General features: G+C 45.3%; 1 protein-coding gene across 4 annotated transcripts; it reads right to left on the bottom strand.

Annotated features, from left to right (window-relative positions):
- Nucleotides 1-39,341: 39,341 nt before the first annotated feature.
- HNF1B (HNF1 homeobox B) lies at nucleotides 39,342-98,783 on the bottom strand. 4 transcript variants are annotated; one of them, XM_054456854.2, is made up of 9 exons: nucleotides 97,552-98,783; nucleotides 92,440-92,639; nucleotides 86,550-86,814; nucleotides 84,585-84,820; nucleotides 63,458-63,618; nucleotides 57,844-57,976; nucleotides 53,898-54,092; nucleotides 51,991-52,109; nucleotides 39,342-40,307 (listed from the first exon to the last, which is right to left on the bottom strand). In XM_054456854.2, exons 1-9 carry the CDS (start codon nucleotides 97,893-97,895, stop codon nucleotides 40,287-40,289), a joined length of 1,674 nt encoding a protein of 557 aa, XP_054312829.1. In that variant the 5' UTR covers nucleotides 97,896-98,783; the 3' UTR covers nucleotides 39,342-40,286. The 4 variants fall into 4 exon arrangements, with proteins under 4 accessions (XP_054312829.1, XP_054312830.1, XP_054312831.1 ...); XM_054456855.2 differs by having other exon boundaries at nucleotides 86,550-86,736; nucleotides 97,552-98,448; XM_054456856.2 differs by lacking the exon at nucleotides 51,991-52,109 and having other exon boundaries at nucleotides 97,552-98,225.
- Between the last annotated feature and the right edge of the window lie 45,396 nt (nucleotides 98,784-144,179).

Below are 144,179 nucleotides of genomic sequence, written 5' to 3'. Positions count from 1 at the left end.
TTTGGCCAGGGTTAAACTTTTGCCAGGTTAATATCATGGAAGGTTATGGCAGAGTTCTGTCCTCCCCACTCCAACAAGCAAAGCGCCTGAAATTGATAGTTCAGTAGAAGTTTAGCCACCTAGGACCAAAGAAGGAAGAGGAAGCCACTAGGAATAATATTCTGTGTTATACTAATAACTCAACTTGCTGCTTCCCTATCAGAGGAAAGAAGAATTATATTGAGTGTTGAATACGTACTATATTATTTACCTTCATAAGCATGGACTTGGAGTTAAATAGGGCTGAGTTTAAATTCTCCCAGCCTCTTCACCTATTAGCTGTGATTTGTGATTTGGTCACATTAATCTTTCTGGGACTAATTTCTTTGTTTGTAAAATGAGGATCATGATAGCTACTTTGGACTCGTTCTGAAGATTAAGCTAGGCTCATAGGCAGTGGTGTGTAGTGGAAGGAGTGTAGGTTTGGGGCATCAGAAAGGCTTAATGTTTGAGTCCAATTGTGTCATTTAGTAATTTGATAATCTTAAATGAGTTATTTCACTGGTCTGTGCCTCAGTTTCCTTGTTGGTAAAATAGCGATTGTAGGATTATAATATCTACCTTGAGGTTAGGAGTAGCATAATTTTTCACCACACAGGGCTCAAAATGGTTGAGATGGGTCAGAATACTAGATATGTATAAAATCCTTATATATATATATATATACATATATATTCTGTATTTATTGTATAAAGCATTTGGAACAAAATCTCACACATAGTAGGTTCTTAATCAATAGTAGTTCTTTTCCATCTTTCAGTTCTTCTTTCTAGAGCAATAGTTCTTGACCCTAACCACACATTAGAATCTTCTGAAGAACTTATAAAACAAGTGACCAAGTGCAGTGGCTCACACCTATAATCCCAGCACTTTGGGAGGCCGAGGCAGGAGGATTGCTTCAGGCCAGGAATTCAAGACCAGCCTGGGCAACATAGGGAGACCCCATTTCTACCAAACGATTTTTAAAAAATTAGCCAAGTGTGGTGGTGTACCTGTAGTCCCAGCTACTAGGGAGGCTGAGCTGGGAAGATCAATTGAGCCTGGGAGGTCGAGGTTGCAATGAGCCATGGTCACACCACTACACTCCAGCCTGGGCAACAGAGCAAGACCCTGCCTCAAAACAAACAAACAAAAGAAAACTGATTCCCACCCCCAGAAATTCTGGTTTAATTGTTCTATACTGGTTCCCTAGCCTGTAATTTTTGAAAGCTTCTCAAGTGATTCTAATTGTAGTCAACGTTAAGAATCCACCTGCTGGAATTATATTTCTGAAGCCCAAATGTGGACCATGTTGCTTCTCTGCTTAAAAACCTCTCTTGATTCCCCATTGTCTACTGAATGTAGTCTAAACTATAACTTGTATGTCAGGCCCTAAGCAGTGGTTCTCAACATTTTATCTGCTTCAGCATTCTCAAGAAATATGACTCCCTCCCATAAACAGCTTCAGCTTGGGTTCAACTCTCAGTCCTATCACTTAACCAGCTGTGTGGTTACATATCCTCTCTAAGCTTTAGTTTTCTCACCTCATTTCAGCTTTGCTTCCAACTCATAACCTTTGTACTTATTTTTTTTTTCTTCTTGGAATGTCCTCTCTTCCTTTCCTCCATGGAGAACTTCTTATATTCTTCAATACTCAGTTTACATGTCCTCTCCTGAGTGAAACTTACCCTGAATGTCCCCTCCTTGACGTGGTCCATCTTTCTTTGAGTTCTCATGCCACTTCATAAGTACCTCTATTTTAGCTCTTTTTCTATAGCATTGAAATGATATTTCCATGTTATGTCCACAGACTTTGAGCTTTTTGAGGGCTGTTCGTACATCTCATTTATCTTCATATTGTTTGCTTCTCATGGAGTCTGTTTCACAGTAAGTGGTTAGTAAATCTTGTCGAATTAATGAAGTGAAATGAAATAGACAAAGATCCCTGAAACTGCCAACCTCAATGAATTTTGGAACGGACCTCATGTTTTTTGCTTGGTGCTTTGTGATAAATTTTAGATGAATGAATGAAAGAAGACAAATATAAACTGTTAGACTTAGACCATTTCATACCCTCACAATGTCCAGCTGACTCATTAAAGGACAATTTCCTCCTGGGGAAAAAACGAAACAAAACAACTTAGAAGCATTGTCAACAAAAGTGGTGAGGAAACTGAATCATGGTTTTGTATAACTGGAATTTCTCTAAAAACCAGTGCGGTCTGACTGGTAGACACACATGGTTTCTCAGCTGTAGCAAGTGAGAACACAAAGTCTGTATAACACTGCAGTGGAAAAGCTAGTTGGGATAACTTGTTGTGAATAGAGTGATCACTCTATGTCCTAAGAGTATGTTTTTGAAAACTTTTTCTCCACTCCTTGTTTATCATTCAACAAACTTGGTGATGGTTGTTTTTACAGTGTTTCTGGCATGGACTAGGGCTTAGGGATCCAAAAATGAACTAGACACAGTCCTTGGTCTCAAGTAGCTTTGAGTTTGCAAGGGACAGAGAACTGTTTGCAAACAGAACAAGGAAATTCTCTAGGCACTGCAGTATAAGTTGTAGGAAGTGAGGGAGTAAGGGTGGCAGGATGGAGTGGGCTTTGTGGAAAGTTAGAAAAGACTTTATAGAGAAGACAAAGCTGGCATAGCCTTAACAAATAAAGTGTTGACCAATTAGACAAGACAGGTAAAAGTATTTAAGTAGAGAGAAGAGCAGCACAACAAATGTAAGGAGGGATGAAACACCCTGTTGTGTTTGGGGAACTACTAGTGGCTCAACAAAGCTGGAAGTGGATGCTGCAGCAAGAATCGGAGCTGGACAGGTAGGTAGGGACCAGCTTGTGACAGGCCTTTTGTATACACTGAGGACTTTGAACCTGATCTTGTATGCACTGAGAGCCATTAAAGGATGTTAAGCCACTGATATAAACAGTTTTTAATTTAATATTTATTTATTTAGAGACAGAGTCTCACCCTGTCATCCAGGCTGCAGTGCAGTGGTGCAATCGTAGCTCACTGCAGCCTTGCCCTCCCCAGGCTCAGGTGATCCTCCCACCTCAGCCCTCAGCCTCCCTAGTAGCTGGGACTACAGGCATGCACCACCATGCCCAGCTAATTTTTACATTTTTTGTAGGGATGGGGTTTCACCATGTTGCCCAGGCTGGTCTTGAACTCCTGGGCTCAAGCAATCCACCTGCCTTGGCCTCCCAACATGCTGGGATGACAGGCATGAGCCACCGTGCCTGGCAGTTTTTAATTTTAAAACATCACTTTAGCAGCAACACAGAAGAGAGGCAAGTTGGAGTCAGCAAGACCAGGACAATATTGAAATAGCAGTCTAGTGAGGAAAGAAGGCAGTGGCTATAGGAAGGAAGAGGAGAAAGGAGCGGATCTAAAGGACAGTAAGGAAGGTAAAGTGATTGGATGTGGGAGGATAGCAGGAGAGGGAGAAACTTAAAATAATTCCCAGGTCTAAACTTAGGTGACTGAGTAGGGGTGAGCCTTTTCACGGAAAGGGGGAATACTGAAGGGCTAGGTTTGTGTGAGGACTATATATTAATAGTAAGTTTAATTCTGAATACATTGAGTTTGAGATTTTTGTAGGACATTTGAATGAAGTTTCTAATGGTTATTTGAAAGTAGGAATTATTATTTCTTTGCAACGGGAGCTAGGAACTTTTGAACTGTAACTTCAGGATCTTAATTTGAAAGTGAGTTGTGGAGAGGGTGATTGGCTATGGATAACAAATCCAGAAGCCATTCCCACAGTGAGACAAAAACCTTGCTTTCCCCGGGGCTGAATTTCCAGCTTCAAATTCTCAAGATTTACCAATAGTCTAGTACTTTAGAAATCCAAATCAAGTACTCAAGAAATCCAAATTCTTACACTTTTTTTTTTTTTTTTTTTTTTTTTTTTGCCACCAATAGTCAACAGAGTGTGCTTTTTAGGCTACAATGCAATGTAAGTGTAACTACTCAAATATTCTTTTAATCAGGACAGAATTGAAGTAAATAGTGCAAGGACCAATGCTGACCTCACGGTGGCACTCCAGTCTTGGAATAAAGGGCTCTCTGGCATCATCTTATTGACCTCCAAATGGACAGTCCACATTGAAATGAAGAGTTGACATGAACTCTGGGCCCATAGACCCCACAGTTTAATTTCCTGAAGAGAATCTACCAAGGAATTTGCTTTTCTGTTTTTAAATCAGCTCTGATGTAAGGCCGGATCAATAGAATAGGTGTCAAGTATGCCAGAATGTCTCCATCCGTAAAAAATTTCATCAGGGTTCAAAAGTAACCAAAATAATTTCACCATTATTATTTATTAATATATACCATTTATTGAATGCCTGCTATGTGCCACATTGGGTTCAGGGTACTTTTCATATTATATGAGCTCATTGAACTCACAACAGCTCTATGAGGTTGATATTACAGTGTTCTCATTTTTCTGAGAAGAAACTAGGGCTCAGAGACATTAAGTAGCTTGCCTCTCACATCATATAGGTAGTAAGTGGCCATACTGTGTTTTGAACCCAATCTGTGTGATCCCCAGGCTTGTGCTCTTTAAACAGGGCTGCATTGCCTCATATTATTGATGCCAAGATAAAAGCAGCAATTAATGAAACTTGGTTTTCTTCAGGTATAGACTATTTGGCATGAGGTGGTTTAAATAATGTCATATTTAAGGAGATCTAATGAGGGCCCCTATTGTGAATTTGTGGCCTCTTCATGAAACTCTTTGCCACATATGAGAAACAGGATATTTACATAGTCACAAAGTATGTCCCACAAGGTATTGATTAATTACAAAGAGAAAAATTGAAAATTTACAGTGGAGCAACCTGGAAGACACCATGTGAATGAAATAGTCACAGTATAAATGGTAACATAAAAGTGGTAAAATATCAATATGTACACCACGGTGATATTCTTTTGCTTTTATTGTAGAAGAGACAAAGGGACAAGGGAGGATTTGCTGACACTGGTCAGGAGTGGAGTAGAGGACTAATTCCTATCTTTGGTCTCCATCTGTGAAAGTCCAGATTGCACAAAGATTTCCAAATGAAACATTTATGTTTCTAAGGGGTGGAGAATTATTCGTGAATCCTAGACTGTATACAAGGGAAGACTCCCAAAAGAAAGATACAAATAATAAAATTCTAGAATAATGTTATAGTACTGATTGTAGGCTATGGGGAGTGGGAGTTGGTTGTCCTACTAATAAAATACTTAATCAAGAGTGTATGATTTGTAAATCATATTTGTTAAGCATTTTTTAATGCCTTACAGACTTCAAAGCCCTAAAATTTTTCTGCATCTCTAGGGGTTAATATCAGCATTTTGTATATTCTCAGCTTGAGTTAATTACCAATCTGCCTATTTTTTTAAAAGAACTGTCTTTTAGTGAGAAGGAGAAGATGTCTGGAGAAGCTTTTTGTTCAACATGTCGCTATTTGCATGATTTACAGTGTAATTAACGAGGCCCTGTAGCACAGGCAGACCCGCTCCCTTCACTATTTATCATGTTTCCGGCAACTTCAGATCATCAACTCTGCTGGGAGGAAATACGTCCTTCTTAGAGATATGAAAATATATCCCCAACCATTCCCACAGGCAGAATGTGATCTATCCTTATGTATCTATTATTTCTCATATCTAAGGGCTCTTCCCCCTACCCCATTATTTTTATACAGCATTACTCTCAGAACTAAACTAATTAAATAAATATAAGGCCGGGCATGGTAGCTCACACCTGTAATCCCAGCACTTGATGAGAGTCTGAGGCGGGTGGATCACTTGGAGCTCAGGAGTTTGAGACCAGCCTGGGCAAGATGGCAAAACCCTGTCTCTACTAAAAATCCAAAAATTAGCCAGGTGTTTTGATGCGTGCCTGTAATCCCAGCTACTCGGGAGGCTGAGGCAGGAGAATCGCTTGACCCCAGGAGGTGGGGGTTGCAGTGAGCTGAGATTGTGCCACTGCACTCCAGTCTGGGCGACAGAGCAACACTCCGTCTCAAAAATAAAAAAATAAAATAAAATAAATTCCTAATACTACTTAGGAATAATTTTGTTATTCAATTGCTTATAGTCACCAGCACATATTTGTTAAGGTATAATTGTGCTGTGTAAAAGACAAAGTCTGGTGACTCAAAATCTAAAACAAAACACCTATATAGATAAATAATATTATTACAAAACTACTTTAAATCTCTATATTAAAACTTTATAGGTATCAAAAAAACTTCAAATGTGTTTACTTTTGGCCCAGTAATCATTTTAAGAATTTACCCTGAATATACACCTACGGCAATATGAAAATACATACGCACAAGTTTATGTATTGCAGCATTGTTTGTATTTGGGAAATAATTGAGAAAATCTAAATTCCCATGTGGTTCTCTAGCAAGCAGACTCAGAAAAAAAATAGTCTCCTGTGGAGGAGAGTGGTTGAATAAACTACAGTACAAGTACATAATAGAGTACTATAAATCTATAAAAAAGAATTAGGGGCCAGGTGCAGTGGCTCACGTCTGTAATCCCAGCACTTTGGAAGGCTGAGGCAGGTGGATCACCTGAGGTCAGGAGTTCGAGACCAGCCTGGTTAATATGGTGAAACCCCATCTCTACTAAAAATACAAAAATTAGCTGGGCATGGTGGTGCATGCCTGTAATCCCAGCTACTTGGGAGGCTGAGGCAGGAGAATTGCTTGAACCCAGAAGGCAGAGGTTGCAGAGCTGAGATTGCGCCACTGCACTCCAACCTGGGCAACAGAGCAAGACTCTGTCTCAAAAAAAAAAAAAAAAAAAAAAAAGAGGAAGCTGTCTGTGAACCGATATGGAATGATTTCTAGGATATATTCTTTAGTGAAAGGGTAGAGTATAAAACAGTATCTATAGTATGCTACTTTTTGTGTAAAAAAAAAAAAAAAAAAAAAGGTACACGTGTCTGCTCTTTTCACCAAAAAAGAAAACCGGGAAGGATAAATTAGAAAGTAATGAGATTGGTTACCTACAGGAAGTGGGTGGAAATGAGGACGAAAAGGTGAGGAGGCTGGGGACTGAGTGGAGGGGATGGGGACTGACAGTTTTCTTGAATATTTCTTTTTGTATGGGTCTGTTTTTTGGAACCATGTTAATGTTCATATACTAAAACACACATACACACACATACACACAAATGGGAAGGGAAATCCTAAAATGGAATACAAACAAATCAACCTAACAGTTTCAAGTGAATAATATAATCACCCTGAAGAGCAGGTATGTTGGTGGGGGGACTAACCCAATCCAAGCAACTGTAGAATATAATTTTTTTTTTTTTACTATATGCTCTCAGACTAAAGACTAAATGAACTGGAAATGGATATTAAATTTTAGTTACTTTTTTTTTTGCACTAGAAGATGTCTTTTGGTAGCAATTCTAAAACTACTTCTGTGTATTCTGGAATTGGGCAAATAAGTAAGTTTATTATAGATAATGGAATTCATTTTCCTCACAGAGAGAAGAGAGTTACAAATTAGAATGGGACAAAAGTAGAATGAATCGTATAGTGTTGGAGTAGACTTGCAATGACAGTATAAAACTCATGTTTTTTAAGAAAGGTATGAGAATGTTTTTATTGTGTACATATAATCATATATATATGCATGTATATATTCCCTGGCTCTATTCACTGAGAAATCCCAGAGACAATGACACCCCAAGAGCAATGAGCACACCTGTCACTTAAATCATGATTTCTAATTTTGTTCACTATTTAAAGGAACCAGAGCTCCTTGAGGAATTGGCCAATTCCAGGGAGGCTAGGGCTGGGGAGGTACAAGATGAGCCTTGCACATTTTATTAAGCTAGTAAGTTAGAAAGCACTTTAAAAATATAGGATCAGGCATCTCAAAATGTCCAAGAGTTATCCTGAAGGGATTCCTGCTGGCCAAATCTGGAAGAATTAAGCATAAAAATAAATAATGATAGTAATGTATTATAACTCATCGAATAACATATGTGGGCATATAAATAAGAGTAAATAAATGTGAGAGAAGGAAAAGTGAGTCCTTATTGTAGAATATCAACTAATAAATGTAGAAGGAATAATGGAATTAGGAAATCACTAGCAACCATCGTGATAATAATTGAATCATCGATGCATAGGAAAACTAGCAGGTAAAGTTTGGTTGAGAAATGGGATATTTACATACTCACAAAGTATGTCCCCCCAACAAGATATGTATTAATTATAAAGAGAAAAATTATAAATTTAGAGTGCAGAAATGTGTCAGATACTATGTTAGCGAAATGACCAAAATGATAAAGCAAACATGGTAAAATAGCAATATTTAGGAAATTGGGTGAAGAATATACAGGAATTTTTTTGTACAATTTCTATACCTTTTCTATAAGTCTGAAATTAAGAAATAAAAAGAAAGAGATAAGTAAAACACTTTTAAGGATTACTAAGCTATAGGAAGATAAAGGCTGTAATCAATGTGTAGCAAGTAAATTCTGCTCACCTTCCTAGCAGAATAGCTTATAGAAGGTCTTAGTTGGGGTGTGGGTGTGGGAAGAGGGCAAATACCTTATTAGATGCTTCTTTAAACACAATTTTTATTTTATTTTTTGAGATAGGGTCTTGCTTTGTTGCCAGGCTGGAGTACAATGTTACAATCATAGATCACTGCAGCCTCAACCTCTTTGGTGCTAGCAATCCTGCTACCTCAGCCTACCAAGTAGCTTGGACTGTCATCACCCACCACTATACCTGGCTAATTACTTTTATTTTTATTTTGTAGAGATGGTGTCTCGCTATGTTGCCCAGGCTGGTCTTGAACTCCTGGTCTCAAGCAGTCTTCCCACCTCGACCTCCCAAAATGCTGGGATTACAAGTGTGAGCCACCACGCTTGGCATGAACACAATTTTTTAAAATTGTTTTTTAAAACAAAATAATTTTGAAGTTTTTTTTTAAAAACTCTGTAATAGAAATTTTGGGTTTCTAGTTTTTTTAAAAAATAGAATGAAAATTTTAATCCCAGAAGACCTAAAAATTTAAGAAATCAAAAAATAAAGAAATACAGTAATTTCTCTTCTCTTCCCAGATAGTAAATTTAAATAAAAACTTCTGATTATGGCTGGGCACGGTGGCTCACGCCTGTAATCCCAGCATTTTGGGAGGCCAAGGTGGTTGGATCACGAGGTCAGGAGATCGAGACCATCCTGGCTAACACAGTGAAACCCTATCTGTACTAAAAACACAAAAAATTAGCCAGGCATGGTGGTGGGCACCTGTAGTCCCAGCTACTCGGGAGGCTGAGGCAGGAGAATCGCTTGAACCAGGGAGGTGGAGGTTGCAGTGAGCTGAGATCGTGCCGTTGCACTCCAGATAAATATCTTAATATATATTTATGATTTTACAACTTAGTAGCCATTTGAAAAAATAATACATATAAAACATTTTTTATTTTTTTGAGAGAATCTCACTCTGTTGCCCATGTTGAAGTGTGGTGACATGATTGCGGCTCAGTGCAACCTCTGCCTCCCAGGTTCAATCAATTCTCATGCATCAGCCTCCCAAGTAGCTAGGATTACAGGCGTACACCAACATACCCAGGTAATTTTTGAATTTTTAGTAGAGACAGGGTTTTGCTCTGTTGGCCAAGCTGATCTCAAACTCCTGGTCTCTAGTGATGCTTCTGTCTCGGCCTCCCAAAGGGCTGGGATTAAAGGCGTGATCCACCACCCCGGGCCATACATATAAATTTAAAGAAAAAAAATTGTATTTCATTTAAAAATAATTACACTTACTTGCTAATAAGGGTTGCAAAAAAAAAAATTACCCAGACACTAAGAGCACAGTAATCAATAAAGTTTGGGAACCTTGGTTTTTTCAACTATAAAATGAGTCAAATAATCGTATCTATAATGTAGGCCGGGTGTGGTGGCTCACGCCTGTTATCTCAGCACTTTGGGAGGTTGAGGCAAGCAGATCACTTGAGGTCAGGAGTTTGAGACAAGCCTGCCCAACATGGTGAAACCCCATCTCTACTAAAAATACAAAAATTAGCGGGTCATGGTGGTGGGTGCCTGTAATCTCAGCTACTCGGGAGGCTGAGGCAGGAGCATTGCTTGAACCCAGGAAGCAGAGGTAGCAGTGAGCCGAGATCGTGCCACTGCACTCCAGTCTGGGTGACAGAGTGAGTGAGACTCCCTCTCTCAAAATAAATAAATAAATAAATAAATAAATAAATAAATAATAAAAGGCTCTATAACATAAGGTTGCAGTACAAGCTTATTGGATGCTGCACATCTTCTCAAACCTTGGGCTCAGATTGGACACTGACACACTCATTTCCTGATTCACGTTGATATTCACATAGTACTTTTTTTTCATCCCAGCAACCACAGAAAACTCAGCTTTGCAATGATCTGACATTACCAAAAGGGTACTATTTGAATGTTGAAACCATGGCTATCTCATGCTAGTAGTTCATGTGATTTTCAACAGATGTTGAGTATCACTGTGTTGTCCTTGAACATTTGAAATATTCTGTGTTGCTCTATGGACTTACTGCTGTTCCAAGCTGGAGTTCCTTGGGACACAGTTTGGGAACTGTGGTTCTACCACAGCATTGTTTTTTCAGTTTTGGGGACAAAATTCTTGGGGAGGTTATATGTGGTGGTTCATGCCTGTAATCCTAGCACTTTGGGAGGCCGAGGCAGGAGGATTTCTTGAGCCCAGGAGTTCAAGACCAGCCTAAGCAACATATCAAGACCTTGTCTCTACAGAAAATTAAAAAATTAGCTGGGGATAGTGGCATGTGCCATATTCCCAGCTACTCAGGAGGTTGAGGTAGGAGGATCACTTGAGCCCAGGAGTTTGAGGCTACCATGAGCTATGATTGTGCCACTGCACTCCAGCCTGGATGACAGAGCAAGACTTTGCCTCAAAAAAAAAAATTCTTTGGGAAAAATATAAATCAGATTGTGATTTTTAATATTACTTAATAATTAGTGTGAATATTAACACATTGTATAAAAAATTAATATCTTAAAAATCTTGCTCTTCATTTAAATTCATGTTTTTTTGGTTTTATCTAATTGCTTTGGGATAGACTTTTATAGACAATTAAACAGAAACAGACTCATTTGGAATGAATAATTGTTAACATCATATAGGTCAAAGGTAACTGCTTGCATTCAAGGAGTGGGAAGCAAGGACAGTACATAATAAATGTTTCAGCTGATAATATATGTAATAAAAATATTTTATACCACCAAGTACATAGGGTGAACTCAAGGAACTTCGTAAGTTTAGTTGAACCTCTCTCTTTTTTTTTTTTTTTTTTTTTTTTTTTGAGACAGTCTTGCTCAGTCTCCAAGGCTGCAGTGCAGTGGCGCAATCTCAGTTCACTGCATCCTCCGCCTCCTGGGTTCAAGCACTTCTCCTGCCTCAGCCTCCCAAGTAGCTGAGACTACAGGCGCACGCCACCACGCCCAGCTAATTTTTTGTATTTTAGTAGAGATGGGGTTTCACAATGTTGCCCAGGCTGGTCATGAACTCCTGAGCTCAGGCAATCCGCCTGCCTCAGCCTCCAAAGTGATGGGATTACAGGCGTGAGCCACCATGCCTGGCCTAGTTGAACCTCTTTTAAGCAAATTTATTACTTGAAATTTTGAATGTTCTAAACTAGTATACAAGGGGCTTGATTATTTTTACAAAAGAATATTATGTGACTTTCTTTGATACTTAAAAAAAAATTTTAAATTTTAAAATAGAGACGGGGTCTGACTATGTTGCCCAGGCTGGTCTCAAATTCCTGACCTCAAGCAGTCCTCCTGCCTCAGCCTCCCAAAATGCTGAGATTACAGGCATGAGCCACCACGCCCAGAAAGTATGATGTGGTTCACTGAAATTGACATGTGTGCCCTACTTTAAAAAAACTACTGAAATTGAGATATATGCCCAACTTTTTAGAAAATAGGTTTTATTTCTTTATTAACAAAAATTTTTTTAGATCCGTGGTTTTGCTGTTTCCCAGGCTAGACCGAAACTCCTGGGGTCAAGTAATCCTCCTGCCTCAACCTCTCTAGACCGGCTGCCCAACTTTTAAAAATACACATTATTTTATAAAATGCCTCACTGTGTTCTGTTGCATTTTGAGTTTTCTGTCTTTTAGAAGTATGGGAAGCAAAACATTCTTCTACTATATATAAAGGGAAAATGAGGCACAGAGAAAAGCAGTGAGTTTATTTAGCATCACATAGTAGGAAATTAAAAGGCACCAGCTACTCATCTTTATTATAAAATACCATGTAATTAGTATCTAACAGCCATTATTTTCATAATAAAGTGATGCTATATAAAATCAATAAATAAAAGTACCCATTTCTGCACGATCTTGTATTAGAATTAACATATGTGATTTTTTTTGGCCCAAGAATTTGTCTCAGTTCTGGTGATTGTACTGACACAGTCAAGATAATGGCAGCATATATCGTATCCCATGAGTGATATGATTGAAATAAGCTTAATGACAGATGGAGGAAATGCTTGCTTCTGTTTCACTCCTATAGTCATTATAATGGGTTTCGTTTGATTAGGGTAACACCAGCTTGCATTAATGGCATGAAGAATCAGAAAGTTTCATTTTACTTTGCCATCATCATTTTGATAGCAGATTGACTCAATAAAGCTAGGGTTCCCAGAGCATTAAGTAAAATATCTCTGAGGCATCTTTGCAAAGTTATTCTGTAGCCTAGGCTGAAATACTGGGGTTATATCTTCCTTGGGGCTTCTAGTATTTTAATTATGGAGCAATTACAGAACATTGCCTTCTTTCTTTGCACTGCTCCAGCTGAGTACCTGGGATTCTCTAAGGTAAAAGCAAAGGCCTTTCCCTGGGTCCTTGGGAAAAGCAGGGAAATCTAAGATAATCCTGATGGAGTGCAGGTCTTTTTAAAAACTGTTTTAGAGATGGCATCTTGAATAATTGTCTTCAGGGTGGTGAGCCATAGTTCACTAACCAAAGTTTCATTTAAATATGATGAATTGGCTGCGAAAAGAGGATGAGGAGGAATGTGAAGGGATTTGTATAACAAAGAACCATAAATCATCTCCAGTACAGTGGATCCCCTATCACTCAGCCTATGGGCTTGTCAGAGGAACTGCAGGGAGAAAGATGAGAGGGAAAAGGGTCTTCCAGCTTGGGGGGCTACAGCATCCCCCAAGTTAGCAAGGTCCCAAACCAAGTCTTTCCTGAAGTATCATTCACTTATTCATTTTGGAAATATCTGTCAAGTGCCTACTATGTGCAAGGCACTATTCTAGTTGCCATTAGACTGGGAAAGTGTGTAAGGGTGCGGGGTAGTACTACTAAGATGAGTAGGATACAGTCCCTGCTTTACTATTTATGAGGCATTTTTATGGCAAGGACCTAGCTTCTTTAGCATTAACATTAGTACACAATTAAGGTGTGCCTAACTTTTTTAAACAGATGTATTTCTGAGTCTTTCTGGCATTAAAGTGAATGTCTATCAAGTGAATCTCTACATTCTTCATAAATCTGTCCCTGTTACCCTCAGTCGGAATTAATTTTTCTCCATCCCTGTGTTCCCATAGCCTTCTCTGTATATATACTCCATCTTCCTCAGTAGGCCTATTTGAGGCAATTGTCACGGAGTGGAAAGTGGAAAGAGCATGGGCTCTGCAGCCACACAGGCTCAAATTAGAATTCCAGCTCTACCACTTAGTAGTTGTGTGTGATCTGGGTTAGTTTCTTTTTTTTAAAAAAATTTTGTATTTCCATAGGTTTTTGGAGAACGTGGTTTTTGGTTACACAAGTAAGTTGTTTAGTGGTGATTTGTGAGATTTTGGTGAACCCATCACCAAAGCAGTGTACGCTGAACCTGATTTGTAGTCTTTATCCCTCATCCCCTTTCCACCCCTTCCCCCTGAGTCCCCAAAGTCATTCTTACGCCTTTGCATCCTCCTAGTTTAGCTCTCACTTATAAGTGAGAATATGTGATGTCTGGTTTTCCATTCTTGAGTTACTTCACTTAGAATTATAGTCTCCAGTCCCATCCAGGTTGCTGCGAATGCTGTTAATTCATTCCTTTTTATAACTGAGTAGTATTTCATCGTCTATGTATACCGCAGTTTCTTTATCCACTCGTTGATTGATGAGCATTTGGGTTGGTTCCACATTTTTGCAATTGCAAATTGTGCTGCTATAAACATGCATGTGGAAGTATCTTTTTCATATAATGACTCCTTTTCCTCTGATCTGGGTTAGTTTCTTAACCTCTCTAAGCCCCAGTTTCCTTCTCTGTGGCATGGGGATACTAGTTCCTATTTTGGGGGTCTTCATAAGTATTAAATGAAGTAAAGAATTCAGCATTTAGAAAAATGCCTGGACTATAATAAGCATTCAGTTGTTAATCATTGCTAGCAGGTATTTTATAGATGATCATCTTACAGGCAAGGAAACCAAAGCTCATAAAGGTTAAATAACTTAAGTACTGTACTTTGTAATTTGGAGGAAGTATAACATTGGATTTAAGAACTCTGGAGCCACGTTACCTTGTTCACCTTCCTTTTCTGCCATTTACTGTTTATACAGCCCTGAGCCAATAATTTAATTACTCTTGGCTTTCATTTCTTTATTCATAAAATAAGGATGATGAGTGATCATCTCTCACTCACTACTTATTATGAGGATGAAAGGAGATGATATGTGTAAAGTGCTTGGCATCTAGCATGCAGTCAGACAATAGAAGCTACTATTATTACCAGAAGTCACCTAGTGGCCAAGTGGCAGGACTTAGATTTAAATCTAGTGGGTCTGACTCTCAAGCACTTGCCTTTTTCTGATAAACTCACCACCAGCTCCTTTTCTATCTGAGCTGAGATTCTGAAGACTTAGCAGATGCTGTAAACACTTGAAAATGTTTTTTTCAAGTGTAATAAAGTTAATTGGTTGATTTTTTCTTTTGATGATTGCTTTATATTTCACAACTATATACTCACATACCCATAATCTTGAACAGCTTTTCCCTCCTCAATCAACAGAATATGTATAATTTATAATATATATGTTTATATACTATATATATTTTCCAACCTCATAAAGGAATAGCCAACATCTCAAAGGAACATACTGCTGCCTTCACCCACATGGACTTTTCAAAACACTTGCTTTTGAAAGAAATCAACATCCCAGAGGAAGCATTACAGGGAATTTCTTGCAATAAGGAGTAGTATCAAAATTCATTTGTGGAATGAAACCCAAGTGAAAAGGAAAAGCAAGGGCTTGCCTTCTTCCTCCGTGCAAACCCTATCTTGGAATACTGTCCCTCCCCAGCCCCAGGAGGGGCGAGAACAGTAGGGTCAAGGAGTGGTGACCAGGTTAGCAACAAGGGCAACAGAGGGAGGAGACAAAAGAGCAGAAAGTGGAGGCTGCTGCCCGAATGCCTGAGCATGTTTCTTTGCTGAAAGAGAATGGCAGGACAACGACTCAAACTGAGAGAAGAGGGTGGAGGGGGAAGAGGACAGCTAATGGATGGGGTGGCCCAGCAGGGGTCAGAGGTCATGAGGGCACACAGTGAACTAATTGGCCACTCTGCATATTCACTTTCTGCTTCTAGCCTACAGCTGGGCCTTGAGAGAAAGGCCTGGGGGTGAAGCTGGCTTTATTTACACCGTAGATTTGAGGCCAACTGGTGAAAAGCAACCGAAACCGAAAAGGGAGACAAGAACTCTCTTTCCTCCTGTAGGAACATCTGACCAGGGGCAGCCTTTTGCAAAAGAAAATGTGAAAGATTTCACTTCATTCATTCATACATTCATTCATTCGTCATCATCATCATCATCATCATCATCTCCACATGTTAATTGGATGCTTCAAGAAATGTTACCAGATGGAGAAGGATTATAGACACCTTTAACTTGGAACATAGATGATTAGAGTTAAATTTGGGTTTTTGAGATCATCTAGTTCAGCTCTCTTGTTTTATACTGAAGGAAAAGAGAAAACAATTTGCTCAAGCTCACAGGAAAGTAGCAGAGGAGGGAGCAGAGCTCAGATCTCCAAATTCAGAGATTTTTGTAGTACACACTTCTCAGAAACATAGTAGATGAAAACTTGTGTTGACTGGTGTCATTAACAGCTCAGCCTCTCGGTCAAACAGACTGGGCCAGAATGCTGGTTACTAGCTCTGTAAACTTAGAACACTTAATCTTTCAAAGAATCAGTTTGTAGAAAAATACAATTGTTATGTGAATCAAGAGAGGTAAATGCATGTAGAGTGAGTACATGCTTTACAATAACTATGACTATTGCTATTACTTTAGAGCCCAGTGTAGACTGTGCTTTTGATGATAAACATGTAACACGATGAACATTTCTCTTGCCATATATAATCTCTATGGGCCTGCCATCCCAGATGAAAATCCTCCTTCCTCCTCAGTTTAGAGACCCATGAAGGTAGGAGGGAAACTTTAGAGGCCTGTCTGAACCTTTTACGGACAGAGCTGTCCAAATTTGGAATGAGCCAACTTTCAAAGAGTCAATATATGGGAAGGGCTTAAAGGGCCAGGCACATAGTTAGCACTCAGTAAGGGTTAGTTATTGTTATTATTACTGGTAAGGAGGGAGTTCTTTGTCACTGCACGGGTTCAAGCATAAGACTGGCTTACCCTTTGTCAGGAATGTTTAAGGGAGATTCATGGATTGGACAAAGTAACCTGGGCTCAGCTTTGTCTGTTATTCTGCTTTCCAGAGACTCTTGTTTTACCCTCTTCAAAGGTCTGGCTGCATGAAGCAAGGAAGGGAATCTGGGAACCTAATTGTTTTTCAAAGATTTCCATCAGGCCGGGCATGGTGGCTCACAGCTGTAATCCCAGCACTTTGGGAGGTCAAGGCAGGCAGATCACTTGAGGCCAGGAGTTCAAGACCAGCCTGGGCAACGTGGCAAACCCCGTCTCTACTAAAAATACAAAAATTAGCCAGGTGTGGTGGCACGTGCCTGTAGTGCCAGCTACTCAGGAGGCTGAGGTGAGAGGATCACTTGAACCCAAGAGGCTGAGGTTGCAGTGAGCTGACATCGTACCACTGCCATTCAACCTGGGCAACAGAGTGAGACTCTGTCTCAAAAGAAAAAGAAAAAAAGAAAAAATTTCCATCAATCTTTATATTTTTCACTCCACCTTCATCCTTATTGTCTGAAGTACCTGGTAGACTGTTGTGGAGGGAATGTTTATGTTTCCCCAAAATTAAATATGCTGAATCCCTAGCCCCCAGTGTGATGGTATTTGAAGGTGAGGCCTTTGGGGAGTAATGAGTAATTAGGTTTAGATTAAGTCATGAGGGTAGGACTCTCTTGGTGGGATTAGTGCCCTTCTAAGAAGAGGAAGAGAGAGAGTTCTCTCTCCATGAGCAAGGAAAGGCCATATGAGGACATAGCAAAAAGGCAATTGTCTGCAAACCAAGAATCACACCACTGCATTCCAGCCTGGGTGACAAAGATAGACCCTGTTTCAAAATAGAAACAAAAACAACCCCCCCCCCCAAGTGTCTTAGCCATTCTTGACTCTTTTCTAGTTCATATTTGAAGATTAGTTTGTAAGTTTTTTATATACTATATATAAATATAAATATAGCCAAGTTGGGATTTTTTTTGGTATTGCATTGAATTTACAGATAAATTTGGGGGATGATTGACTGTGTTTATAATAGTGGGTATTTCTGTTCACAAACATGGTATATTGTTCTATTTATTTAGGGCTTCTTTTATGTCTGTCAATAAAGTTTTATAATTTTCTTCATTTGGGTTAACACTTCTTTTATTAGATCTATTGCTAATACCTTTTAGTTTTTGCAGATATGTAACAGGGTCCCTTTAAGATTACATTTTCTAATTAGTTTTGCAGGTGTATAGGAATGCATCTGACTTTTTGTATATTGATTCTGAATCCAGCAACCTTGAGCAATCCTTTCAGTCATTCTGATAGCTTGTCTATATGTTATCTTGGGTTCTCTATGTAAACAATCATATTGTCAACAAATAGCAACAATTTTATTTCTTCCTTTCCAATCCTTATGCCTGTTTATTTCCTCGCCTTATTGCATTGGCTGGGATAGCCAGTAAAATGCAATGAAATGAATGCAGGTGGTGAAAGCGGATAGCTGTTAAAGGGACATGCCACCTTAACAGGGATATATCACCAGAGCTATTGGCTTTAGAGCTATGCTGTGCCTGCCAGACCTGTACCAGCAAAATGTATGTATCTTTGGTGTTCAAAATGTATACACCTTTGGTGATTGAGAATAGGTATTTCTATTCTCATTTAATAGATAAAGAAACAGAAACTCAAAGAGGTAACCAGGTCTGTAAACTCAGCACTTTGAGAGGCTGAGGCAGAAGGGATTGTTTGAAGCCAGGAGATTGAGACCAGCCTGCACAATATAAGGAGACCTTGTCTCTACAAAAAATTTAAAAAACAAAAGAAACTCAAAGAGGTAAGTAACTTGCTAAAGACCACACAGTTTATAAGTGGGAGATTCACACCCAGATCTTCCGATTTCCAGTTGAATGCCATTTCCATGATTCCACACTTCCTTCCAGCTAGTTACCTGATAAATCTATCTGTGCTAATATGTTGCCCATCCCAGATAACATATTGCATTTTATCTTATTATTTATTTACTTATTTATTTTTTTGAGGCAGAGTCTTGTTCTGTTGCCCAGGCTGGAGTGCAGATCATGGCTCACTGCAGCTGTGAACTCCTGGGCTCAAGCAGTCCTCCCACCATGGCCTCCCGAAGTGTTGGGATTATAGGTATGAGCTACCACGCCTGGCCATAGAGTGCATTTTAAAAGAGATGCTTCAGAACAAACAATGCTTTTACCCACTTAAATGATTTTTTAACAGTGGGAGTTTTAGGCAAGTATCCTATTTTGCCTAAACAGAAGACTCTGCCTATTTATAATTTTTTAAAAACAGATTCATTGGCTCTTAGAGTTGAATGGCTTCTTGCCTTATCCAATTCTCTATGTAATGTAGTTATCCCTGTATTGCATCCCTGACAGATCATCCTCCGGCATTTACCAACTGCCAGGGATGGGTTTACCTCACCAGCAAGCTGTTGAATAAATTCTCATGTGAATCCACAATCTGCCCACTGATCTAGAGAGTTATGTTTTCTCCTCTACCTGACAGCTCTTCACATATTTGTTAGTTTCTCAGACTACCTGTCCCTAGGAGGTTTAGTTATTGTCTGAATGAGATAGTTTCCAGACTTCTCACTATCCTGGTCATTCTCCTCTCAGTGCTTTCTAGTTGGCCAATGTCCCTCTTGAAAATGTTGCCTAGGCCGGGTGCAGTGGCTCACGCCTATAATCCCAGCACTTTGGGAGGCCGGGATAGGTGGATCCCTTGAGCTCAGGAGTTCAAGACCAGCCTGGGCAACATGGCAAAAACCTGTCTCTACAAAAAATACAAAAATTAGTTGGGGCTGGGTTTGGTGTCTCATGCCTGTAATCTCAGCACTTTGGGAGGCCAGCGTGGGAGGATTGCTTGAGGCCAAGAGTTCGAGACCAACCTGGGCAACATGGCGAAACCCCATCTCTATAAAAAAAATACAAAAATTAGCTGGGTATGGTGGCATGCACCTTAGTCCCAGCTACATGGGAGGCTGAGGTGGGAGGATTGCTTGAGCAGGGGAGGGGAAGGTTGCAGTGAGCTAAGATCACACTGCTGCCTCCAGCCTGGGTGACAGAGTGAGTCTCTGTCTCAAGGAAAAAAAAAAAAAAGAAAACAAAAGTAAAGAAAATGATGGCTAGGTTTTTAAGATGTATTTGGATTGCAAACAAAGTGGGCCTCATATCATCTGGACACAGTTACTTCTATTGATGCTGTCTAGATTTGTGTCTTTAGTAGCTATGACACACTGCTTATTTGTGGTGAGTTTAGGGTTAATTAAGCCCTCCATATATTTTTTATTTGAACTGCATTTCTGAAAATATACTATTTGTATGTTAAAAAAGAGAAGAAAAATGCTTCTGAAGACAGGAATTTATATATATCCTCACTAAATTTAATAATTTGTGTAGTTACTTCATAATTGGCCATCTATAAATGTGATCAAGCATGCCTTCTGTATAGAGCGAGGCCTGCACTTGCAGAATGCAAAGACAAATTGTCCTGCATTGCCTAATCATTCAGACCAGAAGCCATGGAGGTATATTTGTTTGTTTTTAATCTTTCATCCCCTATGCCCTTTCCTGCAGCACTTTGGAACTCTCCAAGACAGAGCAAAGTCTGTGGGGAAGGAACCAGGACAGAAATCTACTCTGTTTTGGAGACAAATGGGGCAGCACCTGCAGTTGGAGGCTGCCAGCAGGTTACCAGGAAACACCTGCTTGGTCAGCGGTAGGGAAAGTCATTAGGACTGCTGTCCCAGGACAGGATAAAACACCGTCCTCAAATTTCAGAACACTGGTACATTGGGATTTTTACTATAGAATTAAAATTCAATTTCTTTTTTTTGAGATGGAACCTTGCTCTGTCACCCAGGCCGTAGTGCGGTGGCGTGATCTTGGCTCACTGCACCTCCACCTCCCAGGTTCAAGCGATTCTCATGCCTCAGCCTCCCAGGTGGCTGGGATTACAGGCGTGCACCACCACACCCAGCTAATTTTTGTATTTTTAGTAGAGACGGTGTTTTGCCATGTTGGCCAAACTGGTCTTGAACTCCTGGCCTCAAGTGATCCGCCTGCCTTGGCCTCCCAAAGTGCTGGGATTACAGGCATGAGCCACCACTTACAGCCTCAATTTCTTACATGAAACCATTTCATGAATTTTTTAAAACCTTACTTGATGTTGGAAGATCCACAGGAAGGGAAGGGGCAGCAGGAGTGCTCTCCTCAGCTCAGTCTCACACCTCCTGGTTTAGTGGGATTGGCATCCACCCTTCCATCTGACTAGCACGAATCAACTTCGAGGTATGTTTTTGAGACCGAAATCCTAGCTACCCATATCTCATATCTCCCTTCTGCCTATCCTGCTCAAAAACTCATACTGACAAGTCAATAAACATCCTCCACCCCAACACATGTTCCTTATCTGCACTAAATACTTGTAACTTTGCCTGTGTAGTATTCACAAGGACAGTGTTGTACGCATCTAGCATTGAGAATGCAATAATAAAAACTGCAAACATGTGACACATGTGATGTGCCACCATTGTTCTAAGCACTTTATAGATGTAAACTCATTTCATGACGTTAATTCATTTCATCCAAAGGACAACAGCCCTGTGTGGTACATAATGTTATTATCTTTGTTTTACAGTTGAGGAAACTGAGGCACAGAGATTAAGTGTTTGTGCAAGGTCACACAGCTAAAAGTGGCAGAGTGGGATTGGAGTTCATGCAGTCCAGCTCCAGGGCTCTTAATCACTATCTTACACTGTCTCACTAAATTGTGGAGGGAGCTGCAATGGATATCTGTGTGGTGTGTGCAGCCCCAGTCCTGGGTTTTTGTCCATGAGCTGTTCTTTGCCAAATGACTTCTTATTATAATCACCAAGAACATGATTACTTTCTTAGGACAGGAACTGCCTGCAGGCTTTAGCTCCTTTCCGAATGAGGAAACGTAGGCTCGGAGTGTTAGTGTAGTCAGGGTCACATAGGGAATAAGTGACAGAAACAAGAATGTGAACCCAGCTCAGGGTGACTTTAGTGTCCAGACACCTCCGCTTAACCTACACTGTCACAACGGTGAGGTCAAATCTTCAGAAAGAGCTTAAACACTCTCCATACCCTCTTTTGCATGGGATAGAGAATACATGGGGGCCCTTCTTCAGGGAAAAAATCATCATAATCATTACCAAAACATCTCGTTGAAGATCCACTGGGTGCCGGATGCTACAATGTGGGGTTTTTTTAAACTTCAATGTGAGGATCCCTGAAAGTATGAGTGTTTCATCATCAACTTGGCAGAAGTTAGCTGAAGGGTAAGTTAGCCTCCTGTCCTAAGATAGGTTTCTTCATTTCTTGAGCTGACAGGTTGAATTGTTACTGCTTCTCATGTATAGTTCTCTGGCTTTTGCTTTTATTTTATTTTTTAAACTGGTGATAGCAGCAATAGGAGGCCCTTGCTTTTAGATCAAGTATAGCTTTATTTTTTTTCAGGATGCGAGTCAAGAGCATCGTTCCTAAAGAACCGTGTGGCGATGTCTGGGATCGCTGGGGTGTGTACATTTCTTTCTTTTATTTCATTTTTTAAAATTTTTTTGAGACGGAGTTTCGCTTTGTCACCCAGGCTGGAGTACAATGGCATGATCTCGGCTCACTGCAACCTCCGCCTCCTGGGTTCAAGCGATTTTCCTGCCTCAGCCTCCCAAGTAGCTGGGATTACAGACATGCGTCACCACCCCCAGCTAATTTTGTATTTTTAGTAGAGACAGGGTTTTGCCATGTTGGTTAGGCTGGTCTTGAACTCCTGACCTCACGTGATCCACCCACCTCAGCCTCCCAAAGTGCTGGGATTACAGGCGTGAGCCACTGTGCCCAGCCGGGATGTACACACTTCTATGCATACATATGCACCTGGCACAGACAAGCACACATACTGCCACGTTCATGGTGCGAATCCCTGGAAATAAGGGTGGCCGTCAGGGGACCAGCAAGTAAGTGCATGGTGTGGTCTCCATTCCCGGGTGCATTGATGTGGCCTGCCATGCCCTGCGGGGTTGAGGTGGGCCTGTTCTGTCTGCCCTGAGTCCTGGCTGGGTCAGTCTTTCCAGGAGTGTGGGGATACGGTTTCTATCAGGCCTGCCCAACACATCCCCCTGGTCTTGGATCAGCAGGGCAGGCTGGCAGGAATGCCTATCTCACAGCCCCTTAGCAGGGTTTAGGTCAGTGACCTCTCCACTCCCCACCCTGGGCAGCAGTCCTCCAGCAACGATGCCAAGGATGCTTATTTATTTGTTTGTTTATTTATTTATTTATTTATTTATTTTTTATTTTTTTTGAGATGGAGTCTTACTGTGTCGCCCAGGCTGGAGTGCAGTGGTGCGATCTCAGCTCACTACAGCCTCCGCCTCCCAGGTTCAAGTGATTGTCCTGCTTCAGCCTCCCAGGTGGCTGGGATTACAGGTGTGTGCCACCATGCCCAGCTAATTTTTGTATTTTTAGTGGAGATGGGGTTTCACCATGTTGCCCAGGCTGGTCTCAAACTCCTGATCTCAGGGGATCCGCCCACCTCAGCTTCCCAAAGTGCTGGGATTACAGGCGTGAACCACCGCGCCCAGCCCCAAGGATGCTTTCTTAGGTCAAAAGGGAAAGCATTGTTGCTGCCCTGTGGCCAGGCAAACAAGCTGCTGGCTTTGAAGTCACAGGGGATTTGCTCGGGCTGGAGTTGGGAGTCTGAAGGAGAGGCCTCCATGCCTTCCCTAAGCCTCGCTGTGTTTATTAACTCCACCTGCCTACCCGGGCCTGGTGTGTTTGATGTCTCGGGAGAAGCAGGAGGAGGGAGGCATGCTCTGGGGGTTCTCCGAGGGACGTCTTTCAGCCCCTGCTGAGCCTGCCGTCCCACCTGGTCTGAACAGAAGGAAGACCAGGCCCAAGTCCAGAAGGGCTAGTGACAGGCCTGTAGTGAAGGGCACACCTAGTCCCCTCCCTTCAAGGTAGTTTACAGGAGTGTGGTCCAGGGCCAATTGGAGAGTAGGCTGCTTCCCTTGGTCATTGTCTTTATTCAGGTGGCATCTGGTGAGAATGACAGTCAAGGGAAGACTTGAAGAGAGAAAGAGGCATCCAGGGCCAGCACTGGTGCCTTAAGGGGCCACAGCAGGTCTCTCCACTTTGCCCTGAGGTCCCCAATCATGCCTCTGCCAGGTGCCTCCCCGACTCCTGCCCCATGCTTCACCCCTTATCCCCACCAAAGCAGCATGAGTGGGCTATTTGCCGTTTCCCAGAGACAGCTCAGAAGCCTTAGGTAATGACCAGAGACATTGCCCACCCACCCCCTCCTCACACTGAATAAAATGCACTGATGAGGAATCCATGGAGTGGGGAAGAAAGTTCTAGAGAGCAGGAGCCTGCATGAAACAATGCTTGCCTCTCTGGGCTTGCCTTGCCCCAGGATTTCACTATGTTCCAAATCATGTTTATTACCTTTCAGGGTTGGGCCATGGGAATGGGATAAGAAGCAAAGCATTATTATTAACCAGTTCCATGTCCCATACAATATTAGCCATGAGTAGCTCCAGCTCTCCCCCACAACTTCCCTATCAGCCACATTCTAACGCCCCCCACCCCCAACACCACTCTCTAGTCTGTCTCTGTCTGCCTGCTCCCCCTACCCCTGACATGTTGCAATTCAGAAAGAGCTTGTTTATGATAAGACCTTGAAATCTGGAGTTATAAATCCTGCTCAGGGCGGCCGCTCTATCTCTGTGCTAATGCTTGTGGTGCCAAAAGGAGGCTCACCTGGTTGTGACCCATTCCCTCTTACTCCCTGAGGAGTTCCCTGCTCCTCCTCTGCAAACACAGGACAATGGGCAAATGCGAGTTACCTGTTCCAACAGGTGTTAGCTGGGCCTCACTTTCCTACAGGGTGATGAGAAGGTCACCCTCTGGCCCACCCACGCTGGGCATTCCTGTGATTGTGAAAGCCCACCTTCGAACATGACCCTCCCTCTCCCCCGCCCTCCCATGACTTCAGCTACAGGAGACTGAGCCCACCTCAATGGCTTTAAAAGTCCCCACTTGAAGCTACTGAGTCCACCAACTAGAGAGCAGGCAGCACCTGCACTGGCTGGATGGCCCTCGTGCTGCCTCTTTATTCTGTACAGGCCTCTGTCATTGCGTTTACACCGTATTGCAGTTGGCAGTTGTTAGCCTTCCCTACTAAGCTATGGGCCCCTTAAGGGAAGACACTGTTTCTGATTCATCATTGAATTCCTAGGCCCAAAAGACTGCACAGAACATAAATATTTGTTAAATGACTAGGTGAATGGTGTCATCATTACCAGCACATATTTCTTCAGGGTATCTTATGTGCAGCGACTCTGCTAAGCCGTAGGGATACAAAGATTAATTGGACACCATTCCCACTCTCAGGGGCTTATGCTGGAGTCGGGGAGACCCACTGAAGCTTCGCTTCCCTAGAGGTCAGAGGAAGAGCTGGATCTGGGGACCCCAGGAAGCTGCTTTGACAACCAGAGGCCTGGGGTCTTGGGAAAGTTTGCCCAGAGTGAACTTACCACAGATGCCAGAGACTCGGGTACCTATTCGCCGTTGGTCTTGATATATTCCAGAGTGGAGCTGATAACTTGCCAACTAACAGCGTGTGGAGCCTTTTCCTTTATGACTTGTATCCTCCTCTCAAAAATGGGAATAAAAGTAATTTCTAGTATCTTCGCTTGGAATGGATTTTTCAGCCCTTTAGCTCTGGGAACAAAAGAAGTGAAACTGGCCCCCACTGGGCCCTAGCTGGAGCTGTGCTTGTTAGCTGTGCCCCATACTCTGGTTTAGGCTGCCTGTGGATTTGAGGCTGCAGCTGCCTCCACCCTCAGGAGGAAGGAATGAGGAGGTGGAGGCATCCGTCTGGAGTTCAGTTCATCCCAACACACATTAATTGAATGCCTCATCTGTGCCAAGCATGCTGGACAGTGGGAATAGAGAAATTAACATCATGGGTGTAGCTCCTCCTTTCAGACAGGGACTGATATCTCTGAGAACCTGCGGGAAGAAGGACAGCCAGTTGATCTCTTGGGGACTGAGAGTCAGCCCACATGATATGAGAGGCTGTTGCATCCCAATGCCATTGTCTCATGGAGGGGACCTTTACTGTGTGGAGTGGGGGCCTAGCAGTGTATGTGTGGGCAGTGGGGTGCAGTGTCCATGGGTGGCGTTTTCTGTGTGGCTCTTTGCAGTCAGCGCTTTTGAAGCTTTTCATGTGAAGTACCGTTAGTGGTAGAGAGTGAATTCACACTTCACAAGGGGCATGGGGTTTTAGATCACTGCACACAGGAACTTTCTTCGAAGCCCCATGTTTTGTCTTAAAAGTACGTTTAGGCCGGGCGCGGTGGCTCACGCCTGTAATCCCAGCACTTTGGGAGGCCAAGGCAGGTGGATCACGAGGTCAGGAGATCGAGACCATCCTGGCTAACACGGTGAAACCCCGTCTCTACTAAAAATACAAAAAATTAGCCGGGTGTGGTGGTGGGCGCCTGTAGTCCCAGCTACTAGGGAGGCTGAGGCAGGAGAATGGCATGAACCCAAGGAGGTGGAGCTTGCAGTGAGCCAAGATTGCACCATTGCACTCTAGCCTGGGCGACACAGTGAGACTCCGTCTCAAAAAAAAAAAAAAAGTACATTTAAATTTTCTATTTTCTACCATAATCCATCAGTTTGCTTTTACTGAAAAATACAGTTAACATTTCTTATATCTGAATAAAATGGACACTCCAGGAAGATAAGCCATCTTTCCTGTGACTTCTTGCAACCTCTGGCTCACAGCCCTATTACCCTAGTTTGAGAAGCTTGCCTTTTGGGACATCAGGCCCAAATGTGCCACATTCAGGGTGCCACCCCAAAGTGGATTTCTAACACACTTGCATGGTCCATGCCCTTGACCTGGAAACACTCTTCTGGATTTGGCCTATGCTGCCCTGGTCACACACTCCTTCAGTCTGACCCCACAGGACCATCCCTCCACCTCTGGGCTTATCCTGGTCCCTACAGCAGGGTTTGGAGATCAGGTGGCCAGTGATCATATTCCCCAGATGTCTGGGGCAATGGCCATCAATCTTTTTGTAGTCTCCTTCACAGAGAATGAGTAGGGCAGAAGCAGCAGTGAGCATGGGATCCTGAGGGCAGTTCACAACAACTAACACGGCCAGGTGCGGTGGCTCACGCTTGTAATCCGAGCACTTTGGGAGGTCAAGGCGGGCAGATCACCTGAGGTCAGGAGTTCGAGACCAGCCTGGCCAACATGGTGAAACCCTGTCTCTACTAAAAATACAAAAATGAGGCATGGCGGCACATGCTTGTAATCCCAGCTACTTGGGAGGCTGAGGCAGGAGAATCGCTTGAACCCAGGAGGCGGAGGTTGCAGTGAGCCGAGATCACGCCACTGCACTCCAGCCTGGGAGACAGAATGAGACTCCGTCTCAAAAAAACAAAAACAACTAACAGCTAATGCAGATACTTGAACTAATTATCTATCTAAAGGGTCCTGGTCTAGGGATTGTTCTCACAACTGCCTTGGTAGCTTTAGCACAATACCCCATTTAGTGTTCCCTGACACAATTGCTTTATCTATACGAGGAAACAGAGTAAAGACTACATTTTATCTGGTAATGGAGAAGTTCTATGATCCCAAGTCCATATAGGTTTATTATGGATTCACTGTATTAGTGTTTTTTAAGTTTTTAAAGAGGTGTGATGCCTTCATTTTTTCACTCACATATTAATGCATTTTCTTATTCATTCAACAAGTCTTTATAGAAAACCTACTATGCTTCAGGCACTGTATGAAGTCCTGGAGATATAGTGGTAAGCAAGAATGGCATGGTCCGGGCCCCCTTAGAATTTGCAAGTGGGAGACAAAATTAAACAAATGGTCTCCATGGAAGCAAACAAAGCAAGTTCAAATGGGGCAAGCCCAGGGCTTTCTCCTGCTGACTGCTCCTGGATGTTCTGCCCAATGGCCTAAGAACACAGTTAGTAGCTCCTGGACTAAGTCAGGGATAACAATAGATTGTCTGTGATTCCTCATATGGAAAGTAAAAACAAACGTAAAATGAAATTCACCTCCAAGTCCCTCCACCTGCTCGACGGCCCCAGAGAAAATGCACCAAACCTTAAGTGTGCAAACACACTTAAGAGTAAGGAAATTCATTATTTCATTTAGTCCTCACATTAGGGCTGTGAAGTTAAGTGCCATGATTCTCTCCATTTCAAAGACACAGAACCTGAGACCTTAGGGAGGTGAAGCTCACCTGGCCAGGATGGGAATAAGATGGAGTTTACAAATAGGGTGGGGAGGAGGAAGCTTTGGGGCATGACTCTTTTGAGACAGGGTCTCACTTTGTCACCTAGGCTGGAGTGCTGTGGCATGATCTTGGCTCTTGGCTTACTGCAACCTCCGCCTCCTGGGTTCAAGGGATCGTTCCACCTCAGCCTCCCAAGTAGCTGGGACTACAGGTGCATGCCACCACACTCGGCTAATTTGTGCTAGGATTACAGGCATGAGCCACCATGCCTGGCATCTCTTGATTTTACTGAACAATGCTGGGCTGCAGGCTTCCAGTGACTCTCCAGACAGACCCCTGTGGTTCTGGAGACTCTGCTACTGCCCCTTATCTTTCCTCCCCATGGCGCATGCGGATTTGATGGCTCTAGGTGCTAAAAACTCTGGACTCTAGAACTCAGCTAAGGAATTGCAGAGCTGATGGGACAACGGAAATGTGTGCAACGTGTCCGAACAATCCACAGCCCTGCCTCGCCTCCTCCTCCCTAGACTGACCAATGACCCTAAGCCCGTGAATGGATTTTTCCTTTTTTTTTTTTTTTTTTTTTTTGAGATAGAGTCTCACTGTGTCGCCCAGGCTGGAATGCAGTGGCACAATCTCGGCTCACTGCAACCTCCGCCTCCTGAGTTCAAGTGGATTCTCCTGCCTCGGCCTCCTGAGTAGCTGGGATTACAGGAGCACGCCACTGCGCCCAGCTATTTTTTTTTTTTTTTTCATATTTTTAGTAGAGACAGGGTTTCGCTGTGCTGTCCAGGCTGGTCTTGAACTCCTGACCTCAAATGATCCACCCACCTCAGCCTCCCAAAGTGCTGGGATTACAGGCGTGAGCCACCATGCCCAGCCCTAATGGATTGTTCCTAAGAAACTTGGCATGGCTTTGGCAACTGACAATCCTGACAAAGGATTATCACTTCCACCCTTCACCTTTGGAGTATCTTCATCTAAGCCTTCACTGCCCTTAAAGGAAAATTCAACTGAATTTGGAATGAATGAGGTTGTACAGCTAATCATGTTTAGAGTCACCTTCCTATGACATTAAGGCCTCCAAGAGAGTCACTGAAAAGTCTGTGAGGTCTGCTAATTCTATTGAGAGTGAGGAATGTGTTTATTCTTCCAAGAGGCAAAGATCCCCCACTCAAAATGACGCTGCCACATTGTATAACCAGGAACGTGGGTTGTTGCTGATGTAAACAGATGGCCAGGGGTGGACCTGCCAGGATCCCGGGTCTCCTTTTCCCAGAGGTGTTTCTTATGAATGGTTGTGCCCAGTGAAGCAATTTCCTGCCTTGTAAACTGCTGCCCACCAAACCACATCTCCTATCTATCGCTGCCTGGCTCTGGGTCATAAAACAATTCCCCAGAAACCAATCAGAGCCCGATTAGGAGACCTTGAGTAACAGGAAAATTACCCTCCACCTGCAGACGTAATGACACTTTGCAAGCTAGTGGCTTTGCAGTTTCTGAACGTAAACATCACATGCTTTACCCCATGCCCCACCTCTGCTCATCTGAGATGTGGGGGCTACATATTTGATTCTCAGGCCCTGGTTCACTCTGCTGGGGCACCGGCTGACCAGTGACCCATTACCTTGACCTGACACCCTGCAGCCTGGAGAACACATTTCACTCTGTCAGATCATGATTTACAGAGCCAGGGCAAGAGAAGTTCAGGCAGGGGTCTCAGGCATGCAGAGCTGGGTTGGGGGAATCAATGAGGACAGAGGATTTGGACTGACACACTATGAACTCATTGATTTGGAGATTCGCTTTGCATTGTGGGTCTGGAATGCCTCCTCTGCTATCCTCTGCTCCCCATTCACCTGGTGTACTGTCACTCATTCTTCATGACACAGTTTGCGTATCTAACAAGGAAACTTCTCTGATTGCCATCCAAGCAGAACTTCCTCTATTGTCCTATCAGTATTCTTTCTAACACCTACACTCTGTAATTGAAATCACTTGCTAAGTTGTCTGTCTCCCCAGCCAGGCTGGGAACTACTTCAGGGCATTTCAGAATCCCCACCACTCACTACCATGCCTGACTCAAAGTCACTGTGCAAAAGAGGTTTGTTGAATGAGCACTCACACTCAAGTGCAGTGTCTCCCCACTGCACTTACGTGTTTTGCATATTGAAAATGTACCAAGAATATAGTCAAAGGAATGAAGAACCTGGGTTAGGCTGGTAGGCATAACATAAGGTCTTTGTCCTTAAGAAGTTTGCAATCTGATTTTCTTTCTGTGAATAGTAGGAGTATTTGCAGGTGATATACAGAAATTGGACCCATGGGTAGGCATAAGTGTTGGGTTTTTCCCCCCTTTTTAGTGCCAGCTCGAAGCTGAAATGAGTTTGAGAGGTGGCCTGTTTTTCCTTCGCTCTCTCAATTGTTTTAACTTTGACTTTTAGTTTAGTACTAAACAAGTCACACTTCCAACTATCCATAGTAATACACTAGCCATAAAACACCACCCAGGACTGCCATTTTCATCTCTTCTTTCTCCTTATCCCCAGCGATAGAAGTAATACCAATGACTTGCTTCTTCCTTTGAATCTTGGGAGGCCCCAGAGAGTGATGGTGATAGTGGTGGTGGGAGGTGTGTATTGGGGTCATTTTCCAAACATAAAACCAGTAAACTCCATGATACACATACACACATTCACTTATTCGAAGAATATTTACCAAGTGCCAATGTGTGTCACGTACCAGATGCTGGGGACAAACCAGTGAACAAAACACCACATCCCTGCTCTCACAAAACCTATATTCTGGTGGGAGGAAGACAGTGACAGTAGGGAAGGGGCCCATTGTGCTATCTCATGTTGTATTCCTGAATTGGATGCTAATGATGAACATTTATTGAGCCCTTTCTTATGTACCAGGCAAAGGGCTTTATGCATCTTCTATCTCATTTAATCCCCAGACAACCTCATTTTCAGGTAAGGAAACATTCGGAGAGGTTAAGTTGCCTTCCAAAGATCTCACAGCTTGTAAGTGGTAGAGTCAGGATTTGAAATCAGATTTGAATTACTCCTTACTCTGAGCTCTTAACCACAACTCTATAAGGCAGCAGTAAATATTTACTAGATGAACAAATGAGTAGATAAGTGGTTAACCCTAACTACAGTGACAAACTATTGTTTTGTCTCCATGATACAAACATGAGCAACATGCTTAAGTTTTTCATTGACTTATTGATTCAAGTGCCCCAAAGTGTGGTTCCTGAAAGTAGATTTTGTAATGATTAAGAAACAAGTGTCTTTCTTGTTACCATCCATGTTTCCTGGACAAGACAACCTATTTTATGAAAATAATGATGAATTATAATAGAAAAAGTTGTACAAAAGAAAGTATCACCTTAAGTTCTCTTTTCTGGCTTTGAATGTGTGGGTTTGTGATAAAGTCTCTGTATTAGGCTGAATAATGACCCCCAAAGATATCAGGTCCTAATCCCTCCATCCTGTAAATGTTACATTAAAAGGAAAAAGGGTCTTTGCCAATGTGATTAAGGAAGATTATCCTAAGCAACACAGTGGGCTGTGAATACAGTCACATGTATCCTTATAAGAGGGAGGAAGAGGGAGACTTGACACAGAAGAGAAGGCCACGTGACCACGGAGGCAGAGATAGGAGTGATGTGGCCACAAGCCAAGAACTGCTGACAGCCAATAGAGGCTGGAGGAATCAAGGTAAGATTCTCCTAAATTTCGAGCTTCTGGAGTGAGTGACAGCCTGTTGACAACCTGATTTTGGTCCAGTGATACTGATTTTGGACTTCTGGCCTCCAGAACTGTGAGAGAATAAATTTCTGTTATTTAAAGCCACCACATTTTTGGTAATTTGTTACAGCAGCAAGGGGGAACTGATAGAATCTCCTAGAGGAGGAAGCAGTAGGGAAACGAAGTCTTCAGCAGGCAGTGCAGGTGATTCAGAAATATTCACTCAGTTATCTCTTTGGTCAGGATGCCCAAAAGAAATCCTATCTTGGAAAGCAAAGATACCTATGCAAATATGAATCCACCTCCTTCCCCGCCCTCTTCATTCACCTTTCTCTGCTTTGTTCTTCTTTCTAGTATGTATCAACACTTGTATATTTGTTTATTTAGTATATATTTAGTATATTGTTTAGTTCTTGTTGGCTCCCTCCCAGTTGAATGTAAGCCCCATAGGGAAGTGACCTTTTTTAAACTGCTTTTCTTCCCACACCTAGAGAAGTATGTAGCATATAGTAAGCACTCAATAAACACTTGTTGACTAATGTGGTTTGGCTCTGTGTCCCCACCCAAATCTCATGTCAAATTGTAAATCCCAATGTTGGAGGTGGGGCCTGGTGGGAGGTGATTGTATCATGGGGGGTGGTTTCTAATGGTTTTAGCACCATCCCCCAGTGCTGTCTCGTGCTAGAGTTCTCATGAGATCTGGTCACTTGAAAGTGTGTAGCACCCAGTAACCAAAACAGTGTGGTACTGGTACCAAAACGGAGATATAGACCAATGGAACAGAATAGAGACCTGAGAAATGATACCACACATCTACAACTATCTGATCTTTGACAAACCTGACAAAAACAAGAATGGGGAAAGGATTCCCTATTCAACAAATGGTGCTGGGAAAACTGGCTAGCCATATGTAAAAAGCTGAAACTGGATCCCTTCCTTACACCTTATACAAAAATTAATTCAAGATGGATTAAAGACTTAAATGTTAGACCTAAAACCATAAAAACCATAGAGGAAAACCTAGGCAATACCATTCAGGACATAGGCACGGGCAAGGACTTCATGTCTAAAACACCAAAAGCAATGACAACAAAAGCCAAAATTGACAAATGGGATTTAATGAAACTAAAGAGCTTCTGCACAGCGAAAGAAACTACCACCAGAGTGAACAGACAACCTACAGAATGGGAGAAAATTTTTGCAATCTACTCATCTGACAAAGGGCTAATATCCAGAATCTACAATGAACTCAAACAAATTAACAAGAAAAAACCAAACAACCCTATCAACAAGTGGGCGAAGGATATGAGCAGACACTTCTCAAAAGAAGACATTTATGCAGCCAAAAGACACATGTAAAAATGCTCATCATCACTGCCCATCAGAGAAATGCAAATCAAAACCACAATGAGATACCATCTCACACCAGTTAGAATGGCGATCACTAAAAAGTCAGGAAACAACAGGTGCTGGAGAGGATGTGGAGAACTAGGAACACTTTTACACTGTTGGTGGGACTGTAAACTAGTTCAACCATTGTGGAAGTCAGTGTGACAATTCCTCAGGGATCTAGAACTAGAAATACCATTTGACCCCGCCATCCCATTAGTGGGTATATACCCAAAGGGTTATAAATCATGCTGCTTTAAAGACACATGCACACGTATGTTTATTGTGGCACTATTCACAATAGCAAAGACTTGGAACCAACCCAAATGTCCAACAATGATAGCCTGGATTAAGAAAATGTGGCACATACACACCATGGAATACTATGCAGCCATAAAAAATGATGAGTTCATGTCCTTTGTAGGGATATGGATGAAGCTGGAAACCATCATTCTCAGCAAACTATCACAAGGACAAAAAACCAAACACTGCATGTTCTCACTCATAGGTGGGAATTGAATAATGAGAACACTTGGACACAGGAAGGGGCCTATTGTGGGGTGGGGGACGGGGGAGGGATAGCATTAGGAGATATACCTAATGTAAATGACGAGTTAATGGGTGCAGCACACCAACATGGCACATGTATACATATGTAACAAACCTGCACGTTGTGCACGTGTACCCTAGAACTTAAAGTATAATAAAAAAATATATAAAATAAAATAAAACAAAACTACCATTCAAAAAAAAAAAGGAAGTATGTAGCACCTCCCCCTTCTCTCTCTTCCTCCTGCCTGCCACGTAAGATGTGCTTGCTTCTGCTTCGCCTTCCACCATCATAGTAAGTTTCCTGAGGCCTCCCCAGAAGCAGAAGCCTGTATAGCCCACATAACCGTGAGCTGATTAAACCTTTTTTCTTTATAAATTATCCAGTCTCAGGTATGTCTTTATAGCAGTGTGAGAACGGACTAATACATCAACCAAATGAATGTCATGTTACTGAAGAGCCTGACATCATATTAGGGATATGATAATATCACATTACAGCATAACATACTACTAAGATGCTTCCTAAGGTACCACGTTAAAGAATAACCAAGATACAGCCTATGTTTGTGTAACATTGTTTTTCATTTTCTACAATAGCAGGGTTTATTTTTATTTTTATTATTTATTTATTTTTTATTTTTTTCGAGACAGGGTCTTGCTCTGTTGCCCAGGCTGGAGTGCAGTGGTGCAATCTTGGCTCACTGCAGCCTTGACCTCCTCAAGCAATCCTCTCGCCGTAGCTTTCTGAGTAGCTGGGACCACAGGTGCACGCCACCATACCTGGATTTTCTTAATTTTTAGTGGAGACAAGTCTTGCTATGTTGCCCAGGCTGGTCACAAACTCCAGGGTTCAAGCGATCCTCTTGGCTTGGCCTCCCAAAGTGCTGGGATTATGGGTGTGAGCTACCACACCTGGCCAACAACACTAATTTCTATTTCCTACTTTGTTTAGGGCCCAAATCTTGGAATTATTTTTGATCACTCTTTCTCACATTCTACATCTAAACCATCAGGAAATCCTGGTATCTTCAAATCCTCTACCTTCAAAATACACAATCAGATCACCTCTCATCACCCATGCTTAGATTATGGCAACAACTTCCTAATAATCTCTTTGCTGTCGCTGTTGGCACTCCCTTCCCCAAAAGCTCAGCAGTCAGAGGGATCCTTTTAAAACAGAAGTCGTATCTTGTCCTTGCTGTATTCAAAATTCTCTGCTGGCTCCCAGCTCACACAAAGTAAAAGCCAAAGTTCTTACAGCAGTTGGCAGAAGTCCTTACAAATGGTCACAAGGCCGTTTGTCATCGTGCCCCTGCACCTGTTTACCTTTGTGAACCAGAACTTTCCCTCTCTGTCTGCTCTAGCTGCTCTGCTATATGTTTCTGTTCCTGCCCCAGGGCCTTTGCACTTGCTGTTACCTCTGCTCGGAATGCTCTCCTCCTAGATGTCCACATGGCTCACTCAGCAGCCTTAGGGCTCTCAGACCTCACGTTCTCAGTGGCCACTCTCTTCTTCCTTGTCCATACTATTTAAAATGGCTACCAGGCTGGGCACAGTGGCTCACGCCTGTAATCCCAGCACTTAGGGAGGCCAAGGTGGGCAGATCACCTGAGGTTAGGAGTTCCAGACCAGCCTGGCCAACATGGCAAAACCCCGTCTCTACTAAAAAATACAAAAATTAGCCGGGCATGGTAGTGTGTGCCTGTAGTTCCAGCTACTCAGGAGGCTGAGGCAGGAGAATTGCTTGAACCCGGGAGGTGGAGGCTGCAGTGAGCCGATGCCGTGTCACTATAGTCCAGCCTGGGCCACAGAGTGACACTGTCTCAAAAAAAATTAAAAATAAATAAATAAAAATAAATGGCTACCCCTAGTATCTCCTTTACCTGCTATAATTTGCATAGATTTTTTTTTTTTTTTTTTGAGATGGAGTTCACTCTTGCTGCCCAGGCTGGAGTGCAATGGCACAATCTCCGCTCACTGCAACCTCTGCCTCCCGGGTTCAAGCGATTCTCCTGCCTCAGCCTCCCGAGTAGCTGGGATTACAGGCATGCGCCACCATGCCTGGCTAATTTTGTATTTTTGGTAGAGACAGGGTTTCCCCACATTGGTCAGGCTGGTCTCAAACTCCTGACCTCAGGTGATCCGCCCGCCTCGGCCTCCCAAAGTGCTGAGATTACAGGCATGAGCCACCACGCCTGGCCAATTTGCATAGATTTTTAAAATCATCTGACACACACACATACACATACATATATTCACACAGTTATTTGCTATCTCCCTGACTAGAATCTAGGGTTCCTGAGGGTAAGGATTTTTATCTATTTGGTCTACTGATAGATCTCCAGTGTCTAGAACGATAGTGCCTGACATGCAGCAAGTGCCAGTAAGTATTTCTTGCATAAATGAAGGGGAAATATTTTGAATTATATATTTCCAAAAGCAAAGATATACACAGATCTTGTAATGGCTCAGGAAATCAGACATATTTTCCTTATACTGGTATTTTTTGGTCTTTTTAAAAAATTAGCTTTATCCATTTATCACCTTCGACCTTCATAATGAATTGGGGATAATTTAATATATCAGTTCATTAATGATGTCAAGACAATATGGCACAGGAAAGAAATCTTTCTTTGGGGAATATAACGGTGTGTATCTGGTGAAAAAAATAAAAGATGGGGGAAAGAAACACGGTTTTTGTGTTGCATGGTCTGTTGGCATAAACGTACATATGCAGATCATGTGAAGCCTGCTTTGGTGTTTCCTGCTTTTGATGTTGTCCCCCTCATATTTGCTTTGCGGGTTCTCCCTTAGAAAGTGTTTTCTCTATAGGCATGCACCCAGGAAAAAGGAATGTTCATCCAGGCACGTGCAAAGTCCTGCACACTCTAAAGATTCATTTGTAAAATAGTCATGTTATAAATCTCGGCAGACAATCCAGTATTTGTCCAGCTAGAATGACCTCTGCACCCAGGAGAAGAGGAGGAGGGAGGGGGGTGGGGAGGAGGGGCCTAACAGACACTTGGTTCAGCTGATTGCAATTTCTCATAAATATTCAGCCTGTGTGATGCTGTTGGGATGTGTTTGAAGCATTAAGACATGGATGTATCATATCTCATTTTCCAGAGCAGCTTTGGATGGTGTGTTTGAATTAATTCCTAAGTCAAAGGGGACACACTGACCCTGATTTTCCTTGGACAGAGAAGTTAGCTCCCACCTGTTCCTGACCCTCACTCTTCCTTGCTCACTGGACTTCTCCATGATCCCCAACCCACTTTTTAGAACACAAAGCCAGTTTTAGTTCCATCTTCCCGGTGCTCTCTATGGCCCTTCCACTCATATAAGATCATCACATTTTATCTTCTTCTTTTCCTAAGGAGGACAAAGACTCTCTCCAGTGAAGCCTTTCTCTTCTCTCAGGCCTCTCCTTCCCGACTCAGCCTTGGTTTACTACTGAGATTTGCCATATACCATACAGATGAACAAAAATGTTACCAATTATTGGCAGTTTTTTTTTTTTTAACCAAACGTCAAGTTGGTGATGAAGTTATCTGGAAATGTCAACCAAACCCAGAAGACTACACAAGACTACAGGAGAAGGCACTCTGGGGTGAGATGATACTAACACACAATACCCATTGTATATACAGTTCTAAGTGTTTAACATATATTAACCCTCTTACTTCTCAAACAATCTTATAAAGTAGGTACTACCATTATCATTCCAGTTTCACATAGCAGGACGCTAAGGACCAGGGAGGTTAAACAGTAGAGTTGGAGATTCTAATCAAGGAATTCTGGCTCCAAAGGTAATTCAAAGACTTGCCCCCAACTGTGGGCCAAGAGCTCAGATTCCCTGACTGTCTGCATTGTATTCTTTCTTATCTACCTGAATTCAGCAGCTAACACTGCATTATCTCTGTCTTTGGTGGAATACCCCATAACTGGTTAGCATGGAAAAGTTTAATACAGTTTAAGGCGAGTTTTCAGTACTGATTTTATTTCCTATCCATGGATGTTAAAATGAAATTTGCCTTCCTCAGGCTCACCCTAGAAAGTGACAGCTGGCTCTGATAAAAATGGAACCATCTGTCTGTGAGCCTGGGGTCAGGGTATGAAAAGACACCCTGGAGATCGTTGGTCCGTCAGGTGGTGGGAGGAAGGTGTGGGGGTTGAAGCTTGCCAATGAATCTTCAGTATGGGATTCCCCTTGGCCCTTGTATAGCCAGTGGAGGGAGGTCCCTGTTTGATTTAGAAAGGTGAAGCTAACCATCCTTGGGGCTCTCAGTTGCCAGGGTCAGCTGTCTACATATCTTGGTTCAAATAGGATTTCGTTAGGAAAACTCTCTAGAGACTGTCCCCAACCCAGCCATCCTCCCTCTCTTCCATCTACACCTCTGCCCAGATGACCTGTTAGATAAATATGACCTTCTGGGTTTTCAGGGTCTAAATGCAAGATCTAAAATCTACCAAAAGCAGATGCTTGCTTTTCCAGAAACAACACGAGTCCAGATATAGGGCTTCAATTGGGGCTGGAGCTTGAGGCCTATATTACTTTCCTCTTCCCAGAGCTCACAGGAGCCATCCAACAGGACAGCTCAACTAATGAAAGGGGATCTTGGCCTCTCTCCATATGTAGTGCTCGGCCTTGTCCTCAGCCCTCCTCAACCCAGTCATGAACTTTTCTCTTGACTGTTTCAATCCAAATTACATTGTTAGGGGGAGCTAGGGATCAATTAAAGTCAGTATTTCCTTATCCATCCATTCCTGCTCTGGCCACAGAGTAGGTACTCAGTAAATTTGCCCAGCTCCCTGAGAATTGAATCTCCCACTACAATGGGATTTTGAAAAAATCCATCACTCATGGCCTGGTTAGCACAGTCTTTGCTTCCACTTTCATTGGGACATGCTCTGCCTAAAAGCGAAGAACCACAGGCCAGTAGGCCTATGCTGTTTGGCAAAAAAGGAAACAGCAAAGAAGACGGGTCTATCTTCCTTTCTTCTGGAGTCAGCACTGAATTATTTGTGGTAAAGTCCCTGCTGGTGGAGTCTCTGGGCCTTTGGCTTTTTACTGTTTGGACTATTTGTATTCCTTAGCATCCCCACCAGAGAGAGACTCTTGGGCAAGAGGTGACATCCACAAGAGCTCATTCACTTAGTGACTGAGAGCTGTAAGGGAAGGAAAAGGAGGGCAGGAAGAAAGGCTGGAATTAATGCTTTAAATGAGGCTAAACAATTTACCCGCAGGGTTTTCATTCATCCTACTTTTTGTCTGTTTCTATCACACAGGTCACCCACCAAGAATTGACTCTATGACTTTACCCCTGTCAGCTGCAGGGAAGAAAAGGGTGCCAGCTCCTGCTCTGGCCAGATTCCCCCTGAGCGACTTGTGGAGTCTTACTGGGGGACTCAACTCTCCTTTACCTCAATTAGCAGTAAAGCCTACACAAAGACACCGGGAACATGACGGCAAGAGAAGGCCACCCGCCTCTCTATACCCCTAGATGACACACTACGTGATCCCAGTGGAGTACACAGAAAATTCCAAGGTGACCAGGGGCCAGGGGTTCTTGGTGGAACCATGGCAGGGAAAGTATCAGAGACAGAAATATGAGACTCTGGGTAGTGATAAAATAAATTGTTTTAATGGAAGGCTTTCTGAGACTGCAACTTTTTCTTCTGCTATCAAACAGCCAGTTTCCCTGCCCTGGGGTTTCTTAGGGAGTGCACGGCTGAACTCCTGGCCCACAGGAAGCTGGCATGTTACTCTGACACACTACGTTCAGCCCCTCCAGGGATCCAGAGGTGTGTCTTAATGTCAGGAGACTGGAGTTAGCTGGTAGTCAGTCCAAGGTATGCCATCCCCGTAAGTGTCCGGGCCTGAGGGAGAGGACAAGGGGCTTCACTTCCCACTTAGGATGTTTCTCCATGAGGGAAGAGAGAGGGGACAGATCACTTTTGAAATTTTGACTCTGACCTTTACAAAGAAAACTAATAGACACTTTAGTATTATATACAGGGCAGAGGGGAGAGGACACAGAGGGGAAATTGCACTTAATTACAGTAGTTTATAGTTTACAGCCATTGGACAAATTTACTTCTTTAAAAGAAATCTCAGGATCATTTGGGATGGGGGCAGGGGAGGGAGTCTGCGGATATTTACAGTGTGTTTGGCTCAGTTCAATAGCACGTGTCCTTCTCTCCTCGTTTCAGTAACAGATTCAAGTTTTCGCATCAGTTTGTTCGATGAAGGATCACAACGTAGACAGTATGGCTTTCTTGCTTCCTCTTCGGCGGTTCCTTGTCTCCCGCCTCCAGGACAGACAGGAGTCCTTGACATCGTGGGAGAGGCATCGTGGCAATACTGCATAGAAGGGAAGCTGGGCTTCGGGCTGCGCCTCCTGAGAGTGGATTGTCTGAGGTGCCAGCAGGACGTCTGTCAGGTAAGCAGGGACCTCTTGCAGGTGCTTGTCAGGTCACTGGGCTTTTCCATGACAGCTGCCCAGAGGGTGATGGTGTGGAAAACAGGGTCCTTGTTGCTGCGCACAAAGTAAGTGGTGTGTGGGCATCACCAGGCTTGTAGAGGACACTGCAGAAAGAGAGGAGGGAGAGTGCTCAGCTGTGTCATTTGGCAGGGACATGGGCCATTAGTTTGGTTTCTCTAAGGGAGCTGATGCCCAACTCAACCAGCAAAGAGCAGCAGGTGGAGGGCTGGGGGCCTCGTGTCTGCTCAGTTCCGCAGTTTTCATGCTGAGGCACACTTCCTGCAGGAAAACCTGGGAGCCGGCTTTCCTGGCCACTTCAGAAGACAGAAGTGAATTGCTGGGGACCTTGAAATAGTCCTAACTTGCTGACCCTAATCCTGAAGCTGGGCTCCTCTTTTTGTGACAGTGGCATTTATAGAGTGCTCAGTGTGCTTGAAAAAGCAGCTGGATGGTGAGCTCTTGCCTCTCGTGGAAGCAAGGGTCTCTTCCTAAGACCTCTAAGAGCAGAGGTCTCCTATGCTAATGCTTCTCAAACTTTAATGGACCCATAAGTACCAGAGAGCCTGTGAAAATGTGGATTCTGGTTTAATTCCGACTTGTAGGCCTGGGGTGCACCTAAGAGTCTGCATTTCTAACAAGTTCCCAGGGTGTGCCAGTGCTGCTCACCTAGAGCAGCAAGGCCAGAAAGCACACGAGAAAATGACCACTCAAACTACTCATCAGGAAGGAGCTTTGCAAATTGCTAAGTGCTTTCCACGGATTTCTTTCTTTGGGATAAGAAACTCAGAGGACCAGGGAAAGGATCCAAAGGCTGAAGGTTTCTGATGCCATCCTTGTGGGTGGGCCAGGGCAGGAGACCCCAGAATGGCTGGAGAAGCCCTCGAGAGAAGCCACCTCACCCAACTCAGGGCAGCCTCGCCCTCCAGTGCCCAAGCCTTATTCATTTGAACTGTCATGGAGCGTCACTACTTTCCTTTTTCACTTCTGGGGAGTCTCTTTTTGTCTCCCTGTGTCTCCTCCTTCCCTTTTTCTTTTGTTGGCATCTAAGGTTCTGCCTTTGACTTAGTGGCTTATTCTCTCAAGATCCCCCCAAACACACACACACACACACACACATACACTTACACACACACACTTACACACACACACACACTTACACCTACCAATACTACTAAAGGCCACTGTTATCACATTGATCAGTGCTGCAACCATGACCCTATATGAGGATACCATTATGTCTATTTGACAGATTAGGGAAACAAGGCTAAAAGAGAGTCAGTGAATTGTCCCAGGTTTAAGAACTAGGAGAGTGTGGAGCCACAGCTTCAAACTAGCTGTCTAGGTGGCCACTCAGCCTGTGCTCTTTCAATCATGCTTGGAGGTGAGGAGCCTTCTACTAAGCTTTGTGCTCTTGGACAAGTTACTCTCTCTGTGCCTCAGTTTCTTCCCCTATCAAATGGGAGTTGTTGTGTGATTAGATGAGTCAACACCTGTGGAGTCCTGAGCGTGGTCCTTGGCGCAACTGTTATTATTAACATGGGGTTCTTCAGCCCAAGCCGCTGCTGCTCCTCAGTGCTCTTAAGAGTGGGGCTGAAGGCCGGGCGCGGTGCCTCACGCCTGTAATCCCAGCACTTTGAGAGGCCGAGGCAGGTGGATCACGAGGTCAGGAGATCGAGACCAGCCTGGCCAACATAGTGAAACCCCATCCCTACTAAAAATACAAACATTAGCCGGGCATGGTGGTGCACCAGCTACTTGGGAGGCTGAGGCAAGAGAATCGCTTGAACCCAGGAGGCAGAGGTTGTGGTGAGCCGATATTATGCTACTGCACTCCAGCCTGGGCAACAGAGCAAGACTCGGTCTCACACAAAAAAAAAAAAAAAAAAAAAAGAGGGGGGCTGAGCAGTGCGTGCATGTGGAGAGACAGGCTTCTGACCCTTCCACATTCTTGAGACGTTGGTCAGGGTCCTCTGATACCCTTTGCCTCCTCTTCCTCCCCTGACTCACCCCCACTCTCAAGTCTCTTGACTTCCCACTATCAGCCTTTTTCCAATTTTCAGATTTCAGGTGGAGGAGAGAGAAAACGGCTTGTGACCTTGCAAGTTTCAAAAGAAGAGCAAACAAGAAGGGCAGATAAGGAGACGCCAGTGAGATTCTATGGCCTGTCATTAGGGATGGGCTTCCCAGCTATCAAATGTTTGCTCACATAATAAAATGGTGGCAGAGCCCAAAATGTTGTCAAAAGAACTAGAGTTATTTGCCTCCTTCAGAGTCTAAACACAAACATCTGATAAGGGGTGCACTGTGGTCCCTTAGAACTGGAGGCCCAGCCCATGCAGCCCCACGGCGGCCTGGCCCAGAAGATCTCTGAGAGACCGCGGAAAGGTGTGGTAGCTGTGGCAAATGTGAAGGGCATCCTTATTCTAAGAGGATTTGTTACATAATGGTAAGAGCTAACATTTATCGACGTCCTACTGTGTGCCAGGCACCATACTAAGGGCTTCACAAGCATCACTGCCTCGAATTCTTACATCGACCCTTTGAAGTAGGTGATTATTGTGAATTCATTTAACACGTTTGAGTGCCTACTGTGTACTTAGCACTTTTTTAGACACTGGAGATGCAGCTGTAAACAAGACCCTGCCCACTTCTTCACAGAATTTACCTCCTAGTGAAGGCTTTGAATAATAAACAAGTAAACAAATGCACACACACACACACACACACACACACTGCAACTTTAGGTGGAGATGAGCACTCCATAGAAAAATAAGCGTAGAGGTTAGGGCAGCTTGAGGAAAAAGAGATTAACTTAGATAGGGGAATCAGGCAAGGCCTCTTTGAAATGGTAACATTTGAGCTGAATGAAGTGAAGGGGCAAGCATGTAAAAATGCACAGAAAAAAAGAGCTCCAGGCAGACACCACAAATGCAGGAGTCCTGGAGTGGGATCTCTTCAGCCCTGGCACAGCTGAAGCTGAGCGGGTGATGGAGGGAGGAAGGAGGTGAGAACGGCGACACTAGCAGGGGCATAATCACATAGGGTCCTGTATGTCTGTTTTAATTTGGTTGTAATGGATTTGGAGAGTTTTGATGGGATTGACATGCTTGATGTCTCTTTGTAAGAGATCACTCTGGCGAACAGACCCTAGTGGGGCAAGGGTGGAAGTGGGAGACAGGCAAGGGCCACCTAAGGAGATCAGGGAGAGACAGGGGGGCCTGGGCTGGGACTAGGACAGTCCTGATGGGAGTGTGAGAAGAGGTCAGATTTAGGATGTATTCTGAGGGTCCCCTAGTAGAACTTATTGATGGACTGATGTGATGTGGAGAGAAAAATCAGGGATACTCTCAGCTCTCTCACTTGAACAACTGGTACCGGTTTTGGAAATGGAGAAGTCCATGGAGGAAGCAATTTTGATAGGATGAAATTAGGGCAAAATGAAGAGTTCCTATTTTAGGCACGTTGAATTCAAGAGGCTTATTAGATATTTTAGACATGCATCTGTCCCTGCCGAAGAAGCACTGGATTTGTGAGTGAGCACTCAGTGGGGAAGACTGGACTATAGACAGAATTATAGGAACCATCGGCGTGTACACTTGACCTAAAGCCATGGGACTGGAGGAGATCACCCAGGAGTGAGCATAGATGAGAAGAGGCAAAGAATGAGGCCTGGGGCCCTCCAACACATAAATGTTGGGAAGATGAGTTGCCAGCTGAGGAGATGAGAAGTGGCCAGTGCCGTAGAAGAACCAGGAACGGTAGCATCCCAAACTCCCATGGAAAAAAAGGAGGGAGCGATCAGTTGTGTCAAAGACAGAGGTTGAAAAGTAACCATTGGTTTCAGCAGCATGGAGGGCATCGTGAGCTGGACACAGTGAGGTGTGAAGACAAAAGCCAGTCTGCAGTGATCTCAAGAGAGAATTGAGGGTGAGGAAGTGGAGACAGTGAGGATAGTTAAGTCACTTCTATGTCCATGAACTTATGTGAGATTCATTGTAGCTCTGTTAATGAGAAGTCATGATTATAATTCCGGTTTTACAGATGAGGGAAGTGTGGCCTGGAGAGGTAATAAGTAAGTTGGCCAGGGTCTCACAACAGCAAGGCTTGTGCTCTTCACCCCTATGTAAGAGAACTTCTTTCAACCCCCTCAACACAGGGAAATAAATGCCCTTTGCCACATAAAACCCTTTTCCCAAACTCAGAGCCGCTCAGGGGTGCTAGCAGGGGAAGCCAAGAGTGACCCAGCTTCCATAGGCTGGGTGTTTCCTTTGGGACATGCACTGAGTGAAGTATTTTACAAGTCTTCGTGCAGTTAGTCCTTTCAGTGATCCCATGAAAGAGGTATCATTATCTTCATTTTACAGGTGAGCAAACAGAGGCTCAAAGAGGCTAAGACATTTCTCTGAGGTCACACAGGTAGAAAGTGGTAAAATCTTGAGCGCAGATCTGCCTAACTCCCAGGTCGGTGCTCCCAACCATCAGAACACTCTGCTTCCTCACCCAGTGAAGAAGCTGGGAGAGAAGGAACAGCCGAAGGGGATAGATGATGAGGCCGCCCACCTCCCCCCTTGTCAGTGCCCTGACTAGTTACTGCTCTGGGGGCCCTCTCTTCACCTTCCCATAAACTAGGAAGTCAAGCAGCGGGGAGAGAACACTGTGGAAACAGGAGTTGGCTCACATCCTGCCTACACTTGTTCTAACTGAGGTCAGTGCTTGCTGTGGTCTTGTTTCCAGACTAGCGGGGCATTGTTGAACTCAGGCACAAACCCACTCAGAGATAACTTGCCAGCACCCAAGAGTTGAGAAGGAGGGAGAGGTATGTGCTCTGGAAGGGACAGATGGCAGTAGATGCAGAAGGATTCTTGGCAGCGAGAAGTCCCAGCCTGGTGTTCCTGACCTGTAATCCCCAAGGCCCTTGGGGCATGTCTGCCTTGACAGCAGGAAGTACTGGGATCAGACAGATACAAGTACAAATCCTGGCTTTAGCCTTATACCTGCATAACCTTGGGTTGTTATTATGGGTGCTTAAAAGTGGATATTGGAAGATGAACGTTGTTTAATGGGTTTGGAGTGAGAAAACCAGTCTGGAAGTCCAGCTCTGGAATTAATGATCTGTTTGAACTTGACCAGATCCATACCCATCTTTGAACCTCGGTTTTCTGCTTTGTAAATCAGGTATAAAAATAACGACCTTGCAGAATGGGTAAGAGGGTTCTCCAGGAAATGTAAGCTAGAAAAGCATCTGGGGTGCTGCTTGGAAAATGGAGGCATCAAAAAACACGGGTTCTGCATTCATTCATTCATTCGTTCGTTCATTCATTCTTTGTTATTTACTGAACATCTAATATAGCCCAGGCATTTGGCTAAGCCCAAAGGGTATGGGTGATTTGACAGGCCCCGAACTATTTGCTTTTTCCTGGGAAATAGGTGAGCAGGGAGTCTGTGTATCAGCAGGAGAATGGGAAACAGGGATCTGGAGCCCAGGCCCAAGAGGTAGGATGTGCTTGAGAGATGGTAGTAATCCTGAGACATTCTCTTCTCCCAGCCTCCTTTGCCTGCATGTAGACCAAGCACTGAGTTGGATATTGAAAGAGTCACTAGTCCGGGTCCAGTGGCTCACACCTGTAATTCCAGAACTTTGGGAAGCAGAGGCGGGCAGATCACGAGGTCAGGAGTTTGAGAGCAGCCTGGCCAACATAGTGAAACCCCGTCTCTACTAAAAATACAAAAAATTAGCCAGGTGTGGTGGCGTGTGCCTGTAATTCCAGCTACTTGGGAGGCTGAGGCGGGAGAATTGCTTGAACCCAGTAGGCGGAGGTTGCAGTGAGCTGAGACCACACCATTGCACTCCAGCCTGGGTGACAGAGTGAGATTCCATCTCAAAAAAAAAGAAAAAAAAAAGAGTCACTGGAAGGGGAGACAACTATCTCCTAAAGGATCACAGACGGGAGAGAAAACAGGGAGGGGGCTACCACTTTGAGTACTTGACTACGTACTAGGCATTCTGTTAGGCACGTTGAATATTTTGTGAGATGGAGTGGGATTTTCCCCATTTATAGATGAAGAAACTGAGTCTCCCAACAGGGAATTAACTGCCCAAGGTCACATACCAGGGGGTGATGAAGCTGAAAGTAGCTCAGGTCAGCTGGCGTTTCTTACCACTGTACAATGCCTCTAAAATAGCACTGCTCAGGATGTGTCCCTTTGACCCGAGCAGGGTGCACGCTAATTGCCCGGTTCAGTGCACACATCAGCAAGTGAAATGCTCTGAGAAGCCCTGCCCAGTGGCATTTAACTTTGTGTAATCCAGCAGTTCCCTCAACATATTTGACCAAGAAATCCTTCTCTCCCCTCACTCGTATGTCCTTGATACCTAGTGATATGGTTTAGATGTGTGTCCCTTCCAAATCTCATGTTGAAATACGATACCCAGTGTTGGAGGTAAAGCCTAGTGGGAGATATTGGATCATGGGGCCAGATCCCTTATGAATGGCTCAGCGCCATCCCCTTGGTGATAAGTGAGCTCTCACTCAAGTTAATTCACACAAGATCTGGTTGTTTAAGAGTCTGGGATCTCCCCTTTCTCTCTCTTGCTCTTTATCTCACCATGTGACATGCCTATTCCCCCTTTACCTTCTGCCCTGACTGTAAGCTTCCTAAGGCCCTCACCAGAAGCAGATGCTGGCACCACAACCTGCAGAGCCATGAGCCAATTAAACATATTTTCTTTTTAAGTTACCCAGCCTCAGGTATTCCTTTATTGTGATGCAAATGGACTAACACAAAAAACTGGTCCTGGGAGTGGGGCATTACTATAAAGATACTTGAAGATGGCCAGATGCAGTGGCTCACGCCTGTAATCCCAGCACTTTGGGAGGCTGAGGCGGGTGGATCACCTGAGGTCAGGAGTTCGAGACCAGCCTGGCCAACATGGTGAATCCCTGTTTCTACTAAAAATACAAAAAATTAGCCAGGCGTGGTGGCCTGCACCTGTAATCCTAGCTACTCAGGATGCTGAGGCAGAATCGCTTGAACCTGGGAGGTGGAGGCTGCAGTGAGCTGAGATCACACCATTGCACTCCAGCTTGGGCAACAAGAGCAAAACTCTGTCCCCCCGCCCTCAAAAAAAAATACTTGAAGATGCGGAAGCAGCTTTGGCAATGGGTAACAGGCAGAGATTGGGAGTTTGGAGGAACAGAAGAAGACAGGAAGATGAAGGAAAGTTTAGAATTTCTTAGAGACCTGTTAAGTGGTTGTGACCAAAATCCTGATAGAAATATGGAGAGTGAAGGCCAGGCTGATGAGATCTCAGATGGAAATGAACTGATTGGGAGCTGGAGCAAAGGTCACCCTCCTTATGCCCAAGCAGAGAACTTGGCTGCTTTGTGTCCGTATTCTAGGGATCTGTGGAAGTTTGAACTTCAGAATGATAGCCTAGGGTATCTAACGGAAGACATTTCTAAGCAGTAAAACATTCATGATGTGGCCTGGCTGCTTCTAACAACCCACAGTAGCTATGGAAGCAAAGGAATGACTTACATTTGGAATGTTGGAATTTACATTTAAAAAGGGAAGCAGAGCATAAAAGTTTGGAAAATTTGCAGCCTAACCCTGTGGTAGAGAAGGAATTCAAGTGGCCTATGGAGCAACAACTTGCTAGAGAGATTAGCTTGACTAAAGAAGGCTGCATGCTAATAGCAAAGACAGTGGAAAAAAGGCATTGAAGTATTTCAGAAATATTCTAGGCAGCCCCTCCCATTAGAGGCCCAGAGGCCTAGGAAGAAAATATGGTTTTGGGGGCCAGACCAAAGGCCCTGCTGCCCTGCACAGCCTTGGGACACTGCTCCCTGTATACCTGCTGCTCTAGCTTCAGCCCTGGCTCAAAGGGCCCCAGGTACAGCTCAGACCACCACTCTAGAGGGTGCAGTCTGTAAGCCTTGGTGGGTTTCATGTGGTGTTAAGCCTGCAGATGCACAGAATGCAAGAGTGAAGGAGGTTTGGCAGCTTCCACCTAGATTTCAGAGGATGTATCAGAAAGCCTGGGTGCCCAGGCAGAAGCTTGCTGCAGGGGCAGAGCCCCCACAGAGAACCTCCACTAGGGCAGTGCTGAGGGGAAATGTGGGATTGGAGCCCCACCCCCACACACACAGAGTCCCCAGCAGGATACTGCCTAATGGAGCTGTGGGAATGGGCCTGCCACCCTCTAGACCTCAGAATGGTAAAGCCACTAGCAGCTTGCAACCTCAGCATGGAAAAGCCACAGGAACAGAGCTGCCCAAGGCCTTGGGAGCCCACCTGGCACGCCAGTGTGCCCAGGATGTGGGACATGGAATCAAGGATTATTTTGGAGCTTTAAGATTTAATGCCTGCCCTGTTGGGTTTCAGACTTGCATGGGGTGTTACCCCTTTCTTTTGGCCAATTTATTTCTTTTGGGATGGGAACGTCTGTCTACCCAATGCCTGTACCACCATTGTATTTTGGAAGTAAGTATATAGTTTTTTTATTTTACAAGCTCGTAGGTGGAAGGACTTGCTCTTGAGTCTCACCTGAGACTTTGGACTTTGAGTTAATGCCGTAATGAGTTAAGACTTTCAGGGACTAGTGGGAAGGGATGACTATTTCTCAATGTGAGAAGGACATGAGATTTGGGAGGCCAGGGTGGAATGACACGGTTTGGATGTGTGTCCCCTCCAAATCTCATGTTGAAAGGTGATTCCCAATGTTGGAGGTGGGGCTCAGTGGGAGGTAATGGATCATGGGGATAGATCGCTCATAAATGGCTTAGCATCATCCCCTTGGTGATGGGTGAGGAATTCATGCTTGAGTTAGTTCACGTGAGATCTGGCTGTTTAAAAGAGTCAAGGGCTAGGTATGGTGGCTCACACCTGTAATCCCAGGGCTTTGGGAGGCCAAGGCAGGCGGTTCACTTGAGTGCAGGAGTTTGAGACCAGCCTGGGCAACATGGCAAAACAAAAAAAATGCAAAAATTTAGCCTGTCATGGTGGTGTGCGCCTGTGGTCTCAGCTACTCTGGAGGCTGAGGCGGGAGAATTCATTGAGCCCAGGAGGTTAAAGCTGCAGTGAGCTGTGATTGTGCCACTGCACTCCAGCCTGGGTGACAGAACGGGACCCTGTCTCAAAACATAAAAAATAAATAAATAAATAAATAAATAAGAGCCCAGGGCAGGGCCTCCCCCTTCTCCCTCCTGCTCCCACTCTCACCACGTGATGCACCTGCCCCGTCTGCACCTTCCGCCATGATTGTAAACCTTCTGAGGTCTTCAGCAGAGGCAGATGCTGGCATCACGCTTCCTGTACAGCCCGCAGAACCACGAGCCTTTGAACCTCTTTTACCCAGCCTCAGATATTTCTTTATAGTGAAGCAAACAGACATCGCTATAAGCAATAAATCTGAACACGCCAGAAATGAATTTGAAATTCCTGTTGGAATATAAGACCTTAAAACAAAACCAAAAAAGCAGAATTGCCATCAGGTCTCTTTCAGAACTCACTTCTGACCCTTTGCCTTAGGAACAGAGTTTGTACAAACTGTCTTCACCTGGGGTACCTTCTGCTGTCAGGAGGCAGCACCTTTACCCTCATTTTACTTCACTGTGCCTTTCCCATTCCTCTTTCTCTTTCAGCTTGTTGGAAGAACGTTTCCTGAGTGGAATATGGCAAGTGAACTTATTTTTTACTCTTGTTCCTGACCACAAAGACAACAAGAGTGGCAGCAGTTACCATAGAATTTTAAAGATGGGTAGTGGAAGGCAAGTATGTGGAGTCAAAGACCAAAGCCTGAAGGTCCAGCACTAGAATTTATCATCTGTGTGACCTTGGGCAGGTCACTCTTCATCTCTGGGTTTTAGTTTATTTCTTTGTACTTAGGAGGTTGCAGTAAAAAGAAAACAATGAGACAATGTTCATGACAAGTATAAACTGTAACGTGCCACGTGAGTATTTTTCATCCCTACTGAGTGTAATAATCATCCTCGTGATCACAGAAATGAGTCTATTGCCAGACTCCTGAAATGTCTGGGGACATGGAGACAATGTCACAGCAGTTCTGGGAGGCCACTCATGCAGCTTCAAGGTCGGCTGGCCACTCTGTCCAATGGAGAGGAGAAGCCAGTGGGGGGCTGGTGCAGCGTCTCGGGAGCATCTTAAAGTATTTTGATTAAGAGACCATTTCCTGAATTCAGAGGACTTGTTTCAACAAGCAACCATCAAAGTCAACTTGGGAAAGACAGGAATAATTAATCATGGTCCTGTCTGGGGCTGACCAAGCGGCAGATGGATTGATAAACCTTTCAAAGGGGAAGGTATTCCCAAGGAGGGCCGCTGCGCCTGGCTGCCCCCCTGATTGAGATTTGTGAGCACAGATAAATGTTTTCCCTGCTCACTACAAAGAGTGGGAACTTGCACGGGAGTTGAAGGGCAGGGTAGCGAGGGGTTGTCCTTTCATCTTCTATTGGGTGAGAGAAGAGTGGCAAAGCAGGTCCCACACACCTCTCCCTCTACCCCCGGCTCCAGAGCCCAGCTGCCCTGGTCGTGTGTGTGTTTCAGTGCCCAAGACACCAGTTACTTAATCTATGCAACCTTGCTGAATCCTCAGAAAAAGCAGATGTTACAACTCTCACTTTAAAGATGAAGAAATGAAGGCTCAGGGAGGTCAAGGTCACCAAGCGAATGGCAGAACCAGGAATAGAACCCACCTGCTCCACTGCACTCTAGGGCTGGGAGGAGATCGGGGCAAAGGAAAGGATAGAGAACCCTGATCCCATGAAGGAACCTCCTGGGAAGCCCATGGCAGTGGATGAAGTTTGATTTGCAGGGCTCAGATGAAAAAAAGACCATCAACAAGACCAAATTCTGAGAGCTTCTGACGTGAAGTTCAAGGTTGTCACCTACTTATCTAGTAATCGATAGAGGCCAAACAGTTCCCACACTGCACAGACCCCAGCTACTAAAAGGTCTCATTGTGTTACTCTGGAATCATCACCTGTGTTCAGACATCTTGTCCTGTTTTCTAACTCTCGGTGTCTTCTTGCAGTCCAGCTGTCCAAGCTGCAACAATGAGCCTCGCCATCAGCTGCCTGTCTTTACTATTCCATCACCTCTATTCGGAGGTGAGACTTAGTCATCAACTGAAACAGTGACTAAGCCTCTGGATTCCCCACTTTCAGTGCACCAGGAAGTTGATTCTAAATTTCTTGATAAAACCCCAAGTGGATGCTTACCCCTGGAAAAGCCAGGCTGTCTATTGGGGAGTCCCCATGGGTTGACATAACTGGGTCATTCCCAGAGCTTGTGGCATTCTGGGTCCAGGGGAATCAGCCTCAGGACCTCTGACTTCCTACTCACTTTCTCCACTGACTACTCTGTAGATCCTCGGGGATCCCTCTTGCAAAGCATGAACCTCAGCAGGGGATCTGTCCTCCTGAGCCCTCCTTGGAAATACCTTTTCCATGGACCATTGATCATTCTATTAGGGAACACTCAATCTCAATGCCTAAGCGCTCTATGTCATCCAGTCTCCAGCAACCTATCAAACTTCTGTCCTTGTTTAGTGCTCTTCCTGGGGAATCTGGGGGAGCAATAAGCCCTTTCAGCCTGTGGCCCCTTTTTTTTCACCCTGGGACCTTAAGGATTCCCTTTTCAAATAACAGGGAGCCTCAGAAGGACCTAATTTCTGGCCGAGTCCATGCTTGCTGCAACCTGTGCACATCAATAGCCTTAGTCACATCCTGCCCACACCCCAACCCTCACAAATCCTGCTGGCATTACCTGTTTACTTGAAGACATGTTGGTGAGTGTACTGATGCTGCTGGTATCTGTGACCACCATTGCAGATGGAAACCGGGAGGTGTGAGAATACTGGGGGGGTTCCTGCTTGTGTGCGTACACTGGAGAGACAGAGTGAAGACAGAATCAACATGCATACACAGGCACAGACACAGGTACAGAGCCCCCATCCCACACCACAGCTCCCATCTCCTCAGGTAGATAAAAGGGCTGGTGGATATAGTGGGGATTTCTCATATTAGTTGTCCATAAGATTCATGTAAATTCCAAGTCACATGACCAACTCCAGAAAGCATGTGGATGCTTGGCTGTGAGGCCGTGTTCAGCCTGCTCTCAGAACACGGGGCCTACCAGGGAGGCCTCCGGTACGGAACGGGGGTGAAGGTCACTGGCCGTTGCCTCAGCTTGCCCTTCTCATGCAGGGAAGCAGGTTATTTCCTGGTCCAGGGCACCATGGGCTCTCTCTTCGTGGGCGGCCAGGCCTGCTGGGCCTCAGCAGCCCACAGGTCGCTGGTGACCACTCTCTGACTATCCCACCCAGGCCTCGCCACTGAGGAAGCCTGGCCAGGTGAAGGGATAGGGGTAAGTCGGGAGCACATTGCCAGGCTCTGGGAGGAAGGGAAGTGGGGCACATGTGGTCTCAGACTCCGCTACAGGCTGTGGCAGATTTTCAGAAGCCACTAAAATGTGATTGGAATGTGAGATGGTGCTCAGAAACCAGCTCCACAGGCCTGAGTGGGGATTGAGCCCTGAAGATAGAAGGCTGGACTTGGCTGTTCTCCCCCAAACCCACAGCTTATCCGATGCAGCTAGGGAAGAAACACAAACCTTTCACCATCATTGCCTTCTAGGAGTCCCTTTATAAATAATCTTTATAATTTTTTATGCTTACCAAATGCAGTTTACCCCTATGTTTATTTCATATTCGTAATGACCCTAAATGCATACTATTTCCATTTTATGGATGTAGAGATTGGGCTTAGAGTGGCTAAGTAACTTGCATTAGGCTACATAGCTGGTAAGTATCACAGCCAGGATTTAAATCCAGGTCTGTCTGATCTAAGACTAGTGCTTTATACTGAACACTTCCTTGGGGTTTCTGAAGCAGAGAAGCCATGATTCCTCCCCAAACTCCTGTGTCAGGGGCTATAGCCAGACCTGGCCAGAGGATTGGAAGCCTGGGACTCAGGATGAAAGGCAGAGAAACAGAGGATGGGATTGGATGGGAAATAAGTTGTCGAAAGGTAGGCTTGGGGTAGGTATAGAAATTGGATATGAGAAAGTCTGTGTGCAGGGATGCAGAGGTGGCAGGGAGGAAGAAACTCTAATGCCCAGGATGGCGTGCCACTGGTATTTTTCACTTGTGTTCATGGTTCTTGATTAGAGGTGTTTGGGGTGTATAAATTGGAGGACACGGGACTCTAGAAGATTCTTCTCTTTTAGGGAAGGCAAACAGGATGCAAATTAGATGCCAACTGTGATCATTTGATAATGGCTGCTTGGAAGTTTAGATTGCAAAGGCTAAGTTGAGGTTCACCGGGAAAAGGTGCTGGTGGTTTATGGATGCGATCTTTTCCAGAGGTGTTGGAATGGGAAATTGGTGGTGTGTGTTCCACATGCTGTCTGGCTCCAATTCCCCTTCATTTATAGGCCAATTCCCCTTCATCTTCAAACCCTTCCCTGGGAATCTCAGGGGTAGAGAAGAGGACTAGAAAAGGTACAGCAATACTCAAGAGTTATGCTTGAGAAATTGTCTTGGTCGGTTGATCATAGGCAGGCAAAAGTGACCAAGCCAATAGACTTCCGAGAAAGTTCAGACCCAGAGAGGGAAAGTGGTTGGCCACTGAGGGTCCTTGGTGCTCCCTCCCTCCACATGCCCATGTCCTTACTGTGTGAGTTCTGCAGCTGAGTCACAGCTGCCATGAAGGGCTGCTGGGCCATGTGGCTGCCTGGGCTCTGCTGCATGAGGGGCTGCTGGTGAGGGCTGTGCAGCTGCTGGGAGAACTGGACGGGCTGCAGGGCTGCCAGGCTGCCAGCCACACTGTTGATGACAGGGACACTCTGTGCTTGGGAGGTGTTGAGGCCTGTGGGAGCAAGAGGAAAAGGTCAGAGACAGCTCCTGGGATAAGGAGAGGTGGATGGATGTCATCATTTGAGCCCCTGCTCAATGTCCCAGTCATGGGCTGAGCCTGTTACATAGGAGATTGCATGGGAGGCAAATGTAAAGAAACGGAGACTTGGAGATATTAATTTACTTGCTCAAGTTCCACAATGAGTTGTGGGTTGGAGATGGGCATTAAACAGATCTGATTAAAGCCTGAGAGTCTCCCAAAGTCATCCTGTGACCTCCCAAACTTAGCTCTCTTGAGGTTGCCAGGGCTTTGGAAAAGCTGGCTCTACTTGCCCACTCCATCCATGCCAGGCTGTGAGAGAGGCTTGCCCTGTTGCCGGCAGGGCAGAGTTAAAGATGTCCACACTGAGGCACAGGTTATTGCCCAGATCGGTCTGTCCAGTAGAGGGCAGGAGTGTGCAGGGACCCAAATTTTGACTGAAAACAACTTCCAGAGTTCCGGGAGTATGAAGTCGGGAGACCCTTATTTAATAGACTGTACAAAGACCCCGAGAGAGGTCAGGTGCCAACTCCCTTGACTGTAACAGAGAGGGGAGAAAACACTGGAACTCAGCCAGTCTGTGAGGTAGGCATATCTTATCTGGCAACATAGGGCTTGTGGCACTAAAAGGACCAGGTTTTAGAAAGAGGAAGCAGTACATTAAAGGTTGACTCTTGGCATTTATAGTGGGTCTCCCCATCTTTCTGTTCTGGGGATGTCAGGGCCTCTGTGACTTGGAACTGTGTATCCTGAGGCCTCTTTAGAACCCGGGCCAGCACTCGGAGGATTGGATCCCCTGGTACCCATGCTCTATCTCCTCCCTGAGAGCGACACGGAGGAAGACAGCTAAGGTAGGATCGGAGTGGGGACAGGACGATCAGGAGAGAAGACACCTGGACCTGCTTCCTGGGGTCGACTATGTTCCTGTGTTCTTGCTTTCTGGGAAGTTGGGGGAAGAATGGGATGAAGAAGGAATCCAGAAAAAGGTCTGTTTTAGGTAGATGTGGAAGGGACACCTAGAGAGGCTTTCCTGAAATGGAGACGGTTTCATAAGCAGGTTTGTGGGAAGTCATCAATGGAGATAACGCGGAGTCCTCAACAATTGCCTACTCAGAGCTTTAGCTGATACCATTATCAGAAACTTAAAAGGCGAGACCCCTGAGCAGAAAGGACAGGGGGAGAATCCTGCTTCTGGCTCTCCTGGGTGGGGGCTGGGGGTGCGACCCTCTGATCACCCTCAGAACAGCACTGTCTCCAGTTCCCCAGGGGGCTCAGCGTCTCCTCAAGCCAGCATCTCACCAGATACCCTGATGACTGTGTTTCCCTTTCCTACCTCCTGCTTATGGTCTCAGTCTCCCAGGAAGCTCCATGAATGTGCTGTTTTTGAGAAATCTCTGAGAGCACTGCTGCTGCTCTTTTTGTGAAACTGCTGCCCAGAAAAGCAAATGATCCTGTCTAGAGTAGATGACATTTGAAGGCATAGTTCTGAAACCTGCGTGTGCTTCAGAAATCATCTGGGGGAGCTCTTTAACAAATATACATTCCTGGGCCCCACCCAAGACCTAATGAGTCAGAACCTTCAGAGGTGGGGCCCAGGAATCTTATTTTCAATGCAGTCTGTGATCCTGATGTGCCTCAATTCCAGGATTGAGAGACTCTGATGTCATTCCAGCTCCCTCAGTGGGTAAGTCTTGACCTTTTCATCTGTTTCTGTTTCTGGGCACTGGTTCTTGCTTGGGAAGTATGCTATCCAGTCCAGGGAAGAAATGAAGAAGAGAATAGGATGAAGAGGTGAGAATGAGTAGAGAATAAGGAATTGGCCCTGCCAAATAATTTGTTACCACCTTCACCACGGGCTTCTGCAATTCTGAGGCAGGGCCCGTGGTACTCAACACATCAGTCAGTTAAATGAGGATGCCTGCAACCAATTTCTCATCCTAACACTCCATAGTGTAGGACCTCTGTGTCTCAGCAGTTTTCTGGTGATTCTCACCATTTCTCATGCTCTGTCTACCCCAAGTGTACACAGATATGTACACACACAGCCATCCTTCTAAGGTCAGTGTGCACTCTGGTGTAGCCCATCTGAATAGAAGATTAAGGAGCATCATGAGATGATAGAGAAATATATGAGTAGAGGAAATCAGAAAGAACAAAATGGAAAGATACAGACTAGACCCAGGGAAAATTTTAATTCAGATAGTGTATGTATATATATATATGTATATATGTATATATAACTGTATGGTAGTGAAAGCTTAGAATAGAAAGAAAGAAGTTAAGTGGGACAGTTTGTTTATTATTTTGGTTGCAGAAATAAGTGGAATATCTTCCCCACAGACCTTTTAATCAAATCTTCTAAATGGCAAACAAGCTGGTTTTAGGTATCTTATCTCATTCCAAATTCTGGTATTAGTATAATTACCATATTCCATATACCAGAGGGCCCAGTCAAAAGGCAGTACATTTAAAATGATCATTTATATTGTGAGTTCTCTAAATGCTTCCCCATTCCCATTTTCCTCCTGCCAAAATAATGCACTGTGTGTCAGTTTCCAAGCAGCTAAGGATAGAGTGAGAGCCACACATATTCAATAAATTTGTGTGCCTCCAATGGGCCTAGCCCTGTTCTGACCTCAAAAGAGCGTAAGTCATTCTCTTCAGAAGTGAGAATCCAAGTTCCAACCCTAGCTAGAGCAGATTTAGGGAGAGAAGAGGGAAGAAAGAAAAAGGCAGAAACAAAACAAAGAGGTGGCCAGCATGAGCCCTAGACACAAGGAAGGTAAGGGGACAATGGAGCGATACAAGGTTGAAAGAAAGATGACCAATGTGTTACCCTTAGACCTCTCCCAAGACATCCAGCAATACATCCAAGGGTCACAAGGGTGGTCTTGAGAAACAATGACACCTGAGCTGTCATGGTGAAGCTGAAAATATGCTGAATACTCATCAACATTAAAACTCTCAAAGAGATATCCACAACCACAGTTCCCTTCAGCCTTCTCATGCCTCAAGATGACCCATGTATGGGAAGGCACAGGCTTGCTGTTGAATATGAGCCTCCTGGAGCTGGAGGGACCTGATCCATCTCCGTGTCTTCAGGCGTGTGATGTGCCAAAGCAAGCTATTTCTCCTTAAAGTTTTCAAAGCTCTCAGATACAATGGCAGTTTCCCTCTGGGTCCTCCCTTGGTGTATTTTCACTGCTGGCCAAGGAGATTTCATATACCACACAAAACTCCCCATTTAGAAGGAAACCTGTCATTCTTACTTCATCATCACCAAACAGAAAGAACCTCCTGAAAAATCTACCACCTACTTAGTGATAGCAATGAACTCAAAACAAAGTGTAAGCTACGATGTTATACATATTCATGCTTTAGAGATTTACAAGCATGTTCATATTCACTGTCATTTGATCACTTCAACAACCTATTTTATAGATGAGGACATTGAATCTCCTAAAGGTTCAATGATTTGACCCAGGATGCACAGCTGCTAAACTGTGACCAGGATCCAAATCCATTCCACAATTTTCTCTTGTTTTAGGCTAAACAATCCAAATATTGGATTTAAGGAGACAGATGAAAAACTAAAGAAGTTAAACCAAATCTACTAGTCATGGGTGAGTTTGAAGGAGACCTACAGTTATTTTTCACCACATTAATTTGCTTCCCATTCTTCTTCTCCCTGCCCCCAAGTTTTCCGACCAAGAATGGAACTTACTTTGTGCAATTGCCATGACTCCAGAGAGGGGTGTCATGATGAGGTTTTGAGATTGCTGGGGATTATGGTGGGAGAGGCTGTGGATATTCGTCAAGGTGCTGACTGGGGGCAAACCTCCTCCCGAGACTGAGATCTGATGGGGAGAAAAAAACAAGAGAAACATGGGTGGACTTGGACCACAAAGAGCAGTTTCCAACATGATGTGACTTAGCGATTCCTTGGCATGGCTAGTTCTCAAATTCATTCCTTCATTCACTCAATAACAATTATTGGCTGGGCGCAGTGCTTCACCCCTGTAATCCCAGCACTTTGGGAGGCCAAGACAGGAGGACTGCCTGAGCTCAGGAGTTCAAGTCCAGCCTGGGCAACATGGTGAAATCCCATCTCTACAAAAAAGAAAAAAACACAATTATTAAGTGTCTACTGTGGGACAGACACTATTCTAGGCGCTGGGGATAGAGCAGTAAGTAAAACAGACAATGATCCCTGCCCTCATGGTGCATCTATTGTTGACTGTCTGAGTTACTAGCCAGCTTCAGAAATTACTAAGGGTTAGGGGAGATTAGCCATTATAAGGTTTCTCTACTTTTTCCACATCTCCAGTACACATTACAACATTTTTTTCTTTTTTCTTTTTTGGTCAAGGATCCTATATTGTAATCACCATTATATTTTAATGACAGATTAGTATGAGAAAGCTACTGATTTTTGTGTATTTTCTTTGTACATGACCACTTCATTGAATCCTACTAGTGTCTTTTCCTCATTGATTTTTTTCCAAGTATGTAATTGTAATACAAGCATCTGATGGTAACAGGTTCTTTACCTTGCTAGTACTGATATGTCTACATGTCCTATTGTATTGCTTAGAACTTATAGTGTTAAACAATAACAGTTGTAATAGATGTGCTTATTTTGCTTCTGTGTTATCAGAAATGTTTCCAATGTTTTCCCATTAACTCTAATTGTAATTATAAGGGCACAATCAGTTTTATACACACCTACACTTTTTCCATGATAAATTAGTTTACTACTTATAGTTTCAAAATAATTTTTTTCTTTTTTCGAGGTGGAGTCCAGCTCTGTTGCCCAGGCTAGAGTGCAGTGGCGTGATCTCTGCTTACTGCAACCTCCGCCTCGTGGGTTCAAGCAGTTCTCCTGCCTCAGCCTCCCGAGTGGATGGAACTACAGGCACCCACCACCATGCCTGGCTAATTTTTGTATTTTTAGTAGAGACGGGATTTCACTGTGTTGGCCAGGCTGGTCTTGAACTTCTGACCTCAGGTTATGTGCCCACCTCGGCCTCCCAAAGTGCTGGGATTACAGGTGTAAGCCACTGTGCCCAGCCTCAAAACAATTTTTAAAGTTATTATTAAGAAAGGACTGGCCCCTCTTATTCTGAACCCAGGCATGCTTGAGAGCATCAGGAACCCTGAGAGGTGCTTTAGGGTTAGGATACACCAGATGTCTGAGTAACTCAACTTTCTGTCTTCCATCTTTCACTCCCCAGAGCTTTTCGGACTATAGGTCTCCCACCAGTACCCAGGTAAGATGCTGTCTCCCACCTGCCCTTCTGGTCAACTCCATAGCCTCCAAGGTTAATTTGAAAAAGAAAGAAAGCAAAAACCAAACAGGTTTGTTTGTGTTTTTAAAATAAGCATCAAGAAATGAGTTAGGGGTCACATGACCAAGAAGGAATTCTGACCACATCAAACAAGAGAGAACCAGCCTGTTTGCTGGACTTGTTTTTCAAAATGCCAGTCATTAAAAAAAAAAAAAAAAAAATCCACAGCCTGCCCTCAGACTGAATCTCTTGGGTAATGTAGTTCCTTTGGAGAAAGTCAACCAAGTGACAGTAATTTCTCTGACATTTCAGCATTTGGTTAATGGTATAAGAGAAGTGTGGAGGCCAATGATAAGAATAATTTAAATGTGTGTGACTTTAGGACTTGTAAAGTGCTTTCACTGATTGTCCTTAATAGATAATGACACAAGTAGGGCAGGCATTATTACTATCAGTCCCTATATTACAGATTAAGAAACTGATCTTCAGAAGAGTTGAGACTATTTCTATGTCACTTGACTCATAAGTGAAAAAGCCAGAGTTAAAATCCAGTTTTGCTGGAGCTTAAATCTTATCCACTTACTAAGTTTGGGCAACCTTGATCAAGTTACTTCCCATCCTAAAATGCAACCATTATTTTTTAATTTTTTTTTTTTTTTTTTTTTTTTTTGAGACAGGGTCTTACTCTGTCGCCAAGGCTGGAGTGCAGTGGCATGATCACAGCTCACTGCAGCTTCGAACTCCTGGAATTAAGCGATCTTGTCACCTCAACCTCTGGAGTAGCTGGGACAACAGGCATGCGCCACCATGCCCAGCTAATTTTTTTATTTTTTGTAGAGACAGGGTCTTGCTGTGTTACCCAAGCTGGTCTTGAACTCCTGGGCTCAAGCAATTATCTTTCCTCATCTCCCAAAGTAGTGGAATTACACGTGTGCGCCACTGTGCCGGCTACAACCATTACTTTCTATTTGGCTCCTGGACTGATGGAAGCTAGGGCACTGCTAAGGATATCAGTGGTGATACTAACATGATAATTTGGAGAGCCTGAATTATACTAATGGTGTCATTTACGGTCTCTTCACTATGCTAGGTTCTTTATATACCTATAATCTATATAACCTTATAGAAATCCTATTTCTATAGATAAGGATACTGAAATTTAGAGAAGTTAAGAAGTGTGCCCAAGTGGTAGAATTGGAATTGAAAGCAGGCTATCTACCACCACGGCCTGAGCTTTTCACCATTAGGACATACTGCTTGATACTGTGAAAGTATCCAGTATGTGCTTTTCTTTGTTCTTTCTTTCTTTTTTTTTTTTTTTTTTTTAAGAGTCGACATGCACAGACTACAACCCTAAACCTGGCCAGTTTTTTGTCAATGCGTGACATTTGAGCATGGGGGTGGGTAGGGGCAGACAGTACAACAGAGAGTTCAAATGGATTGGCTTTATTTCCAAAACCAGTCCTTGGGGAAAGATTTCAAGGCATGTCCTACTGAAAGTCAGCATGCAGAGATTGTCATTCCTAGAACAGGGCTGACCCAAAGAACAACAGTGCTACAAGCAATCTTCACACCAACCCTATGACGCAGGCATCATTAACCCCCATTTTACAAATGAAGAAACTGAGGTTAAGCAATTTGTCCACACTACTGCTGGTGAATGACCGAGCCAAGACATGCACATACTGGTTCCCTTCCCTGCATTCCTTTTTAACCATACTCCACTCTTGCCTTGGGGGACCAAGATCCATGATGGCATGTTATTATATTAACAAGAAAACAGACTCTTGAATTTGGGCCTCTGATGATAGTGACACAGCACATGCACTAGGGTGTTGGAGACAAGAGAAAAGCCAGACCCTGCAAACAAGCTTCCAGGTGTTTGCTAACGTTGAGGTGTGCAGTCTTGGTCAATCATCAATCCAGTAACACACTGCCCAGTTAAAGCACTGCGATCAGAACAGGAAGCAAAAAGCGTGTCCACAGGCTGCATTTAGAGCGGCCCTGGCCTGGGTGAGGCAGCTTGCCTCTTAGAAGGAGGAGTGGCAGCTCAGTAGGAAAACCCAAGGACCTTCAAGCAATAAGAGCTGAGATCTGGAAGGTTTTTCCACACTGAGAAGTCAAGACTTCTTCCGTAAGACCCCCTTCTCCATGGAAGCCTGGGTAATCCTTAACCCTAACTTGTTTGGGGCACTCTTGAGAAGTCAGAAAGACTTGTCTGTGCCTCTCACAGGTAACTGACACAAGTGGTTCTTCATATGGAGAAGAATCTTTCTTAAGGGATAGGTGGGAGTAGGAGAAGGGGGCTGCAAAATGCCTCCCCCAGGAATGCCCTTTCATTTTTGTTTTCAGAGACCACGACCAGGGCGAGCAGCTCAGGTCCTCTGAAACCAGAATTGGCCGGGTCAGTGCTCCCCTCAGAAACCACACTTTGTTTTTCCTCCAGGGAGCCAGGGACTTGATCACCTGTGACTCACTGTTTCTGTGTTGCCTACACAGCACACACGTCAAGATCTAAAATGGCCTCTGCACCCTGTTGCCCTCACCCATCCTGGCCCCCACTCTGGGAATGTGTGCAGCCCCACCTTCAGCATGAAAGTCAGGAACCTGCGGCTCCTCCCTCCCCTGAAAAACAGAGCATGACCCAAAGAATAGAGCTTTCCATTCTCTACCCTTGCCAGTGTCGTAATGCTCCTGTTCTCCCATAAGCCACTCTCTCCTGCACTTGTGTTGCTACAGGATCAGAACCTAATCCTAATTAGAACCTAGTTTTATTTATTTTATTATTATTATTAATTATTATTTTTTGAGACACCCGAGTCTCACTCTGTTGCCCAGGCTGGAGTGCAGTGGTGTGAACTCGGCTCACTGCAACCTCCACCTCCCAGGCTCAAGTGAGCTTCCGGCCTCAGCCTCCCGAGTAGCTGGGATTACAGATGCATGCCACCATTCCTGGCTAATTTTTTTTTTTTTTTTTTTTTTTAATAGAGATGGTGTTTCGCCTTGTTGTCCAGGCTGGTCTCAAACTTTCTGGCCTCAAGTGATCCACCTGCCTCAGTCTCCCCAAGTGCTGGAATTACAGGTATGAGCCACTGCACCTGGCCTAGAATCTAGTTTGATGTAGAAAATTCAAATTCAAATTGTCCATTCTTCACCAAGTGTGCTAAACTTGCATCTGGGTGTGGAGCTGTGGTTACAAATATAGAAAACTTCATTTAATGAGAATGATATTGACATTAACACGACAACAACAACAATACTGCAATTTATTGACTATTTCCTATGGCAAACACTGCAGAGTATTTCTCAAATGTTATCACGCTCATGCCCCCACCAAGTCTATTGTTACCGCCCCCATTTTATAGATGAGGAAGAGATCATAAGTAGTCGAGTAATCTGCTTAGGCTACACAGATATTAAGAGCTGGAGCTGGGATTTGAACCTGGGCAATTGTAACTTCAAAGTTGGTGTTTCTCCCTCCCTAAGCATCGCCCCACCCCATCTACCATTTGTGCTGTGATCTTCGCTGTCATGGCGCCCCATGTCTTTCACCGTTCCATTCAAGAAGCTTCTCCCCATCGCCTCCTGTCCACCACATCCTGACTTGCTAATGACTCTTCTTGTGAGTACCAAGGGGATGGTAAGGAGGAAGAGGGGGCTTGTGTCAAAGTGAGGTGCTCTCTAAGTTAAAAAATTGGCTTTGGAGGCCTTGGGGGTAGGGATGAATGAACATTTTATCAACACAAATGTCATTGGCAAGCCCCAAAACAAACAGTGTCCCACCGGGCTTGCTCCTTTATGAGGCATTCAATCAATAAAAAGAGAGCAGAACTCTGTCAGATTTATTGGCTGGGTTCAAACCGAACACCTCTTCTACCCGCCAAAGGCTGGGTCACCAGCACTACCTCTCCTTTCCAACTCTGGACAGCCCTCATTTTCCCCTATGGGGCTACAATGGTTCATTGTTTGAGGCAGGCCTTGTGAGAAGTTGTGTTTGTTTTGCCTCTTATCTTATCAGCTCCAGAGCGACAATGGCCCAGGTGTACTCACCATTTTACCATCAGGTGAGAGGAGATTGTGGCCTGGGTCCAGGCTGGCTGGGGAGACTTGCTGTAAAACCGACTGGCTGGTCACCATGGCGCTGTTGCCATGGTGACTGATTGTTGAGGAGGAAGTGACCTCATTGTTTCCCTGCTGGCTGTAGCGCACTCCTGCAAAACAATACAAACCCAATAGGGAACATTAGTGCCACCAGGGCCCTGGAACAATGACTCGGCACCTCTTGTTTTCAAGGGTGGGTAATAAGAAAATAAAGTTGCCTTCTCCTCCCCTGTCCACCCACAAGAAATATCATCGGCTGCTTTTCTCCAGGGTAAATATGGCATGTTCTCTATTTAATCCTAGAATGTAAGCTCCATGAGGGCAGGACATTTTTATCTCTTTTGTTTTGTTCACTGACGTATCCCCAGTGCCTTGGCACTGAATAGCCACTTGGTAAACTTCTGATGAATAAATGAATGACTGGATGGATTCTGTTTGTTATTGCTTCCGCACAGTTCTTTCAGGATTTGGGGGTTGAGACTAGCCTTCTGTTACTGGCTGGAGTATTTCTTTTATTCTTTAAAATGCCTTCTAGAAATGTTTCCCTGGCATCTCTCGTGGTGCTGCAAAGTATAAGTAGACCCATGTGACGAAGAAGAAGCCCTTGTCCAGTGACCCTTGAAAGAGCCATAGCTTAGGCATCAGTCTCTGTGTGCCACCTTTGTGGCCAGGCCCAAGAGGTCAGGGGCACGGACACAGGCAGAGCAGGACAGGGATGAGGCTGCGTCTAGGAGCTAGGCTGTAGAACTCACATTCCTTTGCTGGGGTCCCATATGGCTGCCTTCCAGGGCACAGGGAAAGGTGCATCTGCCGGGAGGTGGGGCAGGCAGCACCACACACAGGCAGATGTGGATGCTTAGTAAACCACTGGAGTTTGCTCGCAGGGGAAGGGTAGAACAAAACATGTTTACAACCTCACTGCTCTGACCCTCCCTCTTGCTCAGGAACCAAAATGGAGGTCTGCTCTCAGGAAAGAAAAGTTCTGGACAGAGATCAGGCAACTGAAGGAAGCCAAAAGAACGCCTGGGTCCAGTTTGCAGATGGAAGTCCTGCTTGATGTGCCCATGAAACAGTCAAGGACAAGGTTGGGGGTACATGGGGCATCTCACCCCTAAGCTCAGTGCTTAGAAAGACAGTGTTCTTGTTTTTTGCTTTGGATTTGACAAAAAGGTTTGGAGGACCCTGTCCTGCAGAGACCAAATGCTCTAGGCATGGAATCATCTGGATAAGTGGACCAACTCTTTGGCTGCACGTCTTCCTTTGCCCAGTTTCCCAAGATGAACCACCCCTGTATACTGATTCTGTTGTTGCTCTTTCATCTACCCACCCCCTGCCCTAGCTAGAGCCCCACCTTCCAGAGGAGGCTACGAAGTTTCCCCAGGGGCCAGACACACTACCATAATCAGTGTCATAATCTGCCTCTAATTCACTAAGATGAAGTTTACCAAGATGAGACTAGATGAGCCCCAAGCCAGTTTTCCTTGGATCTTCCTAAGGACATTATCCAAGGCTGATATGACCTAGAGCTTAAGAGGGCTGGGGAAAAAAAAACAAAACAAATGCTAAAGCTGGGTTCTAACCTTCGAGAGCAACTTGTCTAAGTATGTAGTGGCTTGATGCTTGCTCTATGAGTTTTTCTACTGGCCATTTTCCCCATTCTTTGAATCAAGGAGCTGCTAGTGGGGGTGTTGGTGACAGTGGGATGGAGCTGGAATTGGTGTATTGGTTTAAGGCACTACATTTTTTGGGAAGAACAGAAATCATGAAGTTAAAAGGAGGAACAGCGTCCAGCTCCCCAAGTCAACAGCCGGTGCCCAGGCCCCTGTCCTCCTGTGCACCTATTTGGAGCCCCCACGTCTCCTGTTTGCCATCGATGCCATCCCATTGGATTAAATGAGGCCTTCTTTCCTCACTCACATTTGCCACCCAGTTCCCAGCAGGATGCTTCCAACAGTTCAAAGTGTTGTTACATGAAAGAAGAAAGAGATTTGAACCTTATGAGCTCTGAAGGCAGAGCTAGGTCCAATGGAAAACAGGGAGGCAGATTTCAAATAAATAAAAGGAAGAATTTTCTATCAAGGAGGGGCAGTGGGAAGACTATGGACTCTGCAGCTAAACCAACTCAGGTTCAAATTCTGATGCTGCTCTTAATAGATCTGTGATCATGGGAAAATTACTTTCCCTCTCTGTGCCTTTGTTTCCTCCAGAAAAATGGAGAGAATGCATCCTCAACAGGGCTGTTTTCGGATTAGAGGTAACATCTATACAGTTTCTTGCAAAATGCCATATAAATGGCAACTATGGGTGGGGATGCTGTGGGGAGGAAGCTGGTATAGGAATGGACCCCAAGTATTTGCCCTAAGATCCTAGAATTCTAGATGGTTTAGGACAGATTCTAAACGCTGAATGGAATTATCTTTCCATAGAGAACAGTTTCCAAAGAATCCTACCCTGGCAGAACCACTGATGCTTTGCCCTGGAAGCAACTTGGGAGAGAGGTCTAGCCGCTGCCCTCTTGCTCTGTTCTTTTGGAGGAACTGGACTTCACCCTGTTTTTCTCCTGCTTTCTCTGACTCCCTAACCAGCTATTTACCTCCCCGAGCGGCTCTGCTCCTGAGAGAGTGGTGATAACGCTGGGAGTCAGGTGTGTTTTCACCTCCCAGCCTGTCCCCATCATCGATTCAGTCTCAAGTCAAACAGTCTCTGGATTTAGCCTATTTAATTTGGCTGACGGAAAAGGGCCAGCCCTCTGATGATCAAATATGGGTCACAGGGAGGCTTCTCCCCTACCAAAGGCTACGCAATTATTTATTTAAAAATAATTAACCAAGGATTTCCGCAGGAAACAAAAGGCTTCTTTACAAGTGAGCATGTCAGGAGAGACTCAAGAGCCATTTGTTAGAATCCAGGCAGCATATTCCAAGGCTGCTGTGGTTTTTACACTTTGTTTTCTCCCCAACAAAACTTTATTATATAAGAAATATAACGGTGGAGCTGCTCTGTCAAAAGACAGATGAGCCTAGACCTTTGAACGTTCCTTTAAAAGCCTCTGGTTAAGTGATAGAGGCCTGGCTGGAAACTGGGGGATCCCTGTTTGAATCTCAGCTCTGCTATCAATTTCTTGGGTGAGCACCGGCTTCCTCATCTATAAGCTAGAGGACTGCCCACTGTGGGGAGGGGGCCATTGTCACAGCAGTGTGATAGGAGCCAGGCACAAGGCTGCTCATCAGCCCCAGATCCACCTGCAGCTGTTCCCACGATGCTCCTCTCACCAAGAATGTGGCAATCACTGGCCCCTGAGAGGGTGGCTGTAAGCAGCCAGCCATCTTATGAGGGGGCGGGGTGGGGGTGCATCACAAGGTGTACACCAAAAATAGGTGCTCTTGTTAGAGGAAGGAGAGGCCAGTCCTCCTATATTTCAAAAACTCAGAAGAGCACTTGAAGTGAGAACAAAAATAAGTGCAAAGTGTGTAGGCTCTGGAGCCAGGTGACCTGGGTTTAAATCTTGGCTCTACCCTGTAAGACCTGTGTGACCTTGGGAAGTTACTTAACCTCCCTGAGCTTCAGTTCCTTACCGTTAACAATATCCATCCGTCAGGTCATTGGGAAGAGAACGGAATGAGTTAATGGATGTCCAAATACCCAGACCATGCTGGGCACATAACAGTTGCTGAAAACACGTCAATTCCTCCTACTTTGGGACTGTCTTTGTTTAAAAGACATTTTTAGGAAGGCTGAGGTCATGCCACTTTATTGAGCACCTACCATGTGCCAGGCACTGTGCTAAGGAGCATTAAGAAATGGAATGGCATCTTCCCTTCTTCCTTCACCAATGCAAGTTCTTAAAGTGAAAATATGACAAGGGCTCTGGTTTAATATTGATTAACCAAAGATGCCAGGTTAATAGCCACAGAGGACCCATAGGAGAAATGACGGTGGCAGATGGTAGCCATTCACCTTCCACTTACTTCCTAGCTCAAGCCACTGATTGGCTCCGTCCCCATTGTTGGCTCTATGAACAACAGCAAGTGTGTCCAGCAGCAAAAGCCATCCAAGGTGGAGGTGAGACATCCCTGAGGCCCTGGTGAGTAGATCATCTACTTTCCTCTGTTCCTAGGCATCAGCATCATGGGTGTTGGGTTATTCCTGGATTCCCAACAGCATATGGGACAGACGCAGATCATTCGGTTTCTATCCAATATGGCTGGTCAGAAGTGCCAAAGGCACGGCAGAGGTGCATGGTTCCAAGAAGCCAGCATCCTTGCTCTGCCTTCCTGTGCCAGCACCATCTCCAGGGTGCCTTTCACACTGCTGCAGCCTGGGATTTCTTTCTAAAACAAAGTCACACCATGCCTCTGCCCTGCTTGGAAACATCTGATGGCTCCTCACTGCTTTCCAGAAAAGCCCCAACACCTGAGACTGGCAGAACTGGGCCTTTGTGATTCGTCTGTTTTATTTGCATGATCTCTCACCACAACCTTAATGCATTTCTCAAATGGCCTGACCGTCTCCTGCCTCTGCACCTTTGCTGTTCCCTCTGCCTGGAAAGCATCTCGTGTCACATGTCGCCCCCCTGTGAAGCTCTTCTTGATTCATCCTGGGAGATGGCTGCTTCTTCGTTTGTATTTTACATGCACTAGACAGAGAGACTTAACGGCAGGAGTCAGTCACCCTGCATGCACGCTGATATGTTTACTTTTCTCTGCCTCTTAAAGAAAGAGATGAGTCTTTACTTGTTGCATCCTCACAGCCTAGCAGACTGCCTGGTACTGTGAATATTTACTGACTGAAGGAATGAAACCCCAGCAGCTTTGAGCACCCAAGCCCCAGACAAGGAGCATCACGTCTAGCAGAAGTAGAAAATACAATCAGTTCTGTATTTATTGTAGTGAAAGTGTAAATCTGTTCCAATTATATTGACATATTGGGGATAATTTGAGTGCAATGTCAATTTCACATTTGGAAAACACTTAGTGAATTCAGAAACCTGCATCCAGCTGAATGGAACCACATAGGAGAATACTAACAATGCTCCTGTGTGTACATATGCGCTCCTCAAACATCCACCAGCCGCCTCGGTCCACTGTGTGCACTGGTAAGACACATCCATGCAATATGGAGTCACATCTTTTCCTTCCCATTTCGGATAACCCTTTCTCCACTGCTTCACAGTAACTCACAACCCGCAGCCCTTCTGATGCCCACTTCCCTAGGCAAACTTGCCATATTTACTATTGTACAGCATTTATATATTTCTTAACTATTTAACGGGTATAAAACTCTGGTAATCTTTTTATTGGATTCTTATCTTTTAAAAATGTGTTGGTCGGGCACGGTGGCTCACACCTGTAATCCCAGCACTTTGGGAGGCCGAGGCAGGTGGATCACTTGAGGTCACGAGTTCGAGACCAGCCTGGCCAACATGGTGAAACCCTGTCTCTACTAAAAATACAAAAATTCGCCGGGTATGGTGGTACGCACATTAGCTAGGCATAGTGGTGTAATCCCCACCACTCAGGAAGCTAAGGCAGGAGAATTGCTTGAACCTGGGAGGCAGAGGTTGCAGTGAGCTGAGATCGCGCCACTGCACTCCAGCCTGGGTGACCAGAGCAAGACTCCATCACAAAACAAAACAAAAAATGTGTCGCTGGGGAAGTTTTCAAGTGTTGTGCTTTTTTAAAAAGTTTATTTCAGAGACAGAGTCTCATTCTGTCACCTAGTCTGGAGTACAGTGGCGTAATCTCGGCTCACGGCAACCTTTGCCTCCCAGGCTCAAGTGATTCTCTCTCCTGCCTCAGCCTCCTGAGTAGCTGGAACTACAGGCGCCCACCACCATGCTCAGCTAAATTTTTGTATTTTTGGTAGAGACAGAGTTTCACCATGTTGGCCAGGCTGGTCTCAAACTCCTGACCGCAAGTGATCCGCCCACCTCAGCCTCCCAAAGTGCTGGGATTGCAGGCATGAGCCACCGTGCCCGGCCTCAAGTGTTGTGTTTTTAATCCTGTTTTTCCCACAAGCCCTGTGGTTCTTATCACATGGCTTAGCAAACTCTGGTGATTTTTAGGCTGCGTATGTCAGGTTATATAGACCCTACTGTGCCTATGTGTTCAAAGGTCCTCCTTACAGGAGGACCCCAGAGAGGAGCTGCTCAGGGTGCCATTCACCGGAGACTTTGCAGAAACCTGTGCTTCAGGGCCTTAGAGCTACAGCTCATAGAGCCCCTGGCGATGTAATTCAGCTCTAAGAGCTTCGAAAAACAGCTGAGACCCCAATTCCATGATTCCAGAGATCAACTGGGCACCAGCCTCTAGACACTTTAACAATCTCTCTCTCTCTCTCTCTCTCTCTCTCTGCCGTAACTCTCTGATGATTCTGGGTCAGTTAACTTTTGAGCCTTGGCATTTTTGTCTGTGAAAGGGGCATACAGATATTCCTTCTTCACAAGCCAGAATAATGAATGAATAAAATAATGTCAGAGATGCACTGGTTCTGCTGGGTAAACAGAAGAGCAATGTCAACCAGGAAAACAGGACCAGAATTGTTCTTTTAGTAAGAAGAAATGAGGAAAGTGGGGATTCCTGGGCAATGTGGGGCTCAGCTTGCCCATGATGTGGCTTTTGGCGCTGAAGCCTGGGGATTCCTTTCACTGAAGTCTGTGAGCTGCACCCAGAATTTGGTGGGATGCCTTTCACCCTTGACATTTCAGAGCCAACCTCCCATCCCTGATAATGCAGGAATGTTCCTCCGGCTGGTGGACCTCTGCCAGCGTAAGTGAGCGTCCCAGCCACCAACAGAGTAAACATTACTCAACTGGCTGGGGCTCTGTCACACACATTCTTCCCCTGTGTTTCTAACCTCATGCAGAGTGCAGCCCAGCCCTGTTGGGTCTAGAAACTGGGAATTTAAACTCAGGCAGGAGAGAGCATGCGAAGGAGAAAGCTCTTCCAAAAGGTAATAACTATGTTCATTGTTCATAAATTATGAGTAGACACAGCCATCTTTTCTATGAAGCCAAATCATTATGTTGGGGAGATGACAGGGAGAGACTGGGCCAGGCTTGACGGACCCAGTACTGTGTCCTGATAACTCTACCTTCTCCCTAAACACGTTACTTTTCTTAAGGACAGGCAGAGAGACAAATGATTCCGTCTGGTGAACTTCTGAGAGGCCCATTTGGAAGAAAAGAATGTGAACAAATCCCTGGCTTGAAATTGAGAACTCCAGAAATGAAAGCTTTGGAATGAGTTAGCATTGCTGCCTCAGTTTCCTTGTTTGTAGCACAGGACTTTTGCTAGCTCTTATTAATATTTCCTCCTCTGCGAGGATAAAGATTCATGTTTGCAAAGAGTTTAGAAGATTAAAAATCTGCAAATGTGGAAGAAAAAGCTGATGCAAGATGAAAGCAATTTAAATGCTGGGCTGGTTTCAATTCCGGATCCCCTTCTACCTAACATGGCTTAGTTAGGAGCTCAATTCATAAGAGGAGAAATACAGACAAGCCTGCGGGGACAGTAAACATTCTTGACTCAAGGAGTAAAAGTTGAGTGATACTTAAGGGAAGCCCACAAACTGGTTTTCTTATTTAAAAAAAAAATCAAAGCAAACGTAACCAAGAAAAGAAAAAAAATCTTTCATCAAAAGCACCTTGGCTGAGAACAGAAGCTAACGTGCATGGTGCACTTGAAAAAATTGCACATGTGGGGTGGTAGAAGAGCAACAGAAACTCTGTGTGTCCTCCCCCACAAGGTCTACCTGTGCCACCACACCTCATCCTTACTACAGTGGCAGTTTCTGCAGGCAAACATCAGGCGGTTTGCAACGAATACTTCAGCCTGAAGACTGCTGCTATAGGTAAAAGGAACCAGCCTGGCACTTGAGAACTTGGGCAGTCCTCACATCTAAGAGTATGTTACACCCATCTGCTTCTCAATCTGTCACAAGCACCCATTTGACAGAGTGGAAAACTGAAGTTCAGAGAGGACAAGGTTGTTTGCATGGCTCCTTGCTAGGGGGTCTCCCAGCAAGTCAGTGGTATTCCAAAGCTGACCCATCTCCCTCTTCCTCATAAGCCCCAAATGGGCTCCAGATATGTAGAGCCTCCACATCACGACCCACTAATAGCTTGAAATGATTTTGCAGGTTTGTTTACTTGTTCCTTGGCTGCATCCCTCACTGTAATGTAAGTCCCATGAGGGCAGGACCTTGTCTGTATTCTCCATTTTCTTCTTGGCAGAGTCATGCTAAGCATTCAGTAAACACTTGTTGAAGGAGTAAATGATGAGTGAATAACCTATGCTTAAACTCTGACTGATGACTCCACATCACTTTCACCTTTAGACTGCTGAGTTGAGTGGTGGTGAAGTGACTGGAGTATATTCATTTATCCTCTAAATCTCCCAGTTTTTCTTTTCTTTTTTGAGGCAAGCTCTAGCTCTGTTGCCCAGGCTGGAGTGTGGTGGCGCAATCACAGCTCACTGCAGCTTTGAACTCCTGGGCTCAAGGAATCTTCCCACCTCAGCGCCCCCCAAATAGTTGAGACTACAGGCACATGCCACCGTGCCTGGCTAATTTATTAATATTATTATTCTTGTTGTTATTATTTTGTAGAGATGGGGGGTCTATGTTGCCCAGGGTGGTCTCAAACTCCTGGGCTCAAGTAGTCCTTCTGCTTTGGCCTCCCTCTCCCTGTTTTTCTGTGGGCAAGGAGAGGCAAGCATTCTTTTTAAGGAGGAAGAAAGAGGAGTAAGAGAAAAGGAGAGAGAGATTAAAATATAATCAAAATTGAAGAAACAGTATTGATAGACTTGGGCAGTTTCACATTTGAAGAACTGAGTTTGGGGGCCACTGGGTTGATTTGGGGATAAGGAGAAGAGTCAATTAATGGGAATTTACTGTGGCAACATGAATAACTTAAATGTCCCTTTCTCCAAAGAAACTAGGGTAAAACTAAGAAGGGTTAATGGTGGACATCTTTAGGCCTAAAGGCTGTGGGGACAGAGAGTGCCCTTCTGCAGTCTGGCTCCCGGGGTCTGGTATTTTCTGAGCAGCTGCCTTTGCTGGCAGAGATAATATGGCTGCAACAAAGGCCTCTAGGCTTGGCAGACAAGGAGAATGGTGATGCTCCCAGTGGGTCTTGGCAAAGGGAGAAAGGCTATAAAGCCATCAGCAGACTCAGCCACTGGGTGTCCACACAAAAGTAGGGTCCTATAAACAGACATCTGTATTGTGACTGAAGGGCTAATAAAATTGCCTTAGAAAAGAGAGGTTTTCCACTACAGCCTATTCATAACAAAGACCATACTGGGAGATGATACCCAGGGAGAAGATCCTTTGAGGTCTGGCAAGTGTCAGAGCTGCCTTGTGATAGGGATTTGCCTAGCCAGATCCCAGCCTCTTCATCACTGTCACAGAGGGCATCTCCATCAGTATCATTATCACCATCATCATCACCATCATCATGACAGATAGCTGCCGATCACCGGTAGGACCAAGGAGGCTCGTCCCAAGCAACACCAGATGTTGGGCACTGAGATAGGAGCACCAGCCAAGTGCTCAGGGAGCACCAACAGAGACCTGATGGCTGCCCAGAGCAGGGCAGTTTTGTTTCTGTCTGTCCAGATAATTGATTTGCAGTAGTCTAGTCCCTTTTCTAGATCTCACTTTGCTCAATGGAAACACAAGAGGAGACGTTCTTGCTCTTTTCTTGCCCTAGGGATCCTGGTAAGAGATTTTAAAACGAATGAAAGTAGTAGAACATTAAACTAACTAGTAGAACTAAATTAAATGAGTAGACTAGTTTACTACTAGAACGTTAGGGAGAAACTCATGATACGTTCTTCGAAAACTTTCTGGTAACGTTAAATGTCGACATTAATTTGTGAACTGTATACTTAAGCAGTGTTAATAGGGTAGAAGCTGGGTGACATTGTTTCTAGAGAAGAGAAAATATGCCTTTATATATACATATATATATATAATTATATAGCACATATATGCTATATAAAACAAAACTAATCCTAGGCTCAGTTTAATTCTTAAACTGAATACCAAATTTATAAAACGGGGTTTCTGCCTATGCTTTGACAGGAAGTCTTCTATAATAGATATCTTTATTTCACAAATATATGGAGTGTCTACCGTGTGCCAGGCACAGGGCTATGGGCTGGAGACACAATGGTGAAGAAATCCACCTCAGGCTCAGATGTTGGTACAGCCCACAATTCTGCCACTCAGAATACATACATAGAGAGCAAGGTGTTCAGAGACTTCAGGGACCTTCTTCTTCATGGTGAGATTAAAGTTTACAGGTAGGGATGCAAACCCTCTAGTTCCCCTGGCTGTAGGGTTGTAGACAATGAAGAAGAAAGGCCACTCATTTCTGTCTCCATCCATAAAACACCTTGAGATAAATTAAGCACTTTTGTGCCCATCGTGCAAACTGATGTTACACAAATAGGAGATGTTGTTTAAGGGTTTTCCACTCTTGCTGAACAAGAACTCACTTGGGCTTCACTGCCAACCCAGTCCAATGGGTGCCAAGCAGGAAGAGGCACCCTGCAGTGGACAGGGCCAGAAGGCATGGGCATGCCAGCTGCTATTCAGAGGCCCTCAAAGTGTTAACCTCTAGCAGTTATAGGTGTCTCGTTTATACCCATTATAAATCTGTTTATTGTGACTGGCCCCACCCAATCTGCTGGTGTTGTAAAGCTCTAATGATCCCTAATAAAGGTGGAAGACTTCTAACAGCACACAGTTCCTGAAATGGGGAAGGAGCGAGGGAGTGAGGGAGAGAAGGAGAGAGAGACAGATGATGAGTTTCACAATAAAATACCACAATGGCAAGCCTCCCTCTGCACTTCAAGCTGCTGAGTCCTGGGCCCCAAGACTGGATGCAACACACAGTCTCCAAATAATAGCCTGTCAGAGTGGAAAGGCCCTTGTCCCACACCCTCATTTGCCAGAATTCCCAGGAAGTTAAATGATTCGCCCAAGGTCACCCTTGCTTATTGGTGGCTCTGATCTCCTGAATCCTAGTCCAAGGCCCCTCACCCCGACTGCTTCTCCTTTCCCATTTCTGCAAGGGGCCATGAGGATTACCTTCAACCCCTTCAGAACTCTCCTGCTCCATCTGGCCTAGTAATGTCAACCCTGACTACGCATCCAAATCTCTCTCCCTTTTTTTTTTTTAGAGACAGGGTCTCACTCTGTCACCCGGGCTGTACTGCAGTGGCGCCAATGGGCACAAAGTGCTTAATTTATCTCAAGGTGTTTTATGGAAGGTGACAAAAATAAGCAGCCTGTGTTCCTTGTTGTCTACAACCCAACTGCCATAGCTCACTTCAGCCTCAAACTCCTGAGCTCAAGTGACCCTGCTACCTCAGCCTCACAAGCAGCTGGGACTCTAGGTGAATCTCTTAGGGCTTTTGTCAAAAGTTCTTATGCCTGTGAACCCCTCATCTCTCAATTCTGATTCCAAAGGTGTGCATGGGTGGAGGGAGCCATGTCTATTTTTAATGAGCTCCCTGGATGATTTTTATGTGGTCTGGAGAGAGATTTGGGAACCACAGATCTTGCCAATACTTAGTTCCTTGTTTCTGATGTTTCAAATGACAAGCAGGGTTCATGGAAAGGGAAATCCTTCCAGAGTGAAACTATAAGGTAAGACCCTTGTCAAGAACCCAGGGAGAACCCAAGCTCTTCCGTTCTCTCAACACCCTGAAGTTTCTGAGTCAATTCAATAATACTGTAATGGCAGCTAACCTTCCTTGCCAGGCACTGTGCTTGGCACTGGGTGTGTCCGATCATATGTAAGCCTAACAGCACTCCGAAAGGGGATAGGTATTGGGACAGAGAGGCTAATAACTTGAGGCCACACTGCCGGATAGTGACAGAACCACAACCCAAGCCAAGCCTGATTTGGGTGCTATACTTGGCTACCCAGACACACACATCTGAATCTGGTCCTGAGAAGGGACTGGCCATAACCAGCTCAACTTGGCTCAGGTAGACTTCCCTTGGGAAAGTCTACATGCTAAAGACCATCTGCACGGTGTTTCTCCAACTTCAGAAGAACATGCGGAGTACAAGTCCTGAGAAAACTGACTCTTGACTTCCCAAAAGCACTGGAGGCATCGAGTCCCCCCTTGCCAGTTGATTCCTCAGTGGCTGAACTCACACAAGAGTGCTATTGCGGAGGTTGCTGAAGTCGGAGCGTAGGGTAACGGGAAGGTACCTGAAGCAGATGTATGCTCACAGGTTGAGGGGAGAGGTTTCCAGAAAATTGGCCCTTAGGAGCTTCTGAGGTTTCCCTTTGCTCACCGTGGGGCTGTGTGCACCTTCTCTTTCTTAAATGCTCCTTCGCCTGAAGTTTGGGGGAACTTCCCTTCTAAGAACGAAGGCCATTAAGCTTCCCAGATGCAGCCTCCACTGGGAACATCCCACACTCCTCTACCTGGCAGGTTCCCAGGGCTAATTACTAACAAGCAATACACATGAGAGGGGTACTCACACCTCCTTTAATTAAAAAAGAAAAATGGCCAGGCACGGTGGCTTATGCCCGTAATCCCAGCACTTTGGGAGGCTGAGGCGGGCGGATCACAAGGTCAGGAGATCGAGACCATCCTGGCTAACACGGTGAAACCCCGTCTCTACTAAAAAAAAAAAAGAATACAAAAAATTAGCTGGGCGTGGTGGCAGGCACCTGTAGTCCCAGCTACTTGGGAGGCTGAGGCAGGAGAATGGCGTGAACCCGGGAGGCGGAGCTTGCAGTGAGCCGAAACCATGCCACTGCACTCCAGCCTGGGAGACAGCGAGACTCTGTCTCAAAAAAGAAAAAAGAAAAATGCCCTGTTAGTAACAGGAAATTCATGGTCATCTCGACTTCATGAACATCATGAACCTGACCTCCTGCTACATGGTTATGACCCTCCCCTCTGCCCCCACCAACCCATGGTCTTCCCAGCTTCCCCTCACTGTTTCCTGAATTTGTACTAAATGCCTTACGGCACTCAATATGCCTTGTGGATGTCACAGAGAAGTCTAGGAAGAGCGGGAGACTGCCTCATACCCAATGTGCTGCAAGAAGCCAGCCTAAGTTTGCTGCAAACACCAAGATGAATATCTAGTTGGAGATACTCAAATTCTTTAAAAATCAAGGTTGAATGAAACCTCCAAGAAGGACAAGGAAAGAGGGAAAAAACTAAAAAAACAAAAAAACAAAGACACAAACCACAAGCCTCTGCCAGGAATGGTAACAGCTACTATTTATGAGAGCCTGTTATGTCCAGAGTGTTTTACATATATATTATCTCATTTAATTCTTCCAGCATCTGCATGAGTGGATGTCTCCACATCTCAAGAGGCAAAGCACAGAGATTCCAGAGACTTGCCCAAGGTCACACAGCAGTAAGTGCCAAAGTTAAGGTTGGAATTTGGGTCTGCCTCCACAGCCTGTAATTTTGTGGCTGTGCCGGCTGGATTTAAAAGAGCATTTCCCCATATTAGATGTCAAGGCTGGTGATGGTGAGGCAAATTACACAGGTTGGAAGGCAAAGGGGAGTTATTTGCTAATCCACCCCCAGTATTCAAAGTCTGTCCCAGACCATCCTCTTCAACAGCACCTGGGAACTTGTTGAAAATGCAGAAACTCAGGCCTCACCCCAGGCCTACAGAATGAGAATCTGTATCATAACACCCCCCGCCCCAGGGAATTAGCATGCACTTTCACATTTGAGAAGCTAAATTTGAGAACCTTAGAACTGGTTCTCAAATTTAGCTGCACATTGGTATCACTTAGAAAGTTTTAACTACTGATGCGTAGTCCCACTCCCCAGATGTTCTGACAGGTCCAGGGTGCAGCTTGGATACTGGGATTTTTAGATACTCCCTTGGGTGATTCTAAAGTGTGGCCACATTTGAGAACTATTGTCCTACAGCGGGGTCAGCAAACTGGTCTGCTGGCCAAAGCAGCCTGTTTTTGTATGACCCACAAGCTAAGAATGGGTTTTACATTTTTAAATAGTTGAGAAAAAATCTATTAAAGACTATAGGATGATATGTGAAAATTATATGAAATTTAAATTTCAGTCCCCATAAAATAAAGTTTGACTGGAAGACAGTGATGTTCATTCAGTTCCATGTCTGTGGTCTATGGCTGCTTTGGTGCTACAAAGGCACAGTTGAGTCATTACAACTGAATAGTTTAAAATACTTAATATTTACTCTCTGGCTCTTTAAAGAAAAAGTTTGTCAATCCCTGTTCTAGAGAATTTATGAATAGCTAGGATAATAACCATGACTAACTGATTGATCTGACTTTATTTGTGGGCTGCATTCCTTTTATGTATATAACTTCTATATGTACACGTGTGTGTGTATATATATAAAATACATATATATGTATGTATATTTCTCTCTCTCCTCTTCATTTGTGTTTGTACTTCCCCCGAAAAAATAGGTAGAGGCATAAGGCCAGATCTTGTTCCATTCCATTAAGCAGGTAGCTTCAAAGGCCCTTGCACAGATCTCTGCCTCTCTCTGCACCTGTGATACTTAATTCTCTCCAAGTTCCTGTCACTTCCCATCAAACCTTCAACAGTTTCCAAGAGCACTTCTCCCATAAGCTGCAGGCCAGGGCTGTGTGCTTGCAGGCAGCTTCCTTCCTCCTCAGAGCTCACTGGAGGCGGCAAGGAGTCCTTGAATCGTCTAAGGATCCTTCAGGGGGATTAGGCATGACCCTTTGGTGATAGGACTCCAGTATCTCCTGGCCCCTTTGTGCAGAGGCTTGGAGCCCCACCAGCACAGCAGCCTGGTTTCTTTGTATGCAGACCAGGGCTGGTCCCCTATCAGGGGGAGGCTGACAGCAGAACACCCTGAAGGCTAGGCCTCTTAATCTCATTAATATCCTGATTGTCTTCCCCAATCTAGTGGCAGCCGATGGGGTGGTACCCACAAGATAAAATGACCTTCAAATTCAAGAGATAAAATGGCACTCAGATAAAGTCCCTAAGATGGAGAATGCTGGAGCCACCCATGTCCACCACTAAACCTCAAGTCAGTATGAATGTGTTTCCTAGAATAGCAGACATTTCAAGGCAGGATTTATCTCTCTTCTGAACTGAAATAATCTGCTACTTAGGGACAATAGGCCTTATTTACCATGAGGAACTTTGCTGCTGAGATGAATATTTTTACAACTACCCTCATAAACCCCTCCCGCTGTCTGCTGCCCAGGGAGGGGGCGGAGCTCCCAGAGGTGAGCTGAGGTGCTTGCACTGTCTCAGAAGCCCCATTAAGTTGTTAAGGCATTTAGTAGCCCAGACAGTGCCGACTGCAAGGGCAGTTCAAATCCCCACACAGATGGGGATGGGGTCGTGAAAGAGGGGGCTTTGATTTCTTGCCTGGGCAGGGCACAGAATCCGCCTTGGTCAGGGGCAGTGGTTGGGGAGGAAGCAGTAAACTAGCCAGAATGGGAGACTCCCACCCTTACCCCACCTCTTTGGCCATGATCTCCCAAAGCCTCAGTGTCATTTAGAGGGGAACGGTAGGAATGTGGGAAAAGGAACTGCTGGGGGCTGTGTGTGTGTGTGTGTGTGTGTGTGTGTGTGTGTGTCTCTTTTTTTCTCTCTCTCTCTCTCTGTGTTGGGTTTAGTGCCTGAAAAGTTCTTAGCATCTGCATAAAGCAAAAAGAGATGGACAGTGCAACAGCTCAAAACCTCTCCCCACCACTTACTAAGAATATGAACCTGGGCACATTCCTTCCATTCTAAATAGTTCACTTCTCTTGATTGTAAAATGAAGATGACACTACAGATGGCTCCTACTCTGCAGGGTTGTTGTGCGGGTCACATAAGATGACGCACAGAGGAACTCGGCCGGGGGCCTGGGACCAAGGAAGTGCTCCATCAACAATGGCCACTAGAATTCCTCTCGTTGAGTCACTACCTTGCCACTGGAAACTTGGAGATTTCCTCGGGTCCTGCAGAATTCAGTGCTAGGGAAAACAACAGCATTCACATAGGTACCCTGGCCGAGAGTTTGGCTGGTCTGAGACCCAGGGTTAGATTCCCTCAGGTAACCTGGGAGGGGCTGTGAAGGGGGATGAGCGAGGGGCAGGAGGCAGGATTCTCTGTTTCTCAAGCTCTAAGCCACGTCAGGGAAGTCAAGTCGACTGGGCTTGGAGAGGGAGGAATAGAGTTCAGCGAGAGGGAGGAGCAGCACCCACAGAAATAAATGTCTCCTCTTTCGTAAAGGGGCTATGGTTCAGGACCCCTGAAAGTCCTCCTGGCAGGGCCTCTTCTCTTTTTCTTTGTGCCTCACTTTCTTTCCAGGAGAATAAGTCCCCACTTCCCTCTCAAAAGGTGACACAAGAGTGAGGACATCACGCGTGGGAGAGCGGAGGCTGATGAAGACCTTTTACCCCTCCTCTCCTCCTCAAGGTAGTGGCCAGGTGAGCTTGCTGCCGACTAGAGCAAAGGGTACAGGAAGCAAGGTCGCCACAGATCACACAGCAGATACCATGGCTTGGGCCAAGGCTAGCCAAGTTTCCATCCCGCGCCAACTTCCTCCTCCTCCTCCTTGAGCCAATCAATACAAGCACCAGGCTCCAACCAGTCCTTCTCCTTGCCGCCGCCCTGCCCTCTGACCTTTTGGGGGCCGTTCTCTTGATTCATCTCCAGAAGGGAGGTAGAGGCCATCACTCCGGACCTGCTCAATGGCTTCAGAATGGGCTGTCATGGGGCCTATAACCAGGGACAGCTCCTGCTGGCCAAGAGCTGGAATAGAGGGTGGGGGCGGATAAAGGCCTTCCAGGCTGAAGATAAATGGCTGCCTGCAGCCTGCTACAGTAACTTCAGGCCCCCAAGAAGAGCAAACAAAGGGTGCCCCTGTGACACTCCCTGGAAAGATGAAGGCCCAGCAGCGGCAGCCAGGCTGGTTCAAAGCCCCAACTTAATTGTCAATTAAGCATGCATAAGGGAGACAAAGCCATGACAACCCTTGGCCGCATGCTGGTGTGTGATTGTAAAGCCGAGGAGGGGCAACGCTGGAAACAGCTGACTCTGCTGACAATGTGTTTGTAGGGCATCTTGTAACCAATCAGCCGCTGAAAGAGGCAGAGTGCTCCTCCTGCCACCCCTATTGTGCCGGACATTCCAGGACTAGGGTCACACCGTGGTCATCGTGGGCAAGTGGCCCACAGCGTGGTAAGCATGGCTGGGAGGGAAGGTGCTGTTAGAGAAAAGCTGCTCTTCCTCTCTAGGAAGAGGGTTCTGGGGAAGCTTCGTCTCCAAGGTGCTGCCAGCCCTCCTGGCTCAGGTGCCGGTGTTTGGAGACGGGAGAGCGTGGAGAGTGGGTGTGGGGGGATTCGGGCCTTGTTCCCGCCAGCTCAGTCTTTGGGGTTGCTAGTGCTGACCGTGGAATTTGGGCTCTCCTCAGCAACATGGAGATCTTTTTTTTTTTTAGACAGTCTTGCTCTGTTGCCCAGGTTGGAGTGGAGTAGAGTGGCCCATCTTGGCTCACTGCAACCTCCACCTCCCGCCTCCCAGGTTCAAGCAATTTTCCTGCTTCAGCCTCCGGAGTCGCTGGGATTACAGGCGCCTGCCACCACGCCCAGCTGATTTTTGTGTTTTTAGTAGAGATGGGGTTTCACCATCTTGGTCAGGCTGGTGTCAAACTCCTGACCTCAAGTGATCTGCCCGCCTTGGCCTTCCAAAGTTCTGGGATTTCAGGCGTTAGTCACCACACCTAGCCCACAGAGCGTTTGTTTTTTTTTTTTGTTTTTTTTTTTTTGAGACGGAGTCTCGCTGTGTCACCCAGGCTAGAGTGCAGTGTCGCGATTTCTGCTCACTGCAAGCTCCGCCTCCTGGGTTCACGCCATTCTCCTGCCTCAGCCTCCCAAGTAGCTGGGACTACAGGCGCCCGCCACCACGCCCAGCTAATTTTTTGTGATTTTAGTAGAGATGGGGTTTCACCGTGTTAGCCAGGATGGTCTCGATCTCCTGACCTCATGATCCGCCCGCCTCGGCCTCCCAAAGTGCTGGGATTACAGGCATGAGCCACTGCACTCGGCCTTTTTTTTTCGGTATTCTGCACACAGTTACATTTCTGGCTTGGTTAGTGACCATACCTCGGCTGTGGGCACTGACGTGGGAAGAGTGCCATGCGGCTCTACAGACAGAAGCCACCCCTGAATGCTGGGCTCCAGCCCGCTGTCTGCCTGCGTGCATTACTCAGGAGCTCTGTCACGGCACACATGCCATCCTGGCAGCCTGAGATGGGGACACAAGTCTTTGACCCCAGCATCCTGCATCTCAGGCACTAGCACAGCAACCACCTCTGTTTCCAGTTCCAGGGCCAGGACACATCTCACTGCCTCTTAGGGGGAATGCCCTGGTGTGTGAGATCAAAAAGAAAATGATGTCTGCTGCCTGCCCATCTTTTCACTGCCCTTGTTTAGCCCTCTCTAATGATGAGTCATAATGAGGCTAGTATGGGCTATCGGGAAAGGTGTCTTTATACATTCACTCCTTTCATCCTCACACGCACTCTGTGTGGATGGTCCTATTTCTCCATTTTGTAGGCAGGAAATTCAGACTCAGAGAAGTTATGTGAATTAGCCACAGTTATAACCTCACTGGTTAGAACCCAGATACACAACTACACTCAGAGAAAGAAAAGCCAGTCTCTGGGCTTGGGACAAGGACCATGTTGAGGAGCCCAGAGTGAAAATTAAGGCAGAAGGGCTGGGCACAATCTCACAACTGTAATTCCAGCACTTTGGGAGGCTAAGGCAGGAGGACTGCTTGAGACCAGGAGTTCGACGCTGCAGTGAGCCAAGACTGCACCACTGCACTCTAGCTCGGGTGACAGAGGGAGACCCTGTCTCTCAAAAAAAAAAAAAAAAAGAAGAAAGGCAGCCACTGAAATATTCAGTGTCCCATAACTGTTGCTCCAGAAACAGTAATAAGATCTATTACACCACAGAAAGATTCACAAAGCCCCCAAACAAAACCTCAATCTGCAGCTGGTTCTGGGGACTCGACAGTGACCCGTTACCTTTCCTACAGTGACCCGTTATCTTTCCTACCAGACAGTAAGCTCCCAGAGGGCAGGACGCGCAGCTCGTACATCACTAGCATATTCCCAGGACTTGGTAAGCACTCAACACATCGTAGTGCTGTGGGAAAGTATGGAGTGGGAACCAGCAGGCCTGAGCTCTAGTCCTTGTTTTGCTACAGTTGCTCTGTGTCACTTTGGCAAATCACTGCCTCTTTCTGGGCCTCAGTTCCTTTCTTCAAATTCCCTCCAAATTCTAATATTACAAGATTTTTAGAAAGATCCAGACTTCAGGGGCACCCCACAGTATCCACTTCCCATGGGACACGCCCTTCCTAGACTCCAGTCAGAGGAGTACACAGGCTGTGTTTTCTGCCCACCCTGCCAGGTTTCCAGCACCTGCTCCCTGTCCCTCCAGCCCTAGCTCTCTGGGTCTCCTGTCAGCACACAGGATGCCTAAACCAACGACCCCGTGGTGACCTCAGCACAGCCCCAGTTTGTCAGAAGGCTGCTGGGCCTTTGTTTGGCTTCCAGGCTCCCTGACTTTGGTGTGGAGATCACAGGTCCCAGCACAATGGCCATTGTCTTCCCCATAATGTCCCTTGCCCCAACCACGCCCCCCGCAGCTCCCAGCTTCAGCGCCATGGATCGCTGTGGTGGGCAAGCGCTCCGGTCCTGCTCAGTGCCAGCCACGTGCCATTTGCCACAACCCTCAGAACCCTGCTTTGAATTTCCCTAAAGGGGCGAAGTTACTCTGCAATCAGGCCAGTCTTTGCCTAAGGGCTTCTCTGCCTCTTAAGTAACCAAGACTTTCTTCCTGTGTGGCTGAGCCTTTCTCCTCTGTGGGAGCGGGACCTACAGAAACCCCCAGCACTGGCCCCAGCTTCATGCTGGGCACCATCAGGCTCCCAGAGGCCCTGGAAGAGGCAGTGCTACGGGAGGGCACAGCAGGCATGGAACAAATGCTTGTACACCACCCAGCTGATGGCTCTGAGCCTGTCTTGGTGGCTTTGGTCCCCTCAACACTTGGGTCAGCCCCCAGCCCTCAGGCCTTTCTCATCAGAAGGGCAACCAACAGGTGAGGGGAGCAACAGGTTTCAGAATCACCCCTGAGTTAGAAACAGTGTTTGGCTTTCCTTTCGCAAGCCCTTTTCTTGGAGCAGGCAAGAGGCTGCTACACTTTGTCCTCACGGGCACCGCACAGACCCCAGTGAGCAGATCAATTCTAGGAAGCCAGCTTTGCCAGAAGAATGAAGGACCAGAAGAAGTGCTCCATCCCAGCCTGTGCCTAACACAGTGCTCAGCATGTAGGTGTGCTTTCCCCCAAGGAGGCTGTAGGATTCCATCCCGACAAACCCAAAGCCCATAGCAGAGGCATTCTAATCCAGGCCAGGGCCCAGCACACAGGAGCACTCAATCAAGCATGATGGAGCAGGTACTCGGTCAGTTTTGCCCAACTCATCGCTGCAAAGATTTCAAGTGACTGACCCCCACCAACCCTGATGACACACGGAAGCCAACAAGCAGAGGCCACCAACAGAGTGGCCGTCCCCAAAGGCCACTGGGCTTCTCCTGAGGCAGCCGGACCGAGCGAGGGGCAGGATATGGCCAGGGATGGAGGAGGTGGCCGGAGTGCTATCCTCCAACACAGTGAGGGATGCCACGCCATCACCACCCGTTTGCCTGCGGTTTGGATCTGGCCCACCCATAAGGCAGCCTCCTCAGTGTAGAATGACCGCTGAGTCAGCAGCCACACAGGGAGAAGAAGAGGGAAGGAGACAAATAGGGTAAAGGGCTCCCTGGAAGCCGAGTGAGCCCTCACAGGGCAATGGCTGAGCCAGGAGTTGGAGGAAACTGATCAGAGCCACACATTATTTCCAGGGGAATATTCTGGCAACGAGAGAGTGGCCCTAGGATCATCTCAAAGCATTTGCTCCTCTGAAAACCCTTAAACCAGATAAGATCCGTGGGGAGAACCAGGATGGTCAGGTTGCCGAGGCAGTGAGGCCCAACCTTTGCTTACCTGACAGCTTGTTTGGAGGAGAAGAGCTGGGCTGGTGGTGGGGGGAGCCGTGGGAGAGCAGAGGGTTCAGGCTGTGAGTCTGGTTGGAGCTATAGGCGTCCATGGCCAGCTTTTGCCGGAATGCCTCCTCCTTCCTGCGGTTTGCAAACCAGTTGTAGACACGGACCTCAGTGACCAAGTTGGAGCCCAGGCCGTGGGCTTTGGAGGGGGACACCCCTCGCTGCAAACATTCTGCCCTGGGAATGGATGGAGGGGAGATGGTGAGTGAGGGTGGCGGGGGGACTTGTTGGTGCTTGGCCAAAAACACACAATCACAGCAGTCTTGGTTGGGAGTGTGAAGGGGCCGTGGGCAGAATGCAAGGCTGGGGAGGAGAGGCCTATGCAGAGAAAAGGCCAATCCATGGAGTGATCTGATGAAGATGGCTGAAGTGGGCCTGAACGCAGGGACAGAGCAGGCTATGCTACCCTGGGAGTCAGGGGTTAGGCTCTGGTGTGGCTCCCGAGGAGAAGAGAGCAAGCCAGGGACAGGCGGTCCAGGGGAAGGTCCAGATGGGGCTTCCTGACACCTTCTTATTTAGCCATTCTTCCCACCACACAAAAGGCAAAGCCCTTCGCTGGCTCTGTCTTGAGTGGCTTCAAAGCACTTCGAGAGGATTTCTGGTCTTTTGGGGCTTGAACTCCCTGAAAGAGTGCCAGGAAGCAGGATGCCTTATCCCCTCCAAAAGGCAGGCTGGGTGCGGTACAAAGCAGGGTGCATTGAGATGGCCAGTCTCTAGCTTTATCAGGGCTGGTGAAACCTCAAAACCAGGTATGAGAGATTCTTAGACACTACTGGGTGCTGCAAGGCATCTCATTAGTCGGGGTATGGAGCACAGCCTGAGGACTCTGTGGCAATACAGGCCTCCCTGCTTCCCAGCCTGACCTCCCTGGCTGCATCCTTTCCACGGCCAAGGCCAGCCCAGCCCAGAGACAGAGAAAGCGCACACAGGCCTTGGCCAGACCAAAGAGCTGAAGTTTTAGAAAGTCAATACCAGAGTCAGGGAGGACAGGGCAGGAATGAAGTAAAAAGATTTCCCAAGGCTTTCCAATCGTTTAAAAAAAAAATAGCTGGGCCCTGTGGCTAGAGCCTGTAATCCCAGCTATTTAGGAGGCCAAGGCAGGAGGATCACTTAAGCCCAGTTCAAGATCTGCTGGGCAACATAGCAAGACCACATCTTAAAAATAAATACATAAAATAACACAGAGTTGTTTTTTTTTTGTTTTTTTTTAAATAGAGATAGAGTCTCGCCATGTTGCCCAGGCTGGTCTCAAACTCCTGGGCTCGAGCAATCCTCCCGTCTCAGCCTCCCAAAGTGCTGGGATTATAAGTGTGAGCCACCGTGCCTGGCTGGTAGTTAACATGTAAAAAGAACCCTGTTGAGTCAGCGGGGGCAGAGTGGACTGAACAGATCTGACCAATTCTTACTCTCCTGCCAAGTTTCCTTTTGGACCACTGCATGTGTGACAATTGGTAGAGGCCAGATCTAGAGTCTGTGGCTAAGGGAAAGTTTTCCCCTGGCCTGCAGGGAGGTCAAACACACAATTTCACTTCTGAAGTATCATATTTTACATTAGCATTCTCCAGAGTATCTTCCCTAGAATAAGAATTCATGGAGTTGTTTGTGCTCTACCAAAGATTCCATAGTTAACAACCAATTCAACAAAGCTAAGTGGGTTTCTTGACTTCAGGGCTTCTCTGAGCCTTTAATATATGTTGTGACTCTCTAAGGGGAAGTATCCACATGCTGGTTCTCAGACTTACTGATTAACGAATCGATATTGGGGTTCTGTGGAACATACTTTGAGAAGCTCTGATTTAGCCACACTTATCTGTATAACTAGTGTCTCAATATCCCAGGACCGAGGGGAGGGATCCTGGGTCTGTGTGCTTGCCCACCTGCCCAGGTGAGCTTCTGGTGGTGTTACCTGTTGCATTCCTCCACTAAGGCCTCTCTCTCTTCCTTGCTGGGGTTCTTTTGCCGATCGTAGGCCTGGTACAAGATTTGCTGGGACGCGGGCCCCCATTTGAACCGGTTGCGGCGCATCTTCTTGTTGGTGGGCTCAGAGCAGGCATCATCGGACTGCCCAGGCCCCTGGCTCTGTTGACTGAACTCTGGAAAGAGAAACAGCAGCTGATCCTGACTGCTTTTGTCTGTCATATTTCCAGAACTCTGGACTGTCTGGTTGAATTCTGAAAAGAGAAAGGAGTAGATTTGATAGGGTCTGTAGCCTTCACTCAGCAGACAGACAGACAGACAGACAGACAGACAACGGACGAAGACACCTTTATTCCCCTCGTCTAACTAAGCTTTGCAATCTGCTCTCACTGCATGTGGAGCTGGAGATGGGGAGGCCTCAGCACAGGCCCTTACTGCCCACCTCAGTTGCTCCAGCAAAGCCACCCTTTTCCTTTCTTTGAAGGAGCTCAAACATAGCCAGCCGTTATTTTAAGAAAATTATTTTTTTCCCCTTTGGCTCACTGGCCCTCAGACATGAAGCAACACTGTGCATCCTGAACTCTTGTATTTGATGTCAAGTGGGTGAGCTCAATCAAGTCTCAGATCCAGGGGAGAACTGCTCAAAGGTATAATTTACACTTGCACAAAATATTCAGAGGCTGTAGATAGCACTCCCCACCTCTCCTACCTCTTCCTATATCCTAAGTATCTACATTATAAAGTCAGGTTTTTAGAAAAACCCCAAACCTTTTGAAACATGCTTTGAAATAAATATAACCGGAGCTTTGTATTGGAAAGAGAAAATGTGCTTTAGATCTCAAATAATTTCAAAGACTACAAACACAGGACCTGTCTGGGAGTGGTGTTTAATTAGCTGGAAATGATGCTCCCTGTCTGTCCAATTCCTTGAGTCCAGGCATACTGTGACCCTCAGGAGATTTTTGTGGAATGAATGAGAGCCAGCAGCTTGGCCCAGTGGTGATGCCTTAGCCCACATGGTTTAATGAGATTTGATATTTACATTACTGAAGAAGAAAGCTTTGCTGTCCTTGTCTTCACATCTGCATGAAGCAGAGCTCATCAGGAGTGATTAATTCCATTTTAAAGATGAATAAACATAGAGGCTAAGCACTCTGCTGAGCAAAGACACATAAAACACATTCATTTCCTAGCTCTGGGTCCCTATGTTCTGGATCTTAGTATCTTTTTTTTTTTTTTTTTTGTTTGAGACAGGGTTTTGCTGTTGTTGCCCAGGCTGGAGTGCAGTGGTGTGATCTCGACTCACTACAATCTCCGCCTCCCGGGTTCAAACAATTCTCCTGCCTCAGCCTCCTGAGTAACTGGGATTATAGGTGTGCGGCACCATGCCCAGCTAATTTTTTGTATTTTTAGTAGAGATGGGGTTTCATCATGTTGGGCAGGCTGGTCTCAAACTCCCGACCTCGGGTGATCCACCTGCCTCAGCCTCCCAAAGTGCAGGGATTACAGGTGTGAGCCACCGTGCCCGGCCTTGATGACTTTCTTTCTCAGTTCCTGTAATTACTCCCACAGGTCACAGAGAGTGGAAGGCTATCACCTTCCTTTGTGATGTAAATGATGTGCCATCATTTACATGCTATCCTTCTCGTTCCTTTGGACAACTGGATCCAAAATCCTCAAGGTTCAAGTCAGGCTACTACTTAACGTTTGAATCCCCTCTACAACCCCCCACCGAGTGGCCCTCCAGTGTATATACCTCCAGCAGCAGGGAACTTACCACCTATCTAAGGCTCATTTCCATTTTGCTCCATCAGGAGGAATGGTTAGGGCCCCTAGCCAGCAGGACTTGGGATCCCAGCTGCAGGTGGTGTTGGGCTTTGTTTAACTGTGGACTGACCATGTCACTGGGGCCTTTGATTTCAGCCCATTCACCTTGGAGGATTCTTAGGCCACCTTAGGGCTCTGTCTGCAGTGGTGCCCAACAATGCCACTACAGGCCTGAGAGAGTCTCTGTCAAACGTACTAGCAGGAAGTCACTGCTAGTGGGATCATGTGGGGCCCCAGCTTAATTCCCTCATCACTTAGTCTCCCCAGCTGTGGAATGAGACTGACTGAAAGCTTGGGGACACTAACTAGTCTTTTAGAATATCTACCCCAGTCAGGATGATAGTGATGTTGGCCCAAATTCCTTTGGGGGTTATACTTTTTCTTTTTTTCAAACAAGGTCTTGCTCTGTGACCCAGACTGGAATGCAGTAGTATGCTCATAGCTCACTGCAGCCTTGACCTCCTGGGCTTAAGCTATCCTCTCGCCTTAGCCTCCCAAGTAACTGGGACTACAGGTGTGCAAGCCACCACACCTGACTAATTAAAAAAAATTATTTTTTTAGAGACGGGGTCTGGCTATGTTGCCCAGGCTGGTCTCAGACTCCTGGCCTCAAGCAGTCTTCCCGCCACCTCAGCCTCCCAAAGCATTGGAGTTACAGGCGTGAGCCACCATGCCCCACCTGATTATACTTTTCAAAGTGCTTTAGCCCCTCTATGGTATTTGGCTTCACAGCAGCTCTCTAAATGCAGTTACTTGAGGGGAAATCAAAGGGGGAGAAGGAGATGTCCCCTGCTCAGTGAGGTCTGTCACAGTGTCTTCCCTCCTCCCCATGGGCCCTGTGTGGCACCGGTGGAGTCACCAATGGCCAAAGCCAGTGTGGATCATCCCAAGGGCCTGGGAGCAATGTGAGATTTTTTCATTTAATGTGAACAGACACAATAATGGTTCACATTTATTGACATTTCTATGGTGAGGTATTGTGCCAAATCCTCTACATATATTCCTTCATCTAATTCTTACAACCACTCCATGTGAGAAGTATGGCCATCTCCATTTTACAGATGAAGAAACTGAGATTCAGACTGGTTAAGTGACTTGCCCAAAGTCATGTGGACTTGGAGCAGGAGCCTGGACATGAGCCCAGCCTGCAGGCTTGCAGGCTCCTAACTACCAGCCTGTGCATCACCTCTCATTAAAAACAAAACCCAAGCCACATACCCCGCAAACGCTTCAGATCTGACTTGTATGGAGGTGACAAAACCGACTCATGAAGCTTTGTGTCTAGTGGGTGTGAGACCCTCTCGCAGCTGCTCCCTAGTGTGGGGGCTGCCTCAGTCTCTCACCTGCCCTTTGAGGAGGTAGCAACCTGAACAGTGTTCAGAACTTAGTGTGCCCTCAAATCAGCCAGGTGGGTTTGCCTGTAGGTGCTCAGAACCATTCAGGTTCCACTGACATCAGGGGTTTGGCTCTAGCCTCTCCCAATTTTTGAAGAACTAGACTCCCACATTTGCTTCCTCTAGCCACCACCAACTCTTCTCTACTTCCCTTCAGATTAATTGGGGTTGGGGAAGAAAATGTTCATTGCCCGTGAAAATTATCTTGGAGAAGTTGGCTTCAGTAGCCTCTTTATAGGCTTGGGGGCTGCTTGGACAAGGAGGTTCTGTGTGTGTAGAGGGGCCCATGAATATTACCATTTGTTATTTTTAGTTTTTCCAGGAAATTTGTAATCATGTATCATTTTTTATTCTCTCCCCTCTCTTCCTCCTTCTCCCCACCCCATTCACTTGTGTCCCTCTTTTATTTCTCTTACTTCCTAATTCTTATATCATGCTTGCATGTCTTACATTCATCCTTCAAGACATGATTTGAATGTCACCTCTTTTAGGAAGCCTTCCATGATGTCTCCAGGCAATTTAGCAATTCCTCTGCTGCCCCTTGTGTGTATCTTTATAACAGCTCTTAGAAAGTGAATGTCATTATTTACTCAAACATCTCAACTTCTTCACTGGATGGCAGGTAAGTCCCTGGAGAAAAGAACCTATGTATTCCATAGCTTAGCATAGTGTTTGGCACATAGTAGATGCCTGTATAATAGTTACAAAAGGAAGAAATGTTTCTTAAGCTTTTATGTCTCATGTGACTTTAAAACAAAAATAACAGCTGGGTGCGGTGGCTCATGCCTGTAATCCCAGCACTTTGGGAGGCTGAGGCGGGCGGATCACAAGGTCAGGAGACCGAGACCAGCCTGGCCAACATAGTGAAACTTCGTCTCTACTAAAAATACCAAAAAACAAATAAAAATAAAAAAATTAGCCAGGTGTGGTGGCAGGCACCTGCAGTCCCAGCTACTTGGGAGGCTGAAGCAGGAGAATGGCGTGAACCCGGGAGGTGGAGCTTGCAGTGAGCCGAGATCATGCCACTGCACTCCAGTCTGGGTGGCAGAGCGAGACCCCGTCTCAAAAAGTTAAATAAATAAATAAATAAAATAAAAATAACAATAACAACAATCTCTTGAAGAGGCTGTTGTATTTGTAAAACGTCCCTTCCTCAGCATCTTGAGAAACTTTCTGGACCTCTGTCTTTTGAGAAGTTTCTAGTCTGCCTTTCCTGCCTCCTTCTCCTTTCTGAAGAAATTCTCATTGAATACAGAGAGGCAGCACAGACTGGAGATGCTGCATAAAGCTTAAATTGGGCAGGGCCCAAGGGTTGTTGGGTCTTTGGAGACAATGGATCCTGATAATTTTTTTAGGCTTTCCAGGAACTACAGAGAGTTGCTTCATGTCAGGAACACAAATTCTTAAAGAGTTAGTCACCAAGTTCGGGGGGCCAACTCATTCTTGGAAAGGTCTCCCGCTCTAAGCAGCAAACAGCTCTCACGTTGCTTCTTCCAATCTATTCATGTAATGCTCCCAACAAAAGCACAAACACCACAATATGAAATGAACACCTAAAACCATTCCTTTCACCAGCCCAGGGACATTGAGACAATAAATACCGAAACAATCACTTCAGAGCAGTGTGTAACAGAAGACAAGAGTCATTTTAAAAAGCAACAGGGAAAAAAACCCAACCTAGAAAGTAGTGGAAATTAACATCTTGATAAAGACAGAGAAGCCTAGATAAAGCCAGAGGATAGTATGTGGGGAGAGTGAAAACCGATACAAATTTTCCAGGGAAAGGATTGGATCAAAGTAATGAAAGTGTAATGTCAAAGAATACTTTCCTAAAATACAGACAGTATGTCATTCCTACTCTTGTTATTCATAGGCAGTTCAAACTTCTCTAGATGTACTTCAAAACAAAAACCTTTCAGAATTATTGGGTGGGAGAAATCTTGGGACAGAAAAAAAACTTTGGGATGGGAATGGGAATGACAAGAATTGATGGGTCAGAGTTCCAAATGCAGACACTTTTCCTGTGCCCTGCCTTAGCCAGAAGTAGCTTCTTCATGAGCAGGGCCATCAGCTGAGGTCCCCACACTCTACCAATGTTGGTAAATGTGGGTAAACACCTTAAACTGCCTCAGGATTCAATCCCTCCCACTATCCTCCAAGAACAGGGTGAAGTTCTGAATATATCTCTCTATACAAATGCCTTCTATTGTTGATACTTTTTCCAGAGAGGAGGAAATTAACAGTAATAGTAACCAATATTATTGACTGCAACGAAATGTCTTCTTTGGAAATTGACTGATGGTCACGTATCAAGGGGAGATGCTGGGTTTTCTCTCGGGGAGGATATTTCACTCTGTCACCTACTTGGTTTCAAAGAGAAGGATGTTGGAAAGAGGGGCCAAAAAGTTTAAGGCACACTGCATACACTGACAGGCTCCTCAGAGCAACTGGCTGGGTAGCAACGGGCTGTGACTGAAGAACATGACAGAAGCCAATCCATTGTACAGCAACCACCAAGGCCAAATCTACTTGCCACCTTCCTCATATCTGCCAAGTGCTCACAAGGCCTTGTCGATGAAAGGGAAACTGAGGCAGCCCATGGGGTGAGAGGGCAAAGATCACTTCAGGTTGAGGCAGAGGCAGGATGAAAACACTTACGTCGGAGGATCTCTCGTTGCTTTCTGACGTACCAAGTGTACAGGGCGGCACGCTTCTGGGTCTTCATAGGGGTGCCCTTGTTGAGATGCTGGGAGAGGTGCGATTGGTTCAGGCCGGTGACATCGACCACCTCCCTCTGGGGGATGTTGTGTTGCTGCATGTAGCCCTTGATCATTTTAGCAGCCCTCCAAGGGTCCTCACTAGACAGACAAGCAGATGGTTAGGGTACTAGTGGGAGACATCTGGGGAGAAATATTCTCTTTCTAGGGGGTGCTACCTATGGTCTATGCAAAATTCTGAATTTTCCACCCATCTAAGCTACAACTTTGGGATAGACATGAGGCCAAAATGGAAGCTAAACAGAAGAGAAGGTGATGGCCCCTGTACAGTACCCCTCATCCCTTTCTTCCGAGGTTAGCGGGCAAAAGAGGACTTCCCATCTTAAGGAATAAAAAAGCACCACCACCAATCTCTCTTATTAAGCAAAAAGAAAAGCTCTTGTTTTATTTATTTATTTATTTATTTATTTATTTATTTATTTATTTATTTTTTGATGTGGAGTTTTGCTCTTGTCACCCAGGCTGGAGTGCAATGGCATCTTGGCTCACTGCAATCTCCGCCTCCTGGGTTCAAGCAATTCTCCTGCCTCCGCCCCCCGAGTAACTGGGATTATAGATGCCCAGCACCACACCCAGCTAAATTTTGTATTTTTAGTAGAGATGGGGTTTCGCCATGTTGGCCAGGCTGGTCTCACACTCCTGACCTTAGGTGATCCATCTGCCTCGGCCTCCCAAAGTGCTGGGATTACAGACGTGAGCCACCACGCCTGGCTGTTTTATTTTGCTTTCCTTCATTTTCCTGGAATGTGGGAGATTTAAAAGGCAGGAGGCCCACTGGAAAGTGGGGATGCCTTTAGCTTGGGGCTGGACTCACTGATCCTACAATGAAGTAGGGGTAGCATCAGTTTCTGAATTTGCCCAATTTTAGCTTCAACCTCTCCTACATTATTTTCCTTTTGAATGGGTATCTCCATTTCTTATAAAACAGGGGTGAAACGTATGTGTTCACCTTCTAAGAAGCAAGGAGGGTGTCTTAGCCAAATAGTAAATAATTTTCAGAGTTTTAGAAAAGTTTTCCAAAATACAATGTTGTACCTCCTTGGGACTGGAGGATCACACCACTGAGGTGAGGCAAGTAGTTTAAAAAAAAAAAAAAATTCCACAGCCCCACCTTCCAGACAAAATCTACTGGGCTAATGGGGACAAATAACTTCAATTTCGGACATTAACAATTTTAGATGCTTGTTTTCCTGTATTATCGTGTTTCTCATAAATTTTAAATAGTGGATAAGAACATGGTTATACTTTTCATTTCTCATAAACACAGGTGTGTAAACTGCTAGTTTTAGCACCTTTGAATTTTATTTGTCTAAAATGGTTTCAACTTTGCCAATATCTTTTCTTGCTTATTGAACAGATGCTTGAAAAGAGAGATGTAATTTAAAACTAGAAATTAAGAAAATAGTGTGCAGCACAGAAGAAAAGTACTAAAGAAGCAATATATACACGTTTACTATTTATTTAACACAGGTACATATTTAACTTACAAAAACCAGCACCCCATTACTGTATGTTGATATATATATTAGCTTGATAGAACATGAAAAAAAAAAAAACGGAAGGGAAAACTAGTTTCAGGTGAAACAAAAAAGAAAACGGTGTAGAGGCTGAAATACAGCATTGCAACATAATAAGCAATTTTATTTCTAAATGGTGCCTTTAATATGTCAAATAAAATTAATTTTGTTTAATGAATAAAAATCCAGTAATCGAACATATTTTGTAAGCATTTGGGTAGTTGGGATTATTTTATCAAGACTTTGATATTAAACTCGTGAGAACACAGGCTTTGATAGAGATGTTTTTGAGAAATGCAAACTTTTTATATTGATTATATATAAGAACGAATTTCTCAAGTATTTACAAAGGTACTTTCCAAGTACACAATATAAGGAAGTAACAACAAGAACAAAAAATGAGAAAACGAGTTACAGTTTCAAACGTGGAGAATTCACATTAAGAGGAAAATAATGTAATAAACGTTTTAGACATATCCTTGTAAACATCACAGATCATTTAAAAGTTTATTTCTGGTCAATATTTCCACAGATATTTTTAGGATGGAAAAATACTTTCAACGGCTACGAACAAGACGCTTCGAACCTCAGGGGAAAAATTGCATTTTAAAAGTGAATATTGCTTTAGCAAATTCTTCGGCTATTTTTCTTTTGTTTAAATGCCTTTACCTGTGTTCATTTTGTATGCCTAAGAAACCTAGAAAAATAGGGTACTGTTCTAAGTGGGAATGATTCTGTGGAAACAGTGAATTAACCCAACAATTGGGGAGGGTAAAAAAAAAAAAAGCCCCCAAAAACCTTATAAATAATGGCAAAACCTTTTAAGTCCGACTTAAAAGAGAGTGAGAGGAGTAAGATGGCGCAGTTATACCTTCGCAGCTCTCTGACCCCAAAATTCACGTGTGTTCACCGGGAAGAGCCGGGAGAGCTGGTTATTTTTTTTATTTGAAAACACAGCTCAGGTTCAGGGGTTCCTAACACGGAGAAAGGCACGGGTCCCGAGGACCGCCAGCGGCCATTGTGTCCCAAGCGCAAGTGTCAAACGCCGGCCGCGGCGCCGGCAGGGTCCGTCCCGCAAGCTACTTCTCAAACAATGACTTTGCTGCCCACGAGCAGAGAAGCCTAGACCCCAGCGCAGTCCGCAGCGCGTTCGTTAAGGAGTCCAACTTCGGCTTTTTAGAACGCAGCCCACTTTCTAGACGCCCCCGGCGCGCCTGCTTCGAGGCCGCGAGCAAGGCCAGCTCCGGCCGGGAGCCGGGGACCGGGAAGCGCGCAGTCCCGACCTTCCTTCCCTGCCTTTCTCTTCCAGGAGGTTTACTAGAACTCCAGGAACTCCAAAACGCGGCTTCTCTTTCTCTTTGCTTTTCATCTTAAGAGAACACGGTGGGCAAAAGAAGGGAGTGCGTGTGCCCGACGCTCGGGAGCCCCCTGTGCAGTGACCTAGGAACCGCTAGCGATTTCTTGAAAAATTACTTTAATCAAGTCCGGCGCTCCCGGGAGCGGGGGAGGAAAGGCAGCACCCGCTCGGGACGGGAGAAAAAAGCCTCCAGGTCTGTCCCGCGTCTCCAACTCGGCGAGAGTCTCCGGCTCCCCAGTCCCTCTCCCTGCCCTGCTGAGGCCTGGGGCTTTGGGGAGGGAAGAGGGGGGCTGGGGGCTAAGGACCCTGGGCCGGGCCCGGCTCTCCGCCGGCCGGGCCTGCGGGTGTCGGCGACCCGGGGGCTCCGCGGGCGGCTCGGGCGCTCAGAGAGCCCGTGTCCCGCGCCGGGGCGGTGAGGCCGCGGGGCCGCACGGGGCGCCTGGCTGGGTGCGCGCTGGGAGCGGCGAGCAGCCCCGCGCCCGCGTTTTGATCTCCTTCCCCCTCTAAGCCGCGTTTACAACTTCACCAATGAATAACCCGCCTCTCTTTTCACCCTAATCACGGCTCTTTGTGTATCTTTCTGTTGATGATTTATAGAAATAAATTAATAACACCCCAACTCCACGTGCTGCAGTTTATGTTACGTCTCAACTGCGGCCAGCCCGGCGCCGGGCTGGGTACGGAGGGGCGCCCCAGGTCCTTCCAGCGCCGCGCTAGAAAGCGGGCGCCTGCGGCCGGGCGGGAGGGCCTAGGCCCTGTGGCCCCCGGTGGCCGGCGGTGGGAGCCTGGTTCATCCGCCAGGTCCTGAGCGACCTCCCCGGCAGCCCTGGCGTCCCAGCCGCTCCTAGGGGCCACTCTCTCGACCCCTCTTAGCCTCCGCGACTCACACCTTCCGCGTCGCGGAACTCTCTTGCAGGAGTTCTCTCCCGGTAGGGGAGAAATCACCTCCGGGCGGGAGAGCGACGAGGGGAGAACCTCAAACCTATGAATTATACCAAAGTGTGTTTGGGGAAAAAAAAACCTACAAGTTCCCCTGATTGTTTTGGCTAGAGGGCAAACCGCCAGGCCCTTAGAGCGCAAATTCAAATGCAAGGTCATATCCCACCCCAAACCGCCGCTGCGGACGTGCGGCCGAGGCTCAGCCCCGAAATCGCGGCGCTTCAGTGTCCGAAGCCACGCGATGGGCTCCGTCCTACAGCGGAGTGGCCGGGAGCGACGTGCTGTCTCAGGGAACCGCTCGGCTCCTTAGATAATTAGTAACCAGCTGTCAAAGCCTAGGGCGGTCGGGGAGGACCCACAAACGATCCCGGCCCTGGGGATACACTGCCAGCCGGCCTGACCTCCCGGGGAGAGGCCGGGGGTGGGCAGCGAGGTCTGGAAACGCCCTCCTTTCTCAGACTGAGACCAGATCCTCTGCGAACTGAGGTCTGAGACGCGTTCGCCCCCACACCACCGCGCTTGGTTTCTTTGGCCCCGCGCAGGTCCACCCGGACCCTACATGCAACATGCCCTTTGCAAATCTAAACCCGCGCTGGGGTCCCGGATAATTCCGGGCCTTGCATGGGCGCGGCTAACAAGAGTGCCCACCAGGGAACTCGCCTCCCAGATCCCGGCTCCGGATGCCGCCTGTCCTTCGGCAAAGAACTGCAGGTCATCATGCAGGTCAATGTGTCCGAGGCCGACATGCGGCTTTCCAGACCCGAGGCAGCGCGCAGGAAAAATGCGCGGCCTGGGGCTTGCAGCCGCGCGAGCCTCTGCTCCCGGGAAGTCGCAGCGGTTTCACTGCACCCACTCGCACCTTCAGTCGCGTGGGCAAACCTCCCGGCAAAGGGCTCCACAGCTCCAGTTCTCCCCGACCGAGCCCCAGCCCCGCGGGAAAAAGCCCTTGGGTCTCGGACGCTGGCCTGGGCCTGGGGAGAAGAAGCCCGGTGGGCCGCAGGGTCGTCCCGCTTAGGGATTGGGAAGGGTCCAGGTGTTGGGAGAGAAGCAGAGCGCCCCCCGGGGGACTTCTCTGGTGGGAAACGGGCTTGGCGAGTGTGGTCGGGCGCAGTGTCACTCAGGCCCGGGGCCGGGGCTCCAGGGGTTCGGGTGGGTCCTCTCCACCTCGCTCTGCACCTACCTGAGCATCCGGTCCACCTCCGCCCGCTGCTCCGCCGCCTCCTCGGTGTTGAGCGCCTGCAGCTCCTTGAGGATGGGAGGTGTGTCATAGTCGTCGCCGTCCTCGGAGCCCTCGTCGCCGGACAAGCGGCCCTTGGCGTGGCCGTTGGTGAGAGTATGGAAGACCGGCTTGGTATCCGGCTCGGCCCCGCTGCCAGGGGACAGGGGCAGCGTCTCCAGCTTCACCCCGAAGTTCGGGGATGGCAGCAACTCCTCCAAGGCCTGAACCAGCACCTCCTTGGTGACCCCGGAGCTCAGCAGGGCGCTCAGGAGTTCTTGCTGGAGCGACGTGAGCTTGGACACCATTTTCCAAGGACGGAAAAAGAAGGGGGTGAGGGGGTGGGTGGGTGCGAGAGAGGAGGGTGGAGGGGAGTTTCACAAGCAAACCCCAAATCCCCGAACCCCTCCACCCTTCAGCCTCCAGACACCTGTTACTCCCCGGGGTCCCGGAGGCTCCTCCGAGAGGAGTCAGAAAACTTCTAACTTGCCATGATCGCCACCATTAGGCCATATAAGATATGCAAATTAGTGGGAAGGGCCCAGCTTTCGGCTGGATGCAAATGATGGTGGGGAGGGGGAAACCCGGAGAGAGGGAGAGCCGGAGGGGCAGACCTGGAGAGCAGAAGACCCGGGCCGGGAGCGTGGCTTTGCCAGGGTCCATTGTACTCACGCTGGGGGGCTGGAGACCTTCTTTTACTAGTTCTACTTATCAGCCAAACTTCACCTAACCTTTGGACTTGTTAAGCCAGTGCCTTGCAGCCTAGGCGCGGGGCTTTTCCACCGGTTCTCAGTTCCGCTTTAGTCCGGAGAGAAGACACTACGCTTCGGGGTTCAGGTGAGAGTCGGAGGAAGCTGGGGTGCTCGTGGAAGAAGGGGACGCAGGAGGAAGCGAAGAGTAGAGACCCTGGATGCGTCCCGGTCGACGCAGGTGGTGAGCCAGGAGAGCCCGCAGCGCGGAAGAGAAACTGACCACTTAGGAAGGGGCGCCGAGGCCACGGGGGAGGTGAGGCAGCGTTAGGTGAGGTGAGCGCGCCCTGGAGGGACTCCATTTATTTCTACTTCGGTTACTACCTCCAGGCCCCAAAACCTCCCTGGCCTGGTCTGGCGGTTTGGGTTTGCAAAACTGCCCGCCAGAGAGTGTAGGCGAGGGTGAAGTAGTCCGGGAGGACTCTTGGAAAGAGACTACTTTATGGGCAGAGAGAGTAGCCAAAGTGAAGCACCCCCAGCAGCTGGGCCGCACCGGCGCCCAGCCTGGCCACGCCACTGGGGAGCTGGACCCCTGGGGCTCCTCATTCTCCTGTTTAAACCCGGATGTCAAGGCGCCTCCGCCTTGGGGGAGGATGGTGAGGCAGAATGGTGAGGCACTAGGATGGTGAGGCAGTGAAAGCAAAGCTTGACCCGCAGCTGGGTGGACACTTGCAGCCGAGTGTCCCCCCGGCCCACTCATTTCTGGTTTATTCGCAGTTCCAGAACATCTGTGGTTCCCTGGGCCGGGGACGAGCTCTGTAGACGAGGTCACTGCAGCAGTGGCAGGAATCTTGCACTCCTAGTAGAGAAGGTGTCGACAGAGCTACTGAGGGAAAGAAGTTTTTTTCCCCACTCTGGCCTGGGCCAGGTAGGAAGCCATAGGCCTTGCAGCACTATTGGAGTTTCACCTGATTCTCCCCTGGTGACGGGCAGGAGGGGAGGGCGGCGGAAGCGCGCCCAAACCTGCAAGCTAGGACCTGACCTGTAGAAGAACAGGGAAAGGGGCTTCTTTGCTTCCACCACACACAGACCTAAAGCTTCTGGGGAGGAGCATAACGCTTCCCTTCTGGGAGCCTCAGTTTCCTCATCTGCAAAAAGAGGATACCACTGATACCTTTTTTGGGGGGTTGTGTATATTGACTGAGGCCACTTGTGCAACCTCTTGGTCTAATAATAAAGTTCAACACTTTCTGGTCTGAGAAGACGGGAAGCCAGTTCCCAGTAGTAAAATTGAGTTACCCTGGAAACTTAGGGTTTTCAGAATTGGTGATACAGTGCTGGGTTTGGAGGGATTGGGGGACTAGGGTTTCAGAATCAGCAGAAAAATTGCAAAGGAGTTTCTAAGCACATTTTCCTTCCTCTCCCACCCTAGAAAGATATCTAGGAGGAAGTAAGGTTAGGTTAGGGATAGAGAGGAATTTCAGCAGGAGGAGGAAGAGTCTAGCAGCTCTCATCTGCCTAGGGGCAGGATCTAATCTCCTAGGTGTGCAAGGGCTGATGGTGTAATTTATCAAGTCAGGCTGTTAAGGAGCTAGGATGCCTCTTAAATACAGGGTCTGCTACAGGTGCCTGGGCCACTTGTGCTGAGAGCCAGAAGGAAGCGGGATGGTTGCGTGCATGGAGCCTGAGGAAAGTTTACACTGATCTCAGTCCCTCTTTCCCTGAGACAAGCAAACCCCAAATTCAGGAACCTCTCCATCCTTCAGCCTCCAGACACCCATTACTCCTCAGGGTGCCAGAGGGAGTCATAACTTCATGAAAATGTTGGCTTTTCATTTCACCTTCTTTCCCTCTAGTTTGTTGTAATAGGTGGCAAATCTTTGCCTCTCATAATTCTGCCCAATGGAAGAACATTCTCTGCCTACCCAGCTTGCCTCAAGAAGGATAATGAAGTGTTCAGAGTAAATGTCCCTGAAGAACAATCTCTTTTTCTGTCTCTCACTCGCTATCAGGATAGAAGCATCAAGTGTAATGAAGATCAGTTTCCGTGTTAAGCTGGGAAAACCCATTTAAAAAACAGCAATCACTTCTGTTGTAACAAGAAAACTTTGATTGGCAGTTCCAGCTGCTGTGTGCCCCATCTGATTCCCAAGCCTCATTCTCTCTCAAAATTCAGGTGTCAGCAAACCCATTGTTCCCCACACCCCAGCTAACTACATGAATGTGCAGGCAATTTCACACAGAGGATAGGACAAACTTCCTATGAGTGTCAAGGTATGTTTTCTAGGTAATCTGGCTATTCATATCAAGCAAATTCCTGTAATGCTCCTTCCTAGACCTACCTTGTAATATGCCACTTTGTGCAATATAAGCGCTCATCAAGTAATTGTTCTGTACTATAGATCTTCAAACAGATTCACCAATCCCTTCATATGGAAGTTTAAAAAGAGATGTGTAAAGTAGACCAGCAGATAGTCCTTCAGAATGCAGGTCATAATGCTAAGTGAGCTATCTTATAAAACTCTTCAGTTAAACTTCCCCCAAATAGAGGAAGACGGAGTAGGATCGAAATAACTTCTGTTTATGCTTCACACAGAATAAAGTCGTGATGGACTGATATAATAACCCCATTTTAAAGATGGAAAAATAAGATATGGGAGAGTCTCAGGTTGCTTGTAGCCACCTCAGCAAATTAATGGAAGCGTTGAGGTTGGGGCCCAGAACTTTTGAGCGGGGCTTTAGGATGAAAGGGGAAGGGTCTCTAGCTGTCATTGTTTTGAGGGATGAGAAGTTGAAAGGGGGATTCTGTGGGGGAGAGGTGGAGGATACCCAGCAGAGAATAGAGGGCAGGCTTTGGAGTAGTCAAACAGAACTAAACTTGAACCCAAGATCTGCTTCACCTGCTGTGTGACTTTGGGCATGTTACATAATCTTTCTGATCCTTAGTTTCCTCAGTGCAAAATGATAATGACACTCTACTGTGCCTGTGTGAAGATTAGTTGAGTTAGCAACTACAGGTTCCTAGAATATGGTGGGCTCTCACTATTTAGAAAGAAGAGGCACATCTTGAAAACATGCTGAGAACTGAGGCAACTGATGTCTTTAGGCTCTTATAGTCCCAGGATGTTTTTAAGAGCTACTGAATTTGAAGAGACCATATCAGCTTCATCTACTCAAACTAGATGAATTTGCCGTTCATATCCCAAGGTTTTTTTTTTTTTTTCTAGGAGGTGCAATCCCTGGTATAAAATAAGTTGAAATCCAGTTGAGTCATCACTCTATGAAGGCGTTCTGAGCACCATGCTGGTCATTCCACAGATGGGCAAATATGGCTTCTGTGAACTCATCTCCCCTGGAACTTAGCAGCACAAGTGATATTTCTTTTCTGATTTGTGCATGCAGTCTTTCCCCTACTTTTCACGGTTGCACTTCTTTGTTTCCAGAAGAGATTCTGGTCATTTCCACCCCCTGCCACTCCACTCTCCCAGGCTTTCTCATTGGTTCACAGAGTATCTAGAAGGCCTCAAAATAAAATCATCTCTAGAGTGAAACATAAATACCATCCTAACCTGTTCTACAGGAGGTCAGGGGCCTCTTGTTAGAGAGCAGTGTTGCAACCTGGAGAACATTCTAGACTTCAGGGTCTGGAAAGAGCCTGAGGTTCTTCTTCTGGCTACAATACCCCTTTCTGGGTGATTCATCTCCCCAAAAGTTTTGGTGAGCACCTTCTCTGGGTCTCTGATTCTACCTTTGAAAAATGGCAGTTGGTTTGGACAACCATTTAGGTCCTCCAACTTTTTTTTTATAATTTGAAATTCCTAAAAGGTCTTAAATCATTAGGGTGTCTACTTGCAGGCCTTTGGGCAGATGGGCCGAGAGCTCAGGCCAGACCTCTATGTAGTAGTGGACATGAAGCCTTGACTAGCCACGAAAAAATACACCACAGAGAGCAAACCCTATGAGGGGCAGGCATCTTCTCATGTCTTACTCCTCAGTGCCTGCAGAAGTGCTGGTGCATGGTAGATGCTCAAGAAAATGCTTACTGAGTAAATGAACATGTGATTGCCTCTGGACAATACTGTTAAAACTAAATACTTGCCAGGTGTGGTGGCTCACACCTGTGATCCCAGTGCTTTGGGAGGCTGAGGTGGGAGGATAGCTTGAGCCCAGGAGTTCAAGCAAAATAGTGAGACCCTGTCTCTACAAAAATAAAAAATAAAAAAATTAGCCAGGCATGATAGTGCATGCTTATAGTCCTGGCTACTCAGGAGGCTGAGGTGGGAGGATCACTTGAGCCCAGGAGTCTGAGGTTCCATTGAACTATGATCGTGTCACTGCACTTCAGCCTGGGTGATAGAATGAGACCCCATTCCCTAAATAAATAAATACTTTTACCACACACAAAAGAGTATATACTGTGTGATTCCGTTTATATAAAGTTAAAAAGTGGAAAAACAAATCCATGGTGCTAGAGGTTTCTGGGGTGCTAGAAAAGGTTCTATATTTTGATTGGGATGGTGGATCCATCACCAGGCTATACATGTGGGATTTGTGCGTGTTGCCATACATAAGTTATAAATTAGTATAAAGTAAATTAAATAAATAACTCCAAGTATAAAATGTAAACAGTGTAGGGCAGGGTGCAGTGGCTCACGCCTGTAATCCCAGCACTTTGGGAGGCTGAGGTGGGTAGATCACAAAGTCAGGAGATCGAGACCATCCTGGCTAACATGGTGAAACCCCGTCTCTACTAAAAATACAAAATTAGCCGGGTGTGGTGGCAGGCGCCTGTAGTCCCAGCTACTCAGGAGGCTGAGACAGGAGACTAGTATGAACCCCGGAGGCAGAGGTTGCAGTGAGCCGAGATTGCGCCACTGCACTCCAGCCTGGGTGACAGAGTGAAACTCCATCTAAAAAAAAAAAAAAAAGTAAACAGTGTAAATAATCTTCTTACCCCCCTCAACAGTTTACAGTTGATGTTCGGTCCTTCAGATTTTTTCCTATTCATCATTATAGTTAATCATCATTAAGGTCTATAGCTTAGTATATTCCAGGAGTCAGCAAACTTTTTCTATAAAGGGCAAAATAGTAAATATTTTAGGTTTTGTGGGCCAGATGGTCTCTGTTACAACTACTCAACTCTGCTCTTATCGACAACACATAAATGAATATGTGTAGCTGTGTTCCAATAAAACTTATTTACAAAAACAAGTAGCTGGCTGCATTTGGCCCATGTGTCAGTTTGTCAACCCCTGGATAAAGCACTTATGCCACTAGAAGTCCACAGATCCAAAAGGGACCTTAAAATCATCCCCTTTCACGTCTTCCTCTTTGGGATAAGGAGGCAAATTCAGGGAGGATAAATGACTTTCCCAAGAGCACAGGACTCTGGGAGAATCAGTTCTGGAGTCAGATGGGCCACCTGCTTTCTGGGAGTGTGTAGCCATAACTTTGGGCAAGTTACTAAATTTCTTTCATACTTATATTGACACCAAAGGTAAACAGTGATAATAATGGAATTCATACCTTATAAGGTTGTTGGAAGAATTGAAGGAACACAGAAAAACACCTTGTGTGGGGTTGGCACGAGCTGGGAACACATGGAGTACTTGCTTGGTCACAGCACACCGCTCAAAGGCTCCCTCATGTCCTCCCTCCCTTCCTTCGAAATGCAGTTTCTGGTCTGAGTTCACTAACAAACACTACCGAGTGTCTACTCTTCGTGGAGCACTCTGGGGAGCACTGTAAGGAAATAACAAATGGATACAGGAAGATCCCAGATCCCACCAATCCCCGCTATCAGCTTCCTTTCCAGAAATCCCTTTTGGCTCTGAGCTTTTATTTCCCAGACAGGCTGCTATTAGATGATCATTGCCAGGGAAACTCCTAAAGGTAAAGAAGATTTCTCTCTCATTTTGATTCAACAACCCACATCCTTCTGCTGGGTCATTTTTTAGAAATAGGGTATTCCCAGTAGCTTGTAAAAGGTTAAATTAAAAACCGGCAACCTAGTATGATATTAAACTAATAAATACTACACCTACCATAGAGAGCCTTCACTCCAGAGCAACCACCTACTTCTCTTTCTTTACCACAACATCCGTGAAAAATGAGATTGGCGGTGGGCCCAGCACACAGAAGGTGCCCCATGAGTGTTTATGGAGTAAATGGTGGGCCCGGCACACAGCAGGTGTTCCATAAATGTTTACTGAATAAGTGATCATGGCTAGGCTGCGGTGTTTCGGAAAAAAAGCAATAATCTTTACTAGAATTTTCTGGAACCTGTTTTCAGATTAATATTTAAGTAAATAAGCATTATTGAGGTGCTCTAGCTACACTCTCTCCTTTTTCCTCCCTCACAGACCTATGAAGTAGGCAATATCCTCCATCCCTGCTTTAATGATGAAGAAATGGAGGCTCCAAGAGGGTAAGGATTGGCCCAAGGACCCACAAACGGTTAAGGAGCAGAACCCCGGACTTGCACGGAGGACCCCCAGATCTCATGTTAAGTGCCTCGTTTGTGACACTTTGACACCTTCCTAGCCCCGAAACAGATGGGGGCACACACAGAAGCACCCTGAAAAGTCTCAGCACACAGAGAAATCTTGTGATTGCTTTAGAGAGGGAGAGAGAGAGGGAGAAAGGAGACAGGGGATAGGGTGAGAGAGATCATAGTCTTCCCTGTCAAAGGAGATACCTGGCACATAAAGAGCTATGCTATTTATGCAGTATTTTATGGTGTGCAAAGAGATTTCTTCTTTCATTTGATCTTCAAAAGAGTCCTGCAAAGAAGGCAAGGCAGGCACTACTACCCACATTTCACAGATGAGGAAACTGAGGCCAGAGGAAAAACGACCCCCAAAAGGTGCCAGAATCACCACCTGAGACTTCCGCATCTAGAACCCAGTGTTTTCTCCATGACATTGGGTTTGTATAACGACAAGATCAGCACAAAGCACAGCCCAGGAAGAGGACCAGGTCTAAGAGGAAGACAAAATAAGACACCCCAGTTTCTGCTCCTGATGCCATGCTTGAGTGAGGCAAAGGCTTTTTCCTTCCTCTGTGGTAAAGGTTCCAGGAAAGAGTTCGATCTGTGAGTCAAGAGCCCCCGCCCACTTGATGTTATCCTGTTTCTCCCCACCGATGAGTCTTCTCTGATTCTAGAGGTCCTGGTTGCAGAGCAGGAGCGAGGTGGACTCTGCCTCCATTCGCCCTACTGTGTCTGGTCGGGAGTGCTGTCCATGACCTGTGCCTTGGGCATGAGAGTTACCACTCAGCCTCACACTAAGGGATGACCGAGGTATCCTTTTGTGCTCTGATGACTATGCCCTGTTTCCAGGCCTGGGGGTGAAGAGCCATGCAGGGCTGCTGAGTCAATGCAGCAAACATTTATGGAGCATCCGCTATGTGCTGGGCATGCAGTCAGTGTCTGGCACTGCTGGAGCAACCAGATTCACTTCCTGCTCTAAAGGAGTTGGTTATCCAGAGGGAGGGACAGACACGGACACACATCTCTATTGCTAGACAGAGTGGAGCAGGCTTCATCATAGCACTGCGCCGTTTGCTTTACTTGTGTAAAGCATCTCATTATGAGGAGCATCTCATTTGCTCCTCATAACTGCCCATGAGACAGTATTATTATTATTATTTTTAGTGTTCCTAACTGATGCTTAAACTGTTGGAGTTGCACAGAGCTTGTTCTTGCTCAGATTGGGTTGAGATTCAAATGCAGCTTTCCCTGGTTTTGTGCACCAGGCAGGTGCCACAGGGAATCAGCATGGGGCTTGGAGTCAGCCCAATCTGGGTTGAAACCTGTCTCTGCTGCTTTTCAGATGTGACCTTGGGTAAGCTGACACTCTGAACTTCAGTTTCTTTATCTGTAGAAAGGAGGACAGTGTAGAAATTTGCAGGCCAGATAGTATATGTAAACCCCCCTGGCACAGTTAATAAATAGAAGCAAATGTCAATAATAATAGGGGAACCAACAAAATTCTGTCGGGGCTCAGGGCCCTTGAAGAATACATAGAATTTTGACATCAAGGAGAAGCCAGAGAACATTTCAGGCAGAAAGAAGAGCTGAGCCAAGCATGAAAGCAGGTAATGAGGCGACGGGGGAGGAGTGCAAGCTGGGCTGCCTGGACCACGGAGGAATCTTGCTAACGATGACACTGGGAAGTAAGGACAGGGCTGGTCATGAGCAAACACTGAATGCCAGGCCTGGGGGTCTCATCCTCTCTCCTTAGCCAATGAGGCATCTCAAAGTTTTCAATGGCATGTGAGCCATTATTTAATTTGCTTTTTTTTTTTTTAAAGAATGCTTGTAACAACAATAAAAGTAGTAGTGACTATTTATTGTGTACCTATATCACTGTGTGAAGATTTACACTGTAATGTCATCTGATCCTTAAAATTATCTGAGGTTACCGGTTTTTTGTTTGTTTGTTTGTTTGTTTTGTTTTGTTTTGTTTTTGAGATGGAACCTCATTCGGTTGCCCAGGCTGGAGTGTAGTGGCTTGATCTCGGTGCACTGCGAACTCCACCTTCCGGGTTCAAGCGATTCTTGTGCCTCAGCCTCCTGAGTAGCTGGGATTACAGGCGTGTGCCACCATACCCGGCTAATTTTTGTATTTTTAGTAGAGACAAGGTTTCACCATGTTGGCCAGGCTGGTCTCGAACTCCTGACCTCAGTGATCTTCCTGCCTCCACCTCCCAAACTGCTGGGATTTCAGACATGGGCCACCGTGCCTGGCCTGAGGTTACTCTTATTATCTCCATTTTACAAAACTGAGTGAAATGGTTCAATATGAAGACTCTGTAGCCTAATTGCCAGGATTCAGATTTTGGACTCACAGCTCACTAACTATATGTGGGCAATTTACTAAACCCCTGTGGGGCTCACCATTCCCACCTTTAAAATGGGGATGGAAATAGCATTTACCTAACAGGGAGGTTGTAAAGAGTAAATGGTCAATGCATATATAAAGTAATTAGAAGAGAGGCTGTCAATAAGCTCCCAATAGCTCTTATTTGATGATGATTGCCCAAGGTGACACACTTAGAGAGAAGCGGTCCCAGTGGGTTCATTGATGGAGACCCTCCAGTGAGCCTTTGTCCACAGGAGGTGAGTGAAGGTGTTGTGGGGCAGCACAGAGGGGAAGAAACCAGGGCGGAGATGAGGGTCTCCGTGGAAGGAGCCTCTTCAAGGTTGCTGATGGGTGCCCCTCAGCTTTCACGCACCAGGGCCTTAGGAAGAGTGAGTCACAGCCCACACCACATGCAGGAAGAGGCCTAGAAGTTCAGCAACTCACCAGAAGCCACAGTGGGGCAACAGGAAAGTTCAGATATAATCTATGTAAGGTTAAAAGACCCCTCTCTTATTCTTCGTCTCCCCATACTTCCCCTGCCAAACCATTCTCCCTATTAGCCCCTATAGCTCCTTGCTAATTTCCATTCCTATACCTGTTCACCTGCCACTTCCTCCAACTGGAAGAGCTCCTTCCAGCCAAACCAGACTTTGCAACTTCCCTGAGAATGTGGTTTAAAATTCATGAGCCGCTGGAAGCTTTCCCGACTAGCTCTGTTCCTTCTAATCATCCCCCCTACCCCACCCCGTAACCTTCTGGGATCAGCTGAGAGCTCGAGTCCTTTGAGAAGCCCCCACCTGACCCTAGGTTGAGTTATTACTCAATGGTTCTCACTTGGGCATGGTTTTAACTCTTAGGGGGCTTCGGTAATGTCTGGTAGGGCCAGCTTCGTGAGTGTGCTTGTGGTTTAATGCACTGTAGTTGCCATCTTGAAATTCTTAATAGTTTTATCTTTGACTTTCTGTTTTGTAGGTGAAGCTGATGGGACAATAGAGCATATGCCAGGGGCTTAGAGTCTCAGTTCATGTGGTCCCCCTTCCTGCTGCCTCCTTGCCTTTCTGGCATGGGTTTCAGGCCCCAGCTCTCCATCTACTGATGCCCCTGGCCTGGCCAGGCCTCTCTCCTCCTACTCCCACTCAGCAACCACCGCTGCCCTCTCTGTCCTTAGGGGATCTTCATGTGGGCATGGAGAGGTTGAGATAGGGTGCTTTTGCGGCACGGCATCTCAGGGTGGAGCATGGCAGTGGCCATCCCTGACCCAGGCTGGCGGTGCCATGGAGCACTAGGCAATAGGCTACATGGGGGGCATGCTTTTTACCCACTTCTGGACCAAGGGTGTCCTTGTGCCATGGTTGTAATGCCCTTGGGGGTTGTGCATCTGCCATGGGTTGGGGCAGCAAGTTGTGGGAAGGGAGACCTGGTTTGACTTCCATGCCCTTGGAAGGGCAAATGCATGGCCCAGTGGCTGGTCAGAGCGGGGACATGGCAGCTGGTGGGTTGCATGTGTGTGTGTGCTGAGTCATGGAGTGGGGTCACCAGACACCTACAAGGGTTTGCACTCACCCTGCTAGTGTGTCTATCCCTAGGGAATGAAAACACTTTATATCTGAGTATCTTCAATGGCACTTTCCTTCTGCTTTATGAACGAAGGATCCCACACTTTCTTTTTGCACTGGGCCTGGCAAATTATGTAGTTGGTCCTAATGTCTAGAGACGTTTTTAGTTGTCATGGCTGAGGGGGGTGCTACTGGCATCTAGTGGGTAGAGGCCAGGGATGTCGCTAAACATACCACAGTGCACGGGACAGCCTCCCACAACAAAGAATTATCTGGTCTAAAATGTCCACGGGGCTGGGCGAGGTGGGTCATGCCTATAATCCTAGCACTTTGGGAGGCTGAGGCAGGAGGATCTCTTGAGCCCAGGAGTTCGAGACCAACCTGAGCAACATAGTGAGACCCCCATCTCTATTTTTAAAAATTAAAAAAAAAAATGTCCACCGGGCTGAGGTTGAGAAACACGGGATTTCATATTCTTCCTTTCTGTTCCCATGCCCTCTGTGCTGATTTCTGTCCTGGCTCTTTGCTCAGGTTGTGGAAATGACCTCATTACGTGTCTAGACCAGAAGTTCCTCAAAGACAGGGTTGAATTTTTGTCAATCTCAGATCCTTAGCACCAGGACCTAAGGTGGTGATGGGGCATAGTAATTCACTGACTATACTGGCAGACAAGCTGATGAACTTACTTTATCATATTTTAACCTATTGTTTTTGTGTGTGTGTGTTTGTTGGAAGTCTAAAACTGTTTACAGCTGTTCTTGAGGCATTATGTGATTGTTGTATCTTTCCTAAGTGGATTGTAAATCCCTAAAGCACAGGAAATACACTTTTTTTTTTTTTTGAGAGGAGGTCTCGCTCTTGTTGCCCAGGTAGGAGTGCAATGGCATGATCTTGGCTCACAGCAACCTCCACCTCCTGGGTTCAAGTGATTCTTCTGCTTCAGCCTCCTGAGTAGCTGGGATTACAGGCGCATGCCACCATACCTGGCTAATTTTTGTGTTTTTAGTAGAGACAGGGTTTCACCATATTGGCGAGGCTGGTCTTGCACTCCTGACCTCAAGTGATCCACCTGCATCAGCCTCCCAAAGTGCTGGAATTACAGGCGTGAGCCACCATGCCTCGCCAGGAAATAAACTTTCTAAGTCTTCTGTGTTACTCAGTTGTGCTTAGAACAGTGCACTGTATGCAGCAGGTGCTCTGTAAGCAACAACGTCTTTTGCTCTGTTCTGTGTCTACCTTTTTGCATGTCCAAGGCCCAGATTACATTCATTTATTCATTCAACAAACATCCATTCAGAATTTACTATACGCAAAATACTGGAGATTTAAAGATGTTAAAGATACAATTTCTTTTCTTTTCTTTTCTTTTCTTTTGAGACGGAGTTTTGCTCTTGTTGCCCAGACTGGAGTGCAATGGCGCGGTCTCAGCTCACCACAACCTCTGCCTCCTGGGTTCAAGCGATTCTCCTGCCTCAGCCTCCTGAGTAGCTGGGATTACAAGCATGTGCCATCATGCCTGGCTAATTTTGTATTTTTAGTAGAGACGGGGTTTCTCCATGTTAGTCAGGCTGGTCTCAAACTCCCGACCTCAGGTGATTCACCAGCCTCGGCCTCCCAAAGTGTTGGGATTACAGGCGTGAGCCACTGCGCCCAGCCTAAAGATACAATTTCTATTCTCAAGGAGTTCAGTCTGGCCAGGGAGTTAGAAAGTTTTTTTGTTTTGTTTTGTTTTTTTTGAGATGGAGTCTCCCTCTGTTGCCCAGGCTGGAGTGCAGTGGCATGATCTTGGCTCACTGAAACCTCCACCTCCCAGGTTCAAGTGATTCTTCTGCCTCAGCCTCCCAAGTAGCTGGGACTACACGTGAGTGCCACCACGCCTAGCTAATATTTGCATTTTTAGTAGAGACAGGGTTTCACCATATTGGCCAGGCTGGTCTTGAACTCCTGACCTCATGATCCGCCCGCCTTGGCCTCCCAAAGTGTTGGGATTACAGGCGTGAGCCACTGCTCCCGGCCAGAAAGTGTTGTAACTCCATGTAATTAAGCATCATAATTGCTGTGAAATTAGCCTTCAGAAAACTAATGATCAAGAAGAGAAGAGAGAAAATACAGTAGAATTTTAATTCCACCAGAATTAGAAAATTATGTTTGTAACAGAGAGTTCTCAAACCTCGTTTGGGTTTGTAACTCTGACCTTTGCAGCAGTTGGTTTGTTTGTTCAACAAGTATGTGTCTGTGTCAGGCCCTATTCTGGGTACTGGTGATGCAGCCGTGAATGAAACAGACAAAGCCCCTGTCCTCCCAGAGCTCACCTGCCAGCAAGAGCCAGGGACAGATAGCAAGTCAATCCATAGTGTATCACAAGAGGATGTATGATCGAGAACAATGAAAGGGCAGGGGACAGTGAAAAGGAAGTGTGCGGGACTCTGTTGTAAGTGAGGGATCTTCCTGGGGAAGGAGGTTCAAAAGTGACGTGTGGCTGGAAATCAACTCGGACTTCTTGGGATGTGGGTGTGCTCCACCCACCCTACCATACAGGCCCTATGCATGCCCAGAAATCCCTTCTGAGCTGCAAAGACACTGACTATAAGTAGGAATGAATTGAATGAAATGTTGCTAAGTTTTTAAAGGGCTTTTCTTTAAAGCATTTCTGTGAAAATATTTTTCCCAAGTTACTCCTCTCAATTAAAAAAAAGTCTGAACACCTAATTTCCACTATTTGTATGAATTAATTAATTAACTTACTACATGTGCTACCATACTAATATTTTATGCTCATTATAAGACTAACACAAGAATAAAATGTATGGAGTTGACATAAATATAAAAATAAGGCTGGGCATGGTGGTTCACGCCTGTAATCCCAGTACTTGGGAGGCTGAGGTGGGCGGATCACCTGAGGTCAGGAGTTTGAGACCAGCCTGGCCAAAATGGTGAAACCACATCTCTGCTAACAATACAAAAAAATTAATAAATAATAGCTGGGTGCGGTGGCAGGCGCCTGTAATCCCAACTACTTGGGTGGCTGAGGCAGGAGAATCACTTGAACCCAGGAGGCAGAGGTTTCAGTAAGCTGAGACCGCACCATTGCACTCCAGCCTGGGCAACAAGAAAGAAACTCCGACTCAAAAATAAAAAAAAATAAGACCCAAGATTTTCATCCTGTACCCTCAATATATCAGCTTGTGCTTCCCCCACTTGGGGACCCCTGTTCTAAGGTAGAAAAGTACTAAATACTATTTTATTTTTGGATAAGAAGAAACTTGCCTAGAGGTCACCAGACAGACACCTCTCAGGACTTTTTTACGATTTGGAAAATAATAAGGGAGATTGATTGGAGGTATAGGAGGAGAGAGAAAGGCAGAAAGGAAGAAAAGAAAAGGGGGATAATGAAGAAAAGAAATGAAAGAAATAAGCTTTTTTTAAAAAAAGAAAGCAAGATAAAAGGGAAGGAGAGAAGGAAAGAAAAAGAAGGAAATGAAGAAAGAAAAGAAAAGAAGGAAGGTAAGAAAGGGAGAGAGAGAGAAAGGGAGAGAGAAAGGAAGAAAGGGAGGGAGAGAGAGAGAGAGAGGAGAGAGTGAGGGAGAGAGGGAGAGAGGGAGGGAGAGAGGGAGAGAGAAAGGCAAAAAGTAAGGAAAAAATACCCCCAAGACGCCACTGGACAGAGGCAGTGCCTGTGCTGTCTGCCCGGCCTTTGCTCAGACCTCTCAGTGTTGTAAGAATGTTCCGTCACAGTCCATAGGGTGGACCTTGGCCTCTTTCCACACATTCAGAACCACCAGCTAATGCAATGGAGATTGCTTTCTGCTCCAGCTCTCTTACCCGGTGGCCAGTTCCCCTTTGTGGCCCTCACTTGGCAGTGGTGTCAGGAGTGATGTGGAGGCTGACCTTTTCCCATCACTGTCCTGCACACCTCATTAACTTCTCCTTGCAGCTGGAGATGACCATTATGGAGTAGAAGAGCTGACAGGTTTTTCAGAGAGCAGAGGAATGCATAGTTTCCCAGAAGTTCCTGATCCAGGAGTTCTCGCCTGTAGGGCATGGGAGATAATCTGGTTTATGGGGCCATCAGAAGAAAGTCATGTTCCAAGCTCTTAAAGAACCCTGAGCACTTTTTCTTTTTAGACTCTTGCGTTAAAAACAAAGGAATGAGACAAGGCACTTCAGTGTAGAACGAATCAAGGAATACAAAATAAAATAATGAAAAAATGCTGTGCAAGTAATACAAACATAAAAACACAAGCAATGTTTTTTGAATGAAATTTTTTACTTTCAAATTTGATCTAGCCCTGCACCAGGAGGCATGCAATTTGTTGAAGGAATAAATGGTGAATTTTCACGATAATTCTGGGACAATGCAAGGTGGACAGGATCTTCATGGAACCAAGGAGACTGAGGCCCCAGAACTTAAGGGCCCAAGGTCATACAGTGAGTGAGCAGGTGATCGAGACCTGTCCTCCATTGTCACCAGGGCACTGCCTCCATGCAGTCCTTTGGTTTTCTTTGGGAAGATTTGTCACTTGCCTAGCTACTCTGGTGAAGTCATTGCTTTAGGGCAATGGGACTGAGTTTAAACATATTGAGCACCTAAAGAAGACAGGCATGTGTCGGGCATGGGGTGTTGGGGTGGGGTATAAAGCTGCAAAGCTGGCCCCTGCCCCCAGAAAGCTCACAGCCCATGACAACTGCAGCGACCCTTAAGCCTGTCATTTTCACTACTGTCTTCCTTGTCTTGTTATTGAATATTATTGTAATCTATGTGAGCATTCCCCTTTTAAAAAGGCTTTTAGTTTTTGAATTACAAAACTAATAAATATCACCATATAATCTAGCAATTCTATTTCTGGGTATATGCCCCAAAGAATTGAAAGCAGGGTCTTGAAGAGATATTTATACACCCATGTTCATAGCAGAATTATTCACACTAGCCAAAAGGTGGAAGAAACTCAAATGTCTTTTTTTTTCTTTTTTTTTTTTTGAGATGGAGTTTCACTCTCGTCACCCTGGCTGGGGTGCAGTGGCGCAATCTTGGCTCACTGCAGCCTCCGCCTCCCAGGTTCAAGCGATTCTCCTGCCTCAGCCTCCTGAGTAGCTGGGATTACAGGCGCCCACCATCACACCCAGCTAATTTTTGTATTTTTAGTAGAGACAAGATTTCACCATGTTGTCCAGGCTGGTCTTGAACTCCTGACCTCAAGTGATCCGCCTGCCTCCGCCTCCCAAAGTGCTAGGATTACAAGCGTGAGCCACTGCGCCCAGCTTCAAGTGTCTATTAAGTGTCTATATATATATTTGTTTATTCGTTCATCTCTCAATAGACACAATAATTTTCCATTGTATATATACATATATAGTATGTATACAACATATATACATACATATATACATTTTATATATATGTATATATGTATACATACAATGGAAAATTATTAAGCCTTAAGTAGGAAGGAAATTCTGGCCAGGCATGGTGGCTCACGCCTCCATCTCAGAAAAAAAAAAAAAAGAAGGAAGGAAATTCTGACACATATCTCAACAGGGATGAACCTTGAGAACATTATGCTACTGAAATAAGCCAGACACGCAAAGACAAAAACTGTATGATTCCACTTATATGAGACATCTAGAGTAGCCAAATTAATAGAGACTGAAAGTAGAATGGTGGTTTTCAGGGGCTGGGAGGTGAGGGATGGGGAGTTATTGTTTAACGGGTACAGAGTTTCAGTTTTGCAAGATGAAGGTTACGGAGCTGGATGGTGCTGATGGCTGCCCAATAATAACAATGTGCTTAAAATGCTATTGAACTGTACACTTAAAATGGTCAAGACAGTAGATGTCATGCTATGTGTATTTATCATAATTTAAAAAGATCAAGCAGACATTATGATAAATTCAAATAATCAAAACTTACTAAAGCAAAAAGAGAGTCTGCTTTCTCACCTGTTTGTCACCTCTCCTCCTTGAGATTTATTCCCAATCGCCTCTCTTTATCTAGGCAATTGCTATTCAGTTTGTTTCCTTTGTACTGTTTTGCCTGCTTGCACAGATATACACACACACGTGCATGCACGCATGCATATATGCTATTAAAAGCCAAAACAGGGCCGGGCGCGGTGGCTCACTCCTGTAAGCCACCTCCCAGCACTTTGGGAGGCCGAGGCGGGCGGATCACGAGGTCAGGAGATCGAGACCATTCTGGCTAACACGGTGAAACCCCGTCTCTACTAAAAAAATACAAAAAAATTAGATGGGCGTGGTGGCGGGCGCCTGTAGTCCCGGCTACTCAGGAGGCTGAGGTGGGAGAATGGCGTGAACCCGGGAGGCGGAGCTTGCTGTGAGCCGAGATCGCGCCACTGCACCCCAGCCTGGGCGACAGAGCGAGACTCCGTCTCAAAAAAAAAAAAAAAAGCCAAAACAGATCATTGATTCCTTCTCCCTTGTACACTCCTCAAAAGGAGCCAAAAGGAGAACTTAAGAATGTGGGTGGTTGGAACAGAAGGCTGACCGGAATTTCCATTCCTTTTCTTACTCACCGTGACCATTCACTAGTGATTTAATTTCTCTAAAGCTCAGTTTCCTCATCTGAAAGGTGGGATAATATTATTGCTGAGGCTTAATGAAGAAAACAATGGAAGACGTTGGCACATAGGAAACATGTAGTCAGGGCTGACTGGTTATGCGCTTCTGGAAGTTTCTTCCATAACGTGGGCTCTGTGTGCAGTCAGAGCTCAAGGAAGTCTGTAGCAACAAGAGGAGAGGGAAAGGGAGAACCTCTTAGCAGGCGCCATGCTCATGCCTAGGATGCACGTATCATCTTCCCCGAAGGGTCTAGTTAAGAAGAGTTATTGGCCAGGTGAGGTGGCTCATGCCTATAATCCCAGCACTTTGGGAGGCCGAGGCAGGTGGATCACTTGAGCCAAGGAGTTCAAGACCAGCCTGGGCAACAAGTGAGAACCCCTTCTCTACAAAAAATAAAAAAAATTAGCCTGGTGTGGTTGTGCACACCTATAGTCCCAGCTACTCAGGAGGCTATAGCAGGAGGATCGCTTGAGCCTGGGAGGTTGAGGCTGCAGTGAGCTGAGATCGTACCACTTCACTCCAGCCTGGGCAACAGAGTGAGACTCTTTGAAAAAAGCAGCAGCAGCAGGAGCAGCAGCAGCAGCAGCAGCAGCAGCAGGAGCAGCAGCAGCAGCAGCAGCATTATTCTGTTCTTTCCAGTGATGAGAAGCAGCTGTTACATGGTGGATATCCTTTTCAAATTAGTAGATCCTGGAAGTGAAAACTCTTAATACAAACTTCTAGGTACAGGCGACAGAGCAGAATCCAGAAAGCATTTAGGACCCGGGACACATGGATAAGTGATTATAGGAAGGTCTTGGGGTCATGGAATATGTGCAGCACATGGGGTCCAGAGGTCTGAGTTCAAGTTTGACCTTATGGATATATATAACCTTGAGTCACACACACTATACCCTCTTTTTTTATTTTTTTTTTATTTTATTTATTTATTTTTTTTTTTTTGAGACAGGGTCTTACTCTCTCACCCAGGCTGGAGAGTGCAGTAGTACAATCTTGGCTCACTGCAACCTCCACCTCCTGGGCTGGGCTCAAGCAATCCTCTCACCTCAGCCCCCAAGTAGCTGGGACTACAGGCGTGAGCCAACATGCCTGGCTAATTTTAGTATTTTTTGTATAGGCAGGGTTTCATCATGTTGCCCACACTGGTCTCAAACTCTTGAGGTCAAGCAATCCACTTGCTTCAGCCTCCAAAAGTGTTGGGATTACAGGCATCAGCCACCATGCCCAGCCTCAGTTTCCTTCCCCAGAAAATTACATATGTTGTAGGGTTATTGTGAAGATTAAAGTGGAATGTGCATGCAAAAGTGCTTTGCAAACCATAAACCTCTAGGTTGGTGTAAATAACTGAACTTTTAAAAAAATTACTTTAAGTTCTGGGATACAACATGCAGAATGTGCAGGTTTGTTACATAGGTATACATGTGCCATGGTGGTTTGCTGCACCTATCAACTCGCCCTCTAGGTTTTAAGCTTTGTATGCATTAGGTATTTGTCTTAATTCTCTCCCTCCCCTTGCCGCCTACCCACCAACAGGCCCTGGTGTGTGATGTTCCCCTCCCTGTGAATGACTGAACTTTTATATCAATGGGTTTGTGTCAATGTTCTGCTATAAAGTACTGTAATCCTTTTTAACTTTTAAAAATGGAAATAACTTTTTTTTTTAGTTCTTGGTAATATACAATCATTGTAAAAAATTAAAGCAAAATGAGAAAGTGCAAGTTTCTTTAATCCCAACTGTTGCTGACACTTTCTAATTCTTATTTATTTAATGATATATCAATATATTAACTGAAAAAAGTTTCAAACATTTTTGTAGTATGGTCCTATTTATGGCTTAGGAATTACTGCCAATCAAATATTAGTGACAAGAATAAACATGCAATATGCTACATTAAGATTATATGATCTCTTAGAGACTTTTATAATTCTCAAATTCTATCAATTATTGCTAAAGATCCTTTATGTATTTAAAATAGAATAGAGTACTAGTTAGAATTTAGGTTCTACAGTGGTAAAAATGGACATAAGTGCAAATTCATAGTTTGAATGAAGATTAAATTAGATAATGCACAGTATTTTCATAAAGCAACAGAAATTTTAATTGCTATGATTATCAATCATACATTTAGGTTATTTTGTTACTTGCTTTTGCTAAAGGACTTGCTTATTGATGACCACAGGGTAGTTTATCTGATTGACCTGTGATTACTGGGGATAAATAAAGTAGAAGGTTTTAGGAAATAAGATTGTTAATTTACAAGGTTGGGAGGTACTGCAGAAGTAATTATGAAGACTGTGGAGGTTGGAAGCAGTGGGTGGGGACAAGTAGGTAGTCCGGCTAGGTGATGGCCTGGGACTTTCTGATCTGTGGTGTCTGGCTGTGGCTTCTTTGGTCATAAACTCTTAACTACTGTTCCTGAGATTTCATGTGCATTTCCCTACACAAATCTTTAGTGCTACTGCCAAATTGCTAATATGTGAGGAGATAGTGCTTGCTTTTTTTCTCTGACAATGACAAGAAACTTATTATATGAACCACGTCAAAATTCCACAGCAATTTTTTTTCTCCATTTGATCTAACTCCAAAGTCTTTTCCCTACCCCTTATTAAAATTTAAATGTTATACATGCAACACTTGGAACAGAACAAGAGGCACAGGATCTTTTAAAGTTTAAAGGTTACTTTTAAAAAATAACATTTGCTAAGGGAATTTCTTCTGTGTCTTTGAAAAGCTGTTAAAATAAACACACACACACACACACACACACACACACACACACACACACACATACACACACACATCTCCCTCCCAGCTGTCAATGAATGGTATAAATAACAATTGTGACTTTAACCACAACAAAAATGTGTTACTTCTTAGGTTGTCTTTGAGGTTTTCCTTTTAAGAACTGTTTCTAGGAGCCAAGTTTTGGTTTTGTTTTTTTTTTTTTTTTCTGCGATCACGGCTGACTGACTGAGGACCTCAGGCTGTTTACGCGGGAGAGCTTTAGATATGTTTATTTGTATGGCATTGTATCAAGGCCTTCAAATATTTGCTGGGAGGTTCGGTGGAAAATGTCTAGACCAGTGCAAACACTGCAGGCCCCAGAGAAATCCAAGAAGCTCAAGGAACCATTCAAGAACCCTTGCTTTATCCTATTGTCATTATAAGGAATTACAAGGAAATCTTCTGAATCTTTGTCAGACTGGATGAGCCCATCAAAGAGGGTCCAAGTCAATAAAAGATCTTGATTTCACCACGCCTGGTTTCATTCATTCCACAGTGATGAGAAGTAGAGTGGAAAGCCATCGATCTAAGAGGCAGGCGAGCTTCATACCAGCCCTAGATCAGCTACTGACTTGCTGGTTCACTCTGGCAAGTCACTGGCCCTCTCGGGGCTCTGGTTTTCTTAGGTTTAAATGAAAGTGGTTAAGTAAAAGAATGTCTAAGCTCCCTTTCTTTGATCCTATCTATCTATTAAATAACTTTCAAGTGTAGTCATTGAACCAGGTCTGTAGTAAAAGATACAAAGAAAAAAATATAAAATGAGATCCCTTGTCTCAAGAAAGTTTGACTGGATATTTAAGCCTCTTTTATTATTTCTCAGCTCCTAGGAGTTTCTTGGAAGCTCATAATCTCACAGAGTATATGTGGCCACAGGCAAATACATAATAAATCATTTATCTATGTTACATCACAAGATAAAATAATATCATCTATGTTGCCGGGCTTTGGGGCCACCCAGGTGGCCAACACACAAATAAATACACCTATAGTAACTGTTATTTTATGTGTAATAACAGCTATATCGGGATCCTACTATGTACCTAGCTCTCTGCTAGATGCTTTAAAAGCCTTATCTCTGAAACCCTCATGACAATCTTGTAAGGTAGGCAGTGCTGTCTCCGTTTTACACATGAGGAAACCAAGACTTTGAGAGATTAAAAAACTTGCCCAACATTGGCCGGGCATGGTGGTTCATGCTTGCAATCCCAGCACTTTGGGAGGCCGAAGCAGGAGGATCACCCGAGGTCAGAAGTTCGAGACCAGCCTGGGCAACATGGCAAAACCCCGTCTCTACTAAAAAAAAGAACCAACAACAACAAAAATTAGATGGGCATGGTGGCATACGCCTGTAATCCCAGCTACTCAGGAGGCTGAGGCAGGAGAATCACTTGAACCCAGGAGGCGGAGGTTGCAGTGCACTGAGATCATGCCACTGCACTCTAGCCTGGGTGACAGAGTGAGACTTCGTCTCCAAAAAAAGGAAACTTGCCCAACATCATGTAGCTAGGAAGGGGCTGCAGCTCTTTCGATTCCAAAGTCTAATCTCCTTTCACTGTACCTCTGCCTCTGGGTTTAATGTTTTGCATTTTTGTTTTGTTTTGTTTTTTGTTTTGAGATGGAGTCTCACTCTGTCCCCTAGGCTGGAGTGCGGTGGCACAATCTCGGCTCACTGCAAGCTCCACCTCCCGGGTTCAAGCCATTCTCCTGCCTCAGCCTCCCTAGTAGCTGGGACTACAGGCACCTGCCACCACGCCTGGCTAGTTTTTTGTATTTTTAGTAGAGACGGGGTTTCACCGTGTTAGCCAGGATGGTCTCGATCTCCTGACCTCATGATCCGCCCGCCTCGGCCTCTCAAAGTGCTGGGATTACAGGCATGAGCCACCGCACTCGGCCATGTTTTGCATTTTACGAAGCTACATATATATTCACACACACACACACACACACACACATGCACACACACACACACACTCTGGGATTTTGAACATGAGTAGACTGAAGCACAGGTTGCTTAAATGATGTGCCCCAAATCCCTTCACGAGAGAGTGGCAGACGAGGGACCTGAATGAAGCCAGGTGCTCTGACTCAAGAAAATGTTCTCTTACCCTGCAGCACGGCTTGTGCAGCGTGCCCCAGCTGACATGGTTTTGTAAGATTCCTTGAACTCTCCTAGGAGGAGCAGGCATGCCACACGTCCCCTCCCCGCATTGTTCATATGCTGCTTCCTATTTTCTTGCTCAACTCTCTTGCAGTCTCTCTCGGTTCCATACATGGGAATTTCATCTTTCTAGCTGCTCAGGCCCCAAAACAAGAACCAATGACTTGTCCTTTTCTCTTACACCTGTATCTATTCCTTCAGCAAATCTGCCAAACTTCCTTCAACATAAACCCAGGATCTGACCACTTCTTGGCTCCTCCATCAGTCTCCTTTCAGTCACACCAGGCATCTTTCCTGTCATCTCATTTGGTCCCTCTGCATCTTGCTCCCTACAATCTCTTCTCCACACAGTAGCCAGAGGAATCCTGTTAAGTCAGAAGCCACATCATGCCTTTCTCTACTGATAAACGCTCGAATGGCTTCCAGTCTCACTGGGAGCAAAAGCCCTATGAGACAGACTTGACTCCCCCCATGGGGCCTCCTGGCTCTTTCTGGAACACATCAGGACACATTTCTGCCCCAGGGCCTTTGCACTTGCAGTTTTCCTGCCCTGGGACCCTCTTCCCCAGATGGCTGCAGAGCCCACTCCTCAGCTCCCACAAATGTGTGCTAATTTGCCATCTCCTCGGGGAGGCTTCCCTTGTCCACCTTTATTAAAACTGCAGCTCATCTCCTACCCAATGTTCTCCAGCCCCACGCTCTGCCTCTCTTCTCCTTCTAAGCACTTATCACCGTCTGGCAAACGATGCATTGAACCAGTTCATTTTATTTGTCATCTATCTCCCCAACTAGAATGTAAGCCCTACAAAGGCAGGGTTTCTCTTTTGGGAGGGGAGGTTCTGTTTTGTTCACTAATATAACGCTAGTGTCTACAACAATGCCTGGCACTTTGTAGCTCTCAATACATGGCTTTTTTGTTTGTTTGTTTGTTTGTTTGTTTTGTTTTTGAGACAGAGTCTCGCTCTGTCACCCAGGCTGAAGTGCAGTGACGCCATCTCGCCTCACTGGAACCCCTGCCTCCTAGGTTCAAGTGATTCTCCTGCCTCAGCCTCCCAGGTAACTATAGGCGTGCACCACCATGCCTGGCTAATTTTTTGGTATTTTAGTAGAGACGGAGTTTCACCATGTTGGCCAGGTTGGTCTTGAACTCCTGACCTCAGGTGATTCGCCCACCTCGGCCTCCCAAAGTGCTGAGATTACAGGCATGAGCCACCGTGCCCAGACCCAATACATGTTTTTTGAGTGGATGAATGAAGGACATTCATTCCCTGTCCCCTGACAGGGCCTCATCTCTTCCTGATCTGCAGACCGGATCATTTTTATCTCAGTCACATGTTCACTCTTCTGAGATGTGGTATGGCCACTCATTTATTACTGACTCTCACTTAAGCCCAGTTCCTGCCTAAGATGCTCTCCACAGAGGCTTGGGTGAGGCTGCAGTCATGCCAGCTTCTGCTCTCATCCCACATTCTTTGAGTTTAATGAGGAGGCCTCCCTCAGGCGCCATCCTGGACCTTTTCATAAGACCCTGCCTTCACAGACAACACTCTCGGTTTCAGGAGCCATACAGCTGTTGCAGGTCAACCATTCCACTTACTGAGTATTAATTATTCAAATGTGTCTGGTTGTACAGGAGGCCTTCAGCCAGCAATGAAATGGAGGGTGAATCAGGATGAGGGAGAAAGTTCATATTAATGGCACCTCTTTCCCCATCTCAAAGGGGTAACTGCCCTTGAAAGAGCCCCTGTGGTTCGGGGTTGAAGAGAATGCAGGAGCACAGGAGGAGAGAAGGCTATTCAATTTGTAATTTGCAAAAAAAGAAGCCATTTATCAAAGTTTGTGCTTGAGATATTTAATAATAGAACTGCCCTTCAAGGTTTCCTTAAGGGTAATATCGCTGATTAAAAAGGAAACATGCTCTCTCATTTTGCAATTGAAGAAACAGCCACGTAGAGTCGGGTGGTGATTCTCAAAGGACAACAGCAACCCAATCAGTTCTACCCCTTGTATCAAGGGACTGTCACGTTCACCTCCATCCATGAGAATTGGGTCCCACACCGTCTTTGCAGGAGTATGTCATCACGAAAGTTACCTGCCATCGAGAGAAAGAAAAAGAAGTGAAACTCACCCACCACTCAAACCCCAAACAGTGTTGGGTCAGGGGTGAGAGCAGGGCAGGCAGAACCCGGCAGAACGTTAGCATTGGTGTCCCAGCTGGGATGGCCTTTAAAGGTCAGCCAGGGCAAACTTGGAGGTCACTTGCACTTGGGGAAGCTGAGGTGCGGAGAGAATGAGTGACTCTGGGGCCCTGGCCACACAGGGGGTTAGTGACTAAAAAGCAGCCAGAATTCTGTCACTGTGAGTCTCCACATAGAGCTATGTCCAGGGTCCTTAAATGACCTTGGCAACCCACTGCTTTTGTACCCTTATGTTCCAGATGAGGAAACAGACCCATAAGGCAGAAGAGCAACGAGGCCAAGGAGGCCAGAGAAGATATTTAGTGTGGACCTTTACCCCGCTGGCTTCCTTTGAGTTTATTTAAGCAGGACTTTCAGTTCTTTCTCTCTTCCTTTCCTTCAGTGTCACAGCAACTTTATATCAATTTTGTCTAGTCCCTCAGGAAATGGTCTTGTGAACTTGAAAAACAAATGCCTAAATTCACTGAACCAAGTTAGTTTCTAGTACTGTCTCTTCCGTTCCATGCCAGTGTTTCTGCCCAGAAATGGGGTCAGTTTGGTCAGAGTGGAGGGAAGAGGAGAGATTCAGCGGACTCCCCCAGAGTCATAGCTTAGCAATGAGAAGACAGGGATGCATAGGATAATCTCCCCAAATTAGACTATCCCAGTGTTCTCAGCATACAGCAGGTGCTTTAGCAAATAATGATTGCATTGCTTTGTTAGGTGTCATGCCGGAAAACTTACAGGCTACCAATTTTACAACAGACCAATGGACAAGTATATTGATCACCCAACTACTCTATGTCCAGAGTTATAATTGGAATTGTCCAAAAGTCAAGAAACATATAGCTTTACCCTGGGGGGCCTTGAAATCTCATTGGGAAGCCAGTTCTATTACACATAACACACCTTGAGCAAAATACAAGACAGTTCCTGTATAAGACCCTGTTACATTGATGGGATTGTAGAGAGAGGATTTAAAAGCAATCTCTCTCCATCATCACGCCCATGTAACAATAATGATAGTAATAATCATAGCTGCCCTTTTTTGAGCAGTTAACTGTAGTTACTACCAGGCACATGCTAAGCACTTTAAAGATATCATCTCATTTACTCTGGACAACAAACCTACCAGTACTAATATTATCTCCCTGTCCAAGGTCACGTAGCTAAAAGTGTAGAGCCAGAATTGGAATCTGGGCCCGTTTTATAAACCCTAACCCTAAAGCCATGTTTTTAGCATTGACACCCACAGCCCACCCTCAGTCACTCTAGTCCTCTGTGTGTAGGTGTCTCCTTGAAAGATGACTGTACCTTTTAAACTTTCTCTCTGCATTCTCTGGCCACCATGTTCTGGTCCAGATCAGTGGTCCTCAAACTCTCGGACACCCACTGCATAATAGCGGGTCCTGATGATTGAGAGAGAAAGGGGAACTGCTCGTCATCTGTGGCCCATTTGCGTCCACCCACCCCTGGAAGTGAGGGCCACACACACACCCTGTCCCAATGTTGTCACTCAGGTGGAAACAAGTTGAGAACCACAGTTTTGGGGTCACCCCTGTTGCTGTCGTCCCATTTTGCGCTTTCCCTTCCTGCTTTCCTGTGGCTGACCCTGCTCTGCTGATGTCTGTCTTAAACCCCAAGGATCAAATTGTTTCTGAAGCTCAGCCAGCCAACTCTCCTTCATTTCCCGGGAGTCTCCTGGGGTCCTCAGGGTGCTCCCAGCTCCTGAGCCAGTTATTTTTTCCTAGGCGTCTTCCGATGTCATGAGTGCCAAATCATTGCCCCCGCCTTGTGGCTGTGCCTGGGAATTACAGCTCTCCTGCTCAGAAGGACAACTGGGCGCCCAGAATATAGGTTTACGTTGCATCCCTCTCCCACTGCTATATTCACCCCGTCTCCCAGAGTGGAAGTACCTTAAGTTAACAAGCCCACTTGATATCCTCAAATTCCCTCATGCCTTCAGGATATGTCAACATTAAAATCACCCCGGTACTACTACTGCTTACTACCACGACTCAATTCCTGCCACCACGACTAATACCCTACTCTGCAACCACTACCATTACTACTGCTACCTCCACTTCTATCACCATTAATATCACTACTACAACAACCATCACAACCTCTATTAATACCACAGTTACTACCACTACGTGACTAGTGCTGCAGTCACGACTACCACCATGAATACCACTACTACTGCCACTACCACCACCACCACTAGTGTTACTACAACCACCATTAATGCCACTACTATTACCAGTATTACCACTATTAATACTGCTGCTACTACCAGCACTACCGCTATTAATACCACCACCACTAATATACCACTATTTTTTTTTTTTAAGAGTTGGTGTCTCGCTCTGTTGCCCAGGCTGGGATGCAGTGGTGCAATCATAGCTCACTGCAGCCTTGAACTCTTGGGCTCAAGTAATCCTCCTGTCTCAGCCCCCACATAGCTGGGACTACAGGTGCATGCCAGCACACCTGACCAATTTTTAAAAATTTTTTCCAGAAATGGGGTCTTGAACTCCTGCCCTCAAGCAATCCTCCTGCCTTGGCCTACCAAAGTGCTGGGATTACAGGTGTGAACCACAGCACTTGGCCACTATGATTACTATTAATGACACTCCTGCCATTATGAATACCACCCCTACCACTGCCACTCCTACCATTGTTCATACCATTCCTAGTACCACTACCACCACCACTACTACTATTGCTATTGTTGCTGCTGTTACTGCTGCTGCTGAAGACTTACTATGCTCTTGGCTCATGATCTTTTTCTTATATTATCTCATGTAATTCTCACAGCAACTCTTGAAGTAGGAAATGTAATTACCCTCATTTTACAGATAAGATCATCAGGACTTGGGGGCCAGGCATGGTGGCTCACGCCTGTAATGCCAGCACTTTGGGAGGCCAAGGCAGGCGGATCACGAGGTCAGGAGATCGAGACCATCCTGGCTAGCACAGTGAAACCCCGTCTCTACTAAAAATACAAAAAAATTAGCTGGGCGTGGTGGTGGGTGCCTGTAGTCCCAGCTAACTCAGGAGGCTGAGGCAGGAGAATGGCGTGAACCCAGAAGGCGGAGTTTGTAGTGAGCCGAGATCGTGCCACTGCACTCCAGCCTGGGTGACAGAGCGAGACACCGTCTCAAAAAAAAAAAAAAAGATAAGCAGGACTTGGGAGTCCTTTGAATTGTCATAGCTCCCTCTGCTAGTAAGAGGCAAATCAGGATATGAACCCAAATTGTCTGGCATCAGAGCCCATGCACTTAACCCCCAGCATGAGGAAGTGACACTGGCTTTGGAGTCAGAGAGGCCTGGGTTAGACTCCCCACCTTGCTGGGTAACCAGGCGAGTGAGTCTTCTTTGTAAGATGGGGTTTTCCCTTGCATGGCTAGGGTTCTTTTGAGAATTAAATGAGATGATATATATCGGGATGTCCAATCTTTTGGCTTGCCTGGGCCACATTGTAATAAAAATTGTTTTGGGCCACATATAAAATACACTAACACTAACGATAGCTGATGAGCTAAAATAAATCACAAATCTCATAATGTTTTAAGAAAATTTACAAATTTGTGTTGGGCTGCATTCAAAGCCGTCCCAGGCCACATGTGGCCCATGGGCCATGGGTTGGACAGGCTTGATATATATGAAACATGTAACAGAAAGGCTGCGCGTAATCTGCCCTGCCTCCCAGGGAGCCTGGCCAACCTGTCTTGTGAGTCTCTGCTCACAGCCAACAATAGGTCCTCTGCAAGAACCTACTGTTGGATAACTCACTCTCCACTCAGGCCATACATATAACTTGTTAATGATTCATTCCTTCCTTCATTCACCCACACATCACACATTTATTGAACACCTCCTATATGGTAGGCATGGTGCTTGGGCCTGGGGATGTGGTCACTGCCCTTGTGTCATGCACCGTACTAGAATTTTCTGTGTGCCAACTACAGGAGATGCAAAGAGCAGTGTGGAACAGTTGAGGTACAGAGCACTGGTGAGCTTGGAAAGGGGGTAAAACAAGAAAATCAATGACTAGGCACAATGAGGATGAAGATAAACATCTTAGGAGATTGGGGAATGGATAGTCTCATCAAAGGATAGAGACATCCCGCTGGTGGATGAATTGGGCAAAGTCTGGTGGCATCAGTTGGAAGGAGCGGAAGGAAATGGCAAAGGTAGCAGCTGTAGGAACATCCTGGGTAATTAGTTTTTTTCATTGAGGGGCCACTGAACCTCTTGCTCATCCTTCACTATTTAGAGAGCACTTCTAATAACCAATGATTGTCTCACAGCAGCTTCGCTGAAGTGGGGAGAGCTGGACCTTAGCGGTTCCTCCACAATCAATGGATAACCACGTGAAAATATTCCCACTCTAACCAGACTCTGTGCTGGACTCCAGTCCTCATCACTGAGAGGGAGGCTCCCATTCTGCAGATGAGAAAATGGAGACTGAGAGACGTTCGGTGACTTACTGAAGTTACTGAATGCAGAAGTCAGGATGCAAACCTGGATTCATCTAGTGCCAAAGGCCACATTCTTTCCATCATGGAACACTTTTCTTTTACTGAGAACGCAGGAAGCCTGGTGAACTCTCACTCAGTTCTGATCATGCAGGTAGAAGGCCGTGTTCTCCATATAAAGGAGGCAGTTCTTAGAGCCACACAGGGTGTTGAGAGGCTGAAACAGACTTTGGGTGGTGTGGTGTTGTGAGAGGCTGCAGAGTGCAGCAACTGCTGTCAGGCAGACCTGGACTTGAATCTCAGCTGGGCAAGTTTTTTGTTTTTTAACCCCATTCAAAAGTGCCAGTCCAACTATTTCCCTCTGTAATCATGTTTTAGCGGTTACACACATTTTAATGAAAATTATAATCATACTGTAGGTTTAAGCCTTGGTTTTCTCACCTATAAGCTGATAATGTCTATTATAGGATTGTACATGGGGATGAAAACAGCTAACACAGGAGGAGCTCCAAAAAGCAGAGGCATACAGTAAGCACCCAATGCATGTTTTTTACTAGGAGAAGGACCTAAAACAATGCTGAGGACATTGTTCTAAGACAATGCTGGGGTGCTCAGGATGTGGCTGCTAATGTTTCACTTTTTCTGGAGCCTGACAGAATCCTGGGCACTGTACCCCTAACTGATATAGTCAAGAGGGTGTTTCATGAGCTTATGAATTTTTATAAGGTTCTACTTTTGCAATTTCATGTAATGCTCCAGTGCCGTTGGACACGTCAGCTCCTGACCTTTCAGTTGGTGAGGCACTTCCCATAAACAGAGCCATAAAAGCCCGCTGGTTTTCTCCTTGGTGTGTGAGTTTGTTTGGTGCTCTCCCTTTCTCCTTCACCATTTGAATAGTGATGTCATTATTCCAACGTCCTCTCACCTCTACTGAAAAAGGCCTACCAGTGACTCTCTCCTGGGTACTCAGCAACACCCTGGGGGGAAGTTGTGGTTTCAGCAAGGTGCAAGCATCATGAAACCGAGAGAGAACTGGCAGGGTGAAGAACTCACCCAAAGGTAGGAGAGAGAGAAAAACACTCACATGCTTTTATTAAGCTTCAGACAGTGGTCAAGTCAGTCTTTATTATTAATTTTTTTAAGGCTTGCTGTTAAGACACTAGCATAACACCATTTAAGGAACTATAAATAGAATAAATTACCCACCCACTCCCCACCACCAAATGCTAGCCCAATTATTTCCATTTAAAAGTGATCACTTTTAAACGCTATACATATTTTAATAAAAATTATAATTATACTATAGGTTTAATTTAATTTAATCTCCTTCTCTTTCCCTGAATGTTATTTCAGGAAGTTTTTGTTTTTTTTTTTTTTTTTTTTTTTTTGAGATGGAATCTTGCTCCATTGCCCAGGCTGGAGTGCAGTGGTACCATCTTGGCTCACTGCAACCTCTGCCTCCCTGGTTCAAGCGATTCTCCTGCCTCAGCCTCCCAAGTAGCTGGGATTACAGGTGTGTGACACCATGCTCAGCTAATTTTTGTATTTTTAGTAGAGACAGAGTTTCGTCATGTTGGCCAGGCTGGTCTCAAACTCCTGGACTCAAGTGATCCGCCTGCCTCAGCCTCCCGAAGTCCTGGGATTACAAGTCTGAGCCACCATGCCCGGCCCAGGAAGGCTTTTTTGACACTGCTGCTTCTTCCTGCTTATCACGGAAGCTACTGCATCATGGCTTGTTCCTGGGACTCAGTGCTCCAGCATCTTGGTTGCAAGCAATCCCAGGGGTGAGTGGAACAGGCAGAGGTATCAGAGTCACAAAGCCTTGGGTTCAAGCCTTGCTTCTGACACTTACTACTCATATGACCTTGGCTCAGTTACGGCTTTGTGCTTTGAGCCTATTTTCTCATCTGTGAAGTGGGAGGTCACACAGACGTGGCAGGGTTACTGTGAGGTTTAGAAGTAAAACATGTAGAGGCCTGGCAGAGAATTTCTTCAGCCAATGGTAGCTGTTCTTAGAGATGTGCTGTTGTTGACCTTATCGTTGGATAGTTCTCGATGATGCCATGATGGACGTCTTTTATAATGTCTGTTCTTTTTTTGACTTCTCTTCTGAGGAAAAGTTCCAGGAGTGGGATTTTTAGCCCAAGGGTATAGACATTTTTGTGGCTTTTGACATGTATTGCCAATTTGCCTTCTAGAAAGCTGATACGAATTCACATGATCATTGGCAATGTAATTAGTATTTGATCCAAAGCTAGTAGCAAAAGAAGGTGTGCAACTAGTGACGTTAGTAACTCAGGTCAGTAATAAGCAGGTTCTTTAGGAACCAAGAGGCTGCAGTTTGTGGAATTTTGATGTTGGAAGCCAGAAATTTGAAGACAGTATGGAAGTAATGGAAATTAGGCTGGGCATAGTTGCAGACCAGCAAAAGGCAGATATTTGCCATCTGTGAGTTTGTTAACACATATACTCCTGCAGGGCTCAAGTATTTGATATTAAAACACGATTCTTCCCAAATTTATTTCTGGTTTAAAACCTAAAATGGAATTTCTGCCTAAGTCTTGCATTTAGGGTTAACCCTGTCCCTCTGATCACTGCCTCTCTAGTTCTTTTCTTGGGAAATTCATTAAACTATTAAAAACAAGTTTTTCTAATCTTGACTTTTATAATACATTTAAACTACTGGCTCACTTGATCAAACAGTAAACCTCAGTGCACAAGTCCTATTTTCCTATTCGTATGGGGGCGAAGTTCAGTGCTATGATCTTTTCATTTATATTTTATGTTTTCTAACACATCTCTTGAGTGGGGTGGAGAGAGCACTGAGTTGAGAATTGCTTGATCTGGATTCGGGGATTGATTCTGTCATTACCTCACAGTGTAATTTGGGGGAAAATCACTACTCATTCCCCAAATTCCTGTGCCTTCCACAGTGAGACTCACTGCTATGGCAGCCATGTTCCTGGTGCCTGATGGTTTACAGCTTTTGAGCTTTCAAAAATCAGTTCTGAAGTTCTCTGTGACAATATGCCAAGGGGATTTAATTAAAAAATTTCTGTATTTAATTAAATTAATTATTATTTTTTGATAAGGAGTCTTGCTCTATCGCCCAGGCTGGGGTGCAGTGGCACAATCTTGGCTCACTGCAACCTCTGCCTCCCTGGTTCAAGCGATTCTCCTGCCTCATCCTCCCGAGTGGCTGGGATTACTGGTACCTGCCACCACTCCCAGCTAATTTTTGTATTTTTTAGTAGAGACAGGGTTTCACCATGTTGGCCAGGCTGGTCTCGAGCTCCTGACCTCAGGTGATCTGCCCACCTTGGCCTCCCAAAGTGCTGGGATTACAGGTGTGAGCCACTGTGCCTGGCCCATTGCTGTATTTTAAATGCATTAAAAATACCCTATGGATATTTGCAGGCCAGTCCACTCTTCTCCTTGCTGGACCTTGGTTTCCCTGGAAACCAAGGGGTTGATTTAGGCAACTGTTGAGGTCCCTCCTTCTCTGAAAGTACCCCCACCCCATGCTAAGTTTGAGGGTTACTGTAGTTCTGCTGTGCGGGCCACTGCTCTGCCTCTGACCGTGCACTTAGGGCCTGTGGATTTTGTAGAACTCCACTCAGTTTAGCTGCTTTCTCCTTGTCAATCTTGAAGAAAGAAAGGATTGGGCCCGGTGCGGTGGCTCATGCCTGTAATCCCAACACTTTGGGAGGCTGAGGTGGGAGGATCAGGAGGTCAGGAGATCAAGACCATCCTGGCTAACACGGGGAAACCCCGTCTCTACTAAAAATACATAAACAAAATTAGCCGGGTGTGGTGGCGGGCGCCTGTAGTCCCAGCTACTAGGGAGGCTGAGGCGAGAGAATGGCGTGAACCCAGGAGACGGAGCTTGCAGTGAGCCGAGATCGTGCCACTGCACTCCAGCCTGGGCGACAGAGCGAGACTCCGTCAAAAAAAAAAAAAAAAAAAAAAAAAAAAAAAAAGATTGAATCTACAGAATTGGAGAGCAACAGAATTTGAGTGGCCCCTTCAGAGAACGTCCTTCTTCATTTTTGCTCTCTTTCCTAGCCTATTTCAAAGAACTCTTTGGGGAGTTTGGGGTCAGCTTTGGTGTGCCCATGACACTGGGGAGCAGTGCAGACCCTGGGCACCACTCATCTCTAAGCAGGCTGGGGGATCCCATCTCAGTTTCTCTTGCAGGAAGTGACTATGGCCTGAGGGCCCTAGACACTTTATAGGCCGCATTCATTGCCAGTGAAAGAAAAGTGCCCAGGGAAATATAATTAAATGTAGATGAGATTATTACTGGAATAGGGTTTTTTTTTTCCTCTTTAAAAATAAAAACAGCAGGTTGGTGGCATCAGAGAAGTGTAGTGAAGGCACTCTCTGGAACAACACAAGCTACAGGTATGAAAATTTATAGGCAGATGGCCAGCCCCTATCATTGCCTTTCAACGCCTTACCAACAATTCAGGAATTCTCAACGTTTCTGGGATGGTTTCTCCAAGCAGGTGGGCTCAGAGGGACCAGAGAGGCTGACATCTGTGCAATGTAATCTGATGAAATGACCTGATGTAGTTATGCTGCAGTGGCATTTGTGGGTACATAAGAAGATAGGGTTCCCCCAGCCCATAAGGAGGTGTGACTTAAGGAGGTGGCCGTGGCGTAGTTTTGCTTCAGAACTCAGGAAAAAAAAATGTTGGCATTAGTCACTAAAGAAGGAAGTGGCTGGAATGCAAAGAAATATATCAGGGGGGTCCTTTTCTGTGGTTCACACAGGGAAATAATTTGTTCTTCCTTTTCCTGTGCACCTAGAATAATATGTACGAACAGGCAGACCTTCACCGTAACTGTAGCCTATTTTCCTGTAGTCACTAAAGCTGAGCTTTGAGAGTCTGGGTGTTCCTTTCTAAAACTTTGTTGTTCTTTTTAAACTCACCATCTCCAACCCCCACATTGCCAATATTCATAACATAGTGTCTGGTTGTATTGGACCCTTGCTGGTCAAACGTGGTCCATGGACCAGTAGCACTGGCATTATCTGGGAGCTTGTTAGAAATGCAGAACGGGCACATGCTGGGCACAGTGGCTCACGCCTGTAATCCCAGCAGTTTGGAAGGCTGAGGCAGGTGGATCACCCGAGGTCAGGAGTTCGAGACCAGCCTGGCCAACATGGCGAAACCTCATCTCTACTAAAAATACAAAAGTTAGCTTGGTGTGGTGGTGGATGCCTGTAATCCCAGCTACTCAGGAGGCTGAGGCAGGAGAATCGCTTGAATCCAGGAGGCGGAGGTTGCAGTGAGCCAAGATTGTGCCACTGCACTCCAGCCTGGGCAACAGAGAGAGACTCTGTCTCAAAAAAAACCAAAAAAACAAAACAAAACAAAAACAGAACCCCAGGCACCCAAGATGTATATGTAGGGATGTGCTCCTACTTCAGCCTCCTGAGTAGCTGGGACAAAAGGCATGGGCCACCAAGCCTGGCTAATTTTTTTATCTTCTGTAGAGATGGGGTCTCCCTATGTTGCCCAGGCTGATCTCAAAATCTTGGGCTCAAGCAATCCTCCCACCTCAGCCTCTGTAAGTGCTGGGATTAAAGGCATGCACCACTACACCTGGCCTATAAAAATTTGTTAAAAGAGTAATTTTGGTGGGTTTAAAAATAAGATGAAACTAAATTACTAGGACATAGTAGGTATTTGACAAGGGCAAATTAAAGTGTCCTAAGGTTTTATATTTTGGGAAAAGTCATTAGAGATATTGATTAACTTTAGACTAATTAGGACAAGTATTTATATTAAAAATTTCAGGGTTCCCACTAAAAGAGTAGATATGGAATGTAAAACTTTCAAACCAGTGAAGAAAAATAATATGATCAACTGGTAGAATGCAAAAAATAAAAATAAAAAAGAGGAGAAAAGAAGTAAAGATGAAAAGAAAACACAAAATAAAATGGTAGAAGTAAATTCACAAATATCATTAACCATAATGATTCTAATTGGAGGAAACTTAAAATTTCTGAACACACACTTGATGCCAGGTACTAAGCTGTGCCCAGTACAAAAATAGATAAACAAAAGCTGCTGTCTTCAAAAGCTTATAGTCCAGTAGTGGATGGGGAAGGGCTGAGAATGAGGCTAAGCAAAGCAATACCTCATTCTATTGTGCTTCTTATATACTGAGTTTGTTTGTTTGTTTGTTTTTTAACAAATGCACAGTTTTTGGCAACCCTGCATTGAGCAATGCTATTGGCGCCAATTTTCCAACAGCATATGCTCATTTTTTGTCTCACGGTCACATTTTGGTAATGCTTGCAATATTTCTAACTTTTTCGTATTATTATATATATTATGCTGATCTGTGATCAGTGATCTTTGATGTTAACTATTGTCATTGTTTTGGGGCACCACAAACCTCACCATATAGGATAGCAAACTTAATCAATAAGTATGTGTGTTCTGATTCCTCCACCGACCAGGTGTCCCCCCATCTCTCTCCCACTCCTTGGGCCTCCCTATTCCCTGGGACACAATATATTGAAATCAGGCCAACTAATAATCCCTGCAGTGGCCTCAAAGTGTTCAAGAGAAAGGAAGAGTTGCACTGCACATCTCTCTTTTTAAATCAAAAGCTAGAAACACTTAAGCTTAGTGAGGAAGGCATGTGAAAGCCGAGCTAGACTGAAAGCTAGGCCTCTTGCACCAAACAGTTAGCTGAGTTGTGAAGGCAAAGAAAAGTTCTTGAAGGAAATGGAAAGTGCTACTCCAGTGGACACATGCATGATTAGAAAGGGAAACAGCCTTATTGCTGATATGCAGAAAGCTTGAGTGGTGGCAATAGAGGATCAAACCAGCCACTATATTCCCTTAAGCCAAAGCCTTAGCCAGGGCCAGAGAAAGGCCCTTATTCTCTTCAACTTTATGAAGGCAGAGAGAGGTGAGGAGGCTGCAAAATATTTTTTTTTTAAGCTAGCAGAGGTTGGTTGATGAGATTTAAGGAAAGAAATCATCTCTATAACATAAAAGTGCAAGAGAAGCAGTAAGTGCTGATGTAGAAGCTGCAGCAAGTTATCCAGGATATTTAGCTAAGATCGCTCATGAAGGCGGCTACACTAAGCAACAGATTTTCAGTGTAGACCAAGCAACCTTCTATTAGAAGAAGATGCTACCTGGGACTTTCATAGCTAGAAAGAAGTCAATACCTGGCCTCAAAGCTTCAAAGGACAGGCTGACTCTCTTGTTAGAGGCTAATGGAGTTGGTGACTTTAAGTTGAAGCAATGCTCATTGACTATTTTTTTTTCTTTCTTTCTTTCTTTTTTTTGAGACGGAGTCTCACTCTGTTGCTCAGGCTGGAGTGTAGTGGCGCAATCTCGGCTCACTGCAACCTCTGCCACCCAGGTTCAAGCAATTCTCCTGCCTCAGGCTCCTGAGTAGCTGGGATTACAGGCCCCTGCCACCACACCCGGGTAATTTTTTGTAGTTCTTAGTAGAGACGGGATTTCACCATCTTGGCCAGGCTGGTCTTGAACTCCAGACCTCGTGATCCACCCACCTTGGCCTCCCAAAGTGCTGGCATTACAGGTGTGAGCATTCAAGCTCATTGACTATTTCAAAAGTCCTAGGACTTTTAAGAAATATGCTAACTCTGCTCTGCTTGTGCTCTAGAAATGGAATAACAAAGACTGATGACAGGACATCTGTTTACAGCATGGTTTACTGAATATTTTAAGCCCACTGTTGAAAACTACTGCTCAGAAAAAAAGATCCCTTTCAAAATATTACTGCTCATTGACAACACACCTGGTCACCCAATAACGCTAATGGAGATGTACGAGGAGATGAATGTTGTTTTCATTCCTGCTAATACAACATCCATTCTGTAGTCTATGGATCAAGGAGTAATTTTGACTCTCAAATCTTATTATTTAAGACATACATTCATAAGGCTATACAGCCATAGATAGTGGTTTCTCTGATGGATCTGGGCAAAGTAAATTGAAAACCTTCTGGAAAGGATTCATCGTTCTAGATGTCATTAAGAACATTCATGATTCCCAGGTCAGGGTCAAGATATCAACATTAATAAGAATTTGGAAGAAGTTGATTCCAACCCTTATGCATGACTTCAGTGGGGGAAGTCACTGCAGATGTGGGGAAAACAGCAAGAGAACCAGAATTAGAAATGGAGCCTGTTCCGTCCTCTCTGCTTCTAAAAAAACAATGGAGCCTGAAGATGCGACTGAATTGCTGCAATCTCATGATATAGCTTTTTTCCCCATATATATGATACTATCTTCTCAATTTATTACAAATTGTAATAAACATAATAATCAAACTGGTGCTCCAAGCTTATGCTGTTCACATGGAAGACACCACAAAAGATGACACAATAGAGACTGCCTTGCAATTGTACCTTGCAATAAGAGGTACAAATTCTTTCTATAGAGATGGAGAAATAAAAGGACAAATCTAGTTGCCTAAAAGACAATTCTCTGTACACATTTTATTTACAGTTTTTACATTGTCTTAATATGACTTGGATTGCTTTTTCTACTTGAGCCATTTTAACCAAAACAAAATAACCTAAGTAATACAAAGTGTTAAAATGCAGCATAAAAAGTAGTTTTTTTTCTAATTCTGTGAAGAATGTCAATGGTCATTTAATGGGAATAGCATTGAATCTATAAATTACTTTGGGCAGTATGGCCATTTTCTTGATATTGATTGTTCCTATCCATGAGCATAGAATGTTTTTCCATTTCTTTGTGTCCTCTCTGATTTCCTTGAGCAGTGGTTTGTAGTTCTCTTTGAAGAGGTCCTTCACTTTCCTGTTAGCTGTATTCTTAGGTATTTTATTCTCTTTGTAGCAATTGTGAATGAGAGTTCTTTCATGATTTGGTTCTCTGCTTGTTTATTCTTGGTGTATAGGCATGCTTGTGATTTTTGCACATTGATTTTTTATCCTAAGACTTTGCTGAAATTGCTTATCAGCTTAAGAGCTTTTGGGCTGAGACGATGGGGTTTTCTAGATATAGGATCATGTCATCTGTGAACAGAGACAGTTTGACTTCCTCTTTTCCTATTCGAATATGCTTTCTTTCTTTCTTTTGCCTGATTGCCCTGGCTAGAACTCCCAATATTATGTTGAATAGGAGTGGTGAGAGAGGGCATCCTTGTCTTGTACTGGTTTTCAAGGAGAATGCTTCCAACTTTTGCCCATTCAGTATGATATTGGCTGTGGGTTTGTCATAAATGGCTGTTATTGTCTTGATGTATGTTCCATTAACACATAGTTTATTGAGAGTTTTTAACATGAAGGGATGTTGAATTTTATGGAAGGCCTTTTCTGTGTCTATTGAGATAATCATGTGGTTTTTGTCTTTAGTTCGGTTTATGTGATGAATTATGTTTATTGATTTGCATATGCTGAACCAGCCTTGCATCCTAGGGATGAAGCTGACTTGATCATGGTGGATAAACTTTTTGATGTGCTGCTGGATTCGGCTTGCCAGTATTTTATTGAGGATTTTTGCATCAATGTTTATGAGGGATATTGGCCTGAAGTTTTCTTTTTTTGTTGTATCTCTGCCAGGTTTTGATATCAGAATGACACTGGCCTCATAAAATAAGTTAGGGAGGAGTCCCTCCTTTTCAATTGTTTGGAATAGTTTCAGAAGAAATGGTACCAGCTCCTCTTTGTACCTCTGGTAGAATTCAGCTGTAAATCCATCTGGTCCTGGGCTTTTTTTGGTTGGTAGGCTATTAATTATTGCCTCAATTTCAGAACTTGTTATTGGTCTATTCAGGGATTCAACTTCTTCCTGGTTCAGTCTTGGGAGAGTGTATGTGTCCAGGAACTTATCCATTTCTTGTAGATTTTCTAGTTTATTTGCATAGTGGTGTTCTTAATATTATCTGATAGTTGTATTTCTGTGGGGTCAGTGGTGATATCCCCTCTATCATTTTTTTGTTGTGTCTATTTGATTCTTCTCTCTTTTCTTCTTTATTAGTCTAGCCAGCAGTCTTTTTTTTTCCCCCTCAAAAAATCAGCTCCTGGATTTGTAGATTTTTTGAAGGGTTTTTTTGTATCTCTATCTTCTTCAGTTCTGCTCTGATCTCGGTTATTTCTTGTCTTCTGCCAGCTTTGGGGTGGCAGTTGTGGTGTTAGATTGTCAATTTGAGATCTTTCTACCTTTTTGTGTTATAGCATTTAGTGCTATAAATTTCTCTGTTAACACTGCTTTAGCTGCATCCCAGAGATTCTGGCATGTTATCTCTTTGTTCTCATTGGTTTCAAAGAACTTCTTGATTTCTGCCTTAATTTCATTATTTACCCAGGTATCATTCAGGAGCAGGCTGTTCAATTTCCATGTAGTTGTGTGGTTTTGAGTGAGCTTCTTTATCTTCAGTTCTAATTTGATTGTGCTGTGGTCTGAGAGACTGTTTGTTATGATTTCAGCTCTCTTCCATTTGCTGAGGAGGGTTTTACTTCCAATTATGTGATCGATTTTATAGTAAGTGCCATGTGGTGCCAAGAATGTATATTCTGTTGTTTTTGGGTGAAGAGTTCTGTAGATATCTGTCAGGTCCACTTGATCTAGAGCTGAGTTCAATTCCTGAATATTTTTGTTAATTTTCTGTCTTGATGATCTGTCTAATATTGGCAGTGAGGTGTTAAGGTCTCCCACTATTATTGTGTGGGAGTCTAAGCAAAAATTGACAAATGGGATCTAATTAAACTAAAGAGCTTCTGCACAGCAAAAGAAACTATCATCAGAGTGAACAGACAACCTATAGAATGGGAGAAAATTTTTGCAATCTATCCATTTGACAAAGGTCTAATATTCAGAATCTACAAGGAACTTAAGTTTACAAGAAAAAAACAACCCCATTAACAAGTGAGCAAAGGACATGAACAGACACTTCCCAAAAGAAGACATTTATATGGCCAAAAAACATAAAAATAAAGGGTCAACATCACTGATCATTAGAGAAATGCAAATCAAAACCACAGTGAGATACCATCTCACACCAGCCAGAATGGCGATTATTAAAAAGTTAAGAAACAGCAGATGCTGGCGAGGCTGTGGAGAAATAGGAACACTTTTACACTGTTGGTGGGAATGTAAATTAGTTCAACCATTGTGGAAGACAGTATGGCAATTCCTCAAAGACCTAGAACCAGAAATGCCATTTGACCCAGCAATTCCATTACTTAGTATGTACCCAAAGGAATATAAATCATTCGATTACAAAGATACATGCACACATATGTCCATTGCAGCACTATTCACAATAGCAAAGACATGTAACCAACCCAATGGTAGACCGGATAAAGAAAATGTGGTACATACACACCATGGAATATTATGCAGCCATAAGAAGGAAAGAGATCATGTCCTTTGCAGTGACATGGATGGAGCTGGAAGCCATTATCCTCAGCAAACTAACACAGGAACAAAAAACCAAACACTGCATATTTTCACTTCTAAGTGGGAGCTGAACAATGAGAACACATGGACACAGGGAGGGGAACAACACACACTGGGGCCTGCTGGGGGGTGGGGGAGGGAGAGAATCAAGAAAAATAGCTAATGCATGCAGGGCTTAATACTCAGGTGGTGAGTTGATAGGTGTAGCAAACCACCATGGCACACATTTATGTATGTAACAAACCTGCACACCCTGCACATGTATTACAGAACTTAAAATAAAATAAAATAAAAAATACGGCATAAAGATACAAAACTAGACATACTAGTTCTAGTTAGAAATGTAATTATGATGTTACATTTTTATAATCCACAATTGTGTTTCAGAAATTATTCAAACACAGATCACTGACTTGAATGAAATGCATAAAATTGTAGCAAAGTTTTGTAGTTACAAAAAACAAAAAAAATTACCAAAGAATGCACAAAATTAATGTCTATTCCACCTTTGTGTCATATTCCTGGATTCTCATGTTATAACTTTGACAGATGAGGAGCTGGTTCTTACAGATGAGCAAAGAAAGTAGTTTTTTGAGATGGAATCCACTCCTGGTGAAGATGCCGTGAACATTGTTGAAATGACAACAAAGGATTGAGAATATCACATAAACTTAGTTGATAAAGTGGTGGCAGGATTTGAGAGAATTGACTCCAATTTTGAAAGAACTTCTATTGTGGAGAAAATGCTACCAAAAAGCACTGCATGCTACAGAGAAATCTTTTGTAAAAAGAAAAGTCCATCTATGTCACAAACTTCATTGTCTTATTTTTTTTAATTGCCACGGCAACCTCAATTTTCAGCAACCACCACCCTGATCAGTCAGCATCCATCAACAGTGAAGCAAGACCCTCCACTAGCAAAAAGATTACTACTCACTGAGGGCTCAGATGATTGCTCAGATGATTGCTTTTTTTTTTTAGCAACAAAGTATTTTAAAATTAAGGTATGTACTTTTTAAAAGATGTGATGCTATGGTACACTTAATAGACTACAGTATAGTGTGACCATAACTCTTAGATGCACTGGGAAACCAAAACATTTGTGTGACTCACTGTATTGCCATATTTGCTTTATTGCAGTGGTCTGGAACTGAACCCACAATATCTCCAAAATAAGACTGTGAAAACAGTAAGCTAAGTGTTATGATAAAGGAAATACAGAGTGCTATGGGACTAAAAGAAGGGGCATCTAGCTTAGCCTGTTGGGAGAGGGTCAGGGAAAGCTTTCTGAAGATGATGACCCCTCAGCTGCACTTTGGAGGATGAGTAAGAAGACAAAAGGGATAGGAAGGGTGTACCAGGCAAATGTAACAGCAAGTGCAAATGCACAGAATTGTAAGAGAACATGGCACGTTCTGGTCCAACATCGTTCCATTATGGATGAGGAACTTGAAGCCCAGAAAAGGTGAGGAGACTACCCCAAGGTCACTCAGTGAATTAGTAGCAGGATCAGAATTTGCACCCAAGACTTGCGTTTCCTTTTACATTCGATTTTCCACCATACCACAGTGCCTTAGGTTTGTAGCAGGAGGTTCTGTGACTAGAGGTTGTTGAGACTGCAGCCAACTTTGAAAATGAGCTGCATGTGGGTGTGGGGGCTGGATCTGTCTCCGGCCTATCCCTGGCTGGAGCCGAGCCAGGAACTTGGCAGTTTCCAGGGCTGAGCCACCCAGCTCACCCCAAGGAAGCCTCGGCCTCCAGCCACGGCACTACCACATGGTTTAATCATTAACTCCAAGTTCACAGGGCTGGAGCTGGAATGCACAGGACCTGGGGAGCAGACTGGGTCTCCAGGGAGCTAAGAGAAAGTTGGCTTTTGAGATGGGAGGGGACCAAAGTTTAGAATGGGGTTTTTTTAATCCCTGAATGGATCTATGTTCTGGGCTCAGGAACAAGGGTGCTCGCTGTTACTCTCAATTTTGTTGGAGTTTACACATGTTGTTAGCTTGATTTCAGGATTTCCTTTCAACGTTCATAGCAGATTGTGCTTCCCTCTGCCACATCCCTCAGCCTGCATTCATCTACCCCACTAAACCGTGATGCTTCCCTCAGAGGGCAGGACTCAGTGCCTGGAACAATCTGGTGCATAGTTGGTGCTCATTAAATATAGGCTGATTGATTGAATAAATGAGGCCCTAACTCTGCCTAAAGTTGTCCCAAAGCACATGCCTTTAAAAAAAAAAATTAAAAGACATACAAATCTGGCTGGGTGCAGTGGCTCATGCCTGTAATCCCAGCACTTTTGGAAGCTGAGACAAGAGAATCACTTGAGCCCAGGGTTCAAGAACAACCTAGACAAAAAAGTGAGACTCCGTCTCTTATGAAAATAAAGATGAAAAAAAAAGAAAAAGAAATGGTAACTGATTTTGCTTTAAAAGTTCAACAGAGGTTCCCAAAAATCCCTGGAGATAGTCTGTGCTATCATAAAATAGTCTAGCACCATGATGAGGTCCACTGTTCTGGAAGAGATGGACTGCTTTTTTTTTTTTTTTTTTTTTTTTTTTTTTTTTTTTTTTTTTTAGTAATTTCAACTTTTATTTTAGATTCAGGGGTACATGTGCAGGTTTGTTGTCTGGGTATATTGTATGACAATGACGTTTGGGGTATCAATGATCCTATCACCCAAGTAGTGAGCCTAGTACCCAATAGGTAGTTTTTCGGCCCTTGCCCTCCTCCCTCCCTCTCCCCTTTTGGAGTCCCCAGTGTCTATTGTTCCCATCTTTGTGTCTGTATGTACCCAGTGGTCAGCTCCCACTTATAAGTGAGAACATGTAGTATTTGGTTTTCTGTTCCTGCATTAATTCCTTTGAGATAATGGCCTCCAGCTGCATCCATGTTGCTGCAAAGGATGTGATTTCATTCTTTTTTATTGCTGCATAGTATTCTATGGTGTATATGTACCACATTTGCTTTATCCAATCCACCATGGATGGGCATCTAGGTGACTCCATGTCTTTGCTATTGTGAATAACATGGCAATGAACATGTGAGTGCATGTGTCTTTTTGGTAGAAGGATTTATTTTCCTCTGGGTAGATACCCAGTCATGGGATTGCTGGGTCAAGTGATAGTTCTGTTGGGGATGTTCTTAAGGAGTCAGCGTGTGGATGACTGCAGAGTTTGTGAGGTTGCTTTGGCATTCTTGGGAGGGGGGCTATTCAGATATGAGGCCATGTTTTATTGAGGAAACAAAAGCCCAGTGGAGGTCAAATTCCACCAGCATAATAAAGGTAACTGCCTCTTTTGATTTCTGAAAGCTGTAGCCTGCAATTGGAAAGACTGCATTATCAGTAGCATTGCTAAGCCCTGGAAATAAACCTTTAAAGGGATTTCTGGATTCCACAAAACAAAACTTCCCCTGGAAGGTGAGGTGCAGGTGGTAGTAAAATTTCTGTTCTTTTTTGGTGAACCCAAGTTTCCCAATCTCGAAAGTAGAGACAGTCATCTCTTCTTCACAACATACTGGTAATGGTTAAATGGAATGATGGTATATAACGTCCTTGGCACCCCGGAGATGTCAGTCCCATTGAAAATTATCTTCTGTCTCTTAAAAGTAAAAATCCTGAACCAATACACAGAGCCAGAGATGTGGAGATACATTTTGCTCTTAGATGCCATGTGTGTGGTGCCCAGTGATTCGGGGACCAATCTGGAAGAGAAAGAATCACTCTGCTGAATGCTGGCTTAAAGTGCAAACGTGTGCCGATAGTGTTGCTATAGCCAGCACTGGAGCATACTGGGAGAAGAAACTTCCCTTGCAAGAATAGTCACTCTCCTGGAAAGTGACTATTGGTTGGAATTGAGCCATAAAGGCTGCCGACTCTCACCCTAGCAAATTCTGTGTCAGCCCAAGGCCCTGGACATTCTGGGCAAACTGGCCAATGTCAGGGAGGCTCTTTCTGTACCAGCCTCTGGGTCCTTTTTTTAATTTGTGGGTTAGTGGCCTATCATACAGCCAGTTTGCATTTACCTCTGTCTACCACCTGTAGTTGTCAGGGTTCTGTAAGTTCTTTAAAGTTCTAGCACTCGGTGATGATTATGTCAGGGCAGAAAATTCAGGAAGGACCTCAGGCTTAGGTTCCTCCAACTTCCCACCTGCCCTTGGTCTCAGCAACAATGGAGAACAAATTGCCTTTGCAAAGAATTGGAAGATGCTGAGCTGCTCTGGCCACCTGATCTCTTTTTCCCTTCCCTTTATCATTTCTCTCCTTTGCCCTAAAACCTGAGATGAAACGAGAAGTAAATTGCTAAGGGAGATCCTCTCCTGGGGCAAATTTCCTGTCCTTGCTTATGGGCACGGAGACCCTGAGTGGGAAGGCTAGTTGCAGGGCACTCTCCCAGAACCAGCCCTGGGGTGACAGGTGCAGGGAGGATCCATGCTTTCATGGGTGAGGGGAAGGATTGCAAAAGAGGAGGAGGAAGAAAGACTGTGGGAGACCCCAAGGGCTGCCCCTATTTCTCTACTCCACCCCAACCTGAAACTGACTGTCAGTCTCCACCAAGCCTGAGAGAGAGAGAGACAGAGAGAGAGAGAGGGAGAAAGAGGGAGTGGGGAGAAAGAGACAGAGAGGGGGAAATCAAAGAAAATTGCAAAAGTCAATGGCCTGGAACTAGAGGCAGCCTCAGCAACTGCAGTGTGACTTTGATTCCCCTATCATAACCCTGAATTAAAAATTCAGGCAATTATCTGCATGGCTTCCTTCTGATTAGAACGAGCCAGAGCCTCATTAATGCATCAGCACAGAGGAAAGCCATTAGGGTCTGTGAAATGGAATGTTTCTCTGAGAACAGGTTCCGCTTGATGTAGAATACCCAGCAAAAAGAAATTTCACACATTTTTGAGCTCAGAGTCACAGGACGGCACCCAGCTTCAGGGCTGCAGACCCCGCCACCACAGTCGGCACCTCTCAGCTGGCTCTGGGTGAAAGCCACCTTTGTTTCGCAGACTCTCTCTGGCACCTCCATCCACTGCATTGTGTGGAGGGAGGCTGAAGGAGCTGAGGGGCTGAGGGGCTTGCTGGGTCCTGAGACACTGAGTCAGCCTTTAGCCGGGATCCACAGTTTCAAAGGCTTTGAGCCACAGGAAGCATAGGAACTTCACAGGAACATTGCCCTCCTCTGCTAGAAGAACTAGAATAGAAGCACCGTCGAGGACAGTGAAGGTCCTAGACTCCAGAAAATGTCAAAGTATCTTCATAGCCCCCCAATTCGCAGTACTTTCTTCACCCACATGGTAATTTGGTCATCCCAAGATGGCCAAAGCAGGATCTGGTGAAGCCAAGTCAGCCTTGGAAGCTTGTTGCTTAAGAGAGGGTGAAGGATCGGAGGGCATCTTTTATTCATGGTCCAGGGTACCCTTTATTCATCCCTTATTCTATAAGCTCAGAGCTTCCAGAAATGCAAATCTATTGCCCAATTTCTAAGTGGGTGAGTATCCCTACAATATTTGGCATTTGGAAACTCTCATGCACCCCACTTTGGGACTTCTATAGGGGCAGCTTTCTTCCCTAAATGACTATATTGCTTATGGGGAATATATTGCTTATGGGGTACTTGTCTGGAAAACCCAAGAGTGGTTTTCCAGACAAGTACCTTTGCAGCCCTAGTAAGTTCATCTCTTGGGAGAGTTGGGTTCAACTTGACTTTGTCTAAATTTTCTTCTAGTTGGTGGGTAGGACTTGGGCTTCCTCTTTTCAGACATCTTGACATTTCTCCAATATGGTGATTCTCAGGACACCAAACATTAATCCTTAGGATGAACAACAAATAATCTCTTTAGGAGAAAAGTCAATGTTACATGGTAAGAACTGAAAAA

The sequence above is a fragment of the Pongo pygmaeus genome, chromosome 19 (assembly GCF_028885625.2).
Source record: "Pongo pygmaeus isolate AG05252 chromosome 19, NHGRI_mPonPyg2-v2.0_pri, whole genome shotgun sequence".
Lineage (NCBI taxonomy): Eukaryota > Metazoa > Chordata > Mammalia > Primates > Hominidae > Pongo > Pongo pygmaeus.
The sequence above is the reverse complement of the archived record's forward strand: the minus strand, read 5'-3'. Positions and strand labels throughout refer to the sequence as shown.

Bases quoted from the DNA above. Each gene is read 5' to 3' on its own strand.
- HNF1B (XM_054456854.2), bottom strand. From the start codon at position 97,895: ATGGTGTCCAAGCTCACGTCGCTCCAGCAAGAACTCCTGAGCGCCCTG. The intron at 63,619-84,584 runs GTAAGCAAAGGT...ATTGTTTTGCAG, and splicing joins TCCTCCAAACAAGCTGTCAG to GAGTGCGCTACAGCCAGCAG. The intron at 54,093-57,843 runs GTAAGTTCCATT...TTGCTCCCACAG, and splicing joins AGTCATGGCAATTGCACAAA to GCCTCAACACCTCCCAAGCA.